Genomic DNA, 140,000 nt, shown 5'->3' with positions numbered 1-140,000 from the left:
TCCAGCAACTGGCATAACAGGTACGCCTTAACCCGCTCCACCACCAGCTCAGACCCCTAAAAGAGATGGTAATTTCGGAGTATTTAAATACACCAAAGATCAACACCTCCCAAGAGCACTAGAGCAAGTGAGGGGTCATTTAGACGTTAATTTCATCAAGTCCCTGTTAATGTGGGAACACACAGTGTCTATGCTTTAGGCACAACTCTCCTAAACACGAGAGTGAAGTGTACAACTTTAGAACACTTTCCCACCAGGAGACTCGAACCCTAGCCAGCGCAGAAGCATTCCAGCAACTGGCATAACAGGTACGCCTTAACCCGCTCCACCACCAGCTCAGACCCCTAAAAGAGATGGTAATTTCGGAGTATTTAAATACACCAAAGATCACCACCTCCCAAGAGCACTAGAGCAAGTGAGGGGTCATTTAGACGTTAATTTCATCAAGTCCCTGTTAATATGGGAAGACACAGTGTCTATGCTTAAGGCACAACTCTCCTAAACACGAGAGTGAAGTGTACAACTTTAGAACACTTTCCCACCAGGAGACTCGAACCCTAGCCAGCACAGAAGCCTTCCAGCAACTGGCATAACAGGTACGCCTTAACCCGCTCCACCATTTAAATACTCCGTATTTCGGAGTATTTAAATACTCCGAAATTACCATCTCTTTTAGGGGTCTGAGCTGGTGGTGGAGCGGGTTAAGGCGTACCTGTTATGCCAGTTGCTGGAAGGCTTCTGTGCTGGCTAGGGTTCGAGTCTCCTGGTGGGAAAGTGTTCTAAAGTTGTACACTTCACTCTCGTGTTTAGGAGAGTTGTGCCTTAAGCATAGACACTGTGTCTTCCCATATTAACAGGGACTTGATGAAATTAACGTCTAAATCGTCTAAATGACCCCTCACTTGCTCTAGTGCTCTTGGGAGGTGGTGATCTTTGGTGTATTTAAATACTCCGAAATTACCATCTCTTTTAGGGGTCTGAGCTGGTGGTGGAGCGGGTTAAGGCGTACCTGTTATGCCAGTTGCTGGAAGGCTTCTGTGCTGGCTAGGGTTCGAGTCTCCTGGTGGGAAAGTGTTCTAAAGTTGTACACTTCACTCTCGTGTTTAGGAGAGTTGTGCCTAAAGCATAGACACTGTGTCTTCCCATATTAACAGGGACTTGATGAAATTAACGTCTAAATGACCCCTCACTTGCTCTAGTGCTCTTGGGAGGTGGTGATCTTTGGTGTATTTAAATACTCCGAAATTACCATCTCTTTTAGGGGTCTGAGCTGGTGGTGGAGCGGGTTAAGGCGTACCTGTTATGCCAGTTGCTGGAAGGCTTCTGTGCTGGCTAGGGTTCGAGTCTCCTGGTGGGAAAGTGTTCTAAAGTTGTACACTTCACTCTCGTGTTTAGGAGAGTTGTGCCTTAAGCATAGACACTGTGTCTTCCCATATTAACAGGGACTTGATGAAATTAACGTCTAAATGACCCCTCACTTGCTCTAGTGCTCTTGGGAGGTGGTGATCTTTGGTGTATTTAAATACTCCGAAATTACCATCTCTTTTAGGGGTCTGAGCTGGTGGTGGAGCGGGTTAAGGCGTACCTGTTATGCCAGTTGCTGGAAGGCTTCTGTGCTGGCTAGGGTTCGAATCTCCTGGTGGGAAAGTGTTCTAAAGTTGTACACTTCACTCTCGTGTTTAGGAGAGTTGTGCCTTAAGCATAGACACTGTGTCTTCCCATATTAACAGGAACTTGATGAAATTAACGTCTAAATGACCCCTCACTTGCTCTAGTGCTCTTGGGAGGTGGTGATCTTTGGTGTATTTAAATACTCCGAAATTACCATCTCTTTTAGGGGTCTGAGCTGGTGGTGGAGCGGGTTAAGGCGTACCTGTTATGCCAGTTGCTGGAAGGCTTCTGTGCTGGCTAGGGTTCGAGTCTCCTGGTGCGAAAGTGTTCTAAAGTTGTACACTTCACTCTCGTGTTTAGGAGAGTTGTGCCTTAAATATATATATATATATATATATATATATATATATATATATATATATATATACTATATATATACTCGATATATATATATATCGAGTCACTTAAATATATATATATATATATATATATATATATATATATATATATATATATATATATATATATATATATATATATGACTGAAAACTCACACCCCAGAAGTGACTCGAACCCATACTCCCAGGAGCAACGCAACTGGTAACTACAGGGCGCCTTTTAATCCGCTTGACCATCTCAGCCGGACAAAGGAAGTGATAGCCGAAGCTATTTGAACCACTTCCCCGCCGGCAACTCGGATGGTAATCTTGGGCATAGCATTTTACCAAATCACCTCATTCTTTGGGGCACACGTGAGGAACACAAATGCGAACAAGCCTGAATGGTCCCCAGGACTATATGCGACTGAAAACTCACACCCCAGAAGTGACTCGAACCCATACTCCCAGGAGCAACGCAACTGGTAACTGCATCGCGCCTTAATCCGCTTGACCATCACGGCCGGACAAAGGAAGTGATAGCCAAAGCTATTTGAACCACTTCCCCGCCGGCAACTCGGATGGTAATCTTGGGCATAGCATTTTACCAAATCACCTCATTCTTTGGGGCACACATGAGGAACACAAATGCGAACAAGCCTGAATGGTCCCCAGGACTATATGCGACTGAAAACTCACACCCCAGAAGTGACTCGAACCCATACTCCCAGGAGCAACGCAACTGGTAACTACAGGGCGCCTTAATCCACTTGACCATCACGGCCGGACAAAAGTTACCAGTTGCGTTGCTCCTGGGAGTATGGGTTCGAGTCACTTCTGGGGTGTGAGTTTTCAGTCGCATATAGTCCTGGGGACCATTCAGGCTTGTTTGCATTTGTGTTCCTCACGTGTGCCCCAAAGAATGAGGTGATTTGGTAAAATGCTATGCCCAAGATTACCATCCGAGTTGCCAGCGGGGAAGTGGTTCAAATAGCTTCGGCTATCACTTCCTTTGTCCGGCCGTGATGGTCAAGCGGATTAAGGCGCCCTGTAGTTACCAGTTGCGTTGCTCCTGGGAGTATGGGTTCGAGTCACTTCTGGGGTGTGAGTTTTCAGTCGCATATAGTCCTGGGGACCATTCAGGCTTGTTCGCATTTGTGTTCCTCACGTGTGCCCCAAAGAATGAGGTGATTTGGTAAAATGCTATGCCCAAGATTACCATCCGAGTTGCCGGCGGGGAAGTGGTTCAAATAGCTTCGGCTATCACTTCCTTTGTCCGGCCGTGATGGTCAAGCGGATTAAGGCGCCCTGTAGTTACCAGTTGCATTGCTCCTGGGAGTATGGGTTCGAGTCACTTCTGGGGTGTGAGTTTTCAGTCGCATATAGTCCTGGGGACCATTCAGGCTTGTTCGCATTTGTGTTCCTCACGTGTGCCCCAAAGAATGAGGCGATTTGGTAAAATGCTATGCCCAAGATTACCATCCGAGTTGCCGGCAAGGAAGTGGTTCAAATAGCTTCGGCTATCACTTCCTTTGTCCGGCCGTGATGGTCAAGTGGATTAAGGCGCCCTGTAGTTACCAGTTGCGTTGCTCCTGGGAGTATGGGTTTGAGTCACTTCTGGGGTGTGAGTTTTCAGTCGCATATAGTCCTGGGGACCATTCAGGCTTGTTCGCATTTGTGTTCCTCACGTGTGCCCCATAGAATGAGGTGATTTGGTAAAATGCTATGCCCAAGATTACCATCCGAGTTGCCGGCGGGGAAGTGGTTCAAATAGCTTCGGCTATCACTTCCTTTGTCAGGCCGTGATGGTCTAGCGGATTAAGGCGCCCTGTAGTTACCAGTTGCGTTGCTCCTGGGAGTATGGGTTCGAGTCACTTCTGGGGTGTGAGTTTTCAGTCGCATATAGTCCTGGGGACCATTCAGGCTTGTTGGCATATATATATATATATATATATATATATATATATAATATATTATTATATATATATTTATTATATATGTATATAATATGTTATATATATATATATGATTTTTTTTAATGGCGTATGTTTATAAGAGACCTGAGTAGGCTGATGTGAACCCCTTATAAACCACTTTCTGTTCCAGTTTAATGTTTCAGATTGTTTCATCCTCATTTTAATATTCATTCCTTCACTTGGTAATTAAGAATTATATTAAATAGGTTAAATAATTTATAAAATAACGGCAAATATTTTATTGATAAAAGGAAATTTGTACAGCGCTATAAAATATATATGTATAAAACTGATAACAAAAATTTAAAAAATCAAACACAGTGAATTTTTCTTTTGATATTAAATCGGTCCTATAAAAACATGGTTTTTATTGTCAAAAATTATATGGCAAACCACCGAGAGTGTTGATGACTAAACTACACATTACAAAGTGGACAAACGACGACGTTTTGGTCCGTTCTGGACCTCTAAGAAGTCCTGTGCGTTTCTCCTCGCAAGAATTTCAGCCTGGAGGTGGGGCAGGCGACTGAAGGAGCTGTGGTCTAGAGGGCGCCGCGAGAAGGGATCGAAGGGGGACTCCAGTAAGAGGTGGACCAGCGTCGACTCGTCTATCACTGTCCTGGACGAATGGAGCAGCACCGGCGCCTCCAACATAGCCTGCGTCACGCTGTCCATGAACTCCTCCGGGAACTCAGACGACGATTCCTGACACGGTACTGGGAAGTAATGGAAGGAGCAGCCAAAATCTGCTGCCTGCTGGTTAAAGACAGACAAATACTGGGCATGGTCACGCACAAGACTCTGATAAAAATATGTAATTTTTTCCTGTGTAGATACTTCTTTGTAAATATCATCTAACATGGCTACATGACATTTGAAATCGTGTCCATTCTTGTGTTTTAACGCTGCCCACATTGTAACTATAGAAGACGTCATAGTAACTAGGAATCCTGCAGCCGCCTGAGCTAGGCCAGGAACCCCATATGCTGTGGGGGTTGTAAACACCAACATCCTGTACAAATGCATCATTTCAACGAATACAGAAACAGTATACCATTCGCTGTAATAATGATTTCCTGACTGATATCCAGTTAGCATAGCCTCAGCTTTTTGCTTAAGGAGCTCCGCCAGATGGTTAAAAAAGGATGCTTCTGGTCCAACCTTAAGGCCCTTTACCTGGTCAACAGCTGCAGCAGCAACAGTATCTAGGTGTCCGTATTTATTAAGGCTCTTTAACACACTTTTGAGAGCGTAGAAGAGGCTCACATGTGAGACACCAGGCATTAGATGATCCAGTTTCATGTAAACACAAGTGCTTACTAGCCCTGCAGCGGCTTGCATGCCCGAGGTGGCGTCCTCAAGGTATGTCTCTGGCCACATACCGACGAAGCGAAGCATTTCCAGTCGCAAGTGCGGGTTGTGGCAAAATTCGGGGTCGGAAAATATTGTGAGTATCCAAGGTTTCACAGGCGTAAAGTCAAGTGAATCCAAATTAAAGTTGTTACATGGCAGCCAGCATTTAGCTAGTTCAGTTATTTTCCAAATGACGTCCTCCCATTGTCCTATTATCCTCACCGACATTGATTTATCACGCGAGGAGATTGTCAAAGTCCATAAAATTCCAAGCTGGACTTTACTGTGAAGTAAATTCATCGAACCGTTATTAAGCCAGACATTAAGATTGTGAATTGACAAGTTTAATGCTTGCCAAATTTGGTCTACGAGAATTCCTGAAGGGAGGTTACTAATCTGAGATATGATAAATGGTGGGAGTCCTGGAAATGAATAATCTAGAGATATTGGAGAATCTTGTGTGGTATCCATTATCTCAGAGGGCAACCAATACAGAACAAGAGAGACGTTGCTGTGCACAACAAGAAAGGTAAATGACTGAGCTTATTCTCTCCACAAATGAATATATTCGTCGCCAGAACAGAGTGGAGGTGAGGTGAGGACCTGGGCGAGTGAGGTGTGGGTGCTGGCACTTCACAAACAGCGCCACTTTGTAATGTGTGTTGTTGTTGTTGTTATAGTTATGGCAAAGGCACAAGGAACCATGCACAAAAATGCCTAAATATTAACCGCCAGACGGTCAATCAAAGACAGCATACAGAGATCCTTTCAGAAAAACCTACAATATAGAACAAGCTCATGGATGAGTTTCTTCTATATTGTAGGTTTATATAATGTGTCAAGATTTTAGAAAAAATGGACCTGAAATGGACCATTAAAAACAAAGGGGAAGATAGACCATATCAACACTTTCGACAGCCTCCTCCATGGGAAGAATCGAATCTAAAGATAATCATTGAAAGATTACCAGTTAAAAAATCAGCATGTGACCCGCAGAGGCTCAAGGAAGTAATAGAACAACAAATGGAAACTATCTCTAGACCCACAACGACTCACATCTTCACAAACGGATCAGTTGATCAAGAAAAAGGTTCTGCTGGGGCAGCAGTTTACATTACCAACCATGAAGCTTACTGGAGCATGAATAGTGGGTGCTCAACATTGCAAACAGAATTATATGCCCTGAAGGAGGCAATAAACTATACAATTGAGAATAATTTACATGATGTCATCATTCATACAGACTCTAAATCTTCGCTCCAGGCATTGTTATCCAGTCAGCACAGAGATAATATACAACTCCTCACAGAAATTCAACATATAGGAAAAGAAGCCCATAATCGAGGGCTGTCAATCGCCCTAAATTGCATACCAAGTCATATTGGCATAGATGGTAATGAAAAGTCAGACTCACTAGCAAAAACTGCCACTGGTCTACCTGTTGTACAGGTTCAAATACTCCAAGTTTCTGACAGATAAAGGAGCAAATCAAGAAGGAAATATTCTCAACTATCAAAAGTCGCCACAGAGCCAAAGTAGCGGAAGGAAGATCCACTGCGATATAGTACGAACAAGCCACTGGTTACTCCTCTTTCAAGCCTGGCAAAAAGATATCCAGAGACATTGCAGTAGCCATACACAGACTCAGAATTGGTTACAATTGCTGCTTGGAGGTAATGAACCCAATAGTTAAAGAGTGTCACATCTGTGAAACTGAAGCAGAGGCGCCACTATTGCACTACTTACTGGAATGTGAAGCTACTGAACCCCTGAGCATCAAACTCAACATTAATCCAACGACAGCAGCTGCATTAGATGCACATTCCACCGCGACTACAATGATTAGAAAAGCTGTTGAGGAATGGGACTCATTAGTGAGCGTTCTGCATCTACATCCGCACCAAGATAATGTTTATAAAACAAGATTAAAACCAGTGCACTAAAACAGAAGCAGGGAAAAAGGAGAAATCCCTTCCTCCATTTTAAACTTAGACCCAAATATCACAGGAAAAAGGTTATCATGTATAACCAAACTCAATTACGGGCTCACCATAGCACGTGCTACATGGACACTTCGTCCTGAGAAGCTAAATCTTTAACAACAACAGTTATAGCTTCAGCTACTCGGCACAAGTTCCAAGTAGCACGGGCTATGGTGAGCCCGTAGAGGACTTACCTGGCACAGGAACGGTGCTCTTGTAATGTGTGGTGTGAATCCATCTAAATGTAGTCTAACCAGATCAAGATATAGCTGAAGAACAACACCAGGTGAGTTTTCAGTAACGCTTCGATTAATAAATCCCAGTGTCCCAGTTCACTTATTACGAACATTTATGCATTGATTTTTTTGGCTAAAATTCTTACTAATCAAAACCTCCAGATCCCTTTCGCAATCCGACATAGGAACATAAGAAGAAAGGTAACTGCAGAAGGCCTATTGGACCATACGAGCCACCTCCTATTTACAACATCTCATATACATGTCCAAAATAGTTAGAAACAATCGAGGGACCCCACCTCTACCAGGTTACGTGGTAATAGGTTCCACAAATCAACAACCTTGTTACCGAACCAGTATTTACCCAAGTTTTCCTAAATCTAAACTTATCCAATTTATACCTATCATTTCGTGTTCTGTCTTGTGTTGATACTTTTAATACCCTATTAAAATCCCACTTATAAACCTCTATCATGTCACCCCAAACTCTTCGCCTTTCCAGTGAATGCAATTTAAGCTTTGTTAATCTTTCTTCATAGGAAAGATTTCTAATTTGGGGAATTAACGTTGTCATCCTATGCTAAACACTTTCAAGTGAATTTATATCCATTCTATAGTACGGTGACCAAAACATAAGAACAAAGGCAACTGCAGAAGACCTATTGGCCCATACGAGGCAGCTCCTATCTATAACTACCCAATCCCACTCATATACTTGTCCAACCCGCGCTGGAAACAATCGAGGGACCCCACCTCCACCACGTTACGCGGCAATTGGTTCCACAAATCAACAACCCTGTTACTGAACCAGTATTTACCCAAGTCTTGCCTAAATCTAAACTTTTCCAATTTATACCCATTGTTTCGTGTTCTGTCTTTTGTTGATATTTTTAATACCCTATTAATATCCCCCCTGTTATGTCCATTAATCCACTTGTAAACCTCTATCATGTCACCCCTAACTCTTCGCCTTTCTAGTGAATGCAACTTAAGCTTTGTTAATCTTTCTTCATATGAAAGATTTCTAATTTGGGGAATTAACTTAGTCATCCTACGCTGGACACGTTCAAGTGAATTTATATCCATTCTATAATATGGCGACCAAAACTGAACTGCATAATCTAAATGGGGCCTAACTAGAGCAAGATGCGAACAAGCCTGAATGGTCCCCAGGACTATATGCGAATGAAAACTCACACCCCAGAAGTGACTCGAACCCATACTCCCAGGAGCAACGCAACTGGTAACTACAGGGCGCCTTAATCCACTTGACCATCACGGCCGTCAAAAGGAAGTGATAGCCAAGGCTATTTGAGCCACTTCCCCGACGGCAACTCGGATGGTAATCTTGGGCATAGCATTTCACCAAATCACCTCATTCTTTGGGGCACACGTGAGGAACACAAATGCGAACAAGCCTGAATGGTCCCCAGGACTATATGCGAATGAAAACTCACACCCCAGAAGTGACTTGTACCCATACTCCCAGGAGCAACGCAACTGGTAACTACAGGGCGCCTTAATCCACTTGACCATCACGGCCGTCAAAAGTCACTTCAAAAGTTGTTCGAGTCACTTCTGGGGTGTGAGTTTTCATTCGCAAGTAAGAGATATGGGGCGACCAAGACAAACGAGTGTCAAAAATCAACCCCAAAAGCTTAGCGGAATCCTTGTACACAATGAAGTGACCATAAATCGACAAAGAAGGACGAAGAACGACACACTTCCGAGTAAAAGTCATTGCACAAGTCTTAGACGTAGAGAACCTGAAGCCATGATCGGTCACACAAGACGACACAGAATCAATTGCAAGTTGAAGCCGGCATTGAAGGAGAAGCGAATCATCACCCTGATAGCAAAGGGTAAGATCGTCGACATAGAGAGCGGAGAAGACACCTGAAGGAAGAGAGGAAAGAAGTAAGTAATTATCAAAAGAAGGCACCAAATTGGGAAGGCTATGTAACACTATCAAATGTACGGGATAATCAGAGGGCGCTAAATATCACCAAGGATGCCAATACGAGAACAGAAACGCATAAGTCGAACTATATCAAAAGTATCTGAGTCACCAAGAATACTATCGAGAGACAAGTGACCGTGGGGGGACGGTCGGAAAACAAGACACGCGCTCGTCCCGGAAGTCAGGACGTTCAACAAGGATATGCACGACCATAGGAGGGACATTGCAATTTCGACAATAAGGAGCAGGGCGGCGCTCCATCAGGTAACCATGAGTTAAGCGAGTATGGCCAGTATGCAACCTCGCCAGAGCCGTTTCCCATCGCCAGTTACGGTGGTAGGAGGACGGCCACGAGGACACAAAACTTGTAAGAGTATGCAGTTTGTTTCCAGTAACAGAAGACCAAAAAGCCTGTCAACAGGTAAGGATGGAGGAATGGATAACCTGATAAAAATCAGAATAAGAAATACCTTTACGAGAGATGGGACAAGAGTGGACAGCTTCCCTGGCAGCAGCATCCGCACGCTCATTTAAAGTGACTCCAGTATGGCTGGGAACCCAACAAAACTCCACTGACTTAAATTTACTGTGCATAAGAAACAGCCAATGCTGGATCTCGACAACCACTGGATGAACCAGAATAAAGGACCCGAGAGCCATGAGGGCACTACGAGAGTCAACAACAACTACAAAGGAAGATTGATAACGGGAAAGCAGGAGGCGAAGAGCATAGAGAATAGCATAAAGTTCTGCTGTGAAAATGCTAGTCTCCATATGTAAGCAACACATAAATGTGCAATCAGAAAAAAACAACAGAGTAGCCTACACCATCCGCAGACTTAGACCAATCGGTGAAGACGGAAACGGAGCGGGAGTGAGAAGAAAATTGCTCAAGGGAAAGGCTTTTTAGAACTGTAGGAGGGGTAAAAGCTTTAGTGATGCGGGTTAAGGGTGTACAAAACTGCGGAAGGGGGATTCTCCACGGGGCAAAGAAGGAACAACACGAGGAGAAATATTTGAAATACGAACTGAAAGAGAAACCTGCAAGCGAGATAACCAGACAGAAAGAGGGACGTGGTGAAGAGGAACAGGACCCGCAGGAGGGGGAAAAGTTAAAGCGTGACAGAGGCGAGAGGAAGGATGTTGCAAGGACCGCGCAAGATAGCGAAGACAGTAGCGATCACGGCGGTCCTGGAGAGATAGGAAGCCAGTGTCAACATACAAGCTGAGGACGGGAGACGAACGAAAGGCACCAGAACTGAGGCGCAGCCAAGTATGGTGCAAAGCATCAAGACGGCGAAAAGTAGAAGGAGTAGGAAGACGAGTAAGCAGGGCAACCATAATCGAGCTTAGACAGGACGAGAGAGGAATGTAAAGCGAGTACAGTGCGCCTATCCGCTCCCCAAAGAAGTATGGGACAATACCCGAAGGAGGGTAAGGCCTTAGAGCATTCAACACGGAGGTAAGAGATATGGGGAGACCAAGACAAATGAGTGTAAAAAATCAACCCCAAAAGCTTAGCGGAATCCTTGTACACAATGAGGTGACCATAAATCGACAAAGAAGGACGAAGAACGACACGCTTCTGAGTAAAAGTCATTGCACAAGTCTTAGACGTAGAGAACCTGAAGCCATGATCGGTGGCCGAAAACGACACGGCATCAATCGCAAGTTGAAGCCGGCGTTGAAGGAGAAACGAATCCTCACTGACAGCAAAGGGTAAAATCGTTGACATAGAGAGCGGAGAAGACGCCTGAAGGAAGAGAGGAAAGAAGACCATTGAAGGCAACCAGAAAAAGAGTAGTGCTACTACTCTTTTTGCGAAGGTGTGCTACACTACCCTGGAGCACACCTTCGTATTGCTGAAAAGAGGCAGAGAGAGCGGTACCAAGCCTCATCCGAAAGGAACGATGAGAGAGGAAGCTGTGGAGAAAGAGACGGAGATGACCACGAAGGCCAAAAGAATGAAGTTGGGATAGAATATATCGCCAAGTGGTGTTTGATACTCAATTTCCTGTCGAACAGAACACAAAGAGTAACAGTCAATCAAATAAAATCGAGTCCAAGTGATGTTAAAAGCCCTGTACATCAAGGTACAGTCCTTGCACCACTGCTGTTCCTTATTCTCATATCAGATATAGACAAAAATACACGTCACAGCTTCGTGTCATCCTTCGCAGATGACACGAAAATCAGCATGAAAATTACCTCTGCTGAAGACATTGAAAAATTACAAGCAAATGTCAACAAAGTTTTCGATTGGCCAGCAGAAAATAACATGATGTTTAACAATGATAAGTTTCAGGTACTCAGGTACGGCAAAAATGAGGATCTGAAACATAATACAGGGTACAAAACACAATCGAATCTTTTCATAGTAGATAAACAGCATGTCAAGGATTTGGGAATAATGATGTCCGACGATCTAACATTTAGGGAGCATAACCAAGCAAATATTGCGTCAAATGATCGGATGGATTACGAGAACTTTCAAATCCAGGGATCCCACCACAATGGTTGAACTCTTCCAGTCACTTGTGTTGTCCCGTCTCGAGTACTGCTCAGTACTCACTTCCCCCCTTCAGAGCAGGAGAGATTGCTGAAATAGAGGGAATACAGAGAACATATACGGCACGCATAGACGAGATAAAACACCTAAATTATTGGGATCGTCTCAAAGCTCTCCAAATGTACTCTCTAGAAAGGAGACGAGAGAGATACCAAATAATATACACATGGAAAATACTGCAGTGACAGGTCCCAAATCTACACAGTAAAATAACAACATACTGGAGTGAACGATATGGAAGAAAATGCAAGATTAAATCAGTGATGAGCAGAGGTGCCATGGGCACAATCAGAGAACACTGTATAAACACCAGAGGTCCGAGGTTGTTCAATGTCCTCCCAGCGACTATAAGAAATATTGCCGGAACAACCGTGGACATCTTCAAGAGAAAACTGGACTGTTTTCTAGGTGAAGTTCCGGATCAGGCGGGCTGTGGTGGGTATGTGGGCCTGCGGGCCGCTCCAAGCAACAGCCTGGTGGACCAAACTCTCGTAAGTCGAGCCTGGCCTCAGGCCGGGCTTGGGAAGTAGAAGAACTCCCAGAACCCCATCAAGCAGGTGTCGTAAGCCTTCTCCAAGTCAAAAAGGACGGCAACAACGGAGGTCTATGCAGCAAAAACAGTACGAATATAGACCTCCAAGTTCACCAGGACATCTGTTGTGCTGCGGCACTTGCGGGAACCAAATTGAGAAGGGTGTTGAAAATTTCCAACACTAATACAACACTGTTGTATTATTATTAATTATTACTAAATCTACTAATCAATGTAGTAATTAAAATTAACCAAAAGTAGAGTTCAGATGTACTAATAATTACATCTGTACAATAAGGCTAGAATTCTTACGTCACCAGACGCCAGTATTGCGTCAGATTCCATTATAATAAACACATCTATATCCAGTGTGTCTGAGAATTGAGTTTGATTCTCTATAAAACAACGGTGTTCTGTGTGATAATTATTTACAGATAAACTGATCCCCAACTAATCCCAAATAGAGCGTTTATAGTTATAACTGTTATCTGGTAATAAATTTAACGTCACGCGTGAATGCCCTGGAGAGACTTTAATTCATCTCCATTGCTTGTTTACCAATGTAAAACGGGCAAATAATAATATTTAACTCCTCTGAATAATAAACCCGTCCTTATCCGAGCATTTCAATCACAACTGCGATAAATGATATTATTCGTAGTAAATAATTTGAGTATCAAATGCGGGACGCGGAGCGGGGCAGAGGAGACGCCATTACCCAAGCCGCCCGGGTGGACGCCACCGAGAGCAGGAGAAGAAAGTCGCCACTGTGAGGTGTGAAGAATAGTTGCAGAATATAGCAGCTTAGCTGGTGTCAGTGTCACTGGATACGCCGTGTTGAATTGTCAAGAGAATTAACTTGACGTTCAGCCCGGAACCTGTTAATTGGTTCCGTGTAGTCCAACGTGAGCGGCCAGAGGAGCGAGTCAACATCTAGGCTAGGCTCGACACCACGTGTTCGTTACTACGACGCCAGAACCTAGGACGCGAGCTTCGGCAAGCCTTAACTTACACAGTGCCCTATTAGCTAAGTACCCTTATTCCTGTTTGATGCATCATTTAGGATAAGTTATAGCTGGGTAGCTTGTCGTTACGCCGAGCGACTATAAAAAACCACAGGTTATTATCTGTCTCCACTCTCTATTTTAATTTCTTGAACATAGATATTTAGCAACCTAATATGTTGCTACTGAATATATTTTGATTTGCAGCGTGTGTGAAGAATTCCCCGAGCTGTCATTTCCCGTGTTAATCATCTCCCAGTGTTCCATGATGAGTTCAGGAGATTCCAAGGATGAGTCATAACCGATGTCTTGGAAAACGTCTTCAAGCTAAGACCCTTTTCCGTATTCCTTAAATTTAATTATCTGTAGTATATTATTCTTGCGGATCACTGTTTTCTGGATTAACATGTGTTTATTATAATCATTAATTTCTCATGTTCATAATCTATGTTCTTATTGGTGATTGTTTTATTGATTCTATAATTGGTCATAGGATTAGATTATTGCATAATGAACAGGTGCACGAACCACACTAGTTCCTAGACATATATGAAGTTCTAGTAATAACCCCCCAATGTAGGTGTTTGAGGCTTTGATTCAGTTAAATTATATACAGCCCATTAATTCTATAAGTGATTATATTCTCTAGTATTTTATCCATAGTTACTGGTTCATCTAGGAATTTTCTAATGATCACATTTTATTAGTTTCCCTCTTTACTATAAAAGCGGGTGGTCCTTCGTAATTGATTTTCATTACATTAATATTTAAATAAATAGAGTCAAGCCCCAAATGTTCCACATTATGGTCCTTATCGAACCGGATAAACATAAATTATAATTATAAATACTAATTATTAATAACTAATCCTTGTGTGATGTAGTCTAGACTAACCATTTAATTAATTGTGTCTGCCAACAGCGTAACACATAAGTTAGTCTAAGTCACACCAATTCATTGCTACTTTCACCTCATGTATAAGGTAGCACTCGTGGGACACAGTCAATTACCCACAACACTTAGACCTATACCTCATACAGAAGTAAGAATCTTTAGGTCACCAGGAGCAACAGCTCATAACTTTTATAACAATTCCAAACTAACACCTGCGTTAGAGTGGCCTCACCATCTAACCATTATATACTTAGGTGGTAATGACATCCATCCTACTCGTCATCCAGCTGAGGTGATCAAGCACCTTAAAGCCATAATTTCTTCTTTCAAGCTCATCAGTAATTCGGTAGTATTCACGTTAGTGGAACCTCGCCAACCAAGTCAAGATAATCGTTGGGGAGTAACACCAGAATACTACCAGAGAGCTGCTAAGTACATAAATTTCAGGCTGAAAAAACGAGTGAGACTGGATGCCACTTATATCCAATTTACAGCCAGACCTTATAGACAAAACCTGACCAGAGATGGTGTACACTTGTCAGGTGAGTCTAGGTTGCATGTGGTTGACAAGTTGATCAACACCATCAACTATCACAAACGACTGTGGCTAGCAAGCCAAACTTAACTGTACATAATTGTTTTCACTTGTGTGTGCAAGTGCACCCTTATAAAAACAAAAAACCCAAAAATACAGCACAATTATATTCACCTTACTGCACCACAATAATCTTTACCAATCTTATTAGGTAGAATTTAGGCTGAGATTGTGCTGAATTTGGTACAAGCCCAGACTAAATAAATTTATAGTTCTTAAGTAGGAATTATCACGACTAGACTTAAGCTAGTCAGTAGTGTATGTATTATACTATTTGTGCTGACCCTATCCAGGGTGGGATTAAACTTTGAGATAACTCTGATTGGAGTGTCTCCATAATATTTATCTTGTACTCATTATTTGTGTATCTATTTTGTGTATTGCTGGATGATCCCCATTACCTCTGATGGTGATATAGAAGAGCTAACCGGACGAGAACTAGTGGCAAAGTTCAGACAATGCACAAAATATCTAGCTACTTATTGTTAGGTAGGTACATTTAACCTCAAATGAGGTAGAGTATAAATTAGCCACATTAAATTAGGCTACATTTAATGTTACTTGTCAACTAATGAACAAGTACCCAAGCTTCATTAGTAATACTCATACTAATCCCATGAAGTTTGGACCCAAGCCCAACATGGCTACTCCTGAACAATTAAGGAGAACCTATATTAGCCTTAAAGGTCATTTGACCAGACTAATTAACAAGGCTGAGGGCTTATCTAAAGATACTCCCATTGACTCTTATCACTTAGAGACATCAGTAAGAGTAGCTGATCTGAAATTTGATCTAGTTTAGAAGTCTACAAGTCAGTCTTATCTTACTCTACTGAATACTACAGAAACTGATCCTGATGAAGTAAGTCAAATTGTAGACGGTATCTCCCAGTATGAAGATGAGACTCAAGATAAACTTTACATGCTATCTAAACTAGCAAAACAATCTAAATCCAATACCAGTAACACAGGGTCTCAATTCAGTAACCAACTACCAGAGGTTCGTTTACCTACTTTAGACTTACCTACATTTTCAGGATTAGATACAGAAAATTGGGACAATTTTTGGACTTCATTTGAAGTTCATATACATAAGAAACCGTCGCTTGACAAGGTTTCTAAATTCTCATACCTGCTTAGTCCTCTCAAAGGAGAGGCTAAAAAGGTCATACATAACCATTACTCTCGATGAGAGTAATTATGAGGAAGCTATAAAACAGTTGAAGTTGAACTATTGCAACAAAGAGTTGAGTATAGCTACCCTCTATTACCAATTGCTAGATCTGAATGCACCAAATAGTAGACCAGAGTCACTTCAAAGCTTCAGACTAGAAGTAGAGTCTAGCTGAGTATAGCTACCCTCTATTACCAATTGCTAGATCTGAATGCACCAAATAGTAGACCAGAGTCACTTCAAAGCTTCAGACTAGAAGTAGAGTCTCTAGTAAAGGCCTTAGGTACTAAAGTTGATATACCAGCTTCAGAATGGTCAATCAAGTTACTTTTGCAGAGCAAATTACCTCGAAATGTCTTAACAGAGCTCTGCTCACACTATAATACCGAGTTTCCCACTCTTGACCAAATATTCGAGGGACTGAGAATAACGGTTAACAGGTTGAAGACCCATGATAAAATTAAACCTGAGTCTAAACCAACTAGTACTGACACTTTGGTCAAACCCAAACAGGCTTTGACTAAGTCTAGTAAATATAAATCCAAGACTACTCCATCCACTGGGAAAAGAAGTGGAAATGTCGGTACTTATTCGGTGTCTCCTTCTGAGATAACCAATGACTTGTCTACTAAAGAGACCAAGTCAACTAAAGAGAGAAGGTGTCTGTTTTGTAATCAAGGACATGCCACCTATCAATGCTCTGTTTATCCTACTTATAATACTAGGGTTAAAAGGTTGCAAGAAATACACAAGTGCACCAAGTGCATGGGCTCTCATGATCCCAAAAAATGTGTAGTGCAGCTACGTTCCTGCTACAGATGCAACCAAGGTGTACATCACTACGCCTTATGTAGAAAATCTTCTACACCAACCATGACCACTGGGGAGAATTCCACGAATTCTACCACAGTGCAATATTGCAAAGTGCATCAAGAAATAAATGTACTTGCTACTGAGTCAGGCAATAATACCACTCTGCCTACAGCTCAACTTAGACTAATAAACAGGAGATCTAGAGTTAACACTAGAGGTCTTTTTGATCAAGGATCACAGAAAACCTTCATTACACAATAGTTAGTAGAGCAGTTAAATTTAAAACCTGCCAAAAGTGTGAGGTTAAATATTTCTGGTTTCTTGACCAATAGTGGACCTCGTGAATACCAAGTAGTTAAGGTATTAGTGAGACTTGGATCTTCCACTAGTCCAATACAAGCGGTAGTAGTAGATAAACTTCCTACAGACCTGCAGGTTACAGGGTTAGCTCGCACTGCGAAACATCTTAGACGAAACCGCATGAGGCTAGCAGATTATAAAATAAATTCTGACTGCCTCACTGATGTTGGAATACTTATAGGCGCGGATCATTAATACAAATTTATAACTGGATGCACCAGACAACACGGAATGAATTTGTTGTCATCTGCTGGAGGCAAATTGCTTACTGGACCGGTGCTTTTCCGACAAAATCCAGCGTCAACAAACCAACAACCTAATAACATAATAGTTGCGTGACTAGGCTTGGAACAGTCACCCCTACGTTTCAGAGAAATATCTGAAGATATTGAGTCTGATCCACCTGTACATCGTCTGTGGGATTTAGACACTTTAGGTATTATCCCTGAACAACCAAGCCCTGATGATATGTGGACTTACCAGCAATATCTGGATACAGTTGTCTATAAAAATAAACAATACTGGGTAAGACTCCCATGGAAGTTGAATCATCCACAACTTCCGGTTAATTATTTTATGGCAGCCTCACAATTGCAGTCTCAATCAGCACGACTACAGAAGCAGCCAGACAAACTGAACATGTATCAACTCATCCAACAACAACTTTACAGTAAATTTATTGAAGTTGTTGATAACGATGACCGAAAAATAGGTCATTATTTACCTCATCACGCTGTGGTGAAAGACTCATTAACAACACCTATTCGTATTGTCTTTAACTGTAGTGCTAAAGTAAAGCCAAGCAGTGTGTCTTTAAATGAATGTCTCCAAACGGGACCTAGCCTAACACAAAGGCTACATGATGTGCTGTTATGATTCCGCATTGGTATTTTCGCCTATACTGCTGATATCAGCAAAGCTTTCCTCCGAGTAGGTTTGCAGGAGGAAGATCATAACTACACAAAATTTCTTTTGTGTGATTTTTGATTTACCTCCAACAGTGAAGCGTAATGTACGAAAGATTGAGAAAATTCGTGTTAGAATTATTAATCTTACTTTTTCGGTCATATTTAATAATATATATATATATATATATATATATATATATATATATATATATATATATATATATATATATATATATATATATATATATATATATATATATATATATATATATATATATATATATATATGCAAACAAGCCTGAATGGTCCCCAGGACAATATGCAACTTAAAACTCACACCCCAGAAGTGACTCGAACCCATACTCCCAGGAGCAACGCAACTGGTATGTACAAGACGCCTTAATCCACTTGACCATCACGACCGGACATAATGAGGTGATAGCCGAGGCGTGAGTTTTCAGTTATATATATATATATATATCTATTTACGCTCGAGATGTCTATCGAGAGCCGCGTATGCGCAATCGGGAAGAAGACGAAGACGCAAGAACGACGCAAGCCACCACGCGACTCGGACACCATTAACAACGTGCAACAGAGTTCTACGTTTCGATCTTGCTAACAGTTTGTATTTCGCTCCCAAGACTAACAGAGCGGTGCCACGTCACTTGGCACATCTAGGCAGTGTCCCAGGAACCAATATTTACTCCAACCCATAAGTAACGTCTTATTACGGCAGCTGAGGACGAGGGATCTGGAATCGTTCCTACATCAATAGACACTCGGCCCGGCAACTAACCATTTCTAAACTATAATATTGTGCACATTTTTATATTTAGATTAGTTGTCGTTAGGCTATGAGCTTACCATCAAAGGCCCGTACGTTTAATCTCCAAATTTATTCCGCTTTATTGGAATATAAATTGCATAATTATTTACTTAAGATCTCTGCAATAACAATAACATTCTGTAGGAATATATTTCGTAATTCAGGATGTACATGTAGTTACCATTAGTGGAATTCTACAACATAATTGCCTTCCAGCTCCGAGTCGACGCCAACCGAGGTGCTAGGCTTCCCCACCTTCATGTGCAACAATTTGCCCTATGCAACACGTCGTCAGTGGAGCGTGGCAACTGATTACACCTCTCTAGTTTTACATCTAAGCTGTTCATGTTTATCCGTAGTAATAACTCTGTAGTTAAACCCATTGGTTTACCATATACTGTACTATTCTATCTAGTAGTATATTGAGGTGCATTTACCTTTAATTGATATTATATAATGAACCTTATTTACTTTCATAATTTATTTACTCTGGTGAAGAACCAGCACCAGAATAATGCTAGGGATGCATTAATCTTTTAGCATGTAACCCCCCAATTTTGTGCTGGTTAATTTGACTCCATTTATATAAGAAATACAGTTTCACTAAGATCCATAAGACACTAGTTCTTGGGACCAGTTTAATCCATTGTCTCATTTTGTTTTCCACTTTTTCTCAAAAAGTGGTGGTCCTTCACAGTTATCGAATTATCTTATTTTATTACAAATTATTGGAGTCAGATTTTCCCACAATGGCTGTCTACTACTCTACTCCACCTCATCCTTCAAGGATGTCTACCACCTAAATCCACCTCATCTTCTATGGCTATCTGCCACCATACTCCACCTCATCCTTCATGGCTGTCTACCATTTTACTACTCATTATCCTTTATAGTTGTCTTCCACATTACTCCACCTCATCCTTCATGGCTGTTCACCACCAAACTCCACCTCATCCTTCATTGACGTCTATCACCTTACTCCAACGTACCCTTCATTGCTGTATACCACCTTGGTCCACTTCATCCTTCATGGCTGACTACTATCGTAGTCCACCTCATCCTTCATTGTTGACTACAACCGAACTCAACCCCATTCTTCATGGCTGTCTACCACCTTACTCCGCCGTCATCCTTCATAACTGTCCACCACATTATTTCATCTCATCCTTTGTGGCTGTCTACCAAACAATTCCACCCTCATCCTTCTTTATTGTATACTCCTTATTCCACCTCATCATACATGGTTATCTTCCACCTTACACCAACTCATCCATCATTGCTCTCAACCACCTTACTCAACCTCATTCTTTATGGCTGCATACCACCGTACTCCACCTCATCCTTCATTGTTGTCTACCACATTACGACACATCATACTTCATGACAGTCTATCCCCTTACTCCACCTCATCTTTCATTGTTGTCTTCTACCTTACTCCACCTCATTATTTATGCCTGTCTATTACCTTACTCCACTTCATCCTCATCGACCGAGTACAACATTACTTCACCTCATCCTTCATGGTTGTCGTCAACCTTACTCCACCCCATTCTACATTACTGTCTAGATCCCGAACTCCACCATATCTATCATGATTGTCTACTACATTACTCCACCTCATATTACATGGATTTATACCACATTACTCAATCCTCATCCTTCATATCTGTCTACCACCTAAATCCACCTCATCTTTTATGGCTGACTGCCACTTTACTTCACCTCATCCTTCATAGCTGTCTACCACCTTATTAAACCTCATCCTTCATAGCTGTCTACCATCTAAATCCTCCCCATCTTTCATGGCTGTCTTCCAATTTACTAACCTCATCCTTCCTGGCTGTCTAACACATTAAACCATCTCATTCTTCAAGGATGTATACCACCTTACTCCACTTTATTCTTCACAACTGTTTACCACTTCATTCCACCTCATCCATTTATGGCTGTCTTCCACCTTACTCCACCTCATCCTTCATGGCAGTCTATCACCTTGCTCCATCTCATTCTTCATTGCTGTCTACCGCCACACTACTTTATCCTTCACGGCTGTCAACCACCAAACTCCCCCCCCTAATACTTCACGGTTGTCTGCCACTTTAGTCCACCTCTTCCTTCACGGGAGTCTAACATATTACTCTACCTCATCCTCCATCGTTGACTACAACCTTACTCTTCCTCATTCTTCATGGCTGCCTGACACTTTACTCCCTCTCATCCTTCATTTCTGTCTATCACCTTACTCCAAATCATCCTTTATGGCTGACTACCACTGTACACCTCATCCTTCATGGTTTTTTATATCCTAACTCCACCTCATCATTCGTGGGGGTCCACCATATTACTTCACCTCATCCTGCATTGATGTCTACCACCTTACTCAACCTTATCCTTCATGGCAGTTTTCCACCTTACTCAACCTCATCCTTCAAGGTTGTCTACCCCCTTACTCAACCTTATCCTTCATAGCAGTCTAACACATTACTCCACCTCATCCTTCATCGCTGACTACAACCTTACTCTTCCTCATTCTTCATGACTGTCTACCACTTTCTCCCAACTCATCATTCATGATTTTCTACCACCAGTACTCCACCTCATCCTTCATTGCTGTCTATTACCTTACTCCACGTCATCCTTCATGACAGTCTACCACCTTACTCCGTGTCATTCTTCATGGATATCTACCATCTTACTCCACCTTATCCTTCATGGCTGTCTACCACCTTATTTCACTTCATCCTTCATATGGGGGTTCACCATTTAACTTCACGTCATCCTTCATTGCTGTCTACCACCTTAATCCACCTCATCCTTCACTGATTGTTGCCGCCGAAGGTGGCTAGTTTATTGTGCACCCCATACTCATCCTGTGAGCGGTAGCGCAAAAGCGTTACAGAGGGCCCAAAAGGTCTTTATCAGACCTCATCTTAGATTATTACATAAACAATTTCATCTATCCTTCACACCTTATAGTTACAATGTCAGCAAGTTACAGAGAAAGTGCTATTACAAGAGCTACATATTTACAGTAAGTCATCATACATTAATGGTAGGTCTTATCGCTAATACATAATAGTTTGACCAATGGGGATATTACAGAGTCATAGGGGAGCTTCTGTTTATTATTAGTCCTCACAATACACTACTTGCTTCTGAAGCTCATATGTCGTTCATCTACTGGAAGCGAAATGTGGGTACAGTGCAAGGATTTCAGGTAATTTATCCATGGTAATAAGATAGGTTGCCATATCATACAGAATGAGCTGAGATTTATCTCTAAAAGGCTCAATTTTACTACAACCCAAGATATATCCTTCGTGGTTGACTACATCCGAACTCCACCTCATCCTTCAAGGCTGTCTACCACCTTACTTCACTTCATCCTTCATGATGGTCCACCATATTACTTCTCCTTATCCTTCATGGTTGTCTACCACCTTACTCCACCTCTCCACCCTATGTAGATATTACTCCACCTACTCCACTCTAATATATATATATATATATATATATATATATATATATATATATATATATATATATATATATATATATATATATATATATATATATATATATATTATTAAATATGACCAAAAAAGTAAGATTAATAATTCTAACACGAATTTTCTCAATCTTTCGTACATTTCTTTTCACTGTTGGAGGTAATTTAAAAATCAATTCTCCAAAATTCATTTTTATTTCTAGTCTGACGCGACACTTAAGCGCGTTTCGTAAAACTTATTACATTTTCAAAGACTTTAGTTAACACATACACAACTGAATAGAACTTACACATCTCCGATTTTGTTTATATCTACATTTGAGTGAGGTGGATAGGGTGAGGTGGTATTTTAATAAGGTATTAATTTCATCAACACAAGCCAGAACATGAAACAATGGGTATTGAATAGAAGTGATTGTAGAAAGCCTATTGGTCCATATTTCTTGATGCTTCTATATTGGAGCGGAGTCTTGAGGTGGGTAGATTGAGAAAAGATTGAGAAAGATTGAGAAAATTCGTGTTAGAATTATTAATCTTACTTTTTCGGTCATATTTAATAATATATGTCTACAGGAAAGACTGCTACCAAAATATACTAATATATATATACATATATATATATATATATATATATATATATATATATATATATATATATATATATATATATATATATATATATGTCGTACCTAGTAGCCAGAACGCACTTTTCAGCCTACTATGCAAGGCCCGATTTGCCTAATAAGCCAGGTTTTCATGAATTAATTGTTTTTCGACTACCTAACCTACCTAACCTAACCTAACCTAACTTTTTCGGCTACCTAACCTAACCTAGCCTATAAAGATAGGTTAGGTTAGGTTAGGTAGGGTTGGTTAGGTTCGGTCATATATCTACGTTAATTCTAACTCCAATAAAAAAAAATTGACCTCATACATAATGAAATGGGTAGCTTTATCATTTCATATGAAAAAAATTATAGAAAATATATTAATTCAGGAAAACTTGGCTTATTAGGCAAATTTGGCCTTGCATAGTAGGCTGAGAAGTGCGTTCTGGCTACTAGGTACGACATATATATATATATATATATATATATATATATATATATATATATATATATATATATATATATATGTTGTACCTAGTAGCCAGAACACACTTCTCAGCCTACTATGCAAGCCCCGATTTGCCTAATAAGCCAAGTTTTCCTGAATTAATATATTTTCAATAATTTTTTTCTTATGAAATGATAAAGCTACCATTTCATTATGTATGAGGTCAATTTTTTTTTTATTGGAGTTAAAATTAACGTAGATATATGACCGAACCTAACCAACCCTACCTAACCTAACCTAACTTATCTTGCAGGCGATGAGTCACAATAACGTGGCTAACGTGGCACAATAACTAACTTATCTTTATAGGTTAGGTTTGGTTAGGTAGCCGAAAAAGTTAGGTTAGGTTAGGTTAGGTAGGGTAGGTAGTCGAAAAACAATTAATTCATGAAAACTTGGCTTATTAGGCAAATCATGCATTGCATAGTAGGCTGAAAAGTGAGTTCTGGCTACTAGGTACGACATATATATATATATATATATATATATATATATATATATATATATATATATATATATATATATATATATATATATATATATATATATATATATATATTAGTATATTTTGGTAGCAGTCTTTCTTGTAGACATATATTATTAAATATGACCGAAAAAGTAAGATTTCTCTGGCGATGGTTTGGTTGTGGGAAGAGAAACACATTCTCTTCCCATAACCAAACCATCGCCAGAGAAATCCTAGTAAACAACACAGAAATCATCGATAGATACAGCGATAGCAGGCGGCTTGACGTTTGCGAGGCACTACACATTAAGAAGTCAACACCAGCAATCAACAGCCAATTAATGCACAACTATATTCTACCCACCTCAAGACTCCGCTCCAATATAGAAGCATCAAGAAATATGGACCAATAGGCTTTCTACAATCACTTCCATTTCAATACCCATTGTTTCGTGTTCTGTCTTGTGTTGATGAAATTAATACCCTATTAATGCCACCTCACCCCATCCACCTCACTCAAATGTAGATATAAACAAAAATCGGAGATGTGTAAGTTCTATTCAGTTGTGTATTTGTAAACTAAAGTCTTTGAAAATGTAATAAGTTTTACGAAACGCGCTCGTGTCGCGTCAGACTAGAAATAAAAATGAATTTTGGAGAATTGATTTTTGAATTACCTCCAACAGTGAAAAGAAATGTACGAAAGATTGAGAAAATTCGTGTTAGAATTATTAATCTTACTTTTTCGGTCATATTTAATAATATATATATATATATATATATATATATATATATATATATATATATATATATATATATATATATATATATATATATATATATATATATATATATATATATATATATTTCCTCCTTACCCCCTCAGGGCCGTAGGTGAACCTCCCCCACAGGTCAGGCTCGCCCCTAACCAGGAACCTCTCGTCCTCCGGGAGTCAGAGGTTTATAAAGCTATCGTTTCATTTCCCCCGGGCTCCTCAGGAGGCTACACAGGGGTAAGACCTCAACATGTGAAGGAAATGGTGAACCCTGTTCTTGGCCCAGCTGCAGAAGCGCTCCTGACAGAAATCACATCGTTTGTCAACAACTGCCTCGCCGGGTTAATCCCTGATGAAATCAAACCATTCTTCTTTGGTGCTTCCCTATGTGCCCTTAAAAAGAAGGGGGGAGGGATCAGACCCATTGCCGTTGGTAATACCTTTCGCCGCCTAGTTGCAAGGGCTGCTGTCAGAAGTATCCGAACGGAAGCAGCCACCATGCTGCAACCCAACCAGCTGGGGTTTGGAGTCCCCCAAGGCTGTGAAGCAGCGGCTCATGCTGCACGAGCCTACATTAGCTCTCTTACTGAAGACCAGGCAGTAGTAAAATTAGATTTTAAAAACGCTTTCAACTCGGTCAAAAGGGAAGCAATCCTCACTGCAGTCCAGGAACATTGCCCAAGCATTCTCCCGTTTGTGTCAGCAGGCTACAGCAAAGACTCAACCCTCCTGTTTGGCAAACATGAAGTCACCTCAGCAGAGGGAATTCAACAGGGTGACCCACTTGCACCGTTCCTCTTTTGCATAGCGGTTCGAGAAATTACAACCAGACTGTCCAGCGAGCTCAACATCTGGTTCCTGGATGATGGCACTCTGGCAGGCACACAAGATTCCCTGCTAGAAGACCTTCAGCTGGTGAAGACACGGGGGGAGTCCATGGGTCTCGTTCTTAACCCCTCCAAGTGCGAAATTATTGCATCTAGTGAAGTAATCATTAGAGCAGTGAAATCAGTTCTACCAGAAGCCTCAGTCGTTAAACCTACCGACAGCACACTACTCGGAGCACCTCTGGGCCACAATACCATTGCTGCAGTCCTTGACGAAAAGTTTAGAGACCTAAAGAGGATGGAAGAGAGAATTGGGGACTTGGACTCCCACGATGCCCTCTACCTTCTCACAAAGTGCCTTACCTTGCCCAGGCTAACATACTTCTTAAGGTGTGCACCAACTTTTGGCAACCCACTTCTAAATCAATATGATGAGCTCCTCAGGTCAATATTCAGGAAGGCGCTCAACCTAGATTTAGATGACAGTCAGTGGGACCAAGCAACACTACCAGTGAGATTTGGAGGGATAGGCATACGAAAGGCAACTGAGGTATCACTTCCAGCATTCTTATCCTCATGTACAGCAGCCAACGAATTGGTAGGGCAGATCCTACCAGAGCGTATGAGAGAGACAGCGGGAACTCATGATCAAACGTTCATCGAAGCAGCCAGACAATGGGACACCATTGCACACCCTCAACCCCGACCACAAGTCCCAAAAGACCACAAGCAGGCCCACTGGGATAGCCCCATAATGGAAAAGACTGTCACAGCAATGATTGACAACGCTGATGCTGAAAACAAAGCCCGCCTCCTAGCGGTAACAGCACCCCACGCCGGGGATTTTTTATTTGCTGTGCCCAATGCAGCCCTGGGAACTCGCCTCAGTCATGACGCTCTCCGCATTGGAGTTGCCCTTCGCCTTGCCGCCCCGATCCTCACCGAACATAGGTGCATCTGCGGAACTGCGATGGCAGACCAATATGGTCGTCATGGTCTGGTATGTCGTAAATCACAGGGTAAAATCGCAAGACATGAAGAAGTCAACGACATCATCAAGAGGAGCCTCGCCACAGCCCGCTGCCCGGCACAAAGAGAACCACACTTATCCAGACCTAACGACCCTCAGAAGCGCCCTGATGGGGTCACCTTGCTACCTTGGAAGGATGGTAAGCAAGTGGTATGGGACTACACGTGCGCTGCCACACTGGCCAGTACCTACCTCCACTACAGCACACGTGAAAGCGGTGGTGCTGCTTCTTTCAGGGAATCGCAGAAAATTATTAAATACAGAGGTCTAGCACACTGCTACAGCTTTGGTCCGATCGGCTCGGAGACCCTCGGTTCGTGGGGAAAATGTGCATTGAAGTTCCTGAAGGAATTGGGGGACAAATTGATCAGCGCTACAAAAGACCAGAGAGCAAAAAGTTTCTTGTTCCAGCGCCTCAGTGTTGCGATTCAGAGGGGAAATGCCTGTTGCGTCTTGGGCACTAGTCCAACTTCAGAGGAATTCGAAACAGTGTTTGACTTGCAACAATGATCGAACCCGTCTGTGACATTCATCAATGTTTCCCATTGTTGTGTTTTTCAAGAGATCCATAACCTTTAAGCACCTTTTTGCATTATTATTGTTGTATCAACCCATGTATATCTTGTAACCATCAAATGCATAATAAAGCACAAAAAATAAAAAAGGAAGGGGGTGGTAGGAGAAAAGCACACAGAAACTGTGTGCTTTTATATAAAATATATAAAATATTTTATATAAAATATTTTATTTTATTAAATATTTTATATAAAATATATATATATATATATATATATATATATATATATATATATATATATATATATATATATATATATATTTATATATATATATATTGTGACGGTAACGCGTTGGTGTTCGGCTGTTTAAGGCTAGGGGTATGGCCTCGTCACATAGTTATAAAAAAAAATAGAAAAACTGGAACTTCGTCTGTGGTAAGGTAAGGAGAAGACACACAAAACACAAGTAAAACTTTAACAATGAAATTTTAATGACGTTAAATAAATCAAAACATGAAAATAATGCACAAACAAATTCTTATAATAAAATCAATGAATCAAAATAATAAGAATTCTTAAATGACAAAATGAAAAGTTACGTTAAGGCAAAATAACAAGAAGTGCAATACAACAGTAAGTGGGAGGTGCTGGAATATTGGCTTAAAGCCACCACCTCTCTCAGTACACTCTAGAGTCTAGCTGGGAGGTGTGCTGGCTACGAAAGCACGGAACATTCTGAGGACTGATGTTGGGGTGGCCCCAGACATCAGGTAGTATTGGGGGCGAGTGCAGGTGCAGCCAGACCGGCGACCAATCAGCGGAGTCGTAGCGATCAACGGGTAGTTTGGTGGTTGGAGTTCGAACAGGTGGCTGGTTGCATACGTTTCTGCTCACCCTGGCAAGCCTTGCTGGTGCTGGTGTTGTTGTCGTTGTTGGACATTTCTTCCATAGTCTTTTTATATAATTGTGAAGACGTAATTTTGGAGGGAAGAGCAGGCTCAATCTCTTGAAGGAGATTATCGTCACAACTCTCCCCCGAAGCCTGCGGTTCTGGAAGAAGTACGTCGTTATGTGGTGGAGTAATAGATGGAGTTGCTTCTACTTCATAAACTCTGGAGAGATCATGGGCTAAGATGTTGTCAGACTCTTGGTATAGTGTGTCTCCAGGTTGAATTTCTGCAGTTAGCAAGCCCATAGTAGAAGACGTTGAGATGAGAAGTGGGCGTGCTGCAGGAGGTGTAGGGTGGTGTGGTCCGTATTGATGGTGGACCGAGCACTTTTCAGGTGTGGAGTGAAGTGCTGAAGCTTCAGGATGAGGAAGAGTAGCTCCTTGCCAATTGTTCCGTCGTTCCTTGTAGCAGTAGTCGCTGACAGGTGAATTCTTCTCGCCTCGTTGCTGCATCACGACACCACCATCGTCGGTACCATTGGCGTCGACATGGAGGATGTAGGGCTTATCTGACGAGGTGAGAGTGGAATTAGAAGAGGGCATAGGAGCACGATTATTATCCTGAAAGCATTTGGGAAGATCATTAAGGATTTTGGAATTAGAAAGCGCTGACTCCTTGTCAGTGCTTTCGGGAGGAGAAGCTGGGAAGGTCTCACTGTGGATGTAGGGTTCTGTGAATGTGGAATAGTTAGTCAAGACAGTGGGAGGAGTACCATTATATTGCTTCAAGAGGTTGACGTGGCACAGCTGGGTCTTCCGCCGCCTATCTGGAGTCTCTATGACGTATGTGTTGTTGCTTCTGCACTCTTTGACGCAGTAGGGTCCTGAAAATTTGTTTTGTAAAGGTGAACCTGGGATAGGGAAATAAGCAAGGACGAAGTCTCCCGGCTTGAATTTTCTTACTTTGCTGGTCTGGTCGTAATGAGTCTTCATTCTCACCTGGGCTTTCAATAGATTATCATGGGCAAAGCGGTGGACTCTCTCTAGAATGTGTTGAAGGTTTTGAAGAAACTGGGGCACATGCTGATGCTCACTGAAGGTGGCATCTCTGAGAGAGTCTTTGAAAGCCTTAAGGGGAGTACGGCACTTACGGCCGTAGAGCATCTCATAAGGAGATACTCCTAGGGACTCATTGGGGAGACTTCTGAAAATACACATTATTAGGTCAATCTGCTTATCCCAATCCTTTGAGGTTTCACTACAAAACTTTTTCAAGAGTGCTTTGATGGTCTGATGACTACGTTCAAGAGAACCCTGTGAAGCAGGATGATAGGGGCTGGACAATACCTGTTTGATGTTGAACTCCTCCAGTGTCCTTTTGAAGAGATCACTGGTGAAGTTGGTGCCACAGTCACTTTGAATCTCCCTGGGAAATCCGTATTGAGTGAAGATCTTCAATAGATGTTTGATAACCGTAGCAGCCGTGATGTTCTTCACTGGAACTGCTATGGGAAATCTGGTGGTAGGACACAGGATGGTTAGGATGTAGGCGTTACCTGAACTGGTCCGAGGTAAAGGACCGACACAGTCTATTATGAGTCTGTGGAAAGGTTCCGCAGGCACCTGTATGGGAATCAGTGGTGCTCTGGGAATGGAGACGTTCGGTTTGCCTGCCATCTGACATGTATGACACTGTTTTACGTACTGTTTGACGTTATTTACCATACCTGGCCAGTAGTAGTCTTGGCGAATCCCATGGTAAGTCTTGTTGAAGCCGTAGTGGGAGAATGCTCCATGGGCCAGGTGTAGAATAGTGGGCCGCAGGCTGGTGGGAATCACAAGTTGTTCGGTGTTGGCCCAATCGTCCTCCTCCTTCAGTTTACTGGGTCTATATCTGCGGTAGAGCAAGTCGTTCTCTAGGAAGAACCCAGGAATACTGTCGGGTTGAGTCTCAGCCTGGAAAAACAATGGTGTTAAAGTAAGATCTTCCCTCTGCAACTTACGGAACTCCAACTTGGTCAGATGCGGGGGTAGTTTCTGAGGGTCTTGAGGGACAGCGGTAGCAGTAGAGTCAGCTGGCTGTGGACGTGCGGCTTGTGCACGGGTGGTCACGAGAACCGGAGGAGAAACTTCATCACTCTCTTGAACCTCTGCTGGAACATACTCAAGAATAGGGTTACTTGGCACAGAGTTACACACCTGGGGTTTGTCCATGACGATCAGGTTGGTCGGTTGCAGGTCTTCTGCCAAGTCGTTGCCTAGGAGAAGTTGCACTCCAGGCATGGGAAAAGGCTTTTCCCTGACGGCGACTTGGACTTCCCCGTTCACGTAGGGACAATTCAGGTGGACTCTGGCGAGAGGGTATGGAGTGGTAGCAGTGAGGTCAGTGATGAAGACTGTTTCCCCGGTGTAGACTATGTTGGGCACAGCCGACTTCAAGATGATCGATTGTAGAGCCGCTGTGTCCCTCAAGATCTTCAATTTGAAACGTCCCTCCGGATTTGAACCGTTGGCAGAGACAGTTCCAGTATACAGGTGGTTACTGAAAAGAGAAAGATCATTAACATCAACACCAACATTCATCACAGGCTTACCGGACTTAGGAGGAGTTGGTTTGGGTCGTTGTTGGTCAGTGGTTCCCTTGTATTGAGACTTACCACACTTGTCTATGGTATGTCCATAGAGTCTACAATATTTGCAGTACAGTTGTGAACCAGCTTGATCGGGGCTCACCTTCTCGTAACTGTACCACGACTTCTTACTGGAGGATGGTTCAGGTGTCAGCCGGTGGATGAGGCTGTAAGTGTCAGCCGACTTAGCACACTTCAGGTAGTCGGTTTCTTCTTTATCTGCTAAGTAGAGGCGGACAGGAGGCGGCACACGTCTCAAGAATTCTTCAACAAGCATCAGGTTGACGAGTTCTGCAAAAGTAGAGACATGTGCTGCTTCCAGCCATTTCATGAAATACCTCCGTTTCGTGTTAGCAAACTCGAGGAAGGTAGTGGTACTTGCCTTCAGGTGGTCACGGAATTTCCTTCTATAACTTTCAGTAGAGAGGAGGTAGGCGTCTAACACTGCTTGTTTCAGAGTGTAGTAGTCATTCTCAGACGCCAAAGTACTGAGTGTGACTGCAGCTCTACCTGTAAGATGGACTCTGAGAAGTGTGGCCCATTGGTCGACAGGCCAACTGAGTTGATTAGCAAGGGTTTCAAAGGTGGTAAAGAACACATCAACTTCTGCTTCTACAAAGGATGGCATTAACTTACTTGCATGTGATATATTAAAACTGACGGGAAGATTGGCAGTAGCTTGCTGGCGTTGAGCGAGGTGTGAAGTTTCCAACGTGTATTCCCGTTGACGACACTCAAGAGCCAGAGTCGCTTGTTGCTTGTCATGTTCACGTTGCATTTCCAACTCGCGTTGTTTGGTTTCAAGCCGTATGCGTTCCCGCTCCTGGAGTAAGGCAATCTCACGTTCTTGTTCTTCCCTTCGTATGGCAGCTGCTCGTTCTTGTTGTTCGAGGGCTTCCCTTTGCTGTTCGCGGGCTTCCTTTTGCTGTTCACGTTCAATCTTAGCCAGCTCTAGTTTAAGTTTCATCGTTGCCAAATCAGTTTTATCTGCAATATAGTAAGTTTCATGAGTTTCAGAGTCTATCTTACCTTGCTCTAAATAGTAATCCAGCAACAGGTTGTGTAGGTCATTTTTGTTGGCTTGGTAGGGAACTTCTAGTTGATACTCATGTGCAAGAGTTTGTAGTTCAGTCCTCTTGGCACGACTCAAAGTCCCTATTTCACCTGCTGGATTTGCACGGAAAGTTTGGAGACGAAACATGGTGAAATTAGCAAATAAAGGTACACGAATGTTCAATAATGAAATGTCAGAAACAGGACAACGTGGCAACTGGTACCTATCCTGTGTGATCTTTAACAATTAACGTTAAGTGAAAGATATTAAATGATTAAATTAAATCAAGGGCGCAGGAAATCTTGTACCCGGTACTCATGTAAGAGAATAAGGGCAAGAAAATCCTACTAACAAATGAAACAGAGTTTCGAAAACAAATGAAACAGTTAAATGCTTCAAAAGTAAAATTGGTAGTCCAAGGATGTAGGCATACCTTGCCAAGTCTCTATAGGACATAAAGCAAGTTTTTCCCACTGAATTTAATATGATACTTACAGAATTAGCGAACTTTTGTGCTCTGAAAAAATAAGCTAATTCCCTACCGTTGTATGTATCATCATCTCTGACTGACGTGTAGGGGTGCGAGGTGTCAACTGGTGACGAGAACTGCTGCTGAGGTCCCAATTCAGCAACTAAAGTTCGAGCTAGAGGAACTATGGCCCTCTTTATCCTCCTACAGTCAGATTGCAGAAGATTGGGTACTCTTGACCCGGGGCAGACCACAGTACCAGGGTACCAATATGATGATCTGTCAGAATGAGAAATATTCAAGGGACATAGATGGTAAATACGAGTAATAACATGGAGGGAGAGATGACCAATTAAGAGTATGACTGAGGCCTACAGTCACCACGTAATCCAAAGTTGTCTCACCTTCACTATATGTTACTCTCGTAATGCACAATACACCGCACCTTATAAAAAATGAAATTGAATGAAAAATAGTAAAGCTACGTTAACAAAGTTAAATACGCTTACCATAAATTACCACTTGGCACCAGTACCTGAGTGAGGCTCCTAGGACAGGCCCCCATAAAACTTGTGACGGTAACGCGTTGGTGTTCGGCTGTTTAAGGCTAGGGGTATGGCCTCGTCACATAGTTATAAAAAAAAATAGAAAAACTGGAACTTCGTCTGTGGTAAGGTAAGGAGAAGACACACAAAACACAAGTAAAACTTTAACAATGAAATTTTAATGACGTTAAATAAATCAAAACATGAAAATAATGCACAAACAAATTCTTATAATAAAATCAATGAATCAAAATAATAAGAATTCTTAAATGACAAAATGAAAAGTTACGTTAAGGCAAAATAACAAGAAGTGCAATACAACAGTAAGTGGGAGGTGCTGGAATATTGGCTTAAAGCCACCACCTCTCTCAGTACACTCTAGAGTCTAGCTGGGAGGTGTGCTGGCTACGAAAGCACGGAACATTCTGAGGACTGATGTTGGGGTGGCCCCAGACATCAGGTAGTATTGGGGGCGAGTGCAGGTGCAGCCAGACCGGCGACCAATCAGCGGAGTCGTAGCGATCAACGGGTAGTTTGGTGGTTGGAGTTCGAACAGGTGGCTGGTTGCATACGTTTCTGCTCACCCTGGCAAGCCTTGCTGGTGCTGGTGTTGTTGTCGTTGTTGGACATTTCTTCCATAGTCTTTTTATATAATTGTGAAGACGTAATTTTGGAGGGAAGAGCAGGCTCAATCTCTTGAAGGAGATTATCGTCACAATATATATATATATATATATATATATATATATATATATATATATATATATATATATATGTATATATATATATATATATATATATATATATATATATATATATATATATATATATATATATATATATATCTATATCTCTATATATTTATATATATATATATATATATATATATATATATATATATATATATATATATATATATATATTTTATATGAAATATTTAATAAAATAAAATACATATATATATATATATATATATATATATATATATATATATATATATATATATATATATATATATATATAGATATATATATATATATATATATATATATATATATATATATAGATATATATATATATATATATATATATATATATATATATATATATATATATATATATATATTTTATATGAAATATTTAATAAAATAAAATACATATATATATATATATATATATATATATATATATATATATATATATATATATATATATATATATATATATATATATATATATATATATATATATATATATATATATATATATATATATATATATAGTCTTTAGGAGTAGAAATAAAGACTGAGAATGAGTTTTACAATCAAGTCTCAGAGCATCACAATACAACAGAAAATACCACTACCGCTGAAGCGTCAGTGAGACACGCCCCCAGTATTTCTCACCCAATCAGTGTGTATGTATCTGGCCAATGAGAAGCCGCACTCCGTCTCCCACTTCAATAAAAAGAGTGGAGATGGCTCCTGTGATTCATTCTTCTCCAGCAGCTCGTGCCGACAACACCTCACAACCCGTAGCCCATCACGTTAACTTGTAAGTTGATATATGTTTTTGGTTTTAATTCACTTTATTCCGGATCAGTTTCTTAAGGTGTTAACATTGACGACGTTTAGTAATGAAGACATTTTTCTCTGGATAGCACAATGAAGATACAGTTGCTGGAACAAATGTCTTTTACTATAAGAAATTTTCAAATCGTAACCTCCGTCATTGGTTAGGTGCTGAGTTAAATATCTTATCAAACCATTAGATCGGTGTTCATATATTGAGTATATATACGAGGAAAGATATATATTTAGTTTGGAGGTAGGATTCGAATGAAACCTTCACGTTTTCACGATGATTCATAAGTTATACAAAATAAACTCATATTAAACACTTTGTTGAATGTGAAAAATTATATTAATATCAAATTTACTCACATATATAGAATCAAGAGGTAACGTAAACTGTAGGTGGATTTTCCTTGTGAAACCTTCTGCTGGACTTCCTGACATATCATTGGCTTGGACTATATAGAAACAAATTATATATTTCATTTGCAGTATATTAAGACATCCTGACATATCGTTGGTAAACTTCCTGAAACTTCGCGTCTTGGAAAAAATAGTCTCACAACTACCGAGATTTTTGTACAGTCGTGTGGTCAAGTTGTTAATGGACCAGGTATGCCAGGATGCATAGCGCCCCTAGCTCTCTGGGTTCGAATCCTCCTATGGTGTGGAACTTTCAGTTGCATATTGCTTGGGGGACCATTCAAACTTGTTCGCATTTATATATATATATATATATATATATATATATATATATATATATATATATATATATATATATATATATATATATATATATATATATATATATATATATATATATATATATATATGCAACAATGATCACAAAAACACTGATCCAAGTATGCAGAATAACCAATGAGAATTTTCTATTTTTCATATGTGGTTATTCTGCATATATATATATATATATATATATATATATATATATATGCGGAAAATCCACAGAGAAATATGAAATGAGGTGAACGTTTCAGCTTTAATTTAATAAAAATCTTCCCTGATACAGCAGGTTGTGTGTATTCAATTCCCTGCAATGATTGTGATTCAGTGTACCTTGGACAAACAGGAAAGTCCTTACAATTGCGGTTGTCACAACATGCTTATAGTATTAGAACTGCCCAAACGTCTAATGCATTGTATCTACATACGAGTTTATGCGATCACAATATTAACTGGAATGGGGCAAAAAGCATTACCAATTGTGGGGATTTCGTGGAACGGAATTTAATTGAGTCTGCTCTAATCAGTCAGTGTCCAAATCTTCTTAATGTTAGTACTGGAATGTACAAACTTGATCCATTTTTAACTTATAATATTGAACAACAGTTTAAGAAAAAACTTTGATAGAGGCTTACATTGTCTCATTATAATTTTATATTCATATATTGTGTGTTCATGAGGCTTTTCTTTAATCTTTCATCCATATTCTCTGACCGCTTAATCCTCTTTGACCATTCTAGGCTAAGCTTTACCTGTTTCTGGTTAATTCTTTCTCTAGGGGATGGGTTGGTCAGATGTCGGCCTATATATCCTCCCCCTTCTCCCTTCTCCTTTAGTCAGTCTGGTGTTGACAAAGGCTTTAACAAGCCGAAACGTTCACCTCATTTCATATTTCTCTGTGGATTTTTCGCATAAAATGATCAGTGTTTTGTGATCGTCAATTGCATATATATATATATATATATATATATATATATATATATATATATATATATATATATATATATATATATATATATATATGTCGTACCTAGTAGCCAGAACGCACTTCTCGGCCTACTATGCAAGGCCCGATTTGCCTAATAAGCCAAGTTTTCCTGAATTATTATATTTTCTCAATTGTTTTTCTTATGAGATGATAAAGCTACCCATTTCATTATGTATGAGGTCAATATTTTTTTATTGGAGTTAAAATTAACGTAGATATATGACCAAACCTAACCAACCCTACCTAACCTAACCTAACCTATCTTTTTAGGTTAAGTTAGGTTAGGTAGCCGAAAAACTTAGGTTAGGTTTGGTTAGGTAGGTTAGGTAGTCGAAAAACAATTAATTCATGAAAACTTGGCTTATGAGGCAAATCGGGCCTTGCATAGTAGGCAGAGAAGTGCGTTCTGGCTATTAGGTACGACATATATATATATATATATATATATATATATATATATATATATATATATATATATAAATATATATATATATATATATATATATATATATATATATATATATATATATATATATATATATATATATATATATATATATATGTCGTACCTAGTAGCCAGAACGCACTTCTCCTTCTCAGCCTACTATGCAAGGCCCGATTTGCCTAATAAGCCAGGTTTTCATGAATTAACTGTTTTTCGACTACCTAACCTACCTAACCTAACCTAACCTAACTTTTCCAGCTACCTAACCTATAAAGATAGGTTAGGTTAGGTAGGGTTGGTTAGGTTCGGTCATATATCTACGTTAATTTTAACTCCAATAAAAAAAATTGATCTCATACGTAATGAAATGGGTAGCTTTATCATTTCATAAGAAAAAAATAGAGAAAATATATTAATTCAGGAAAATTTGGCTTATTAGGCAAATCGGGCCTTGCATAGTAGGCTGAGAAGTGCGTTCTGGCTACTAAGTACGACATATATATATATATATATATATATATATATATATATATATATATATATATATATATATATATATATATATATATATATATATATATATATATATATATATATATATATATATATATATATATATGACCGAAAAAGTAAGATTAATAATTCTAACACGAATTTTCTCAATGTTTCTTATATTTCTTTTCACTGTTGATGGTAACTGAACAATCAATTCTCCAAAATTAATTTTTATTTCTAGTCTGACGCGACACTTGAACGCGTTTCGTAAAACTTATTACATTTTCAAAGAATTTAGTTTACACACACACAACTATAACTAAACAGAGTATAAACAGCTTCGATTTTATACCTGCATTTGGGTGAGGTGATATGTTACAACAGTTTTGGATGAGGTGAAAACAAACTTTCAACACAAGGCACAACATGAAACAATGGGTATAATATTTTGTAAGTTAAAGGGAGGAATGGAAGTAACTGCAAAGGGCCTATTGGCCCATATTTCTTGATGCTTCTATAATGGTACTGAGTCTTGAAGTGGGTAAAATATAGTTGCGCATTAATTGGCTGTTGATTGCTGCTGTCGACTTCTTGATGTGTAGTGCCTCGCAGATATCAAGCCGCCTGCTATCGCTGTATCTATCGATGATTTCCGTGTATTTTGTTATGACTTCTCTGGTGATGGTCTGGTTGTGGGAAGAGATTATATGTTCCTTAATGGAGCCCTGTTGCTTATGCATCGTTAATCACCTGGAAAAAGATGTTGTTGTCTTGCCTATATACTGAGTTTTTTGCGGCTTACAGTCCCCAAGAGGGCATTTGAAGGCATAGACGACGTTGGTCTCTTTTAAAGTGTTCTGCTTTGTGTCTGGAGAGTTTCTCATGAGTAGGCTGGCCGTTTTTTTGGTTTTATAGTAAATCGTCAGTTGTATCCTCTGATTTTTGTCTGTAGGGATAAGGTTTCTATTAACAATATCTTTCAGGACCCTTTCCTCCGTTTTATGAGCTGTGGAAAAGAAGTTCCTGTAAAATAATGTTCGTCTTTTCCACAGCTCATAAAACGGAGGAATATATATATATCTATATATATCTATCTATATATATATATATATATATATATATATATATATATATATATATATATATATATATATATATATATATATATATATATATATATATATATATATATATATATATATATATATATATATATATATATATCCAAACGGTTCTGAAACCTTGACAAGTATAGTGACTTTACTGGTGACAATATTAACATGTGCAATGGTTATTTTATGGTTCCTTAATATCGTTAACACCAACATCAACCTTATTAACAATGCATCACTCTCCTCATTATTGTTATTCTTATTTATATTGCTGTTGTTTTTTAGTTTTTTAGTGCAATTTTTTCTCTTATTTTGGAAATCAAATACCAAGTTGTAATTAGTGTCTAAGGTCTTTAGATATATTTGCAATAAATTGTATTGCAGGCAACGTTACAACTTCTCATATTCGTTGTTCCCTTTGTTTGCATTAGTACCATTGTAGAAAATTATATTTGCTTTTTTTCTTATAACTGTCGCTGTTCCAGCGGGGATTAGGAAATTTGATGAAACAGTTGGTAATATGGTTAATTCTTCTTACTAAACACTTCGGGTCTCATAAACGGAAAGCTCTGAGAAACAGACCAATGATTGCGCTTTTCTTAACTTGGTCGCTGTGGAATAATAATAATTATATTTTTTTTTACAAGAAAATACAAAGTAATTTACAAGACGGAACAATGGCTTGGTGAGATTATATAAGGTAGGTATTTTTACATTCTGCCAAAGCCAGTAACGTGCAAATCGTTTCGGGCACAAACCGCCCGGAGCCGTTTCGGGTGTTTTCGTTCCAAAAAAGGAATTACAAATAATTTTTTTCTGAAAGGTCATCCTGGACCTTACGATTATGAACAACGAGGAGGGTTTCAGTGTCACTGTTTATCGTAAACACATCCTATATACTTTCAGATAATGCAATGTGGAAGTATATATAGAATATCTGATACTATTTATACGAGTATATAGGTGATACGCTGATAAAATCATAAAGGAAGTATTACTACAAAGATATATACACAAGTGTCACTCTCATAGGACACTAAGCGCTCCTCGATGCTCAATCGATGCAGTGTTGTCAACTTCCGTGTTTCCTCAACACTCAGTACCATCCTCCAACAGTACTGGGAAACACCAACGAGTTTACCCTAGCCACGGGCCAGCCTATACACAGTCTGACTAGGTGCTCCTTGTGAACGCCCACAATCACTCTCCAGCCTGGTGCTGGCAGAGAACATCAGCCTCGCGCTGCTGGGCCTCTACACGAACAAATACAAGGGTAGCGAACCCCTGGCAGGAGCTTCTTGCAACTCGCTGGTTACACTCCTCCGTAGCACCTTACTGCCAGTCGTCTCTTCCTCTAGCCAGTCCCGGGATACGCCGAATTCTGTCACTGCCACTTCACAGGCAGACAGCAGACACAACACAGTTCCTCTCCATCGGCGGCTCACTGCTTCCGTAAAGCAGAATGGAGTAGAGAGATAATGGCTGCCCTGGGTAGACTGACTGTCCTCGTACCACAGCAGCCCTACGTCGCCTCTTAGAATACAGACACGTCATCAGTAAACTGGTCAGTACATGGGACACTAGAAATACCCATTACGGACTCTGACATAGACATACAACTCCTCCTACAATAGACGGCGCTGATATTCTAGGCGCCACCTCACCAGAGGTCAGCAACAGCAACCTCTCGACCTGACCAGGACCAGAACCTAGCGCCTCTTGCAGATTTTATCCTGCCACAACCAGATGGCGTCGTCCATTTTGAGGGGTTTCGGGAGCGGACTCACAGATGACATTGACGTCGCTGCTCAATGCTTCGACGATGGAGTCGGGTTCGTAACACCTGCCCTCCCCCTACCCACCATGCCTGCCATCCCCCTTTCCACCATGCCTGCCTTCCCCACCCCCAATATGCCTGCCTTCCCCTCCCCACCATGCCTTCCTTCCCACCCCCCACCATGCCTGCCTTCCCCCCTCCCCACCATGCCTGCCTTCCCCACCACCACCATGCCTGCCTTCCCCACCCCCACCATGCCTGCTTTCCCCCTCCCCACCATGCCTGCCTTTCCCCTACCCACCATGCCTGCCTTCCCCCTCCCCGCTATGCCTGCGTTCCCCACCACCAACATGCCTTCCTTCCCACTCCCCACCATGCCTGCCTTCCCCATTCCCCATTATACCTGCCTTCCCCCTCCCCACCATGCCTGCCTTCCCCAACCCCACCATGCCTGCCTTCCCCATTCCCCATTATACCTGCCTTCCCCCTCCCCACCATGCCTGCCTTTCCCCTCCCTACCATGCCTGACTTCCCCTCCCCACCTTGCCTGCCTTCCCCATTCCCCATTATACCTGCCTTCCCCCTCACCACCATGCCTGCCTTCTCCTCCCCCACCATGCCTGCCTTCCCCATCCCCCATTATGCCTGCCTTCCCCATCCCCCATTATGCCTGCCTTCCCCTCTCTCCATCATGCCTGCCTTCCCCACCCATCACCAATCCCTGCCTTCCCCCTCCCTTCCATGCTTGCCTTCCCCTCTCTCCATCATGCCTGCCTTCCCCACCCCCACCATACCTGCCTTCCCCTCCCCACCATGCCTGCCTTCCCCATTCCCCATTATGCCTGCCTTCCCCACCCCTACCATGCCTGCCTTCCCAACCCCCACCATGCCTGCCTTCCCCACCCCCACAATGCCTGCCTTCCCCCTCACCACCATGGCTGCCTTCCCCCTCACCACCATGCTTGCCTTCCCCTCCCCACCATGCCTGCCTTCCCCATCCCCCACCATGCCTGCCTTCCCCACCCCCACCATGCCTGCCTTCCCCCCCTCACCACCATGCCTGCCTTCCCCCTCCCCACCATGCCTGCCTTCCCCCTCCCCACCATGCCTGCCTTCCCCACCCCCACCATACCTGCCTTCCCCTCCCCACCATGCCTGCCTTCCCCATCTCCCACCATGCCTGCCTTCCCCACCCCCACCATGCCTGCCTTCCCCCCCTCACCACCATGCCTGCCTTCCCCCTCCCCACCATGCCTGCCTTCCCCCTCCCCACCACGCCTGCCTTCCCCACCACCCACCATGCCTGCCTCCCCCCTCCCCACCACGCCTGCCTTCCCCACCCCCCACCATGCCTGCCTCCCCCCTCCCCACCATGCCTGCCTCCCCCCTCCCCACCATGCCTGCCTTCCCCATCCCCCACCATGCCTGCCTTCCCCACCCCCACCATGCCTGCCTTCCCCCCCTCACCACCATGCCTGCCTTCCCCCTCCCCACCATGCCTGCCTTCCCCCTCCCCACCACGCCTGCCTTCCCCACCACCCACCATGCCTGCCTCCCCCCTCCCCACCACGCCTGCCTTCCCCACCCCCCACCATGCCTGCCTTCCCCACCCCCACCATGCCTGCCTTCCCCCCCTCACCACCATGCCTGCCTTCCCCCTCCCCACCATGCCTGCCTTCCCCCTCCCCACCACGCCTGCCTTCCCCACCACCCACCATGCCTGCCTCCCCCCTCCCCACCACGCCTGCCTTCCCCACCCCCCACCATGCCTGCCTCCCCCCTCCCCACCATGCCTGCCTCCCCCCTCCCCACCATGCCTGCCTTCCCCACCCATCACCAATCCCTGCCTTCCCCCTCCCCACCATGCCTACCTTCCCCCTCCCCACCATGTCTGCCTTCCCCCTCCCCACTATGCCTGCCTTCCCCCTCCCCACCATGCCTGCCTTTCCCCTCCCCACTAGGCCTGCCTTCCCTCTCCCCACCATTCCTGCCTTCCCCTTCCCCACTATGCCTGCCTTCCCCCTCCCCACTATACCTGCCTTCCCCTTCCCCACTATGCCTGCCTTCCCCCTCCCCACCATGCCTGCCTTCCCCCTCCCCACCATGCCTGCCTTCTCCCTCCCCACCATGCCTGCCTTCCCCCTCCCCACTATGCCTGCCTTCCCCCTCCCCACTATGCCTGCCTTCCCCCTCCCCACCATGCCTTCCTTCCCCCTCCCCACCATGCCTGCCTTCTCCCTCCCCACCATGCCTGCCTTCCCCCTCCCCACCATGCCTGCCTTCCCCCTCCCCACCATGCCTGCCTTCCCCCTCCCCACTATGCCTGCCTTCCCCCTCCTCACTATGCCTGCCTTCCCCCTCCCCACCATGCCTGCCTTCCCCCCCATACCTGCCTTCCCCCTCCCCACCATGCCTGCCTTCCCCCTCCCCACTATGCCTGCCTTCCCCCTCCCCACTATGCCTGCCTTCCCCCTCCCCACCATGCCTGCCTTCCCCCTCCCCACCATGCCTGCCTTCTCCCTCCCCACCATGCCTGCCTTCCCCCTCCCCACTATGCCTGCCTTCCCCCTCCCCACCATGCCTGCCTTCCCCCTCCCCACTATGCCTGCCTTCCCCCTCCCCACTATGCCTGCCTTCCCCCTCCCCACTATGCCTGCCTTCCCCCTCCCCACCATGCCTGCCTTCCCCCTCCCCACTATGCCTGCCTTCCCCCTCCCCACTATGCCTGCCTTCCCCCTCCCCACTATGCCTGCCTTCCCCCTTCCCACTATGCCTGCCTTACCCCTCCCCACTATGCCTGCCTTCCCCCCATACCTGCCTTCCCCCTCCCCACCATGCCTGCCTTCCCCCTCCCCACTATGCCTGCCTTTCCCCTCCCCACTATGCCTGCCTTCCCCCTCCCCACTATGCCTGCCTTCCCCCTCCCCACTATGCCTGCCTTCCCCCTCCCCACCATGCCTTCCTTCTCCCTCCCCACCATGCCTGCCTTCCCCCTCCCCACCATGCCTGCCTTCCCCCTCCCCAGTATGCCTGCCTTCCCCCTCCCCACTATGCCTGCCTTCCCCCTCCCCACTATACCTGCCTTCCCCCTCCCCACTATGCCTGCCTTCCCCCTCCCCACCATGCCTTCCTTCCCCCTCCCCACCATGCCTGCCTTCTCCCTCCCCACCATACCTGCCTTCCCCTTCCCCACTATGCCTGCCTTCCCCTTCCCCACCATGCCTGCCTTCCCCCTCCCCACTATGCCTGCCTTCCCCTACCCACCATGCCTGCCTTTCCCCTACCCACCATGCCTGCCTTCCCCATCCCCACCATACCTGCCTTCCCCTTCCCCACCATGCCTGCCTACCCCCTCCCCACTATGCCTGCCTTTCCCCTCCCCACCATGCCTGCCTTCCTCACCCCCACCATGTCACACTTTTCTGTATTAGAGTAATAACTTTATTGTTACTCATCTCTACTGGGCTGCTTTGTTTTCTTCTCCCAAGTGGAAGTGTTCCTGTTGGTCCACGTCACATTTTAATAGTCACTCTTGCCTGTTCCTGTTAATGGGTGGTTCTTTATCATGGTTTAATGCAATTTGTTGTTGTGTCGAGTCTCTGACACCTGACCTTCCTGTAATTGTGCCCTGCTTGTGCTGCTATTTGGTCTCCTGAGATATTTACTGTCTTTACCTCTTTTATTTTCTTTCATCTGTAACCTCCTTAGACATGCCCTGGCTAATGAATACTTTTTGGTAATGTTCTCTGACTCTCAATATCCTGTTTCCTCCAGTGTATATTGTACTGGTGGACTATTCTGAAAAAAAACGTTTACCGGATGATTCTGTCCATTTGCTAATTAACTTAGCCTACAGTAATATTTAGTTTCACTGGTTACCTCATGGTCGTTATTAGGCTGATTATTTCTGTAATCTCATTCTGGTCTCTTTCTCTTCTCTTTTGCCATGTGGCTTCTCTGGCTCTGTGAGAACATTGACGCCACTCGTCTCTCCCTCTCCACTACAGCCTCATCCGTACGATGACCTGGTGACATTTTATACCATCTATCACTGATAATTTAACGATCTGCTTTCTTTCTGATACTCTAGGTACTTAATCAAAATCTTTTGTCTGTCTTTTTCCCATTTATCAGTCACAATCTCTACTTTTTCTTTCTTTCGTCATTTTTCTTGTCACCTCCGGTGCCATCTCTTCTTCTTCCGCTGTTTCTAATTTTTTTTCAAGCCCATGTATATATTTCTCTCTTTTGATATTAATTTCCCTTATTTCCGGTACTTCCTTCAAGGTAGCTACTCCGTGTTCATCACTAATGTCAAGGTTTAGTTGCTAAGCCTCTGTGACCTCCAGTCTCTGTCTTTTCTTTCACCCTTACACGAATCTCCAAGAAATTGACTTCCTACTAAGTCTATCTCTCCTTCCAGGCATCTAATCACCTCCTCATTTGTTTTCTTTCAACCTCGTCTCTATTAAGTATATATATATTTTCGTGCGGCATTATCTATTGCACTTCCATATTTAGTTGATCCTCTTTTACGTAGCATCAATATAATGTTTATTTATTTCATGAAGTCATGTTTATCTGTTTTAAGACGTTCCCTTTCCTGCGTGTTCACTGTTCTCTCTGTCACTAATGTCTTTTTTATCATATATATTGTTATATTGTTCTCTACTTTATCTCACATTTCTTTCGCTCACACCTGAGCGTTGACTCATGATGTAAGGGAGGTGTGGTTGCATATGTGTGAGTGTATTCACCTAGTTGTGGTTGCGGGGGTTGAGCTCTGGTCTTTCGGCCCGCCTCTCAACTGTCAATCAATCATCTGTTACTAACTACTAACAATTAGTTTTTTTCCACACACACTCCCAGGAAGCAGCCCGTAACAGCTGTCTAACTCCCAGGTACCTATTTACTGCTAGGTAAGAGGGGCATTAGGGTGAAAGAAACTCGGCCCAATTTTGTTTCTCCCCGGCGACGGGAATCGAACCCGGGCCACAGGATTACGTGCCACAATGCTCTCCACACAGCCACCGAAGTGTGTGTACTCACCTATTTGTGCTTGCGGAGTTGAGCTTTGGCTCTTTGGTCCCGCGTCTCAACTGTCAATCAACTGGAGTACAGGTTCCTGAGCCTACTGGGCTCTATCATATCTACATTTAAAACTGTGTATGGAGTCAGCCTCCACCACATCACTGCCTAATGCATTCCATCCGTTAACTACTCTGACACTGAAAAAGTTCCTTCTTATGTCCCTGTGGCTCATGTAGGTACTCAGTTTCCACCTGTGTCCCCTTGTTCGCGTCCCGCCAGTGTGAATAGTTTATCCTTGTTTACCCGGTCGATTCCCCTGAGGATTTTGTAGGTTGCGATCATGTCCCCCTTACTCTTCTGTCTTCCAGTGTCGTATGGTGCATTTCCCGCAGCCTTTCCTCATAACTCATGCCTCTTAGTTCTGGGACTAGTCTAGTAGCATACCTTTAGACTTTTTTCAGCTTCGTCTTGTGCTTGACAAGGTACGGGCTCCATGCTGGGGCCGCATACTCCAGGATTGGTCTTACATATGTGGTGTACAAGATTCTGAATGATTCCTTACACAGGTTCCTGAACGCCGTTCTGATGTTAGCCAGCCTCGCATATGCCGCAGACGTTATTCTTTTTATGTGGGCTTCAGGAGACAGGTTTGGTGTGATATCAACTCCTAGATCTTTCTCTCTGTCTGTTTCATTAAGTACTTCATCTCCTGTTCTGTATCCTGTGGCTGGCCTCCTGTTTCCACTGCCTAGTTTCATTACTTTGCATTTACTCGGGTTGAACTTCAACAGTCATTTGTTGAACCATTCACTCAGTCTCTCTAGGTCATCTTGTAGCCTCCTACTATCATCTTCTGTTTCAATCCTCCTCATAATTTTTGCATCATCGGCAAACATTGAGAGGAACGAATCTATACCCTCTGGGAGATCATTTACATATACCAAAAACAGTATAGGTGCAAGGACTGACTCCTGTGGGACTCCACTTGTAACGTCTCGCCAATCTGAGACCTCTCCCCTCACACAGATTCGTTGTCTCCTGTTGCTTAGGTACTCCTTTATCCAATGGAGTTCCTTCCCTTTCACTCCAGCCTGCATCTCCAGCTTTTTCTCTAGTCTCTTGTGTGGTACTGTATCAAAGGCTTTCTGACAATCCAAAAATAGCAGTCTGCCCACCCTTCTCTTTCTTGCCTTATTTTTGTTGCCTGGTCGTAGAATTCAAGTAACCCTGTGAGGCAGGACCTGCCATCCCTGAACCCATGTTGATGCTGTGTTACAAAGTTCCTTCGCTCCAGATGCTCCACTAGCTTTTTTCGCACAATCTTCTTCATCAGCTAGCATGGTATGCAGGTTAGGGACACTGGCCTGTAGTTCAGTGCCTCCTGTCTATCCCCTTTCTTGTATATCGGGACTACGTTAGCTGCTTTCCAAATATCTGGCAATTCCCTTGTTGCCAGTGATTTGTTATACACTATGGAGAATGGTAGGCACAGTTCTTTTGCTCCTTCCTTTAGTATCCAAGGGGAGATTCCATCTGGGCCTATAGCCTTTGTCACATCCAACTCTAGTAAACTGTTCCTTACTTCCCTGCTGGTAATCTCAAACTCTTCCAGTGGTTCCTGGTTAGCTATTCCCTTCATCCAGGCTTCCTGTTCCATCCCATCCTCTGAATTTGTTCCAGCCGTGATTGTCATCCTGCGTTTGTCAGCCCGAGTTCGTGCCCCTTCCATGTTTACCCTTTGAGAGAGAGAGAGAGAGAGAGAGAGAGAGAGAGAGAGAGAGAGAGAGAGAGAGAGAGAGAGAGAGAGAGAGAGAGAGAGAGAGAGAGAGAGAGAGAGAGAGAGAGAGAGAAAGGGGGGAGACAGAGAGAAAAAAGGGGGGGGGGAGAGAGAGAAAAAAAAGGAGGGAGAGAGAGAAAGGGGGGAGAGGGAGAAGGGGGAGAGAGATAGAGGAGAAGAGACAAAGGGGGGAGAAGGGAGAGAGAGATAGGGAAGAGCGAGAGAGAGATAGGGGGGGGGAGAGAGAGAGAGATAGGGGGGGAAGAGAGAGAGAGAGAGAGAGAGAGAGAGAGAGAGAGAGAGAGAGAGAGAGAGAGAGAGAGAGAGAGAGAGAGAGAGAGAGAGAGACAGAGAGAGAGAGAGAGAGAGAGAGAGAGAGAGAGAGAGAGAGAGAGAGAGAGACAGAGAGAGAGAGAGAGAGAGAGAGAGAGAGAGAGAGAGAGAGAGAGAGAGAGAGAGAGAGAGAGAGAGAGAGAGAGAGAGACAGAGAGAGAGAGAGAGAGAGAGAGAGAGAGAGAGAGAGAGAGAGAGAGAGAGAGAGAGAGAGAGAGAGAGAGAGAGAGAGAGAGAGAGAGAGAGAGAGACAGAGAGAGAGAGAGAGAGAGAGAGAGAGAGAGAGAGAGAGAGAGAGACAGAGAGAGAGAGAGAGAGAGAGAGAGAGAGAGAGAGAGAGAGAGAGAGAGAGAGAGAGAGAGAGAGAGAGAGAGAGAGAGAGAGAGAGAGAGAGAGAGAGAGAGAGAGAGAGAGAGAGAGAGAGAGGTGTGTGAGTGTGTATAGGGGGGGGGAGGTGGGAGAGAGGGTGGGGATGGTGAGGGTGTGTGGGGCGGATTAAAGTGGGAGGGTGTGGACCCTATGGTTGGGAGGCTGTGTGTGTACTGTTGGTGCTGTGATGGGAGGGGTGGGGGTGAGAGAGGGGGGTGGGGAGTGGTCTCAGTGTAGGGCGGAGTGTTTTTTCACAGTTCTGTGCCACAAACTAGTCCCCACGTGAGCCGAATATTTCCTTTGAGGTTCGTTTCCGTTTGTTAACTTATATCCAAGACTAACTATTAAAAGCAATAACACTGTACACCGTTTGACTGACTGACTTTGTGAGAGGCCTTACCTTACCGCCAATTCAAAACATCCCACAGCACAAACCAGTGTTAAAAGTACTGTTGACAATCAAATGTAGGCCTGTTGTCTATCCATGCCGCTGCCAGGCGTAGGTCCCTCCAACTTGTCACTATCTATCACCAGTACTCTGCTTCTTGTTCTGCTTAGCAATGATATAGTTCTAATGCCACACGTTTAGAATCACTTCTTCACTATCCTATTCACAATTTGATATGGGCTGCAGGAGACAGGTCTGGCGTGATATCAACCCCCAAGTCTTTTTCTTTCTCTGACTCTTGAAGAATTTCCTCTCTCAGATGATACCTTGTTTCTGGCATCTTGCTCCCTGCATCTATCTTCATTACATTACATTTGCTTTGGTTAAACTCTTACAACTATTTGTTTTACATAATGTTCAAGCATCGACATATAAGACTCAGCTTCTGCAGTGAAGTCGTTTGCATAAATGAGGAATGGGTCCCAACACCGATCCTTGATATACCATGCATGTTATTTTATGCCAATCTTACTCCTCGCCCCTCACTGTCATACTCTGACAGTGTTAGGTAATTCCAAGCCCGTGTTAGTACGTTTCTGTCTACTCCCACCTGCCTCTCAAGTTTGTATAGTAACCTCTTGTGTGGTACTATATCAAAGGCTTTTTGGCAGTCCAGAAATATGCAATCTGTCTAGCCTTCTCTGTTTTGCCTTATTTTCGTTACCTTATCATAAAACTTCAGGAGGTTTGTCAGGCATAATATTCCTTCTCTAAAGCCATGCTGCTATCTACTGTTACATGTTACGCATCGCTCACCTTTGGCCTTGTGTGACGGGAGTTACAGGCAAACAATGGAGGCACTATGTTAAGGATATTGTAACTCCTCGCCGAGGGTCTTTGCTCCCCTCTACTTGGATGCCACTATCCACCCAGGGAGCTCTCCAAGCCTAGCCTCAAGACCATTCTCTGTCCACTGCTTGACCATGGACCCAAGGGGGAGAGGAGAAGGCCCAGCTCACACTGCGGGTTTTCGACCCTGCTGCGTCAAGCACCTCCACCGGGCCTGCCCACCGAGACATGTACAAAATGGATGCCGGACACTCCGGCCTTACCTGAATTCTTCTTCATCTTTTCGCTGTTCACCCGCTGGGTAATTCTTTTTGCATCCTAGCAACGCTTTAGTTCAAATTGTTACAGTATTGCCACTCGGTGATTCCTTCAATTACTATTAATGTTAGTGTGGTACAATTTTGTATCACTTTTCCGTAAAATTGCTCAAATGAGATGGAGGGCTCACAGAAAATCATACGTAAAATCATCAAGGTTAACTGAAGAAAAGTCTACATGAAACAAATAAACATAATAGATATAGAATATGTGTACTGAAGTCTGCAGTGCCTTTCCGGTTGCTGCCGGCAACTCGAATCAGTTGACCGGGTTTAAAGGGATATCAGCCCCCACTTTCTCATGCAGCTCCCGTGGTCGTAGATACACTGTTCGCATGTTTCTGACACACACACACACACCACTCGCTGACTTCACGACGAAGTAGATAATAAACTTGTGCTGACCAGCAGCCTAACCTACGCCTATACATCAATAGACCCACTAATAAATATCTATATATATACTACTAGGAATATCTCTCCTAAATATCAAGGGAAAATGGGAGAGAATATTTATTTACCTTAGCATATCCTGCCTTCAGACACCTGGACTCCGATGGTCGTAGTGGTCCACGGTTTCTGGGTCGCTCCTGGGCGTTCTGGTCATGTGTCACAGGTCCTCAGGTGTCATGAAGCTACGCGTAATCGCCGTCCTCATTCCCAAATTTGCAGTTCCTCCGTGCTGGCCCAGCCAGTGATCCCTGCCCTCATCATCTCCCTCATTCACTCCTTCACTGAGACCAAATACTCATAGGTCTGGATGCGATGTATGCCTTTTGAGTTCCCAGTAGACGTGACCTGGTCACAGCAGCTCTGAATACGTCGGGGTTCCGCTGGTGGAGAACCACTTACTACTCCGGCCACATCGACACTCCCAACTCTACCCAAGAATATCAGTCCACGGCGCCCTTTCACCACTGGAACTCTGTTTCCCTGTACTTCTCACGAGTACAAATGTCTTCTACAAGCACGGTGGAATGTATCAGGCTGCGTTAATCCATTAAATGAGGCTCCTATACCTCCAAACTCTGGAGCTCACTGGCGCACACCCGCTCTCGATGAAGTGCCGTGAATCTCGGAATGCCTGGCGCTCTGCAAGCACTCAGCCTCGCCTTCCCGGTGATATCACAGACCCAGGGGAAGGCTCTCACTGGTGAAACTCGTCACATGACCAATGCCAACCAATCACCAGACGGCTGGTGCCTTCGCATTTTGGCGCACTTTTGATCGGCCCGTCGCCATCTTGTATGGATTATGGGCGTAAGCCCTCTTGAAAGGGTATTTTCTTTCCCACCTTTTCTCCCCAAATATCAAATCTGTACTCATTCTAGGAGTCACCTATTTCAAACGAATCCCTGCACCTCAGGGAATTTGCAGGATATAGAGATATGACTCTTCTTGCTGTTAAGGGAAGATATTGGAGAGGGCACCATAACATACCCCTCCCATTTAAAATAAGTGTCATATTGAATGAACAGCACTGGAGAGGGCAACCGGTGTTCTTGCTCCCTCCTTCCCTAATATCTCTCTCCTCCAGTTAGTGACGTGGCTAGTACCGCCTCGCCAGTCACCAACATCACTTCTCCATCTTGCATAGGACCGGATGAGTTGGGTGTTCCCAGAACACCTATAAGGGGTCCTCTTCCTGCGTCCCTAAGTACGCTCCATCGACTCAGTACCTCTATAAAACTTAGTGCAAGTAGGGTCTCCACTATGTCGTGATCTCTGAGGTACTCTTGCACTTCCACTGCATCCTACAGGTACTCCTTGCTTCCTCTCACGCTCTTCCTGTCGCCAATCTTCACTCTTCTTAGCTCCTCTTCTCCTGTAAGTGCGTATTGCTTCCGCACAGCAAGACTTGTTACCTGCGCCTCGTCCGTCAACTGCCTCTCTTCCACACTAGGCTTCAGAGTTGATCCAGCGTGCCTCCTGCTAGGCTGGTGCCTATCCTCGGTATACCTGTTCCCGGCTTTCTTCCTATTTCCATTTCAATGCCATCTATTCCGTTGCTCTCGACGAACATCTTCATTCCTCAATGACAGGTTCTTCCCTGTAGACATCTTCCTAGGCAACTAGTCTGGCCCAATCACCTCACTGTGGCTCACCTCGCCACCGTGGTTCTTCTTATCCATACCATTATTTACCTGGCTGGCATAGGGTACTTTGAGTTGTGGCTCCTCCACTCTGACCCTCACAGATGTTGGCTCACCCACTGAGCTCACCTTACTCATACGTTCAGGTGGAGGGTGCGCGACCTGAAGCACATCCATCGCCTCAGGCGCCTGGACAGCTGCTCCTCGCCATTCCTCCACATGCGTCATTAGGCTTAGTCGTAGGTCTTCGTCGGGGTCCTCTACGACCTCTCTGCACTCTCGCCCTGGTCGTCGTCTTCCTTGGCGAGGTTATCATTGGTGCGGTTGGCTTCCTCACTGCTGCCTGAGTCGACCGGCACCTCACCTGGCATGGTTGCACCACTGCCTGACACATAGGCGCACCTGGCCCAATCGGGTTTTATCCTGCCTCCACCGAGGTCGTTACCCAGCACCATCTGGACATGCTCTAAGGGTAACTTAGTGGCTACAGCTACGATAGCCTTCTCAACTCCATAGTAGGCAATCACCTGTACCTCGTGAAGTGGTAACCTGTATTCCTTCCCAACACTTTGTAGTCTCACTACTCCCACAGGTGGACAGGTTTGGTGTGATATCAACTCCTAGATCTTTCTCTCTGTCCGTTTCATGAAGTACTTCATCTCCTACTCCCACAGGTGACTGATCAAAATCCTTGGGAAGAATATCCCTGGCTACCATACTCACGTCAGCACCCGTATCGCAAAGCACTGCAACTTTCACAATGTCCGACTCCCTGAACTTCACAGTACCCTCGAAAACGAAGGGATGTTCACCAAGCTTTATCTCCAAATCATTGACATTGGGATCACTTTAGTCAATAGTATGAGTAACAACTTTCTATTCTTCCAACATCAGTCCCACAATCTTCTGGAGCTTGCCACACTGGGCATAATGTCCCTTCCCACCACAGTTGTAACATAGTCTTACTCTGGGTAGACCTCTCCCAGTCACCTGGACCACACCTCCCTGGGTTGCCGCACTCTGTCACTCCATCAGAACTCCCAGACACGAACTCTCTGGTCGAGCTGCTTGCATCATAGCTCCTACCCGTACTGTCACTCAGAGACTTCCTCACAGGCACTCACATGCTGCTGGGTCTTGTTACTTGAGTGGTACGACACACCTGGATCATACCCACTCTTCCGTGGCTCCTCCACGAGCGGTCATCCTCCTGTTGGGATAGTCGTCTGTGGTCAACTCTCCTTCGGAGAGCCTAACGCCTCCTCCAACATGTCCGCTCCCTCAGCTGCTGTCTTCAGATCCCCAATGTCTGCTTCCCTTACTCTGACCCTCAACTCTGGGTGGAGTACAGACATGAATTTCTCCATAACCATCAGCTGCTTGAATCTTCAGCAGATTCCGCTCCCTCAGCTCTTAACCATTTCAAGAATTTCCGTTCCATCTCCCGGGTCGTCTCGGCATACGATCTTCCCAACGCTCTGGAACACTCCCTAGAACGCTTCTGGTACACTTCCGGAGCCAGTCTGAAAGAAGGGAGTACAGTACTCTTGATCGTGTCATATCTCGCACACTCCTCGAACTCCAACCTGATATATGCCTCCCGGGCCTCCTCGGTTAGCCTGCTCTGTACCAACGCAGCCCAATCTCCTTCTGGCCATCCTTTCAGCATTGCTATCCTATTTAAGTGTTCATAAAACCCCCTCGGCCTCTTGAGGTAAGAATACAGGTAGAGCGCGCTCCCTAACATCGAGTTGGGCCGCATTCCTTCCTCGCTGCATCTGGGCGGTGCACTCTTCTCATTGCAGCTGCACTTCGCACTCATGCTCCTCTCGTTGTAGCTGAACTTCACGTTCCTCTCGCCGCAGCTGTGCTTCATGTTCCTGTTCCTCTCGATGCAGCCACTTTTGTCGATCCTGCTCTTCTCGCTGCAAATGGGATTCACGTTCTCATTCCTCTCGCTGCAGCTGTGCCTCTTTCTTTTCGCTTCGCCTGGAGCTCAATCTGCAGCATCTCTAACTTGATGCTCTTCCCGCTGCTTCCCGAGCCCATGCAAACTCCATCATCAGTAGACTCGGTATTAGCTTCTTCTTCTACCACTCCCTTAGAGCTCTCAAACCCTTCATCGTGGACCCGAGCTACCTGCTCTTCTTGCTGGTATCGGGCATCTTCCTCCTCTCGTCTGAGTTGGGATTCTCGCTGCTTTTTCTGGCCCTGCACTCGCTTTTCTTCTTTTGCTTTCATCTCTAGCAGCTTATTTCGAGGCTCAAGAGCCCTTCCAGCATTCTTACCACGGGGGTTATCTGGAGTCCAAAGTACTCTTCCACTTGCCTTTGCTCACTCCTGGTACACTTCAAAACGAGGTGCCCATTGTCTCAATAATCTCTTTCACTATATCCTTCGACTCCATCAACTTAGTCATGCTACCGTCCCCCATCTCTATGTTACTGAGCACAATATAATGGCACCACACTAACTTCACTAGCAAAGACTAATTCGCCACTTAACTTTATTTTCGCTACACTGCTTTGCCTCGTAATATATGGGCAACACTGTTTGCATGCTCCTTGTCCTTTCACGGTCACCATTTGACACGCTCGTTTATCCTGGCAAAATCGCCACTGTTACTTGTCATGCATCTCTCACTTTTGGCCTTGTGTGACGGGAGTTACAGGCAAACAATGAAGGCATTATGTTAATGATACTGAAAGTCCTCGCCGCGTGTCTTCGCTCCGCTCTACTCGGGTGCCACTACCCACCCATGGAGATCTCAAAGTCTTGCCTCAAGTCTGGTCTCTGTCCACTGCTTGACCTTGGACCAGAGTGGGAGAGGAGAAGGCCCAGCTCACACTGCGAGTCCTCGACCCTACTGCGTGAAGCACCTCCACCGGGCCTGCCCACCAGGACACGTACAAAATGGACGCCGGACCCTCCGGCCTTACTTGAAATCTTCTCTCTTCGCTGGCCACCCGCTGGGTAATTCATCTTAGCGTCCCAGCAACGCTTGAGTTCAAATTGTTACAGTGTTGCCACTTAGTGTTTCCTTCTATTACTATTAGTGTTAGTGTGGTACAATTTAGAATCACTTTTCGGTAAAATTTATCAAATGAGATGGAGGGCTCACAGAAAATCATTGGTAAAATCAACAACGTTTTCGGAAAACAAATCTACATGATACATATGAACATGATAGATAGAATCATACTCAGTACCCCTTCATCATACTCAGTATCCCGTTATCATACTCAGTACCCATTCATCATACTCAGTACCTCTTCATCATACTCAGTATCAATTCGTCATACTCAGTACCCCCATTATCATTCTCAGTATCCCTTCATCATACTCAGTACCCCTTCATCATATTCAGTATCCCTTCATCATACTTAGTATCCCTGCATCATACTCAGTACCCCTTCATCATACTCAGTACCTCTCCATCATGCTCAGCATCCCTTCATCATATCCTAATGCATTCCATTTGTCTGGTATATTGACACTGAAATAATTATTTCTAACGACTATATGGCTTATTTGGGCACTCAATTTCCAGCGGTGTCCCCTAGTGTGTGTGTTCCCCTTGTGTTAAGTAGTCTGTATTTATCTGCGCCACCAATTCCTCTGAGAATTTTGTATGTGGTTATCATGTTCCCTCGAACTCTTCTGTCTTCCTGTGACATGAGGTTTAATTCCCCTAGTCTCTCCTCGTACCTCATACCTCTCAGTTCAGGTACTAGTCTGGTGGCAAACCATTGAACCTTTTCTAGTTTAGTCTTATACTTGACTATGCATGGACTCCACGCTGGAGCCGCATTCTCCATGATTGGTCTGACATATGTGGTATACAAAGTTCTGAATGATTCCTTACACAAGTTTCTAAATGCAGTTCTTATGTTGGCCAACCTGGCATATGCCGCTGATGATATCCTCGTGATATGGGCTTCAGGGGACACGTTTGGCGTGATATTAACCTCCAAGTCTTTCTCTCTCTCTCTGACTCTTGAAGAATCTCGTCTCCCAAATGATACCTTATGTCTGGCCTCCTGCTCCCTACACCTATCTTGATTACATTACATTTGCTTTGGTTCAACTCTAACAACCATTTGTTCGGCCATTCCTTCAGTTTATCTAGATCTTCTTGAAGCCTCAAGCAGTCCTCCTCTGTCCTAATCCTTCTCATAATTTTGTCGTCGTCAGCAAACATTGAGAAGAATGAGTCTATACCCCCTCTTCGAGATCATTTACGTATATCAGAAACAGGATACGACCGAGTACAGAGCCCTGTGGGACTCCACTAGTGACCTTACGTCAATCTGAGGTCTTACCCCTCAATGTAACTCTCTTTTTTCCTTATGCTTAGGTACTTACTTATCCACTGGAGCACCTTACCAGTTACTCCTGCCTGTCTCTGTAACTTATGTACCAGCCTCTTTTGGGGTACTGTGTCAAAGGCTTTCCGACCGTCCAAGAAAATGCAGTCTGCCCAGCCTTCTCTTTCTTGCTTAATCTTTATTACCTGGTCGTAGAATTCTATTAAGCCAGTAAGGCAAGACGTTTACCCTCATTGAACCCAAGTTGGCGATTTGTCACGAAGTCCCTTCTCTCCAGATGTGTTACTAGTTTTTTCTCACGATCTTCTCCATCACCTTGCATTGTATACAAGTCAAGGACACTGGCTTGTAGTTCAGTTCCTCTTGCCTGTCACCCATTTTTTTTATTGGGACTACATTAGCCGTCTTCCATATTTCTAGTAGGCCTTATGGCTACAGTGACCTACTATACACTATGGAGAGTGACAAGAAAAGTGCCTTCGCACACTCTTTCATTACCCATGGTGAGATTCCTTCTGGACTAACAGCCTTTCTCACATCCAGATCCAACAGGTGTCTCTTGACCTCATCTCTTGAAATTTTGAGCCCTTCCAAGGCCGCCTGGTTTACTTCCACCTCTCCTAGCGCAGTGACCTCACCTCGTTCTGTTGTGAAAACCTCTTGGAACCTCTTGTTGAGTGCTTTCACACCTCTTTGTCATTCTCTGTATACCTGTCCTCGCCCGTTCTAAGTTTCACTACCTGTTCTTTCACTGTTGTTTTCCTTCTGATGTGACTGTGGAGTAGCTTTGGTTCGGTCTTGGCTTTGATTGCTATACCATTATCATAATTTTTCTCTGCTTGTTTTCTCACACTAGTATACTCATTCCTGGTTTTCTGTTATCTCTCTGCTTTCTGGTGTTCTGTTATTTCGGAAGTTCCTCCATGCTCTTTTGTTCAGATTTTTGCTTCCGTACTTTCCCCATTAATCCATGGATTCTTCTTTTGCTTCTCGGATTTTATCTTTTGGGCCGGGATAAACCTGTTTACTGCCTTCTGACACTTTTGGGTGACATAGTCCATCATGTCTTGTACAGACTTAGCTCTGAGGTCTGTGTCCCATGGTATATCCCTTAGGAAACTTCTAATCTCCTCATAATTTCCCTTTCGGTATGCCAGCCTTTTGTTTCCTAGCTCTTATTTGGGGGAGATAAATTCTAACTCTACCAGGTACTCAAAGATCAATACACTGTGATCACTCATTCCCAACGGGACTTCCAACTTATCTCCCCTTATATCCGACTCATTTAGGGTAAATATCAGATCAAACATGGCTGGTTCATCTTCGCCTCTCATTCTTGTCGGTGCCTTGATGTGGTGGCTTAGAAAGTTTCTTGCTGTCACGACCAACAGCTTAACTCTCCAGTTGTCCCACACGGCCGCGAGGACCTGTCAGGTGTTAGATGTCACCGATACCTTTTTTTCTCTAATGCATATACAGTTATGTATTGGAGAGTTGGAACTGGAAAGCGGGGGCAAGAAAAAGCCGGCATTAAACGCTTCCAGAAGGGTACACACTGCCCGCAGCGTGAAGAGGATGACCTCTTCTTCGAGGGTGGAAATAGCCTCAGCTACTCTATCCTTTAGAGGTGTACTTTTCTCAATAAACTTACTTGAACTTTGCTGTTTTTTCCTTCGTCTCGCGTGCATTTGCAGTCACCTATTTGAGCCTACAGATCTAATATCTAATGTCAAAGAGACTTTATTGGTTTTGGATCCCACCTTTCTAGCCGCCGGTAGTTTTAAGCAATGACTCCTGTATTCCTATTTCCTAATCATATCTACTTTTGAAATTATGAATAGTGTTTGCTTCTACAACCTGCCCCTTTAGTTCATTCCATTTTCCCACTATTCTTACTCTAAATGAAAACTTTTTATATGATTCATCTGAGTTTCCACCTATTGCTCTTATACTTTGTTCTGTTGGCATTCAGTGTGAACATTTCCTCTATTCCACTCTGTCAATCCCCTTGTGTATTATGTCACTGTCAAATCTCCCAGCTCCCATTTTTTTTCTAGCGTCGTCAAGTTCAGTTCCTTCAGTCGCTTCTTACACCCCATCCCTCTAAAATCTGGGATGAGCCTCGTTGCAAACTCCTGAACCTTTTCCAGTTTTCTTATGTAATTTTTTTCATGTTGAGTCTCCATTATTGCGCAACATGCTCACACGTAGGCAGTGTGAAACATTCTAAATGCCTCTTTATTTAGGTTTCTGAATGACGTTCTAACTTTTGTTAGCATATAGTGCACTTCTGTCGTTGGCCTTTTTATATGTTCCTCAGGAGTTAGGTTTGGTGTTACATTCACTTCCAGATCCCTTTCTTGAACAGGAAGGTAGTTTCGCTTCATTGGGTACAGTCCTTATGGTCACATGTCACCTAGTCCCATTTCCATAACTTTTTGCTTGCTTATGTTGACCTTTTGTAACCATTTCTCTAACCATGTCTTCAACTTGGACAAGTCCTCTTAGGGGGACTTGAATCCTTATCAATTCCTTATCAGTTGTGACAGATAAGGGAATCCTTATCTGTCACAACTCGTCTCATTAGTTTTGCGTCATGCACAAACATCGACTATAAGATTCAACTCCAGTTGACATGTCGTTTAGGTATAGCTATAGAAATAAAAATGGAAATGTTCGTTTGTTCAAAATCGCTAATCTCCGAAAGTTCTTCACCGATTGCTTTGAAATTTTCACACAATGTTCCATTCGCATCTGGCCAGGTTTTTATATACATACTATATAGATGTCACGTCTGTGACGGTTAAAAAACATGTTTTTTTCTGAAAAGCTGTGTTTTTCATGTGAGGGCAAATCTTCAAAACCTCTTTACCGATTGCTTTGAAATTTTGACACAACGTTGCATTCGAATAGGCGCGTCTTTTTATATATTTACTATATGCATGCCTCACCTGTGACAGGAAAAAACATGCTGTTTTTGAAAAACAGCGCCATCTGTTGGACGTAAGAGCAACACACGCTGTAATCTCCGAAAGTTCTTCATAGAATGCTTTGAAATTTTGTCACAACGTTGCATTCGAATAGGCGCGTCTTTTTATATACCTACTATACAGATGCCACCCTTTTTGCAGGTAAAAACATGCATGTTTGTAAAACAGCGCCATCTGTTGCACATAATAGCAACATTGACGGTATACTAAATATGTCACAAATTTAATTTCATTATTTCCAATTGCATTGATAAATTTTATTTTCAAAGATTTTGATTTATTTAATTTTTTATTGAATTATTTTGTGTGACATTGTGTTGCAATTGAGCTGTGTTGTTTATCATACCGTTCATTTTGTTAGTATAGGTATAGATGCCACACCTGTGACAGGTAAAACTGCTTATCTTGACAAACAGCGCCATCTGTTGCATGTAAGAGCAACACACATGCTATACTAAATATGTTACAATTCCATTTCAATGTTTCTGACTGTATTGATGAATTGAATTTTCATAGATTTTTTTTTATTTTCATTTTGATTTAAATATTTGTTGTGAATTGCATTGGAATTGAGCTGTGTTGTTTACCATACCATTCATTTCGTGAGTATAGTTTATTTTTTATTTGTTCATATTTTCATATAATTTGTTAACTGTTTTTCTTATATTACAGTGATGGGAACATCAGATCACTTGAGTTCCCAATTTTCTGATGAGAACATCAGACCATTTGGGAAGGCATCAGACGAGGTGGGGTGGGGAATGGTGGGGATGACGAGGGGACGGAAGTGAGAGATGGCGGGGAGAACAAGGGGACAAGGAAGGGGGATAATGGAGGAGGAAGGACGAGGAGACGGGGGGATGGGGGAATTGAGAATGGTGGGGAGGACAAGGGGACCGGGGATTGGGGCATGGTGGGAAGGAAGAGGGGATGGTGAAGTGGGGAATGATGAGGAGGACGAGGGGACGGTGGAGTGGGGAATGGTTGGGAGGCCGAGGAGATGGGTGAGGAGAGAATGGTGGGGAGGACTGGGGGACAAGGAAGGTTGCTGTGGCCGGGTACTGCTAGTTAGAAATAAAACTGGTCCCCAGCATCAATCCTCAAGGTACTCCACATGTTACTGTTTGCCAGTCCTACTTCTCACCCATAATGTTTCTCTCTGCAGATGATTTGCCACAATAACGTGGCTGAAGAATGTTAACCAAACCACACACTAGAAGATGAAAATACGACGACGTTTCGGTAGTCGTCTCGAAGAACACAAAAGAAGTGTTAAGTCGTCAGACACAAACAATGCTCTCTTCTACCATGTTAGGGATTCTAATCATCCTATTGATTGGTCTTCTCCTAAAATAATCTTTCCTGCCTCTACACTGACGCCGTCTTGTTGAATCGGCTCTGATACACAACCTTCCCAACATAAACCTTAGTCCTGGCTTTTTTGCTGTTGACTCTTCCTTTCACAATACATACTCAAATGTTCTAAAAGGTCCAACAAACGTGACCTAACATAAGTCTTTCCGTTTTTTTTACATTCTCTTTCGTTCCCATTTATTCCTTTTATTACCCCCTACATATTCTTTATTACACCTGAAATTCGCCTTGCTTTTTTCTTTCTCTAATAATTCCTCCTCCTCACCTCTCTCTTGCCTTACTTATGTCTGTGCCTCTCTCGTCTATTCACAATCGACTTGATAATTTTCCAGAACGGACTGAAACGTTGTCGTTTTTTCATCTTCTAGTGTTTGGTCAGCTTGTTACTGTCTGGCTACTGCCTGTTAGATAATTCCCTTAACTATGCAGGGCGTTTCTGCTTACTCCCGCCTGCGTCTCAAGTTCGAAAAACAATCTCCTGTGCCGTACTGTCAAAAGCTTTTTGGCAGTCCAGAATTATGCAGTCTGCTCATCCTTCCTTGTCCTGCCTTATTTTTGATACTTTGTCAAAAAATTCCAGAAGGTTTGTTAGGAACGATTTCCCTTCCCTGAACCCTTGTTGGAGTTTGTTTATGTAACTAACTCTAAGTGTGTAACCAGTATTAACATGACTATTCTTTCCGGTACTTTTCAGGGGATGCTTGTTAGTGATAGTGGTCTGTAGTTGAGTGCCATTTACCTACCTCCTTTCTAGAAAATTGGTTCCACATATGCCTTCTTCCCGCAAATGAGCAACTCTCCCTTCATAAATGACTCATTAAAGATCCTTGCCAGAGGCACTCTGAGGGCCTGCCCTGCCTTTTGTAGTATCCAGGGGTGATACATTGTCTGGTCCAACTGTTCCGGTTTCATCCAGTGTCAATTGTTAGTTGTTTCATTACCTCCTCTGCTATCACCTATATATCTGATAGTCTCTCATCTTGGGTCATCTCCTCTTCTAACAATGGGAGCTACTCAAGCTTAGTTGTGAAGACTCCAGGAAACTGGCGTTCAGTTTCTCACAGATTTCCCTATCGGTTTTTGTATATGCCCCTTCCGTTGTCCATAGTCCTGTCACCTGGTTGGTAACTGACATTTTCTTCTTATAAAATTATGTAGTAATTTAGGCTGCTGTTTGCTCTGATAGTAATATCGTTCTCATAATAGCATTCAATTTATTAACTACTCTGACACTGAAACTGGTCAGATTTATTTACTACTCTGACACTGAACCTTTTTCGTGTAAGAGTAGTTAATCCATAGAATGCATTAGAAAGTGATGTGGTTTAGGCTGACTCCATTCACAGTTTCAAATGTAGATACGATAAAGCCCAATAGGCACAGTACATCAATTGATTATAGTTGAGAGGCTGGTCCAAAGAACCGAAGCTGAACCCTCACAAGCGCAAGTAATTGTGTATGTAGGTGTGCTTGTGTATGTGTGTATGCGTGCGTACTCAGAGTCTGCGTGTCTATGTATGTGTAAATCATAAAGCAATTACTGCGTGCCGAATAATGTGAATATAATAACAGATTATATTGCTGACAAAAAATGATTTTATGTTTTTCACAGACTAAGATAATGAAGCCAACAGATGTTCATGAGCGGGCCAGGTTTGTCCGTTTGTGGCTGGCCGGAAAGTCCATCCGGGCCATTGCTCAGTCGTGTGGTGTGAGTGCGTCGACGGTGTTCAGGTGGATACACCGCTGGCGGCTCGAGGGCAACGTCAATGCAAAGAGACAAAAACGGAGAGAAGATAAAAAATTGTTCACCAAGAAATCCCAGTTCCTGGTGGCTGCGCTGGACAACATGCGCACTCTACACGTTAACTATACACCATCAGATCATCCTCAATATTTTGCAAGAGGACAATATAGTCCATATTCCTCTTCTTTATCAAAGTACTTGTTACATTTTGCTAAAAATCGCAGCCTGCAACTTGCACATGCGAGTTTGTGTTAGGTCCTCTGGCATATTGGTAAAAAACTCCCCCGGCACTGTGTGAGTAGTTTGGCCTGGGTTCGTATCCTGGCTGGGAAGGAGTGACCGGATGCCAATCTTTAACTGTAGCTTCTGTTCACCCAAGAGTGAATGTGTTAGTGCCTTTACAAGAATGTAAAGTACCTGGTTGTTAAACGATGATCCTTGTTCAAGGATGATCCTTGTTATATTTACTCCTGGAAATGTTGATGACGTTAATGTAACGAATAATGACAATAGTGAGAATGAAGTACTGAACATGAAGATCAACAGAGAGAGAAGGAGAGTGATGTAGCAGGGAGGAGTGAGGGTGGAGAGTGAGGAAGAGTAGTCAGGTAAAAGGGTAATTTTAGAAAGAGAGAGAAAATGCGATGAAGGGTAGACTTAGAGAGAGGGGACACAGGAGGTAGAGAGAGATGAGTGGAAAGTTAGAAAGAAGGGCTAGCATGAGTTAGTATATAAAATAGATAGTGTTTGGAATGAGGTAGATTAAAGGAAGAAGGGCATTTCTACCTTTTACCTATCATCCATTTAAAATGCTCATAACATAAGGAATGGAACTCGTCTCTAATATCACTGTTAATAGTTAGGAAACACTTAGAGGGCTCTCCACTCTATAATAATAATAATAATAATAATAATAATAATAATAATAATAACAATAATAATAATAATAATAATAATAATAATAATAATAATAATAATAATAATAATAATAATAATAATATTAACTATAATATTAATTATTTTTATAATTATTAGCTTTCGTCTCTCAACAAATGGATCAAGTATCTTATGTTATCAGATTTTAGATAAATAAAATGTTTTAAATAAACTGTTGTTTATTATATATATATTCATGATGTATAATTGTTTTTAGTGATACCAATAATCAGAATTAATAAATGTTCTTAGACACCGGCAATAAAAAAATTGTCATACCCACTTATGGTTAAAACAATTAAATATATCTAAAAACATTTTCATTGTAGAACTAGCTGTATCCAGCCACACGTTGCTGTGGCTCCCCTGTCTCACTGTCCTCCCCACCATTCCTGCCTCCCCGTCCCCCTCGTCCTCCCCACCATTCCTGCCTCCCCGTCCCCCTCGTCCTCACAACCATTCCTGCCTCCCCGTCCCCCTCGTCCTCCCCACCATTCCTGCCTCCCCGTCCCCCTCGTCCTCACAACCATTCCTGCCTCCCCCGTCCCCTCGTCCTCACAACCATTCCTGCCTCTCCCGTCCCCTCGTCCTCACAACCATTCCTGCCTCCCCGTCCCCCTCGTCCTCACAACCATTCCTGCCTCCCCGTCCCCCTTGTCCTCACAACCATTCCTGCCTCCCCGTCCCCCTCGTCCTCACAACCATTCCTGCCTCCCCGTCCCCCTCGTCCTCACAACCATTCCTGCCTCCCCCGTCCCCTCGTCCTCACAACCATTCCTGCCTCCCCGTCCCCCTCGTCCTCACAACCATTCCTGCCTCCCTGTCCCCCTTGTCCTCACAACCATTCCTGCCTCCCCGTCCCCCTCGTCCTCACAACCATTCCTGCCTCCCCCGTCCCCTCGTCCTCACAACCATTCCTGCCTCCCCTGTCCCCTCGTCCTCCCCACCATCCCCTACTCCACCGTCACCTCGTCTTCCTAACCATTTCCCACTCCACCGTCCCCTCATCCTCCCCACCATCTCCCACTCTCCCATCCCCTTTCCTCCATACCATTCCCCCCAAACCCCATCCCCTCGTCCTCCCCACCATTTTCTATTTCCCTGTTCCCTCATTGCCACCATCCCCAACTACCCTGTCTCCTCGTCCTCCCCACCATCCCCCACCATTCCCTACTCCTTTGTCCGATGCATTTCCAAAAGATTTGATGTTCCCAACAGAAAATTGGGAACATCAAATGATCTGATATTCCTTTAACTGAAATATAAGAAAAACGAAATGAGAAATGAGAAAATAAACTATACTCATGAAATGAACGGTATGGTAAACAACACAGCTCGATTCCAATGCAGTGTCACACAAAATAATTAATTCAAACTGAAAATAAATCGAAATCTATGAAAATTAAATTTATCAATGCCATCAGAAACATTGAAATTGAATCGTAACATATTTAGTGTAGCGTGTGTTGCTATTACGTGTAACTGATGGTGAAGTTTATCAAAAAAGCATGTTTTAACCTGTCTCAGGTGTGGCATCTATATAGTAGGTATGTAAAGACACGCGTGTATTCGATTGGAACGTCTGGTCAGAATTTCAAAGCAATCAGTGAAGAACTTTCAGAGATTACAGCGTGTGTTGCTGTTACATCCAACAGATGGCTTTGTATAAAAAAAAAAAGCATTTGTTTTCCTGTCACAGGTGAGGCATGTATATAAAAGGTATATAAAAACACGCACCTATTCGAAAGCAACGCTGTGTAAAAATTTCAAAGCAATCGGTAAAGAGGTTTCGAATATTTCCCTCACATGAAAAACACAGTTTTTCAAGAGGGCATGTTTCTTTCCCGTCACAGACGTGACATCTATATAGTATGTATATACAAACTCGCTCGGATGCGAATGGTACGTTTTGTGAAAATTTCAAAGGAATCGGTGAAGAAATTTCGGAGATTAGCGATTTTGAACAAACGTACATTTCCATTTTTACTTATATAAATTATTAATTTAAATGCAGAATGTAAGAGAAACGAAAATAAGTGAATAGTTATCACTGCATGGAGGCGCTCTGAGAGGCTGATTCTGGCACTTGTCAACACCTGGTGCGTCTGGAACTTGTCAACACCTGGTCGTCTGGCACTTGTCAACACCTGGTGCGTCTGGCACTTGTCAACACCTGGTGCATCTGTCACTTGTCAACACCTGGTGCGTCTGGCACTTGTCAACACCTGGTGCGTCTGGCACTTGTCAAAACCTGGAGCGTCTGGCACTTGTCAACACCTGGTGCGTCTGGCACTTGTCAACACCTGGTGCATCTGTCACTTGTCAACACCTGGTGCGTCTGGCACTTGTCAACACCTGGTGCATCTGGCACTTGTCAACACCTGGTGCGTCTGGCACTTGTCAACACCTGGTGCGTCTGGCACTTGTCAACACCTGGTGCGTCTGGCACTTGTCAACACCTGGTGCGTCTGGCACTTGTCAACACCTGGTGCGTCTGGCACTTGTCAACACCGGGTGCATCTGTCACTTGTCAACACCTGGTGCGTCGGGCACTTGTCAACACCTGGTGCGTCGGGCACTTGTCAACACCCGGTGAGTCTGGCACTGGTCAACACCTGGTGCGTCTGGCACTTGTCAACACCTGGTGCGTCTGGCACTTGTCAACACCTGGTGCGTTTGGCACTTGTCAACACCCGGTGCGTCTGGCACTTGTCAACACCTGGTGTGTCCAGCACTTGTCAACACCTGGTGCATCTGGCACTTGTCAACACCCTGTGCGTCTGGCACTTGTCAACACCTGGTGTGTCCAGCACTTGTCAACACCTGGTGCATCTGGCACTTGTCAACACTTGGTGCGTCAGGCCCTTGTCAACACCTGGTGCATCTGGCCCTTGTCAACACCTGTTGCATCTGGCACTTGTCAACACCTGGTGTGTCCAGCACTTGTCAACACCCGGTGCGTCTGGCACTTGTCAACACCCGGTGCGTCTGGCACTTGTCAGCACCAGGTGCGTCTGGCACTTGTCAACACCTGGTTCGTTTGGCACTTGTTAACACCTGGTGCGTCTGGCACTTGTCAACACCTGGTGCGTCTGGCACTTGTCAACACCCGGTGCGTCTGGCACTTGTCAACACCCGGTGCGTCTGGCACTTGTCAACACCCGGTGCGTCTGGCACTTGTCAGCACCTGATGCGTCTGGCACTTGTCAACACCCGGTGCGTCTGACACTTGTCAACACCCTGTTCGTCTGGCACTTGTCAACACCTGGTGTGTCCAGCACTTGTCAACACCTGGTGCATCTGGCACTTGTCAACACCCTGTGCGTCTGGCACTTGTCAACACCTGGTGTGTCCAGCACTTGTCAACACCTGGTGCATCTGGCACTTGTCAACACATGGTGCGTCAGGCCCTTGTCAACACCTGGTGCATCTGGCCCTTGTCAACACCTGTTGCATCTGGCACTTGTCAACACCTGGTGTGTCCAGCACTTGTCAACACCCGGTGCGTCTGGCACTTGTCAACACCCGGTGCGTCTGGCACTTGTCAGCACCAGGTGCGTCTGGCACTTGTCAACACCTGGTTCGTTTGGCACTTGTTAACACCTGGTGCGTCTGGCACTTGTCAACACCTGGTGCGTCTGGCACTTGTCAACACCCGGTGCGTCTGGCACTTGTCAGCACCTGATGCGTCTGGCACTTGTCAACACCCGATGCGTCTGACACTTGTCAACACCCTGTGCGTCTGGCACTTGTCAACACCTGGTGTGTCCAGCACTTGTCAACACCTGGTGCATCTGGCACTTGTCAACACCCTGTGCGTCTGGCACTTGTCAACACCTGGTGTGTCCAGCACTTGTCAACACCTGGTGCATCTGGCACTTGTCAACACTTGGTGCGTCTGGCCCTTGTCAACACCTGGTGCATCTGGCCCTTGTCAACACCTGTTGCATCTGGCACTTGTCAACACCTGGTGTGTCCAGCACTTGTCAACACCCGGTGCGTCTGGCACTTGTCAACACCCGGTGCGTCTGGCACTTGTCAGCACCAGGTGCGTCTGGCACTTGTCAACACCTGGTTCGTTTGGCACTTGTTAACACCTGGTGCGTCTGGCACTTGTCAACACCTGGTGCGTCTGGCACTTGTCAACACCTGGAGCGTTTGTCACTTGTCAACACCTGGTGTGTCCAGCACTTGTCAACACCTGGTGTGTCTGGCACTTGTCAACACCTGGTGCGTTTGTCACTTGTCAACACCTGATGCGTCTGGCACTTGTCAGCACCAGGTGCGTTTGGCACTTGTCAACACCCAGTGCGTCTTGCACTTGTCAACACCCGGTGCGTCTGGCACTTATCAACACCTGGTGCGACTGTCACTTGTCAACACCTGGTGCGTCTGGCACTTGTCAACACCTGGTGTGTCTGGCACTTGTCAACACCTGGTGCATCTGGCACTTGTCAACACCTGGTGCGTCTGGCACTTGTCAACACCTGGTGCGTCTGGCACTTGTCAACACCTGGTGTGTCCAGCACTTGTCAACACCTGGTGCATCTGGCACTTGTCAACACCCTGTGCGTCTGGCACTTGTCAACACCTGGTGTGTCCAGCACTTGTCAACACCTGGTGCATCTGGCACTTGTCAACACTTGGTGCGTCTGGCCCTTGTCAACACCTGGTGCATCTGGCCCTTGTCAACACCTGTTGCATCTGGCACTTGTCAACACCTGGTGTGTCCAGCACTTGTCAACACCCGGTGCGTCTGGCACTTGTCAACACCCGGTGCGTCTGGCACTTGTCAGCACCTGGTGCGTCTGGCACTTGTGAACACCTGGTTCGTTTGGCACTTGTTAACACCTGGTGCGTCTGGCACTTGTCAACACCTGGTGCGTCTGGCACTTGTCAACACCTGGAGCGTTTGTCACTTGTCAACACCTGGTGTGTCCAGCACTTGTCAACACCTGGTGTGTCTGGCACTTGTCAACACCTGGTGCGTTTGTCACTTGTCAACACCTGATGCGTCTGGCACTTGTCAGCACCAGGTGCATTTGGCACTTGTCAACACCCAGTGCGTCTTGCACTTGTCAACACCCGGTGCGTCTGGCACTTATCAACACCTGGTGCGACTGTCACTTGTCAACACCTGGTGCGTCTGGCACTTGTCAACACCTGGTGTGTCTGGCACTTGTCAACACCTGGTGCATCTGGCACTTGTCAACACCTGGTGCGTCTGGCACTTGTCAACACCCGGTGCGTCTGGCACTTGTCAACACCTGGTGCGTCTGGCACTTGTCAACACCTGGTGTGTCTGGCACTTCTCAACACCTGGTGTGTCTAGCACTTGTCAACACCTGGTGTGTCCAGCACTTGTCAACACCCGGTACGTCGGGCACTTGTCAACACCCGGTACGACTGACACTTATCAACACCTGGTGCGTCTGGCACTTGTCAACACCTGGTGCGTCTGGCACCTGTCAACACCTGGTATGTCGGCACTTGTCAACACCTGGTGCGTCGGGCACTTGTCAACACCTGGTGTGTCTAGCAATTGTCAACACCTGGTGTGTCCAGCACTTGTCAACACTTTGTGTGTCCAGCACTTGTCAACACCTTGTGTGTCCAGCACTTGTCAACACCTGGTGCGTCTGGCACTTGACAACACCTAATGAGTCTGGCACTTGTCAACACCTGGTGTGTCTGGCACTTGTCAACACCTCTTGTGTCTGGCACTTGAGAACACCCGGTGCATCTGGAGCTTGTCAACACCTGGTGCGTTTGGCACTTATCAACACGTGGTGCGTCTGGCCCTTGTCAACACCGGGTGTGTCTGACAATTGTCAACACCTGGTATGTCTGGCACTTGTCAACACCTGGTGTGTCCAGCAGTTGTCAACACCTGGTGTGTCCAACACTCGTCAACACCTGGTGCGTCTGGCACTTGACAACACCTCATGCATCTGGCACTTGTCAACACCTGGTGCGTCTGGCACTTGTCAACACCTGGTGCGTCTGGCACTTGTCAACACCTGGTGCGTTTGGCACTTGTCAACACCCGGTGCGTTTGGAACTTGTCAACACATGGTGCGTTTGGCACTTGTCAACACCTGGTGCGTCTGGCACTTGTCAACACCTCATGCATCTGGCACTTGTCAAAACCTGGTGTATCCAGCGCTTGTCAACACCTGGTGTGTCCAGCACTTGTCAACACCTCGTGCGTTTGGCACTTATCAACACCTGGTGCGTCTGGCCCTTGTCAACACCCGGTGTGTCGGCACTTGTCAACACCTCGAGTGTCCAGCACTTGTCAACACCTGGTGTGTCCAGCACTTGTCAACACCCGGTGCATCAGGCACTTGTCAACACCTGGTGCGTCTGGCACTTGTCAACACCTGGTGTGTCTAGCACTTGTCAACACCTGGTGTGTCCAGCACTTGTCAACACCCGGTACGTCTGGCACTTGTCAAAACATGGTGTCTCTGGCACTTGTCATCACCCGGTGCGTCTGGCACTTGTCAACACCTGGTGTGTCCAGCACTTGTCCACACCTGGTGTGTCCCGCACCTGTCAACACCTGGTGCGTCTGGCACTTGTCCACACCTGGTGCATCTGGCACTTGTCAACACCTGGTGCGTCTGACACTTGTCCACACCTGGTGCATCTGGCACTTGTCAACACCTGGTGCGTCTGGTACTTGTCAACACCTGGTGCATCTGGTACTTGTCAACACCTGGTGCGTCTGGCACTTGTTCACACCTGGTGCATCTGGCACTTGTCAACACGTGGTGCGTCTGGTACTTGTCAACACCCGGTGTGTCTGGCACTTGTCAACACCTGGTGCGTCTGGCACTTGTGAACACCTGGTGTGTCCAGCACTTGTCAACACCTGGTGTGTCCAGCACTTGTCAACACCCGGTGTGTCCAGCACTTGTCAACACTTGGTGCGTCTGTCACTTGTCAACACCTGATTCGTCTGGCACTTGTCAACACCTGGTTCGTCTGGCACTGGTCAACACCTGGTGCGTCTGGCACTTGCCAACACCCGGTGCGTCTGGCACTTGTCAACACCTGGTGTGTCCAGCACTTGTCAACACCTGGTATGTCAAGCACTTGTCAACACCTGGTGTGTCCAGCACTTGTCCACACCCGGTGCGTCTGGCACATGTCAAAACCTGGTGCGTCTGGCACTTGTCAACACCTGGTTCGTCTGGCACTTGTCAACACCTGATGCGTCTGGCACTTGTCAACACCTGGCGCGTTTGGCCCTTGTCAACACCTGGTGCGTTTGGCACTTGTCAACACCCGGTGCGTCTGGCACTTGTCAACACCCGGTGTGTCCAGCACTTGTCAACACCTGCTGCGTCTGTCACTTGTCAACACCCGGTGCGTCTGGCACTTGTCAACACCTGGTGCGTCTGGCACTTGTCAACACCTGGTGTGTCCAGCACTTGTCAACACCTGGTGCGTCTGTCACTTGTCAACACCCGGTGCATCTGGCACTTGTCAACACCCGGTGCGTCTGGCACTTGTCAACACCTGGTGCGTCTGGCACTTGTCAACACCTGGTGCGTCTGGCACTTGTCAACACCTGATCCGTCTGGCACTTGTCAACACCTGGTGCGTCTGGCACTTGTCAACACCTGGTGTGTCCAGCACTTGACAACACCTGGTACGTGTGTCACTTGTCAACACCGGGTGCATCTGGCACTTGTCAACACCCGGTGCGTCTGGCACTTTTCAACACCTGGTGCGTCTGGCACTTGTCAACACCTGGTGCATCTGGCACTTGTCAACACCTGGTGTTTTTGGCACTTGTCAACACCCGGTGCGTCTGGCACTTGTCAACACCTGGTGTGTCCAGCACTTGTCAACACCTGGTGTGTCCAGCACTTGTCAACACCCGGTGCGTCTGGCACTTGTCAACACCTGGTGCGTCTGGCACTTGTCAACACCTGGTGCGTCTGGCACTTGTCAACTGTCGTGACGCTGAACCCCGGTTCATTCCTAACACAGCGATTACACAACACATAACACCTTGCCTCAGCAACCGTTACTACCACCGTGTACTCCTACACACACCAGACCCTTGAGGCGTACCACTAGGTTTGTACTGGAACACAATGAATGAACATATGGAAGGTATTTAAAGGCCGTCGGGTTTTGCCATTTAATTACAAAGAATAGACTCTGACAAATAAATACATATTAACATACTCTATTAGGTCAATATACTTCCAATATCCATAGACCACTTGACCTCCGCGATCACCACCCACACTCGTAACTTTCGCCTAAGTCCCTAATACGGAATGATTACTACAACGCTCCACACCCGGTTAGTCTTTCATTCAATACTCACATACTGCAGACTTAACTTGGTCACTAAGATCACATCAGGTTCTCGCATAGCTGTCTGCTACACTTCGCTGCTGGCACAAACGGGGATCCAAAGGACTTGCTAGTTCAACTCCCACAATCAGACTGACTCCAGTCAGCCATCTACCTCAACCATTTCACCCCGCCTCTCAAGGAAGGTATAATCCGATTAACCTTATCCCTAGAGAGGTAATCTTGTTCCTAGAAGCCTGACGAAGAATAATTCCTCTTTCCAGGAATTATTCATTTGGCTAAACAGCTTCGGTCTTAATCCATTGACCTTTCTTAGATATGTGATCCATAGTCTGTCTAGTTAATATGTACTTCCAATCATCATTCGTTAAGTGTTGTAGTAATGATCCTCTAGCTAATAATTCCTACTAACTAGTGGACTACAACACCACTCCCCTCCTTAAACACGCATATGTCCCCATATGCATCATTGCAATGGTTCCATTAGTGCAAGGACCTGAAGATGCACCCACCATATGTGTACAACTAAGAAATCATCCAATAAGTTCATTATACACTCGATGAAATAAATTAAAATTTTCCCCGACATGACTCACAACACTTCTCCAACATATACATTATATTCACATCATATCACAGGTTAAATAGTCTGTAATAATTTTTCCCATCTCCAACAATGCACATATACCTAAACTGCTGACATATAATTACATACAAACATAAACATAAAATTACATTGACCAGAATGCTGGCACTTTAACAAAAATGACACTAGTCATTAATATATACACAACACATATATATCTAAGGTTCTTCATCCTTAGTAATAAGTTAATTATAATTTAACATCTTGCCCTGTACTGTTGACATAAGGCTTACAATGATCACACAATGTTTCACTGGCCTCCTCCACAATTGGCAGCATCACCTCTCTTGTCTTCGTGTCCCATGGTTGCTAGGTCATAGATCCTCCATGACCCAGACAAAACCCAGGCTGTCCAGCCTGGTGAATGTTGTCAATGTCCCATCGTTGCTCTGAGCTAACGTGATCCTGGCCTCCAGAGCAACGGAGATTCCTACCCCAGGGTCATGTTCCCTTGGGTCTGTGCTGACGTCTCGTTCCAGGGCACCAATCCCAGAACGCTGTAAATCCCTCACAGCTCTCTGGTCATCCTTCCTTGCTGTGCTCACCACAGCTGTAGCACATTACTCTAGGCCCATCCGCCCAGAGTGTGTCCACCTGTATTCACACCTTCCCGACCGCTGTACCTGCAAAATATTCCCTCGGAGCCCCCTGGCTCGATCCCATTATTACATAACCCCCTCGGCTCCTTACTCTCTCCCCGTATATAGCCTGAGCGCAGCTGCAAAACCATTGCAGCTGGCCCTTATCCCTGCTTTGATGTCAGGGGGCGAATTTCGCCTATAACGTCACGTTGGCTTCACTTCCTCCCACCTTTTTTCAAGAATTACTGAGTGTAGCCTCATAGCTTCCCTTCTACTCTACCTGAAGCTCTGTGACATGATCCCGGGGGACCTTCTCAAGCCTAACACTCAGTAATGGTGCCGATGAGGTGATATACAGTATATACATACACATACATTATCACAATAAATACCACATTAAAATAATTCCACAACTAATGTCACTAAAGCATTATACTGCCACTGGCTAGCTTCTAGCGAGATTCCTGTAACAACTTAATTAATGAGAGATTAGTATATCTACTTGGCTCGCCCACTGCAACCACCAACACCTGAAATTTGAAATTCTACCTTATAATCTTATCCATAATACTTACCCACTCCGACTTAATTAATGAAAATTTTAATGAAAATATTGAATTTTTATTAGTCTTTTATGAGTCTTGCTAGATATATTGACTTGGCTCGCCTACTGCAGCCACCAACTCGGCAATTATCCACATTTCATCTTATCCATAAGACTTACCCACTCCGACACACCATCACCTCTGGTCATCCCAACCACTGATGACCTCAATATAACGCCACACATCCCCACAACCACTTCCTGCGTCCTAACGCACCGACCTTGCTACGCCAATACTCACCTTACCGACCACTACCAGGCGCCCCTGCGCCACCATATACTCCACAACACCACACTCCATACCATGCGTCCAAACGCCACTACACTACAACACCCAATGGCGTCCCCAACGCTATCAACCCTCGGCGTCTCCAATACCATCAACACCACGCACGGCGTTCCCAACGCCCTCAACACCACACACGGCGTCCCCAACGCCCTCAACACAACACACGGCGTCCCCAACGCCCTCAACACAACACACCGCGTCCCCAACGCCCTCAACACAACACACGGCGTCCCCAACGCCCTCAACACAACACACAGAGTCCCCAACGCCCTCAACACAACCCACGGCGTCCCCAACGCCCTCAACACAACACACGGCGTCCCCAACGCCCTCAACACAACACACAGAGTCCCCAACGCCCTCAACACAACCCACGGCGTCCCCAACGCCCTCAACACAACACACAGAGTCCCCAACGCCCTCAACACAACCCACGGAGTCCCCAACGCCCTCAACACAACACACGGCGTCCCCAACGCCCTCAACACAACACACGGCGTCCCCAACATACACACAGCGTCTTCAACGCCATCAACACAACACACACGGCGTCCCCCAACACCATTACCACCACAGGCATATGCCTTGCGCCAGAACGCATCAAAACACCCCTAGACATCACCAAACGCAACACACACTGTCCCTTTTCTCTGGTAATCCGTTAATTACCTGACCCACAGTCGTCAGGTATAATATCTTGTGTAGTGGCCACCCGCCACACACTACCACCAGCGTTAACAGACTTCAACGCTAATGTCTACAATACACCCGGCGTTACAATAACTAGTAATGCTACACATGCTTCACCTTGGTGCTACAATGCCAACAATGTCATGCACTATACTACATCCATAATATCAACAGTCAAAACATGCACATTTCACTACAGTAAATACTATGCATTACGCTGGCGTTTAATAAGCCACTACACGTGCATTACACTACACACCCCGGCGTACAAACGCCAATACACAACCATGCACTACACTTGGCGTCCAAACACCAATACACAACCATGCACTACTCCCGGCGCCACACACCCCCACCAACGGGACACGCCAAGGTAACACTCTCCATAATGCTACCTGCACCCACTAAAAATCTCCATGGCCCTCTCTAGGGTTCACTAGACGGCGAACCCTAGACGTCAAATTACGCATCACTCGCTATGCCAAGGCGTCCATAATTCACTGCGCCTATTTTCTGTACCTACACCTGACAACGCCGGAACTCGCACAGTACTTTAAGTAATATTTCATTATCCTTAAAATATTCGATTTACACGTTACATGAAATTTAATTAACTTTAAATTACGTAGTTTACACGATTAATTTCACCTTAGCAACGGTTTCTCACTATTTCCGCCTTACCAACGATATAAAACAAGCTCCAAGGTGCGGCTCGCTTGGCCCACCCATCGCTTGGCCCGCACATGGCCGCACATGGCCCACGCTGGCCCCCATTCACCCGCGCTAGTTTACCTCGCCACGCTGTATAATCCGCACTACGAACACTGTATAATCCGCACTACGAACACTGTATAATCCGCACTACGAACACTGTATAATCCGCACTACGAACACTGTATAATCCGCACTACGAACACTGTATAATCCGCACTACGAACACTGTATAATCCGCACTACGAACACTGTATAATCCGCACTACGAACACTGTATAATCCGCACTACGAACACTGCACTTGTTTTGGATCCCGATGCTTCAGTGGTTCAGACTTGCCTCTTAGCCGTCTCTCGTTGCGGGAATCTGGAAAGAAAGAAATAAACCCCACATGTGCCCCACAATAGCCTAGTCCCTTTAATTAACTAAATCCTCTGACCTGGTCTCACCTGACCCTTCTTTCCTCCGTCTAGTAACCACCATTCTCACCACAACCCGACGTCTACCATTTCCCGAACATTCCCTCACCAACTAAACCAGAACCACACTTCCTTCATCTCGCACAGTGTTACAAAACCTGTTTGCGCTGCCACCAAATATGTCGTCTACCAATTCCCTAACATTCCCTCACCAACCAAACCAGGAACACTATGAAGGGACATATCGAACTTATTTAAAGGCCGTCGGGTTTTGTTATTTAATTACAAAGAATAGACGCTGACAAATAAATAAATATTAACATACTCTATTAGGTCAATACACTTCCAATACCCATAGACCACTTGACCTCCGCGATCACCACCCACACTCGTAACTTCCGCCTAAGTCCCTAATACGGAATGATTACTACAACGCTCCACACCCGGTTAGTCTTTCATTCAATACTCACATACTGCAGACTTAACTTGGTCACTAAGATCACATCAGGTTCTCGCATAGCTCTCTGCTACACTTCGCTGCTGGCACAAACGGGGATCCAAAGGACTTGCTAGTTCAACTCCCACAATCAGACTGACTCCAGTCAGCCATCTACCTCAACCATTTCACCCCGCCTCTCAAGGAAGGTATAATCCGATTAACCTTATCCCTAGAGCGGTCATCTTGTTCCTAGAAGCCTGACGAAGAATAATTCCTCTTTCCAGGAATTATTCATTTGGCTAAACAGCTTCGGTCTTAATCCATTGACCTTTCTTAAATATGTGATCCATAGTCTGTCTAGTTAATATGTACTTCCAATCATCATTCGTTAAGTGTTGTAGTAATGATCCTCTAGCTAATAATTCCTACTAACTTGTGGATTACAACACAACACCCGGTGCGTCTGGCACTTGTCAACACCTGGTGCGTCTGGCACTTGTCAACACCCGGTGCACCTGGCACTTGTCAAAACCTGGTGGGTCTGGCACTTGTCAACCCCAGGTGCATCTGGCACTTGCCAACACCCGGTGTGTCCTGCACTTGTCAACACCTGGTGTGTCCAGCACTTGTCAACACCTGGTGCGTCTGGCACTTGTCAACACCTGGTGCGTCTGGCACTTGTCAACACCAGGTGCGTCTGGCACTTGTCAACACCAGGTGCATCTGGCACTTGTCAACACCCGGTGCGTCTGGCACTTGTCAACACCCGGTGCGTCTGGCACTTGTCAACACCTAGTGCATCTGGCCCTTGTCAACACCTGATGCATCTGGCACATGTCAACACCTGGTGTGTCCAGCACTTGTCAACACCCGGTGAGTCTGGCACTTGTCAACACCATGTGCGTCTGGCACTTGTCAACACCTGGTGCGTCTGGCACTTGTCAACACCTGGTGCGTCTGGCACTTGTCAACACCCGGTGAGTTTGGAACTTGTCAACACATGGTGCGTTTGGCACTTGTCAACACCTGGTGCGTTTGGCACTTGTCAACACCTGGTGCGTCTGGCACTTGTCAACAACTCATGCATCTGGCACTTGTCAACACCTGGTGTGTCCAGCGCTTGTCAACACCTGGTGTGTCCAGCACTTGTCAACACCTGGTGCGTTTGGCACTTATCAACACCTGGTGCTTCTGGTACTTGTCAACACCTGGTGTGTCGGCACTTGTCAACACCTCGAGTGTCCAGCACTTGTCAACACCTGGTGTGTCCAGCACTTGTCAACACCCGGTGCAACTGGCACTTGTCAACACCTGGTGCGTCTGGCACTTGTCAACACCTGGTGTGTCTAGCACTTGTCAACACCTGGTGTGTCCAGCACTTGTCAACACCCGGTACGTCTGGCACATGTCAAAACCTGGTGTGTCTAGCACTTGTCATCACCCGGTGCGTCTGGCACTTGTCAACACCTGATGTCCAGCACTTGTCCACACCTGGTGTGTTCAGCACCTGTCAACACCTGGTGCGTCTGGCACTTGTCCACACCTGGTGCATCTGGCACTTGTCAACACCTGGTGCGTCTGGCACTTGTCCACACCTGGTGCATCTGGCACTTGTCAACACCTGGTGCGTCTGGTACTTGTCAACACCTGGTGCATCTGGTACTTGTCAACACCTGGTGCGTCTGGCACTTGTCCACACCTGGTGCATCTTTCACTTGTCAACACCTGGTGCGTCTGGGACTTCTCAACACCTGGTGTGTCCAGCACTTGTCAACACCTGGTGTGTCCAGCACTTGTCAACACCCGGTGTGTCAAGCACTTGTCAACACCTGGTGCGTCTGTCACTTGTCAACACCTGGTTCGTCTGGCACTTGTCAACACCTGGTTCGTCTGGCACTTGTCAACTCCTGGTGCGTCTGGCACTTGTCAACACCTGGTGTGTCCAGCACTTGTCAACACCTGGTATGTCCAGCACTTGTCAACACCTGGTGTGTCCAGCACTTGTCCACACCCGGTACGTCTGGCACATGTCAACACCTGGTGCGTCTGTCACTTGTCAACACCTGGTTCTTCTGGCACTTGTCAACACCTGATGCGTCTGGCACTTGTCAACACCTGGCGCGTTTGGCCCTTGTCAACACCTGGTGCGTTTGGCACTTGTCAACACCCGGTGCGTCTGGCACTTGTCAACACCCGGTGTGTCCAGCAGTTGTCAACACCTGGTGCGTCTGGCACTTGTCAACACCCGGTGCGTCTGGCACTTGTCAACACCTGGTGCGTCTGGCACTTGTCAACACCTGGTGCATCTGGCACTTGTCAACACCCTGTGCGTCTGGCACTTGTCAACACCTGGTGTGTCCAGCACTTGTCAACACCTGGTGCATCTTTCACTTGTCAACACTTGGTGCGTCTGGCCCTTGTCAACACCTGGTGCATCTGTCACGTGTCAACACCTGGTGCATCTGGCACTTGTAAACACTTGGTGCATCTGGCCCTTGTCAACACCTGATGCATCTGGCACATGTCAACACCTGGTGTGTCCAGCACTTGTCAACACCCGGTGTGTATGGCACTTGTCAACACCCGGTGAGTCTGGCACTTGTCAACACCATGTGCGTCTGGCACTTGTCAACACCTGGTGTGTCTGGCACTTGTCAACACCTGGTGCGTCTGGCACTTGTCAACACTTGGTGCGTCTGTCACTTGTCAACACCTGGTGCGTCTGGCACTTGTCAACACCTGGTGTGTCTGACACTTGTCAACACCTGGTGTGTCTGGCACTTGTCAACACCTGGTGTGTCTAGCACTTGTCAACACCTGGTGTGTCCAGCACGTGTCAACACCTGGTGCGTTTGGCACTTGTCAACACCCGGTGCGTTTGGAACTTGTCAACACATGATGCGTTTGGCACTTGTCAACACCTGGTGTGTTTGGCACTTGTCAACACCTGGTGCGTCTGGCACTTGTCAACACCTCATGCATCTGGCACTTGTCAAAACCTGGTGTGTCCAGCACTTGTCAACACCTGGTGTGTTCAGCACTTGTCAACACCTGGTGCGTTTGGCACTTATCAACACCTGGTGCGTCTGGTACTTGTCAACACCCGGTGTGTCGGCACTTGTCAACACCTCGAATGTCCAGCACTTGTCAACACCTGGTGTGTCCAGCACTTGTCAACACCCGGTGCATCTGGCACTTGTCAACACCTGGTGCGTCTGGCCTTTGTCAACACCCGGTGCGTCTGGCACTTGTCAACACCTGGTGCGTCTGGCCTTTGTCAACACCAGGTGCGTCTGGCACTTGTCAACACCTGGTGCGTCTGGCACTTGTCAACACCCGGTGCGTCTGGCACTTGTCAACACCTGGTGTGTATGGCACTTGTTAACACCAGGTGCATCTGGCACTTGCCAACACCCGGTGTGTCCTGCACTTGTCAACACCTGGTGTGTCCAGCACTTGTCAACACCTGGTGCGTCTGACACTTGTCAACACCAGGTGCGTCAGGCACTTGTCAACACCAGGTGCATCTGTCACTTGTCAACACCCGGTGCGTCTGGCACTTGTCAACACCTGGAGCGTCTGGCACTTGTCAACACCTGGTGCGTCTGGCACTTGTCAACACCTGGTGCGTCTGGCACTTGTCAATACCCGGTGCGTCTGGCACTTGTCAACACCCGGTGCGTCTGGCACTTGTCAACACCTGGTGCGTCTGGCTCTTGTCAACACCTGATGCGTCTAGCACTTGTCAACACCTGGCGCGTTTGGCACTTGTCAACACCCGGTGCGTCTGGCACTTGTCAACATTTGGTGTGTCTGGCACTTGTCAACACCTGGTGCATCTGGCACTTGTCAACACCCGGTGCGTCTGGCACTTGTCAACACCCTGTGCGTCTGGCACTTGTCAACACCTGGTGTGTCCAGCACTTGTCAACACCTGGTATGTCCAGCACTTGTCAACACCTGGTGTGTCCAGCACTTGTCCACACCCGGTACGTCTGGCACATGTCAACACCTGGTGCGTCTGTCACTTGTCAACACTTGATCCTTCTGGCACTTGTCAACACCTGATGCGTCTGGCACTTGTCAACACCTGGCGCGTTTGGCCCTTGTCAACACCTGGTGCGTTTGGCACTTGTCAACACCCGGTGCGTCTGGCACTTGTCAACACCCGGTGTGTCTGGCAGTTGTCAACACCTGGTGCGTCTGGCACTTGTCAACACCCGGTGCGTCTGGCACTTGTCAACACCTGGTGCGTCTGGCACTTGTCAACACCTGGTGTGTCCAGCACTTGTCAACACCTGGTGCGTCTGTCACTTGTAAACACCCTGTAACAAACTAGGCTGTTGTAAGAATTATCCAGAGTGGTTTATCGACAAAAGAGAATGGGAAGCTGAGCCGCATGGTGACCTGACCCCCAGGGGAATTCGCGGTGGAATTAACCGACGCTTTGTTCATAGCTGCGTATAATGAACCATCCTATAGTATTCAAGTAATTTAGAGAAAATTAGCCTTTATTCATTTTGCATTAAAATTGTATTGTATAATAGTACTGGATACAATATCAAGAGTATTCTAATTATTGAGTTTAAGTCACCATCAGTGACGTCACGAATCAGATCTAACTTTTAAGGCGGAGTGACCGGCGGTCATAGGTCATCAGGGGTTGACAGGTCTACTATTTCTCAAAGTTTTAATAACCATTTTTGTGATCGGGAACAGCTCTGCCGTTAGATGTTTGTAATTTAATTCAGTAAAATAATTCAACCAGTCTGGATCAATTAAGTACAACAGAGTTTAATTGTTATAACTTAAACCTTGCTAGTAACTGGGTAGAACTTTGACTAGGCGGAAGGATACAATACTCTTGTCTGGGGTAGACGAGACAAGGGAGAGATCAGTGTGAATACGGGAGCAGCTGGGAGAGGTCAACCATCTTACCTCTCCCCAAGACCAGCACAACATCTTAGCTGGAAAACATAGAGGTATAGTTGCTATGGTTATGTATAGAAATAGTCTTCTCATTTGCCATTCAGGTCAAGTAGGGAGTGTTAAAGTGATAGGGAGTGAACACATTTAGATTTTGTTTTAGTTTTCTTTTAATAAATTAAATTTGTTATTAATTTGCATTTTATTGTTTCCATTTGGTTATGTGTAAACTTGTCCTGGTCACGTGGTCCACACGAGGCAGAGTTGCATTGGGCGCCGATTCTAACATCGGATCGGAATTCATCATCCCCATCTAATTAATTCCACACTCAAGTTTCCGAGGTTATAAACTACTAGTGGGGATCAAGCCCCAAGGTTGATTAATTAGCGTGATCGATCCAGACCTCGATCATTGCTCTGTAGAGCTGGTCTGGTGGTGGCAGCATAGAGGCGACTCTAGGGTTTTGATCAGAGCTTAGGTCACGTCATACTGGGTGTAGAATCCTAAGTCGGTCAATCGTCTTAGGACCACGTGGCGTGGAGTTGGCTTTGGTAAAAGTTTTGGAGTCCCTTGGTAGAGAATAATAAGTAAGAATACAGGTAGAGGGAGTAGAAAGAAGGTAGAGAAGTAGAAAGGGAGAGGAAACCTAACCCGTGTTACAATGGTCTCTCCCTTGTAAAGTAAGTGCCAGTGCATCTGGCACTTATCAACACCCGGTGCGTCTGGCACTTGTCAACACCTGGTGCGTCTGGCACTTGTCAACACCTGGTGCGTCTGGCACTTGTCAACACCTGATGCGTCTGGCACTTGTCAACACCTGGCGCGTTTGGCCCTTGTCAACACCAGGTGCGTTTGGCACTTGTCAACACCCGGTGCGTTTGGCACTTGTCAACACCCGGTGTGTCCAGCACTTGTCAACACCTGGTGCGTCTGGCACTTGTCAACACCTGGTGCGTCTGGCACTTGTCAACACCTGGTGTGTCCAGCACTTGTCAACACCTGGTGCATCTGGCACTTGTCAACACCCGGTGCGTCTGGCACTTGCCAACACCCTGTGCGTCTGGATCTTGTCAACACCTGGTGTGTCCAGCACTTGTCAACACCTGGTGCATCTGGCACTTGTCAACACCCTGTGCGAATGGCACTTGTCAACACCTGGTGTGTCCAGCACTTGTCAACACCTGGTGCATCTTTCACTTGTCAACACTTGGTGCGTCTGGCCCTTGTCAACACCTGGTGCATCTGTCACTTGTCAACACCTGGTGCATCTGGCACTTGTCAACACTTGGTGCATCTGGCCCTTATCAACACCTGATGCATCTGGCACATGTCAACACCTGGTGTGTCCAGCACTTGTCAACACCCGGTGTGTATGGCACTTGTCAACACCCGGTGAGTCTGGCACTTGTCAACACCATGTGCGTCTGGCACTTGTCAACACCTGGTGCGTCTGGCACTTGTCAACACCTCGTGCGTCTGGCACTTGTCAACACTTGGTGCGTCTGTCACTTGTCAACACCTGGTGCGTCTGGCACTTGTCAACACCTGGTGTGTCTGACACTTGTCAAAACCTGGTGTGTCTGGAACTTGTAAACACCTGGTGTGTCTAGCACTTGTCAACACCTGGTGTGTCCAGCACGTGTCAACAACTGGTGCGTTTGGCACTTGTCAACACCCGGTGCGTTTGGAACTTGTCAACACATGGTGCATTTGGCACTTGTCAACACCTGGTGTGTTTGGCACTTGTCAACACCTGGTGCGTCTGGCACTTGTCAACACCTCATGCATCTGGCACTTGTCAAAACCTGGTGTGTCCAGCGCTTGTCAACACCTGGTGTGTCCAGCACTTGTCAACACCTGGTGCGTTTGGCACTTATCAACACCTGGTGCGTCTGGTACTTGTCAACACCCGGTGTGTCGGCACTTGTCAACACCTCGAGTGTCCAGCACTTGTCAACACCTGGTGTGTCCAGCACTTGTCAACACCAGGTGCATCTGGCACTTGTCAACACCTGGTGCGTCTGGCACTTGTCAACACCTGGTGAGTCTAGCACTTGTCAACACCTGGTGTGTCCAGCACTTGTCAACACCCGGTACGTCTGGCACTTGTCAAAACCTGGTGTGTCTGGCACTTGTCATCACCCGGTGCGTCTGGCACTTGTCAACACCTGATGTGTCCAGCACTTGTCCACACGTGGTGTGTCCAGCACCTGTCAACACCTGGTGCATCTGGCACTTATCCACACCTGGTTCATCTGGCACTTGTCCCCACCTGGTGCGTCTGGCACTTGTCCACACCTGGTGCATCTGGCACTTGTCAACACCTGGTGCGTCTGGTACTTGTCAACACCTGGTGCATCTGGTACTTGTCAACACCTGGTGCGTCTGGCACTTGTCCACACCTGGTGCATCTGGCACTTGTCAACACCTGGGGCGTCTGGTACTTGTCAACACCCGGTGTGTCTGGCACTTGTCAACACCTGGTGCGTATGGCACTTGTCAACACCTGGTGTGTCCAGCACTTGTCAACACCTGGTGTGTCCAGCACTTGTCAACACCCGGTGTGTCCATCACTTGTCAACACATGGTGCGTCTGTCACTTGTCAACACCTGGTTCGTCTGGCACTTGTCAACACCTGGTTCGTCTGGCACTTGTCAACACCTGGTGCGTCTGGCCTTTGTCAACACGCGGTGCGTCTGGCACTTGTCAACACCTGGTGCGTCTGGCCTTTGTCAACACCAGGTGCGTCTGACACTTGTCAACACCTGGTGCGTCTGGCACTTGTCAACACCTGGTGTGTATGGCACTTGTTAACACCAGGTGCATCTGGCACTTGCCAACACCCGGTGCGTCTGGCACTTGTCAACACCTGGTTCGTCTGGCACTTGTCAACACCTGGTGCGTCTGGCCTTTGTCAACACCCGGTGCGTCTGGCACTTGTCAACACCAGGTGCGTCTGGCACTTGTCAACACCAGGTGCATCTGTCACTTGTCAACACCCGGTGCGTCTGGCACTTGTCAACACCCGGAGCGTCTGGCACTTGTCAACACCTGGTGCGTCTGGCACTTGTCAACACCTGGTGCGTCTGGCACTTGTCAATACCCGGTGCGTCTGGCACTTGTCAACACCCGGTGCGTCTGGCCCTTGTCAACACCTGGTGCATCTGTCACTTGTCAACACCTGGTGTGTCCAGCACTTGTCAACACCTGGTGCATCTGGTACTTGTCAACACTTGGTGCATCTGGCCCTTGTCAACACCTGATACATCTGGCACTTGTCAACGCCTGGTGCGTCTGTCACTTGTCAACACCTGGTGCGTCTGGCCCTTGTCAACACCTGATACATCTGGCACTTGTCAACGCCTGGTGCGTCTGGCACTTCTCAACACCTGGTGTGTCTGACACTTGTCAACACCTGGTGTGTCTGGCACTTGTCAACACCTGGTGTGTCTAGCACTTGTCAACACCTGGTGTGTCCAGCAGTTGTCAACACCTGGTACGTCTGGCACTTGTCAACACTCGGTGCGTCTGGTACTTGTCAACACTTGGTGCGTCTGGCACTTGTCAACACCTGGTGCGTCTAGCACTTGTCAACACTCGGTGCGTCTGGTACTTGTCAACACCTGGTGCATCTGGCACTTGTCAACACCTGGTGTGTCCAGCACTTGTCAACACCTGGTGTGTCCAGCACTTGTCAACACCTGGTGTGTCTGGCACTTGTCAACACCCGGTGTGTCTGGCACTTGTCAACACCTGGTGTGTCTGGCACTTGCCAACACCTGGTGTGTCCAGCACTTGTCAACGCCTGGTGCGTCTGGCACTTGTCAACACCTGGTGTGTCCAGCACTTGTCAACACCTGGTGCGTCTGGCACTTGTCAACACCCGGTGTGTCTGGCACTTGTCAACACCTGGTGTGTCTAGCACTTGTCAACACCTGGTGCGTCTGGCACTTGTCAACAGCTGGTGTGTCTGGCACTTGTCAACACCCGGTGCGTCTGGCACTTGTCAACACCTGGTATGTCTGGCACTTGTCAACACCTGGTGTGTCTAGCACTTGTCAACACCTAGTGTGTCCAGCACTGGTCAACACCTGGTGCGTCTGGCACTTGTCAACACCTGGTTTGTCCAGCACTTGTCAACACCCGGTACGTCTGGCACTTGTCAACACCCGGTACGTCTGGCACTCGTCAACACCTGGTTCGTCTGGTACTTGTCAACACCTGGTGTGTCTGGCTTTGTCAACACCTGGTGCGTCTGGCACTTGTCAACACCTGGTGCATCTGGCACTTGTCAACACTTGGTGCGTCTGTCACTTGTCAACACCTGGTGCGTCTGGCACTTGTCAACACCTGGTGTGTCTGACACTTGTCAAAACCTGGTGTGTCTGGAACTTGTAAACACCTGGTGTGTCTAGCACTTGTCAACACCTGGTGTGTCCAGCACGTGTCAACACCTGGTGCGTTTGGCACTTGTCAACACCCGGTGCGTTTGGAACTTGTCAACACATGGTGCATTTGGCACTTGTCAACACCTGGTGTGTTTGGCACTTGTCAACACCTGGTGCGTCTGGCACTTGTCAACACCTCATGCATCTGGCACTTGTCAAAACCTGGTGTGTCCAGCGCTTGTCAACACCTGGTGTGTCCAGCACTTGTCAACACCTGGTGCGTTTGGCACTTATCAACACCTGGTGCGTCTGGTACTTGTCAACACCCGGTGTGTCGGCACTTGTCAACACCTCGAGTGTCCAGCACTTGTCAACACCTGGTGTGTCCAGCACTTGTCAACACCAGGTGCATCTGGCACTTGTCAACACCTGGTGCGTCTGGCACTTGTCAACACCTGGTGCGTCTGGCACTTGTCAACACCTGGTGAGTCTAGCACTTGTCAACACCTGGTGTGTCCAGCACTTGTCAACACCCGGTACGTCTGGCACTTGTCAAAACCTGGTGTGTCTGGCACTTGTCATCACCCGGTGCGTCTGGCACTTGTCAACACCTGATGTGTCCAGCACTTGTCCACACGTGGTGTGTCCAGCACCTGTCAACACCTGGTGCATCTGGCACTTGTCCACACCTGGTTCATCTGGCACTTGTCCCCACCTGGTGCGTCTGGCACTTGTCCACACCTGGTGCATCTGGCACTTGTCAACACCTGGTGCGTCTGGTACTTGTCAACACCTGGTGCATCTGGTACTTGTCAACACCTGGTGCGTCTGGCACTTGTCCACACCTGGTGCATCTGGCACTTGTCAACACCTGGGGCGTCTGGTACTTGTCAACACCCGGTGTGTCTGGCACTTGTCAACACCTGGTGCGTATGGCACTTGTCAACACCTGGTGTGTCCAGCACTTGTCAACACCTGGTGTGTCCAGCACTTGTCAACACCCGGTGTGTCCAGCACTTGTCAACACATGGTGCGTCTGTCACTTGTCAACACCTGGTTCGTCTGGCACTTGTCAACACCTGGTTCGTCTGGCACTTGTCAACACCTGGTGCGTCTGGCCTTTGTCAACACGCGGTGCGTCTGGCACTTGTCAACACCTGGTGCGTCTGGCCTTTGTCAACACCAGGTGCGTCTGACACTTGTCAACACCTGGTGCGTCTGGCACTTGTCAACACCTGGTGTGTATGGCACTTGTTAACACCAGGTGCATCTGGCACTTGTCAACACCAGGTGCGTCTGGCACTTGTCAACACCAGGTGCATCTGTCACTTGTCAACACCCGGTGCGTCTGGCACTTGTCAACACCCGGAGCGTCTGGCACTTGTCAACACCTGGTGCGTCTGGCACTTGTCAACACCTGGTGCGTCTGGCACTTGTCAATACCCGGTGCGTCTGGCACTTGTCAACACCCGGTGCGTCTGGCCCTTGTCAACACCTGGTGCATCTGTCACTTGTCAACACCTGGTGTGTCCAGCACTTGTCAACACCTGGTGCATCTGGTACTTGTCAACACTTGGTGCATCTGGCCCTTGTCAACACCCGGTGCGTCTGGCCCTTGTCAACGCCAGATGCGTCTGTCACTTGTCAACACCTGGTGCGTCTGGCCCTTGTCAACACCTGATACATCTGGCACTTGTCAACGCCTGGTGCGTCTGTCACTTGTCAACACCTGGTGCGTCTGGCACTTGTCAACGCCTGGTGCGTCTGTCACTTGTCAACACCTGGTGCGTCTGGCCCTTGTCAACACCTGATACATCTGGCACTTGTCAACGCCTGGTGCGTCTGTCACTTGTCAACACCTGGTGCGTCTGGCACTTCTCAACACCTGGTGTGTCTGACACTTGTCAACACCTGGTGTGTCTGGCACTTGTCAACACCTGGTGTGTCTAGCACTTGTCAACACCTGGTGTGTCCAGCAGTTGTCAACACCTGGTACGTCTGGCACTTGTCAACACTCGGTGCGTCTGGTACTTGTCAACACTTGGTGCGTCTGGCACTTGTCAACACCTGGTGCGTCTAGCACTTGTCAACACTCGGTGCGTCTGGTACTTGTCAACACCTGGTGCATCTGGCACTTGTCAACACCTGGTGTGTCCAGCACTTGTCAACACCTGGTGTGTCTGGCACTTGTCAACACCCGGTGTGTCTGGCACTTGTCAACACCTGGTGTGTCTGGCACTTGTCAACACCTGGTGTGTCCAGCACTTGTCAACACCTGGTGCGTCTGGCACTTGTCAACACCTGGTGTGTCCAGCACTTGTCAACACCTGGTGCGTCTGGCACTTGTCAACACCCGGTGTGTCTGGCACTTGTCAACACCTGGTGTGTCTAGCACTTGTCAACACCTGGTGCGTCTGGCACTTGTCAACAGCTGGTGTGTCTGGCACTTGTCAACACCCGGTGCGTCTGGCACTTGTCAACACCTGGTATGTCTGGCACTTGTCAACACCTGGTGTGTCTAGCACTTGTCAACACCTAGTGTGTCCAGCACTGGTCAACACCTGGTGCGTTTGGCACTTGTCAACACCTGGTTTGTCCAGCACTTGTCAACACCCGGTACGTCTGGCACTTGTCAACACCTGGTGTGTCTGGCACTTGTCAACACCTGGTGCGTCTGGCACTTGTCAACACCTGGTGCATCTGGCACTTGTCAACACTTGGTGCGTCTGGCCCTTGTCAACACCTGTTGCATCTGTCACTTGTCAACACCTGGTGTGTCCAGCACTTGTCAACACCTGGTGCATCTGGCACTTGTCAACACTTGGTGCATCTGGCCCTTGTCAACACCTGATGCACGTGGCACATGTCAACACCTGGTGTGTCCAGCACTTGTCAACACCCGGTGCGTTTGGCACTTGTCAACACCCGGTGAGTCTGGCACTTGTCAACACGATGTGCGTCTGGCACTTGTCAACACCTGGTGCGTCTGGCACTTGTCAACACCTGGTGCGCCTGGCACTTGTCAACACCTGGTGCGTCTGTCACTTGTCAACACCTGGTGTGTCTGTCACTTGTCAACACCTGGTGTGTCAGGAACTTGTCAACACCTGGTGTGTCTAGCACTTGTCAACACCTGGTGTGTCCCACAGTTGTCAACACCTGGTGCGTCTGTCACTTGTCAACACCTGGTGCGTCTGGCCCTAGTCAACACCTGATACATCTGGCACTTGTCAACGTCTGGTGCGTCTGTCACTTGTCAACACCTGGTGCGTCTGGCACTTGTCAACACCTGGTGTGTCTGACACTTGTCAACACCTGGTGTGTCTGGCACTTGTCAACACCTGGTGTGTCTAGCACTTGTTAACACCTGGTGTGTCCAGCAGTTGTCAACACCTGGTACGTCTGGCACTTGTCAACACCTGGTGCGTCTGGCACTTGTCAACACCTGGTGCGTCTGGCACTTGTCAACACCTGGTGCGTCTAGCACTTGTCAACACTCGGTGCGTCTGGTACTTGTCAACACTTGGTGCGTCTGAAACTTGTCAACACCTGGTGCGTCTAGCACTTGTCAACACTCGGTGCGTCTGGTACTTGTCAACACCTGGTGTGTCCAGCACTTGTCAACACCTGGTGTGTCTGGCACTTGTCAACACCCGGTGTGTCTGGCACTTGTCAACACCTGGTGTGTCTGGCACTTGTCAACACCTGGTGTGTCCAGCACTTGTCAACACCTGGTGCGTCTGGCACTTGTCAACACCTGGTGTGTCCAGCACTTGTCAACACCTGGTGCGTCTGGCACTTGTCAACACCCGGTGTGTCTGGCACTTGTCAACACCTGGTGCATCTGGCACTTGTCAACACCTGGTGCGCCTGGCACTTGTCAACACCTGGTGTGTCTAGCACTTGTCAACACCTGGTGCGTCTGGCACTTGTCAACAGCTGGTGTGTCTGGCACTTGTCAACACCCGGTGCGTCTGGCACTTGTCAACACCTGGTATGTCTGGCACTTGTCAACACCTGGTGTGTCTAGCACTTGTCAACACCTAGTGTGTCCAGCACTGGTCAACACCTGGTGCGTCTGGCACTTGTCAACACCTGGTGTGTCCAGCACTTGTCAACACCCGGTACGTCTGGCACTTGTCAACACCCGGTACGTCTTGCACTCGTCAACACCTGGTTCGTCTGGCACTTGTCAACACCTGGTGTGTCTGGCACTTGTCAACACCTGGTGCGTCTGGCACTTGTCAACACCTGGTGCATCTGGCACTTGTCAACACTTGGTGCGTCTGGCCCTTGTCAACACCTGGTACATCTGTCACTTGTCAACACCTGGTGTGTCCAGCACTTGTCAACACCTGGTGCATCTGGCACTTGTCAACACTTGGTGCATCTGGCCCTTGTCAACACCTGATGCATCTGGCACATGTCAACACCTGGTGTGTCCAGCACTTGTCAACACCCGGTGCGTTTGGCACTTGTCAACACCCGGTGAGTCTGGCACTTGTCAACACCATGTGCGTCTGGCACTTGTCAACACCTGGTGCGTCTGGCACTTGTCAACACCTGGTGCGTCTGGCACTTGTCAACACCTGGTGCGTCTGTCACTTGTCAACACCTGGTGAGTCTGTCACTTGTCAACACCTGGTGTGTCTGACACTTGTCAACACCTGGTGTGTCTGGAACTTGTCAACACCTGGTGTGTCTAGCACTTGTCAACACCTGGTGTGTCCCACAGTTGTCAACACCTGGTGCGTCTTGCACTTGTCAACACCTGGTACGTCTGGCACTTGTCAACACCTGGTGCGTCTGGCACTTGTCAACACCTGGTGCGTCTGGCACTTGTCAACACCTTGTGCGTCTAGCACTTGTCAACACTCGGTGCGTCTGGTACTTGTCAACACCTGGTGCATCTGGCACTTGTCAACACGCGGTGTGTCTGGCACTTGTCAACACGTGGTGTGTCCAGCACTTGTCAACACCTGGTGCGTCTGGCACTTGTCAACACCTGGATTGTCCATCACTTGTCAACACCTGGTGCGTCTGGCATTTGTCAACACCCGGTGTGTCCAGCACTTGTCAACACCTGGTGCATCTGGCACTTGCCAACACCTGGTGCGTCTGGCACTTGTCAACACCTGGTGTGTCTAACACTTGTCAACACCTGGTGCGTCTGGCACTTGTCAACACCTGGTGTGTCTGGCACTTGTCAACACCCGGTGCGTCTGGCACTTGTCAACACCTGGTATGTCTGGCACTTGTCAACACCTGGTGTGTCTAGCACTTGTCAACACCTGGTGTCTCCAGCACTTGTCAACACCTGGTGCGTCTGGCACTTGTCAACACCTGGTGTGTCCAGCACTTGTCAACACCCAGGACGTCTGGCACTTGTCAACACCCGATACGTCTGGCACTTGTCAACACCTGGTTCGTCTGGCACTTGTCAACACCTGGTGTGACTGGCACTTGTCAACACCTGGTGCGTCTGGCACTTGTCAACACCTGGTATGTCTGGAACTTGTCAACACCTGGTGTGTCCAGCACTTGTCAACACCTGGTGGGTCTGGCACTTGTCAACACCTGGTGCGTCTAGCACTTGTCAACACCTGGTATGTCTGGCACTTGTCAACACCTGGTGTGTCTAGCACTGGTCAACACCTGGTGTGTCCAGCACTTGTCAACACCTGGTGCATCTGGCAATTGTCAACACCTGGTGTGTCCAGCACTTGTCAACACCCGGTACGTCTGGCATTTGTCAACACCCGGTGCGTCTGGCACTTGTCAACACCCGGTGCGTCTGGCACTTGTCAACACCTGGTGTGTCAAGCACTTGTCAACACCTGGTGTATCCAGCACTTGTCAACACCCGGTACGTCTGTCACTTGCCAACACCTAGTGTGTCTAGCACTTGTCAACACCTGGTGCGTCTGGCACTTGTCAACACCTGGTGCGTCTGGCACTTGTCAACACCCGGTGCGTCGGGCACTTGTCAACACCTGGTTTGTCCAGCACTTGTCAACACCTGGTGTGTCCAACACTTGTCAACACCTGGTGTGTCTGGCACTTGTCAACACCTGGTGCGTCAGGCACTTCTCAACACCTGGTGCATCTGGCACTTGTCAACACCTGTGCGTTTGGCACTTGTCAACACTTGGTGCGTTTGACACTTGTCAACACCTGGTGCGTTTGGCACTTGTCAACACCTGGTGTGTCTGGCACTTGTCAACTCCTGATGTGTCAAGCATTTGTCAACACCTGGTGTGTCCAGCACTTGTCAACACCTGGTGCGTCTTGCACTTGTCAACACCTGGTGTGTCCAGCACTTGTCAACACCTGGTATATCTGGCACTTGTTAACACCTGGTGTGTCCAACACTTGTCAACACCTGGTGTGTCCAGCACTTGTCAACACCAGGTGCGTCTGGCACTTGTCAACACCTGGTGTGTCCAGCACTTGTCAACACCCTGTACGTCTGGCACTTGTCAACACCTGGTGTGTCTAGCACTTGTCAACACCTGGTGTGTCCAGCACTTGTCAACACCCGGTACGTCTGGCACTTGTCAACACCCGGTGCGTCTGGCACTTGTCAACACCTGGTGTGTCCAGCACTTGTCAACACCATGTACGTCTGGCACTTGTCAACACCTGGTGCGTCTGGTACTTGTCAACACCTGGTGTGTCCTGCACTTGTCAACACCCTGTACGTCTGGCACTTGTCAACACCTGGTGCGTCTGGCACTTGTCAACACCCGGTGCGTCTGGCACTTGTCAACACCCGATGCGTCTGGCACTTGTCAACACCTGGTGTGTCTAGCACTTGTCAACACGTGGTGTGTCCAGCACTTGTCAACACCCGGTACGTCTGGCACTTGTCAACACCTGGTGTGTCTAGCACTTGTCAACACCTGGTGTGTCTGGCACTTGTCAACACCTGGTGTGTCTAGCACTTGTCAACACCTGGTGTGTCCAGCACTTGTCAACACCCGGTACGTCTGGCACTTGTCAACACCCGGTGCGTCTGGCACTTGTCAACACCCGGTGCGTCTGGCACTTGTCAACACCCGTTGCGTCTGGCACTTGTCAACACCTGGTGTGTCCAGCACTTGTCAACACCTGGTGTGTCCAACACTTGTCAATACCTGGTGTGTCCAGCACTTGTCAACACCTGGTGCGTCTGGCACTTGTCAACACCTGGTGCGTCTGGCACTTGTCAACACCTGGTGTGTCCAGCACTTGTCAACACCTGGTGTGTCCAGCACTTGTCAACACCTGGTGTGTCTGGCACTTGTCAACACCTGGTGTGTCTGTCACTTGTCAACACCTGGTGCGTCTGGCACTTGTCAACACCCGGTGCATCTGTCACTTGTCAACACCTGGTGCGTTTGACACTTGTCAACATCTGGTGCGTTTGGCACTTGTCAACACCTGGTGTGTCTGGCACTTGTCAACACCTGATGTGTCCAGCACTTGTCAACACCTGGTATGTCTGGCACTTGTCAACACCTGGTGTGTCCAGCACTTGTCAACACCTGGTGTGTCCAGCACTTGTCAACACCTGGTGCGTCTGGCACTTGTCCACACCTGGTGCATCTGGCACTTGTCAACACCAGGTACGTCTTGTACTCGTCAACACCTGGTTCGTCTGGCACTTGTCAACACCTGGTGTGTCTGGCACTTGTCAACACCTGGTGCGTCTGGCACTTGTCAACACCTGGTGCATCTGGCACTTGTCAACACTTGGTGCGTCTGGCCCTTGTCAACACCTGGTACATCTGTCACTTGTCAACACCTGGTGTGTCCAGCACTTGTCAACACCCGGTGCATCTGGCACTTGTCAACACTTGGTGCATCTGGCCCTTGTCAACACCTGATGCATCTGGCACATGTCAACACCTGGTGTGTCCAGCACTTGTCAACACCCGGTGCGTTTGGCACTTGTCAACACCCGGTGAGTCTGGCACTTGTCAACACCATGTGCGTCTGGCACTTGTCAACACCTGGTGCGTCTGGCACTTGTCAACACCTGGTGCGTCTGGCACTTGTCAACACCTGGTGCGTCTGTCACTTGTCAACACCTGGTGCGTCTGTCACTTGTCAACACCTGGTGTGTCTGACACTTGTCAACACCTGGTGTGTCTGGAACTTGTCAACACCTGGTGTGTCTAGCACTTGTCAACACCTGGTGTGTCCCACAGTTGTCAACACCTGGTGCGTCTTGCACTTGTCAACACCTGGTACGTCTGGCACTTGTCAACACCTGGTGCGTCTGGCACTTGTCAACACCTGGTGCGTCTGGCACTTGTCAACACCTTGTGCGTCTAGCACTTGTCAACACTCGGTGCGTCTGGTACTTGTCAACACCTGGTGCATCTGGCACTTGTCAACACGCGGTGTGTCTGGCACTTGTCAACACGTGGTGTGTCCAGCACTTGTCAACACCTGGTGCGTCTGGCACTTGTCAACACCTGGATTGTCCATCACTTGTCAACACCTGGTGCGTCTGGCATTTGTCAACACCCGGTGTGTCCAGCACTTGTCAACACCTGGTGCATCTGGCACTTGCCAACACCTGGTGCGTCTGGCACTTGTCAACACCTGGTGTGTCTAGCACTTGTCAACACCTGGTGCGTCTGGCACTTGTCAACACCTGGTGTGTCTGGCACTTGTCAACACCCGGTGCGTCTGGCACTTGACAACACCTGGTATGTCTGGCACTTGTCAACACCTGGTGTGTCTAGCACTTGTCAACACCTGGTGTCTCCAGCACTTGTCAACACCTGGTGCGTCTGGCACTTGTCAGCACCTGGTGTGTCCAGCACTTGTCAACACCCAGGACGTCTGGCACTTGTCAACACCCGATACGTCTGGCACTTGTCAACACCTGGTTCGTCTGGCACTTGTCAACACCTGGTGTGACTGGCACTTGTCAACACCTGGTGCGTCTGGCACTTGTCAACACCTGGTATGTCTGGAACTTGTCAACACCTGGTGTGTCCAGCACTTGTCAACACCTGGTGGGTCTGGCACTTGTCAACATCTGGTGCGTCTAGCACTTGTCAACACCTGGTATGTCTGGCACTTGTCAAAACCTGGTGTGTCTAGCACTGGTCAACACCTGGTGTGTCCAGCACTTGTCAACACCTGGTGCATCTGGCAATTGTCAACACCTGGTGTGTCCAGCACTTGTCAACACCCGGTACGTCTGGCATTTGTCAACACCCGGTGCGTCTGGCACTTGTCAACACCCGGTGCGTCTGGCACTTGTCAACACCTGGTGTGTCAAGCACTTGTCAACACCTGGTGTATCCAGCACTTGTCAACACCCGGTACGTCTGGCACTTGCCAACACCTAGTGTGTCTAGCACTTGTCAACACCTGGTGCGTCTGGCACTTGTCAACACCTGGTGCGTCTGGCACTTGTCAACACCCGGTGCGTCGGGCACTTGTCAACACCTGGTTGGTCCAGCACTTGTCAACACCTGGTGTGTCCAGCACTTGTCAACACCTGGTGTGTCTGGCACTTGTCAACACCTGGTGCGTCAGGCACTTCTCAACACCTGGTGCATCTGGCACTTGTCAACACCTGTGCGTTTGGCACTTGTCAACACTTGGTGCGTTTGACACTTGTCAACACCTGGTGCGTTTGGCACTTGTCAACACCTGGTGCGTCTGGCACTTGTCAACACCTTGTGCGTCTAGCACTTGTCAACACTCGGTGCGTCTGGTACTTGTCAACACCTGGTGCATCTGGCACTTGTCAACACGCGGTGTGTCTGGCACTTGTCAACACGTGGTGTGTCCAGCACTTGTCAACACCTGGTGCGTCTGGCACTTGTCAACACCTGGATTGTCCATCACTTGTCAACACCTGGTGCGTCTGGCATTTGTCAACACCCGGTGTGTCCAGCACTTGTCAACACCTGGTGCATCTGGCACTTGCCAACACCTGGTGCGTCTGGCACTTGTCAACACCTGGTGTGTCTAGCACTTGTCAACACCTGGTGCGTCTGGCACTTGTCAACACCTGGTGTGTCTGGCACTTGTCAACACCCGGTGCGTCTGGCACTTGTCAACACCTGGTATGTCTGGCACTTGTCAACACCTGGTGTGTCTAGCACTTGTCAACACCTGGTGTCTCCAGCACTTGTCAACACCTGGTGCGTCTGGCACTTGTCAACACCTGGTGTGTCTAGCACTTGTCAACACCCAGGACGTCTGGCACTTGTCAACACCCGATACGTCTGGCACTTGTCAACACCTGGTTCGTCTGGCACTTGTCAACACCTGGTGTGACTGGCACTTGTCAACACCTGGTGCGTCTGGCACTTGTCAACACCTGGTATGTCTGGAACTTGTCAACACCTGGTGTGTCCAGCACTTGTCAACACCTGGTGGGTCTGGCACTTGTCAACATCTGGTGCGTCTAGCACTTGTCAACACCTGGTATGTCTGGCACTTGTCAACACCTGGTGTGTCTAGCACTGGTCAACACCTGGTGTGTCCAGCACTTGTCAACACCTGGTGCATCTGGCAATTGTCAACACCTGGTGTGTCCAGCACTTGTCAACACCCGGTACGTCTGGCATTTGTCAACACCCGGTGCGTCTGGCACTTGTCAACACCCGGTGCGTCTGGCACTTGTCAACACCTGGTGTGTCAAGCACTTGTCAACACCTGGTGTATCCAGCACTTGTCAACACCCGGTACGTCTGGCACTTGCCAACACCTAGTGTGTCTAGCACTTGTCAACACCTGGTGCGTCTGGCACTTGTCAACACCTGGTGCGTCTGGCACTTGTCAACACCCGGTGCGTCGGGCACTTGTCAACACCTGGTTTGTCCAGCACTTGTCAACACCTGGTGTGTCCAGCACTTGTCAACACCTGGTGTGTCTGGCACTTGTCAACACCTGGTGCGTCAGGCACTTCTCAACACCTGGTGCATCTGGCACTTGTCAACACCTGTGCGTTTGGCACTTGTCAACACTTGGTGCGTTTGACACTTGTCAACACCTGGTGCGTTTGGCACTTGTCAACACCTGGTGTGTCTGGCACTTGTCAACTCCTGATGTGTCAAGCATTTGTCAACACCTGGTGTGTCCAGCACTTGTCAACACCTGGTGCGTCTTGCACTTGTCAACACCTGGTGTGTCCAGCACTTGTCAACACCTGGTATCTCTGGCACTTGTTAACACCTGGTGTGTCCAACACTTGTCAACACCTGGTGTGTCCAGCACTTGTCAACACCAGGTGCGTCTGGCACTTGTCAACACCTGGTGTGTCCAGCACTTGTCAACACCCTGTACGTCTGGCACTTGTCAACACCTGGTGTGTCTAGCACTTGTCAACACCTGGTGTGTCCAGCACTTGTCAACACCCGGTACGTCTGGCACTTGTCAACACCCGGTGCGTCTGGCACTTGTCAACACCTGGTGTGTCCAGCACTTGTCAACACCATGTACGTCTGGCACTTGTCAACACCTGGTGCGTCTGGTACTTGTCAACACCTGGTGTGTCCTGCACTTGTCAACACCCTGTACGTCTGGCACTTGTCAACACCTGGTGCGTCTGGCACTTGTCAACACCCGGTGCGTCTGGCACTTGTCAACACCCGGTGCGTCTGGCACTTGTCAACACCTGGTGTGTCTAGCACTTGTCAACACCTGGTGTGTCCAGCACTTGTCAACACCCGGTACGTCTGGCACTTGTCAACACCTGGTGTGTCTAGCACTTGTCAACACCTGGTGTGTCTGGCACTTGTCAACACCTGGTGTGTCTAGCACTTGTCAACACCTGGTGTGTCCAGCACTTGTCAACACCCGGTACGTCTGGCACTTGTCAACACCCGGTGCGTCTGGCACTTGTCAACACCCGGTGCGTCTGGCACTTGTCAACACCCGTTGCGTCTGGCACTTGTCAACACCTGGTGTGTCCAGCACTTGTCAACACCTGGTGTGTCCAGCACTTGTCAACACCTGGTGTGTCCAACACTTGTCAATACCTGGTGTGTCCAGCACTTGTCAACACCTGGTGCGTCTGGCACTTGTCAACACCTGGTGCGTCTGGCACTTGTCAACACCTGGTGTGTCCAGCACTTGACAACACCTGGTGTGTCCAGCACTTGTCAACACCTGGTGTGTCTGGCACTTGTCAACACCTGGTGTGTCTGTCACTTGTCAACACCTGGTGCGTCTGGCACTTGTCAACACCCGGTGCATCTGTCACTTGTCAACACCTGGTGCGTTTGACACTTGTCAACATCTGGTGCGTTTGGCACTTGTCAACACCTGGTGTGTCTGGCACTTGTCAACACCTGATGTGTCCAGCACTTGTCAACACCTGGTATGTCTGGCACTTGTCAACACCTGGTGTGTCCAGCACTTGTCAACACCTGGTGTGTCCAGCACTTGTCAACACCTGGTGCGTCTGGCACTTGTCCACACCTGGTGCATCTGGCACTTGTCAACACCAGGTGTGTCCAGCACTTGTCAACACCTGGTGTGTCCAGCACCTGTCAACACCTGGAGCGTTTGGCACTTGTCAACACCTGGTGCGTCTGGTACTTGTCAACACCTGGTGTGTCCTGCACTTGTCAACACCCTGTACGTCTGGCACTTGTCAACACCTGGTGCGTCTGGCACTTGTCAACACCCGGTGCGTCTGGCACTTGTCAACACCCGGTGCGTCTGGCACTTGTCAACACCTGGTGTGTCCAGCACTTGTCAACACCTGGTACGTCTTGCACTTGTCAACACCTGGTGTGTCCAGCACTTGTCAACACCAGGTGCGTCTGGCACTTGTCAACACCTGGTGTGTCCAGCACTTGTCAACACCCTGTACGTCTGGCACTTGTCAACACCTGGTGTGTCTAGCACTTGTCAACACCTGGTGTGTCCAGCACTTGTCAACACCCGGTACGTCTGGCACTTGTCAACACCCGGTGCGTCTGGCACTTGTCAACACCTGGTGTGTCCAGCACTTGTCAACACCATGTACGTCTGGCACTTGTCAACACCTGGTGCGTCTGGTACTTGTCAACACCTGTTGTGTCCTGCACTTGTCAACACCCTGTACGTCTGGCACTTGTCAACACCTGGTGCGTCTGGCACTTGTCCACACCCGGTGCGTCTGGCACTTGTCAACACCCGGTGCGTCTGGCACTTGTCAACACCTGGTGTGTCTAGCACTTGTCAACACCTGGTGTGTCCAGCACTTGTCAACACCCGGTACGTCTGGCACTTGTCAACACCTGGTGTGTCTAGCACTTGTCAACACCTGGTGTGTCTGGCACTTGTCAACACCTGGTGTGTCTAGCACTTGTCAACACCTGGTGTGTCCAGCACTTGTCAACACCCGGTACGTCTGGCACTTGTCAACACCCGGTGCGTCTGGCACTTGTCAACACCCGGTGCGTCTGGCACTTGTCAACACCCGTTGCGTCTGGCACTTGTCAACACCTGGTGTGTCCAGCACTTGTCAACACCTGGTGTGTCCAGCACTTGTCAACACCTGGTGTGTCCAGCACTTGTCAACACCTGGTGCGTCTGGCACTTGTCAACACCTGGTGCGTCTGGCACTTGTCAACACCTGGTGTGTCCAGCACTTGTCAACACCTGGTGTGTCCAGCACTTGTCAACACCTGGTGTGTCTGGCACTTGTCAACACCTGGTGTGTCTGTCACTTGTCAACACCTGGTGCGTCTGGCACTTGTCAACACCCGGTGCATCTGTCACTTGTCAACACCTGGTGCGTTTGACACTTGTCAACATCTGGTGCGTTTGGCACTTGTCAACACCTGGTGTGTCTGGCACTTGTCAACACCTGGTATGTCTGGCACTTGTCAACACCTGGTGTGTCCAGCACTTGTCAACACCTGGTGTGTCCAGCACTTGTCAACACTTGTGCGTCTGGCACTTGTCCACACCTGGTGCATCTGGCACTTGTCAACACCAGGTGTGTCCAGCACTTGTCAACACCTGGTGTGTCCAGCACCTGTCAACACCTGGAGCGTTTGGCACTTGTCAACACCTGGTGCGTCTGGTACTTGTCAACACCTGGTGTGTCCTGCACTTGTCAACAACCTGTACGTCTGGCACTTGTCAACACCTGGTGCGTCTGGCACTTGTCAACACCCGGTGCGTCTGGCACTTGTCAACAGCCGGTGCGTCTGGCACTTGTCAACACCTGGTGTGTCTAGCACTTGTCAACACCTGGTGTGTCCAGCACTTGTCAACACCCGGTACGTCTGGCACTTGTCAACACCTGGTGTGTCTAGCACTTGTCAACACCTGGTGTGTCTGGCACTTGTCAACACCTGGTGTGTCTAGCACTTGTCAACACCTGGTGTGTCCAGCACCTGTCAACACCCGGTACGTCTGGCACTTGTCAACACCCGGTGCGTCTGGCACTTGTCAAAACCCGGTGCGTCTGGCACTTGTCAACAACCGTTGCGTCTGGCACTTGTCAACACCTGGTGTGTCAAGCACTTGTCAACACCAGGTGTGTCCAGCACTTGTCAACACCTGGTGTGTCCAGCACTTGTCAACACCTGGTGCGTCTGGCACTTTTCAACACCTGGTGTGTCCAGCACTTGTCAACACTTGGTGTGTCCAGCACTTGTCAACACCTGGTGTGTCTGGCACTTGTCAACACCTGGTGTGTCTGTCTCTTGTCAACACCTGGTGCGTCTGTCACTTGTCAACACCTGGTTCGTCTGGCACTTGTCAACACCTGGTGCGTCTGGCACTTGTCAACACCTGGTGCGTTTGGCACTTGTCAACACCTGGTGCGTTTGACACTTGTCAACATCTGGTGCGTTTGGCACTTGTCAACACCTGGTGTGTCTGGCGCTTGTCAACACCTGATGTGTCCAGCACTTGTCAACACCTGGTATGTCTGGCACTGGTCAACACCTGGTGTGTCCAGCACTTGTCAACACCTGGTGTGTACAGCACTTGTCAACACCTGGTGCGTCTGGCACTCTTCCACACCTGGTGCATCTGGCACTTGTCAACACCAGGTGTGTCCAGCACTTGTCAACACCTGGTGTTTCCAGCACCTGTCAACACCTGGAGCGTCTGGCACTTGTCCACACCTGGTGCATCTAGCACTTGTCAACACCTGGTGCGTCTGGCACTTGTCCACACCTGGTGCATCTGGCACTTGTCAACACCTGGTGCGTCTGGCACTTTTTCAACACCTGGTGCATCTGGCACTTGTCAACACCCGGTTCGTCTGGCACTTGTCCACGCCTGGTGCATCTATCACTTGTCAACACCTGGTGCGTCCAGCACTTGTCAAGACCTCGTGCGGCTGGCACTTGTCAACACCTGGTACGACTGGCACTTATCAACACCTGGTGCGTCTGGCACTTTTTCAATACCTGGTGCATCTGGCACTTGTCAACACCTGGTGCGTCTAGCACTTGTCAACACCTCGTGCGGCTGGCTCTTGTCAACACCTGGTACGACTGGCACTTATCAACACCTGGTGCGTCTGGCACTTATCAACACACGTTGTGTCGGCACTTGTCAACATCCGGTGCTCGACTATTCTGACTCTTCCTGTTTTATCCTCTGATGTTTTAGTGATGGTTTTATCACACGTTTTTCTTTATTTTCATACACATAGAGATTTTAACTCGACATTTTCACCATTCATGTAAAACCCAGACAATAATTCTATAAATCCTCATATGAAGATGACCGCATTCCGCTAGTTACATTCATGACAATAATATCGTTTGTGCTATGAAATGGTAGCATGATTTTTTTATGGGATAAGGTAAACTTTATTACTTGCACATAGACCTATTATATCCATATTTGCAACATACATGTAAAACCAAGACAATAATTCGTTAAATCTTCATTTGATAACCTCATTAACCTTTGAATGAACAGTTGATGATAATCGCTGTCTAAGGGTCGATTAATATAGAGTCTATTATTATTATGGGTAAATCTAACATCACAAGGTGATCAATTTCTGGAGCTGGTGCAGGACACAGTTCTCACACAACATGTGGTAGAGTCCACTCGAGGTAACCACATTCTGGACCTTGTGCTAACATCAGAAGAGGGCATGATCGATCAAATTCAAGTATGGGAACAGCTCACTCCATCGTGTGATCACAATATTCTAAGATGGAATTCAGTTACAGCAACTCTTGTAAAGGATCAGAATGATGACCTTCTAGATTACCGTCGAAGAAACTATCAGGGAATGAGAGAGGAATTACAAAACACCTCCTGGAGGGCGCTGATAGGTGATCATGGCATGGAAACATCATGGGAAAAATAAATAAACGGTCATCACTGAACTCGTACAAATATATGTAGCAAAAATGAGAAAGAAAAGAAAGGGAAGAAGATGAATGACACATGTAGTAATAAGAGCGAAAATAACTAAATGGAACCTCTGGAGACAGTATATATCAACGATGAACATCATGGCTTATGAGATGTGTAAAACGGCATTAAATTCAGCTACCCAGAAAATCCGATTAGCCGAAAGAAACTACGAAGAAAACTTGCCTAAAACATAAAGGATGATCCGAAATCATTCTATGAATATATACATAGTTAAATAAAAACAAAGGACTCTGTAGGACCCCTAAAAGATATATTGAATGACAGAGGAGCAGCAAACAATCTGAATGAATACTTTACATCAGTGTTCATACTAGAAAGATTGAATGACATCCCATTACCACACAAATGATAAGAGAAGGTGAAGAGAATGAATTAGGGATATACCCATTACATGTGACACAATCAGGAAGAGTATTGACAAACAAAAAGACTCAAAAGCCCCAAGTGTGGATGCATTTCAATCCAAAGTCTTAATGAAACTGGCAAATGCACTATGTATACCACTGAAACATCTTTTCAGAAAATCCCTGGACCATGGGATATTTCTTCTGGATTGGAAATATGCAAATGTTACCCCCTTTTTCAAAAAAAGGCAGAAAGAGCTTAGTAGAAAACTACTGTCCTCATCTTGACATCACACATCTGCAAGCTCATGGAGAGACTCCTAAGGGAGAGAGTCATCCAACATCTCACAGAGAACAATTTTGTAAAATCAACGCAACATGAGTTTGTAAAAAATAGATCCTGCCATACAAACGTGCTCACCTCTCTGGAAACGGTATCCGGCTATTCAGATGAACAATTCCCTGCAGATGTTGCTTACATAGACTTTGCTAAAGCTTTTGACAAGGTACCACATGAAAGACTGGAAAGGAAATTACAGGCACATGGAATAAATGGGAAAATATTGGAGTTGATAAAACAATGGTTAAAACATAGAAAACAAAAGGTCGTGCTAAATGGGAATTAATCTGACTTAGGGAAATGTGCTAAGTGGGGTCCCAGTGGGCTCATTTTTGGGCCAACACTTTTTGTCATATACATGAATGATATAGGTGAGAATATTACGAATCACATCATCGAATTTGCAGATGACACTAAGGTCTATGGTTAAGTTGGAATGGAGGTGATATTGAGACCTTACAAAGAGATCTACATGAACTCCACAAATGTTCATATGACTGACAAATGCTCATTAATGTCGAAAAATGCAAAACTTTGCATGTGGGGCATAATAATCCACGTCCAAACTTCCAAATTGACAGCACTATCTTGCAACAGATAGATGAAGAAAAGTACCATGGAGTCAGAATCCATCATTCATTAAAAGTTGTACAACTAGTAGGAGCGGCAGTAAAAAAAAGAGAACCAAACCCTGGGAATAATTAAGCGTACCTTTACCTTCAAGGAAAATACAGAAGTCGTTTAATTTTACAAGTCTTTGGTGCGCCCCCACCTGGATTATTGCATCCAGGCATGGAGACCTCATCCTCATAAAGACATAACTACTCTGGAGAAAGTGCAACACCGGGCAACAAAGATTATACCAGAGCTTTGTCATTTCATATCAGGAACGGTTGAGGGCCACAGGGCTAACAACACTGTAAACCAGGCATGACAGGGCGGATTTCATAGAAACCTTCAAAATACTAAAGAAAATTGGATGATATTGATCCGAACAATTTCTTCAAAATGTCAGATGTAACACGAACAAGGAGCAATGGGTTGAAGCTCAACAAGCCAGAATGTAGGACATAAAACAGGAGATGCTTTTTCACCCAAAGAGTTGTAAACCTGTGGAACCATCTACCCGCCGAAGCCGTAAAGCCAAAACTCTGCTGTGTTTTAAAATACAGTTAGAAAATATCATCAGAGTAAATGTGGGGATCTTTGACAAGCCGTCAGCTTCCTGTCCTCATCGAGGACAGGAAGTATTACCTGATACCACTAGTATTAGTGGTATCAGGTAAATTCAATTCAATTATCCAGGAAATTGAGAACACTATGCCCGACTGACCCTGACAATTAAAAAATATATATTTTGGAGAAATACAGAATAATATATCACCTTGCAATTGAGCTCACAAAGGTCTTTGAGTAAGATGTTTTAGAAGGGAGAGAGTTTACTACTGACAGTGAAGGCGCTCCCCGCTGGCTTGGGACAGGCTTGTGTAAACTCTGGCCAGCTTCTGCTGAAACATCTCTGGTGTAGTGAGGATCTTCTATCTCTTCATGTACAACTGCTCGAGTATTTAAGAGGGGAACCCTGCCTACCAGGAAATAAGATGCCAGGATGAACATAACCTCTAGCTATCTTCCTACCACACCTAGCCAGCTGCTTCGTTGATAGGAAGAACACAGCCAACCGTCTGCAATAATCAACTTAGCATGAGGCGAGGTCACCTGACACGACCTGACCTCTGCCAGACATGTCAACATTAACACACTGAAGGTGAGACCCTTCAAGGGTCAAGTACCAACAACCTGGCACAGCCAAAATCGTGTGTGAACTCTCTCTACTTGTATATGTGATATAATACACACAACCATTTATAGTGTTACATTGAGACGCTCAGTCTAATAGCGGGACGACGAGACTATCAGTCTCCTGGAGGGACGACGTGACGCTTAGTCTCCTGGCGGGACGACGTGACGCTTAGTCTCCTGGCGGGACGACGAGACTATCAGTCTCCTGGCGGGACGACGTGACGCTCAGTCTCCTGGCGGGACGACGAGACTATCAGTCTCCTAGCGGGACGACGAGACTATCAGTCTCCAGGCGGGACGACGAGACTATCAGTCTCCTGGCGGGACGACGAGACTATCAGTCTCCTGGCGGGACGACGTGACGCTCAGTCTCCTGACGGGACGACGAGACTATCAGTCTCCTGGCGGGACGACGAGACGCTCAGTCTCCTGGCGGGACGACGAGACTATCAGTCTCCTGGTGGGACGACGTGACGCTCAGTCTCCTGGCGGGACGACGAGACTATCAGTCTCCTGGTGGGACGACGTGACGCTCAGTCTCCTGGCGGGACGACGTGACGCTCAGTCTCCCGGCGGGACGACGTGATGCTCAGTCTCCTGGCGGGACGACGTGACGCTCAGTCTCCTGGCGGGACGACGTGACTCTCACTCTCCTGGCGGGACGACGTGACGCTCAGTCTCCCGGCGGGACGACGTGATGGTCAGTCTCCTGGCGGGACGACGTGACTCTCACTCTCCTGGCTAGACAACGTGATACTCAGTCTCCTGGCGGGACGACGTGAAGCCAGTCTCTGACCAGGCTTGTTTTGAGCAAAGATTGGAAAGTTTTGGAACTCTCCATCTCAGTATCAGCTGGGTAGTTTCAAACCAGCTGACTGCTTCTCTTCTATGGGTATGATGTGATGCCATCTGGGTGAAGCACTGGATCATCCTGGATTTGTACCGTTCGGACGCAAGGGTCTCTCTCTCTTCTGTGAATGGGGCTGAGGCACGGCTCTTCTTGATGTTGTCATTAAATTAGTTGTATTTTGCATGCCAACCCTTGGAGCTTCTGTAGTGCAGCACATGCAATACATATTAGTCACGTACCACCCTTTTGCAAATACACTTGTATTAATTGTAAATTTGGGCTCCAAGGTGGAGGGCCACTGGAATAAGGAGTGTCTTTCGATCTACACGCGTGCCTGTGACTGCCATGTCTGCAACACAAATTAAAAAAAAAAACATATTTGAGCAGAAGAGAAATCTAATTACTTTCACTCTTGCCTTGTCAAAGGATAAGGAGAGAGAGATGGCACCCTGCACATAAAAGGCCCAGAGGTGAGTCAAGAGAAATCATGTATTTCATTTCATCTCCTAATTGACTAAAAAAACTGCATGGTCATAGGTACAACAAAGGAAAACTAACAAAGCAACATGAATCATGTATTTAAGAATAATAAAAAAATTCTACTTAAGACTTGTATTTGTCTTTATGTGACAAACAAAGATGATTCCCCCACACTGGCAGGTGATGGAACCACTGAAATAATTAACATTCTCAGCTAACCCGTCCAAATTCCTTGTATCTTGGTGTGACAATTTATGTGCAATAAAGCCTAAATGTTTACTAGGTGTTCTTTAGCAAATAGACAGTAATTAATAATTAAATTACTTAAACATAAAATTGCAATTGGGTTTAAAGAAAATGTAAACAAACTAATAAACAAAATCTGGCAAAAACGGTCCAATTCTATTGAAAGAATAAAATTTAATTTTATTTGCCCTGTTAACATTAAATCTGAAGCAATTTGTACATCTTGAAATTAATCCATTTTATACAACCCAGAACAAATGTTTAAAGTATTATGTTTATGTCTTATTAGGCACAATTCTATTATATTTATTCCACTTAAGAAATTACTCTGGGCTAAACACTTTGTATGGGACCAATCAATGATATGACCTGATATGACCACTCAACTGTAAATGGCAGCACCAATCATTAGACACTTGGCCAGTTTGAACGAAACATCTATGATGCTCAGCATTCTAGACAAGGATTTTTCCGTTTGACCAATATACACATAATTACACTCTTTACAAGGACTCAGATACACACAACCAGCCGAAAATTTTGGTGAGATTCTGAACAAATTATTTCAAAATGAATATATTATAAAAAGTACATTTTTTTATATGAGATTTATTATTATGTGTTTTGAAGACTTTTGCTAATTTTTTATCTTAAGAAAGAACAAGTGACTTTTTGAAAGTCAGTAATTCCCTTGGGTTGGGTTTATAAAATGTTTATATAGATTGCTTAAAAGCTGTATGTATAACATATTTGGGATATTGTAAAATATCCCAAACTGTAACTGTATTGTATTTGATGCAATGACAAAAATCTTTTGAATTTCGTCATCAATAATTGGAGGACAATGTACTTAGAATACTCTCAGAAACATCGAGGAGAACAATTAATGTTTAAATATAATATGATGGTTTACAAAATAATGCGCTTATGATCATACACTTCTTGGTTTGATGTTAACGTAAACCACGGATCTTGCCTAAGGTTCATTCTATTAATTAAATTACCATTACAAAGTTAAATCAACAGAGACCAACTATTTTTTGATATTATGACATATATGAATATTTTGTTAAATGAACCCAAATAGCTAAAAACAGATTGGCTCCATTGATTTTTTGTAATGAGGAATTTAATCAAATGAACAAAAGTATTGAGTCACAAGAAAATAATTTTGGTCGAGGTTATTGAGCCGAAGGAGCGAAACATCACCCATTTACCTGAACCACCTTGAATTAACAGATATAATACTTGACAAAACCATAGTTTCAAAGAACTCAATGTGTAAACTATTAAGCTCTGGAGACAAAGAACTCCATGTGTAAACTGCTAAGCACTGGAGACAAAGAACTCTATGTGTAAACTGCTAAGCACTGGAGACAAAGAACTCAGTGTGTAAACTGCTAAGCACTGGAGACAAAGAACTCAGTGTGTAAACTGCTAAGCACTGGAGACAAAGAACTCTATGTGTAAACTGCTAAGCACTGGAGACAAAGAACTCAGTGTGTAAACTGCTAAGCACTGGAGACAAAGAACTCAGTGTGTAAACTGCTAAGCACTGGAGACAAAGAACTCAGTGTGTAAACTGCTAAGCACTGGAGACAAAGAACTCAGTGTGTAAACTGCTAAGCACTGGAGACAAAGAACTCAGTGTGTAAACTGCTAAGCACTGGAGACAAAGGGTTACCAGTTGTCATACCAAGCGTCTGGGCAACAAATATAACATTAAACACAGAAGTATTATTCATGATACACAGTCTAATCATTGCAGCAATAGTGGACGAATTCAGTTTTATGCTATATTTTGGCAGTTCTCCAAGTAAGTATTCCAATAAATCTTACTTGAACCATTTATTGGAATAAAGTATTCAAATAAATACTTGATTGAAGTATTTATTGGAATTCTTCTAGCAACTATGTGTATACGTCAGCCACCGGAACTATTATAAATAGAGCTGTCACATCAAACTTCACTAAATTATTAAATTATATGTCAAATTTATATTGGTTAATTTATTCACTAAATAAGCACTGTTCTGAATATGGGAATAAGATACAGTACTTGCTAATGGGGTCAGAATGTGCACTAGCCACTTATACAAATTTGTAAGGTAACAATTGGTCTCGCTGGATTAATGTCTGTATGAGTCCTAATATAGCCAAACATATGCAGCAAATATGGTGATAATATCTTAAGTTTTGTAGTCAGCTCATTATCGAGCAGTAAATTTATCAATGGATTCTTATGATATCTCCAATTTTAAGATTCTCTCTACATTAGATGTTCTTGACATCCACATACTCCCGAGCCGCTGAACTTGGCTTCGAACAGTGTTTCTTTCTATGCATTCTCATTTGCTCTAACAATCCTTTATGTTGGTGTCAAGTCTATTCTGTTACTTCTTTCCCAAGGTGGTGATATGTTTCGTTTTCCTAAATTTTGTCTTCACAGTTTAGTCCACTCAGTTAAGCAACGAGAATGGATTTGGGGACCGAGTTAATACCAACTCCAAGGTATTTAATAGTGGCATTGTAAACGATCTACACCGTAGGTTAAAAGAAATACTAAAATCACTGTAAACACTTACCGGTAAGAATATTGGTATCAATATTAAATATGCTAGACTATTCTATATAATGTTTGTTAGATCTCGCGTTGATTATAATGCTTTGCACTTAATTAATTTCCCCTTCTCTGTGTTGGACAAACTTAAAGTAGTACAGAATGAAGCCATGAGGATAATTCTTGGTGCCCCAAGATGCACATGAATCATCAACATGAGGGAAGAACTGAAGCTTCCAACCATACTAGAGAGAATCATGCAAGTCAACACTACCTTTTGTCTAAAAGTCATGAGAGACTCTACATCTCCTGCATAGCTCAGAAACAAATTATTTAGTGCTGTTAACACCCTATTGACTGGTGCCGACATACCAACTCACTCCTTTTATGATAAATGGCTGTGAAAAAATGCCTACAATCTTATTAAACTCAACATTCCTTTCAAGTGCAATCTACCTGTCTCTGATATTCCTCTTTATCTGTACCCCACCATTCAAGTATCATACACACCTGTCACCAAGAAAGATAATGAGAATCTTACTCTTCTCAAAGCTGTAACACTCGAAACAATTGCCTCCTCCATTGAGAATTTAAGATCTCACAAGCACTGTGTCTACGCCGTTGGCTCAGTCCAATCTTCTACTGGACGGACTGCAGCAGCATGTAGGTTTTATAGAAATAATATTTGCACAAAGACTGTCAGTGTCAGGTTAAACAACTGGCTGACCTCCACACAAGCAGAACTAGCGGCACTACAACTAGCTACCAGTACATTAAAAAAACATTGGAGGAGGAAAAATATTTTGTGACTCAAAGTCTGCTCTTCAAGCAATCGAAAACTTCTCCTGGAAGATCGACAGCAAGAACCTCATACTACCAATTATAAATGATCTAATTGCTGCACAGAGTAGAGGGTCTCGAATCTCTTTTATATGGATAACATCACACATAAATATAACTCATCATAATGAGACAGACATTGCAGCCAAATTAGCGTGCAACAAAGATGAAGTTGAATTAGATCTAGGTATCCCCATCTCTACTGTCAAAACTGTATTGGTTCAAACAGTCAGGTCTGATATGAAAGAAATTACTGACTCCCAACAACCTGAAAGTACTAGTATTTTAAGCTATGATTTGTTCAGATCTGAAACCTATATCTATGGGCAGCACTAAACGTCCACCACACTGTGCGACACAGTGGTAGCCAGGATCAGGTTGGGTTACCGTTACCTGTGGCAGGTGGCTACAGGTGACGGATCTCCCAATCCTGAGCACTCCAGGTGCAAACTCTGTGAGCAGGAACTGGGGCATGATCTCCCACACTACATCACCGAATACCCAGTTATTAGACCTTTCAGACCAGTTGGCATGAAGTACCTGGAGCTTTACAACTACTTTATTCACTCTCGTATTCATGAAGATATCCTCATAGTGAACCCAAAATTTGCCAGTGCAGGCTACTAAACATATATGGCCCTGTAAGACTTACCATCCTGCGAGATGGGGACTTTTAGTATCACTGCTACCTTATTCACTCTTGTGTTCATGATATCCTTATAACGACCCTAGAGTCTGTCACTGCAGACTACTTATCACTTGGCTCTGTATGACTAACCATCCTATGTGATGGGGATTTTTTAGCATCACGTAGCTAGCTTTTTGACACACTGTACTCCCCTTCACATAGTCTAGGGTAGCTGCATAAATGCAGATGTACCTAGTGTATTAATAAAAAAACACAAGTGATCCCACTTAAAAAGAAAAAATAATACAGCCAGTCGAACAGATGACTCAAATTAAAGCAGTAGCTAACCTCATCAAGTCTCTACAGTCTAAGTACACAAATAAAAATTTGGTACTTATTAACTGAAATCAAATAATTACAGGAGTACTACTTGCTCTAAACTACAATATAGGTGATTAAGGAACTAAATAAATGCTACAAATAAATTTGATATATAACATACGTACCAACTACAACAATTATAGCTTCACTTTCGCATAATTTTATTCACTGAAATATGTAGAGTTTTATTTCCGTGGAGTGGTAGCAAATAAATTAATAAATTCTAACCAATATAACCAGAGATTGATGAGAGGCTACCAACATTTGTTAAAACTATATTTACTCTTAACATGAGAATACTTTAAATTAAATAATGAAAAACCTATAAAATATATTGCACTCGTCCTATTGCACAATTATATATACTAGTAGCTAGTGCCAACCTGCATTAAGGTAGGATAAATTACCATTGACTAGAGTTGTATTAAATAGTGACCAACCTAGCCACCTATTTAATTATTGTGCCGACCCTGATTAGGGTGGGACTATTAACAACATAAGTTGTGTTGTACATATATTACCGTACTGTCATTATTACATATAATCTCATATACCTACTATATAATCATTATACATATGAGTGGTGAAATGTATCACTGTATACCAACCAACAGAAATAATAATGAGCTAACCTGAGGGATATCATCTACTTGTATATAATAATATAAAATTACCAATTTAATTTTTGCCAACCTACAGGAGAGGTAGCATTACAGTCGAGTGACTGAAATTAATCACACTAGGCTACTACAATCATCTGCTCAGTATTTTTGAGTAACTATCCCAGTTATTTCAGCTCAGAAATTATGGGCCAGTCAAAGCAAAATCAAGCAGCCAGTATGACAGACGAAATGTTTACTACCAGTACGTTGTACTACAGGTCACTCATGAGTTATAAAGAATATGTGACCAGGCAACTGAACTACAGTGAGCAGGTAGCCCAATCAAATGTGACCTCCAAATTACTAGAAAGCCACATAGAGGTCAAATACCAAATATTATAAACGGCTGGTGAGGCAGTGGACAAACATGTTCAAAGCCTCATCGAAGAAAAGCTTCATGCAGACAGACTAGACTACTTCCTCACCAAAACAGCACGATATAAGGAGGAGGTCCAAGATCGTCTGGATAAATTAATACAAGTTTTAGAACAATTAAATATAAACTTTGTTTATATGTTTAACTCATTTTTAATTCATTCAAAATGTTTAATTCGTTTAATTCAATCACACCTTTAATTCATTACTGAACTCTATAGGTTTCATTAACAAAACTTATACATTCCTTTATTTGCGAAGTACTTTCAGAGGTAACATAAAGGCAGTTATAGACAATCTGATCCTAGTGATGACAACCACGATACTGTCATACAGTTGTCACAACTCAACTATTGTGACAAAGAGATTGCTATGGTCATTCTCTAATATAAACTGAGAGCTATACCTACACCAGGTAAAACACCTGAGGCTATATAAGACTTTAGACTCTAAGTATAGTCTTTAGTTAAAGCTTTTGCTGCTAAGGATTTTGTGTCTCGTGCAGAATAGGTGTTAAAATTAGAGATTAAAAGCAAATTACCCGAGGAAATCATGGAATCTATCTTTTCTCACTACAAGAAAGACATCCTCTCCCTAGGTGAAATCTTTGAGGGTTTGAGGATGATGGTGAATCGGTTGAGAACACATGAGTAAATAGTACCAACACTGAGCTCTTCAAATGACAAGGCTAAAATGACGAAATCATAGGAGATCAAAGGTACTAATAATAAATCCAAACAAAACACTTCCACTTCTAAGTAGAAATCAGGCAGTGTTAGAGAGACAGACATCAAAAGCCTTATGAACGCATTTAATATCACCGTAAATTTTAATGTGATCATAAATCATTCTAAATGTAATTTGAGCACATTGTTTGTAGTAGGTTTTATTATATAATCGGTTTGCAAGTAAGTTGAGATGTATGGAGGTTACAGCTTGTGGATCGTCTCTTAGAGATGCTAGACCACATGACTGAATCTTGTCCAACCCTACTCACTAGAGATGCCATAGACCATGTGACCAAATCAAGTCCAGCTTGGCTACCTAGGACTTCTACTACTATAACGGCTAAGCTGTGGCGTATAATATAACTAATAATTAGTAGAGTTCAGTAAAATTAATTGACTTTAACTATGATAAAGAAATTATTACAACTAACAAGTTATTTCCTATCTAGTTGAAGTTATATAATATAAACCTCCCCAAGTAGGTGAGGAATTTATTAGTAACATAAATTTCTCTATACAGTCCACTTGCCTAATTAAATAATTTAACAATAAAATTCAACTTAATTAATTTAATAAATATGTAAATAAATAAATATTAAATCCCACTGGTAAATTTCCTGCACTAATTGACATATTTTTCCATCTCAAAGTTCTCTTTTGTTTTGACCGTTCGAATAAGCTATGAATAATCAGCTTACATTTATATGAATTAATATACTTAATAAGTAAAAATATTTAAATATATTAGGAACATAATAGAGCTTAGTATCGCCTTGTTCCAACAATCATTGCCTTCCTCTGTTCTAATGTTTCTCACTTTGACCTTTTGTCTGATTCTTGCAAGATTTTCCTTTAACCAACTATTACAGTTTACCCCATAGCTGAATATATTTATCACTGAAAAACCTCTCACCATATTGTATTTTATTTGGTCCAAGCTCTTTGTGCAGATTTCCAAAAAAGCAAATAGTAAAATTAATGTAATTTAACTGTCATCTTTTCCTGCATATTTGTTCAATAAAATGTTGTACTCACACAGAAATGGGTATGACGTCACTGCTGCTGCTGGTCGCTGCTTGCGCCTCTGCAGGGCTCCTGCGAGCGCCTCTTCCTTATGGTAAGTCCACACATATGAGGTCTTATCAATTCTGGGCTCAAAAATATTGGCAGGTTTTGCTTAATGAAAGCCTGCGTGATTTGAGGCCAATTAGATCATTACTTCCACGAATTACTCTACTCCTCATGTTATAATTCTGTAATCCCGTTTGCAGCCTCGGTGCAGTTTAAATACATCGGCGTTTAACTGTCGTATACGAAGGCAAGAGTGTGTGTAAATCTGTAATGACTTGTAAAAAACCTCATGTGAGTAAATCGTGTTAAGGACATTTTAAATGCATTGACATTTATGTATTTCCACAATAAGAGGCATAAAGAGAATGAGAGAAAATGGCGTGAGAAGGAAAGAAGGTGAAATTTCTGCTAAAAAATTCAGATAAGAAAACATTTTCTCGAAAAGATTTATCATCTCAGTTATTTATAAGAATATTAAAATTTATATTATCATTATTTCCTCTATTTGAATGATTGTCCACACATCTCCGTCAGTAGAGCTGTGGGAACCGACCTGTGAGATTTATATTTATTTAATTTACATGGATTTATATAGAATCTATATTGATGTTAATTTATATAATTCGATAGCAATTTGTATGATGTTTAGCGGACTGTATTTCTGCAATAATTCTCACAAATCGATCCTTACACATTGGGGGGGGTTATATTTAATTTTTATATATGCAGCCAATAAAACTACAGTATTAAACTACATATATTAGTAAAAAAAAATGTTGGAGGTGCCTTATCTTATTGTATGGTAGGTCTAGTCCACCAAGTATAACTAGGATGTAGACACCATATAATCCTCATGTGAGGCTAGCTTCTAACACCCTAGTAACCGATGTACCAAGATTAATTCTTGTTTCCTCTTCTTGTTCCTGTCAAAGGGCACTAGCTGTATAGCTGGAATCCTAATATATGACAGCTATATCAGATGAAACATTTATTTATTATTAGATAAGGACCAAGGCTTAATTACCTGGGTTGAGTCGTTCGTTCGTGATCTAACCGGAATTAATCCTATCTACCTTTTACATTACTTGCCAGAAATGAAAAAGATAAGATTTCGGAAAGACACTTCCCTTGGAGTTTTTGACAGCGTGTTGATAATGGTAGAAGCACTAATTTGATCTCCATTACACTTCGTCCAAGAAAATTATAGGAGCGGAATTTGCTCCGACTCGGTCCTTTTTAACAATAGCTGACCTCCCTCACCACTGACACCTGGCTCTCCTTGTCCAGATGTCAATAAGTGATAGAAGGGTCACATTTACACTATTTTGATACTGATAATTAAGTTATTTCAAATGAGATGTTTTTATAATGTAATAAGTCCAATCACTACTGTATTTAAGAATAATTCCCAACAGTATTGCTGATGAATTTATAGCACTATGTGGCAATGATATCACGTTTTCTATTGATGGAAAATTCCAATACAAGCTACATTTTCTATGGGTTAACATGTATATACAACAGCAGCAATATTATTTGCATATTGTATTGAATATTAGTAAATGGTGTCGGGTTTTCCGACAAGAGCTGCGTTCTCTATGTAGAATTGTCAGTGGTAATGTTTGTCATGCCTTCACTCTATGGAACTCCCTTGTTTAGTTGATATTAAACATTCCAGTGGAAATTATTCGAATGTAAAATAATTCCATTTTATATTCCTCATTTATTTACGTAGCTTTAATAAACCAACTTACGCTATGAGGAGTAGTATTATAACATGAAAGAATTAAACGTGACATAAATACTCGTTAAAATCTCTTCTTTCCTTAGTTAATTCCGATATATATATAAATCCAATTACGCTTGAGATGCCTATCGAGAGCAGCGCATGAGCAATCGGGAGGGGGAAGAAAACTCGAGAGCGTCGCTAGCCACCACGCGAGAGAGACGCCATTAACAACGTGCCTCTATGCGAGAGAGACGTCATTAACAGCGTACTACAGAACGCATCAACACTTGCTTCTCCGACGCCATTACACGGAAGCGTGGGCATCTATCTTGCCAAGTTATTGCGTTGCAGAACTCCAAATTAACGACTCATAGTTACGTCATCCTACCATCAGCGGGTACCAGAGTTCGTGGAGGTCTACGTCTGCATGCAACACAATTCTAGGCGAGCATAATTCCAGTTCCCTCTGATTTTTGTTATATAAGTGCACTTAGTAACATTTTTCATATGTACGTTGCTCGTTCGTTATGCCACACAATAATCAACAAAACAAACTTCGTTGAACAGAATCTAGATTTTCACTTCTCAATGAGAAGTAGTGATATTAACGATAGCCTAGACAACCTTTACATTTAATATGCCTTTCAACTTGACTGGGAGCGTCGAGAAGGAGAAGAATTAATTTCATTCTATGTGCTTGCTCGACACCGTGTTACGAGTGTGCTGTCGTTATCGCCCCACACGTTTCCAACTAATTCAGTCAAACAGCTAAGCTGACCTAATTTTCTAGTAGTGTAGTATTAGATATACTAACATCTAGTTACATAAATGATTTCCTTCCAAATTGCCATTTACTTGTTATTTATGAAATTTATATTATTTACTAACTATATTTATTTGATTTATATATGAACTAATAATTTGAATTTCCATACATATTTCTTTTTGACGATTGAACCAGCGTCGGATTATTGGTGCTAGAACTTAATTGTATCCCAGCGCTCGTATCCCCCAATTTGTGAAAGTAAATCTGACTCTTATTTCATGATAAATACAGTTTCACTAAGATCCATAGAACATTGGTTCTTGGTATCAATCTAATCCACTTGCTCTTTTTTGTTTTCCACTTTTTCTAAAAAAGTGGTGGTCCTTCGTAGCTATTGAAGTATCTTTTCATTTTATTTACAAATAATGGAGTTAGATTTTCCCACAACCTCCAACCTACATACAATGAAACACATTCTGTATTACACTTACCTAAACCAATTTTATCTTTTCCCACAGGGGAAATCTCTATCTGATAATCACTAATAGTTTGGACAGTTTTGTGATGTAATCCAAATGCACTGAGCCGGGAACATTTGCTTGCTTCTTACTGAATGTAACTGATTTCACCCTACAGCATTAGGTGAGACCATAGAAAAGAATTCTGAACTAACATCAAGAACTACATGTCGGAGCTAATCTTTTAACTGTAAAGCTATACAACTCATAATATCGTTAGATAAATAAATAAACCTGTAGTTTTGTTATTTTATTTATATAATTTATATTTTTCATGACATATTGACGATTTATTGACACAATGAAATTAAATTCTTTTCTTACACTAATACTTCTGTTCACCTTCTCTGGCTCACAGACAAGTTAGAAATTCCTCCTTAATAATTTTTCCTTTACCAACATTTTTGTAAGTTATGTATCATCATTGCATTGAAGAATCGCCGCGGGTAATTTGTGAAAGTTTGATTTGGTATTAGCTTGGTTCCTCGAGATCCATAATGGATTCAGGAGAATCTCAAGTTAAATTACTTATAGCATCTTTTGGTCCAGCAGGATAAGGCAAACGGCTGGGGTGACCGAAAACGCTGCTTCGAATTATCATACTGGTCTAATGATTATTATTATCATTTCATGTTGTTGTAAAATCTTTAAACACATAATGATTTCTGTTGACGGAACCACAACAAAACATTTGAGATACCTTATGATATAAAATCATTTGGTCAGTAGTTTATGATGTCCTGAGTATTACACATGATGCTCACCTTCCACAGATGATCGTCTCATACAAAGAGCAACGGCCGGAGTGTTGGATGCTGTGTTGTCAACAGATGAGCATCAGCGCTGTTCTGTATTCCTCATCACAGACGCCGCCTCATCACACCAATCAGTTATGGATGTAAGGATGGTGAATTAGAAGCAATAAACGTGAGTGATATATTAATATATTATAAATGCTTTGCCCGAAATCAGCAGTCATTAACGGAATGATCTTTTCATGTATGACTTAATTTGATGCAGTTAACAAAGGTGTCAGGAGTGGGAGGAGGTGTGGGCGTCTTCAGGACAACAATGGACGTCTTGGATAGTAACGGTACACGCTGGCAGCTTCCTCAGCTGCTTCATCACGCTAGGAAGGTTGGTGGCTGTCATCACCTTCATGATATTATGTCACGCTTTACCTGCTGCTGATGTTGTGGGTAGTTCACTCTCACCTTAATGGTGAGGAGCACACGTCACTCTCACCTTAATGGTGAGGAGCACACGTCACTCTCACCTTAATGGTGAGGAGCACACGTCACTCTCACCTTAATGGTGAGGAGCACAAGTCACTCTCACCTTAATGGTGAGGAGCACACGTCACTCACCTTAATGGTGAGGAGCACACGTCACTCTCACCATAATGGTGAGGAGCACAAGTCACTCTCACGCTAATTGAGAGGAGCACAAGTTACTCACCATAATGGTGAGGAACACAAGTCACTCACCATAATGGTGAGGAGCACTAGTCACTCACCATAATGGTGAGGAGCACAAGTCACTCTCACGCTAATTGTGAGGAGCACAAGTCACTCACCATAATGGTGAGGAGCACAAGTCACTCACAATAATGGTGAGGAACACAAGTCACGCTCACGCTAATGGTAAGAGTGACTTGTGCCCCTCACCATTAAGGTAAGAGTGACTTGTGCCCCTCACCATTAAGGTAAGAGTCACAAACCTGCACCTGGGCTACGTGGCCTGGCAGTGCCAGAGGCCCACACACCTGCACCAGCAAAGGCAGCCTGTAGTAGATCAGTAGTAGGCATTGATATGGGTGTTTCATTAGCAGTGACAAAGAGGATACTTAAACCAGTATCTAATGAAAAACTCACCGAACTAACAACTTTACAGAGACCTGAAAGTTGTATCATTAAATATTATGATAGATATCGTGAGGAGACATTCATGTATAGAACTAATAGGGCAAGAACTCGGCAATGTGATGTTATGGTGGCCAGAATACGCCTGGGATATAGACGTATCTGGCAGCTTTCTCAAAACCCAAATGTCGAAAACACCATGTATCAACTTTGTGAATGCGTCGAATACATCATGTGTCAACTTTGTAAAGGTGTCGAATACACTATGTGCCAACTTTTTGACCAATACGCCATTTGTCAGCTTTATGAAAGTGTTCAATACACCAGGTGTCAACTTTGTGAAAGAGTCCAATACATCATGTGTCAACTTTGTGAAAGTGTCGAATACACAATGTGTCAACTTTGTGAAAGAGAAAACATGCACTCCCTCGACCATTATATTGTAAAATGTCCCATATTGACTGACTTTCGCCCTTCCGGGCTGAGGTATGCTGAACTCTGTAACTACTATATGAGTACTGGAACACTTGATGATATATTAAACTTGTAGCCAAGATTGAGCATGTAATGTATAAATTATTCAATGTATGTGATGTAACTATATAACCTGAGCTTGTAAAAACTCCATAATCACCTCCATTGATTAGTTTACTATGCACCCTAATCACCTTCAGTGATTAGGGTGTTTAATAACATACTAATTTAAATATGAGCTACCTTATCCTGTCAAAGTAGGAGTGACATAAATGTATTACACACAGAAATCACAATAGTGTGATGCATGAAATGAACAAATCCAAAAGGGCCGTGACACCGTTTGTGTCTCGGAGAGGCTGCAGAATCCGAATATGGTCAGTAGAACTTCCGGTTACAATTATTTTAACTATGTCGTAGCTCTATCAATTAAGGCAGCGTCTGGGAGCCTCTCGGACGTAGGTTCGAACCCTCGTCACGGCGCTCGTGGATTTGTACATAAATGTATGTTTGTACGTATATACAGGATATGTGGAAGCTGGTCAGAATTGCATTTCACCCATGTAAACGCACATTAATGACACTATGTATAAAGACACATCGAACACTTTATGTAGGGCAGACGTAAATCTGTTTATTTATGTATTTTTGTGTGTAGGTTAGATTAGCATTTTATAAACACTACAATCACATTCTGTGGTGGATTTTTCAATAAATTATATGTTTAACAGATCTCTAACCCAGTCCATGGAAGACAGAGGAAAATGTTTATATGGTGGTTATCATTATAAATGTGTGGCGACGTCTGAAGTAGAAAAAATGGGGAGACGTGGCCTGGCAGTGCCAGTGGCCCACACACCTGCACCTAGGAGACGTGGCCTGGCAGTGCCAGTGGCCCACACACCTGCACCTGGGAGATGTGGCCTGGCAGTGCCGGTGGCCCACACACCTGCACCTGGGAGACGTGGCCTGGCAGTGCCAGTGGGCCACACACCTGCACCTGGGAGACGTGGCTTGGCAGTGCCAGTGGCCCACACACCTGCACCTGGGAGACGTGGTCTGGCAGTGCCAGTTGCCTACACACCTGCACCCCCCAACACTGATCACACCCTAAAACACTTCCCCTCACTCTTCAACACTCTCTTCATCCTCCAACACTACCTTCCTTCTACAACTCTCCCTTCACCCTCCAACACTACCCTCACCCTGAAACACGCACTTCACCTTGCAACCCAGGAAACACAACACGTTTGTGAAGGTTTTCAAATGGTTGCAGAAAGATAACTCTGTAACTGTTGAATGAAATACGTCTTTCTGACGTTGCTAAAATCATTAGAGATAACTAAAAACATATTCTTGAGAAACAATTTATTTAGATTTATATAAAATGTTATAAATTATTGTGTATACTATCCAATTAAAAATTATCATGCGTTATATTTAAAAATAAAAAAAATCAGTCAACATTATGTATACTATCCAATTTTCGTCATTTTAACATCATATATCATTTGTATGTCGTCAATATAACGTTATTTAAACACAATCTTTACGTTATTATGGAGTTATATTAACATTTAATGCATGTATAAAAAATTCAGAAGTATTAAACTTTATATTTTAAACCTTGTAAAATTATGGTAAAACTTGGAATTAGACAGTAAGCATGCTTTATTTATGAAAATATAGAAACAAATCAACAAAAATATTTTAACATGCAAAACATCAACATAACATAAATGAACTGCTTGGGAGATGGAGACCTAAAACATTGCAAACATAAACCTTGATGTTCAAACATTTCTTCACAAATCTCTGAGCCTCTAAAGTAAAAACTGTCCAATGTTAATGAAGCAAATTGCAGCCTAAAGGATAAACAATCCATAGCTTGTAATATGTATAAGAACGTAGGAAGTTAAGAACAAGAATCCAGAAAACTGTTGAAGGCCTATTGTCCCATACGGGGCAGTTCCTGTTAAAATCCACTCAAATTTATTCATGTTATGTCCAACCTACACTTGAAACAATCAATTGATCCTATGTCAATTACGTTACCCATTAATGGTTCCACAAATCAACAACCATATTACAGAATTAGTATTTACTCAGCTCTTTCCTAAATCTAAACTTATCCAATTTACACCCAATGTTTCGTGTTCTGTCTTGTGCTGATTCTTCCAGTACTTCCAGGGAGCCGGTCGGCCGAGCGGACAGCACACTGGACTTGTGATCCTGTGGTCCTGGGTTCGATCCCAGGCGCCGGCGAGAAACAATGGGCAGAGTTTCTTTCACCCTATGCCCCTGTTACCTAGTAGTAAAATAGGTACCTGGGTGTTAGTCAGCTGTCACGGGCTGCTTCCTGGGGGTGGAGGCCTGGTCGAGGACCGGGCCGCGGGGACACTAAAGCCCCGAAATCATCTCAAGATAACCCCTACCAATATCCATTTTGTTATCTCAATTCATCCACTTGTGCACCTCTATCATGTCACTCTTAACTCTTCGCCTTTATAGAGAAAGGCGAAATACATACCAGCTTGGAAATAGGAATTGTTGATTCTAGAGTAATAGCTTTTCAAATGTAATAAACAATAATGTAAGTAAAAGAAAAATATCCTGACAGCAGATTTGACATCAATGTTAACGTTTATCTTTGAATCAATCAGTTCATTGACTACACTGGAGCAGTTATCATATACTTATAAAACCAGTCTTAGACACACTGATGCATTATACTTCACAATGAAGGTTCCATGAGCAACTATGTTTGATGCTGCTGGTAAGATAAACTGCATGAGAGACAGAACTATGTAACATAGCAAACATGAACCTTAATGTACAAACATTTCTTCACTAAACTCTGAGCCTCTATAATACCCACTGTCCAATGCTATTGAAGCAAGCCGCAGCCAAAGAAAGAAAGAGAGATTTTATCAGTAGAAAGAGAACTTTGTGCAAAAGGATTAGGAATGAGTTAGTCACTTCAAAACAAAAATTCGTCTAAGTGGTTAGAAATGTTAAAAAAGAGAAAAGGAGGGCAAAATGAAACTATGAAGTTCACATAGCAGGGCAAGCAAAGACAAATCCTTAGGGGTTTTTCAGTAATATCGAAGAAAGATTAGGGAAAAGATAGGTCCATTCAAAACTGAGACAGGTCAGATAACTGATAATGAGATAGAAGAGGTGAGTAGCATTTTTAATAAATATTTTATCTCTGTAATTACTAAATAGTAACATAATATTATGCCTTCAGCCGAACATGTCTATGTGGGTGGGGACGAGAACAGGTTGACTAGTTTAGCAGTTACCAGGGAGGACGTTATTTAACAAACATTGAAACTCAAGCCATAGAAATCCCCAAAGAACACTGGACAAAGTGTTCGCCAGGGTGCTTAAAGAATGTAAAGAGGATCTTTGCGAGCTATTGTCTACCATAGGTAATAAATCAATACTCAGGCAGAGTGACAGAGTCATGGAAGGTTACAAATGTGGTTCCAGTTTTTAAGAAAGAAGATAGATCACTAGCGTGAAACTATTGGGCAATTAGCTTAATGTCTAATGTGGGCAAGTTACTTGAATCGATAATTGCAAATATCATTTGTCTTCATCTTGAAAAACATAAATTAATAAATGATTCACAACATGCAGGCGATGAGTCACAATAACGTGGCTGAAGTATGTTGACCAGACCACACACTAGAAGGTGAAGGGACGACGACGTTTCCAGGACGGTCGGAAGTTTCGGTCCAGGACGGACCGAAACGTCGTCGTCCCTTCAACTTCTAGTGTGTGGTCTGGTCAACATTCACAACATGGTTTTACTAATGGCGGCACATGTTTAACAAATTTGCTATCATTTTATTCCAGTATAGTTGGGGCAGTTGATAGTGGTAAGGTTTGTGATGTTGTGTACCTTAACTTTAGCAAACCTTTTGATACAATGCCACATGATAGACTGATTAAAAAGATAGAGGCTCACGGTTTTGGGGGTGCTATATTAAGTTGGATTAGTGATTGGATATACGAAAGGAAACAGAGAGTTAGTATATATATGGAGTTAAGTCTGAGTGGGAAAATGTTGTAAATGGAGTGCCTCAAGGCTTTGTCCTGGGTCCTCTGTTATTCATAATATATAAATTATTTAGATTCAGGTTTGAGCACCATTATTTGCAAATTTGCTGATGATACAAAAATCGGGAGGGAAATAAACATGGAAAAAGACACACTATCACTTCAAGACGAACTAGGGTTTTCAAATGGTAAAAAGATTGGCAGATGCAGTTTAATGCGAACAAATCTAAGGTTTAGAGGCACTGTAATGAAGGTAGAGTTACAATATACAAACTAGATAATGTTGAGATTGCGAGGTCTGATTGCAAAAGAGATCTGGGAGTTATGATTAGTAAGAATTTAAAACAAAAACATCAATGCATAAATGTTCGTAATAAAGCAAATAGGGCACTGGAATTAATTATTGAAGTGTTAGTAATAAAACATCTGGTGTTGTTCTTCAGCTATGTCTTGCTTCTGTTGCGCCCCATTTAGATTATGCCGTTCAGTTTTGGTCGCTATACTTTAGAATGGATATAAATTCACTAGAACACGTCTAACGTAGGATGACAAAGTTAATCCTTTAAATTAGGGATGACTTTGTCTGTGCCAGTTGCCGAGGTGAGCACATTTCAGGATGATTGGAGGGAGCCTTTTAAACCGCATGGGAATATATCCTGGCCCATAGACCTTTGTGTTTCACAGAAAAAATTAGGAGCCATAGACCGACCCCTGAAAAATCAAATCGGTCAGTCTATGGTCCGGTTTCTACTACTCGTCGGTAGGTCACTCTCACATTACTGATGACATAGGTAGGTGTTACGACCCAGGGTTCTTAGTTGGAAACCATAGGTCAAATTGAGTTCCAAATACTCCTGTGAGAGGGATATTTAATTAACAATAACATTTACATTCATGGCTCCTTAAAACCTGGTAATGCATTTGTCCTCGTCTTCCTTGCCAGACGTAAGATGAATCTTGTTTCTCACAGAGCATCCAGACTGTGAGCTGGGGCCGGGCCTATCTATCCCACTATTTTTTATACATCTTGACTCTAGCTATTGGGCCTTCTCAGTACAACCACATACCCCCCCATAACATGTGGTTGCCCCCCCCCCAACATACCCCCCTCCCATAACATGAATCTTGTTTCTCAAAGAGCATCCAGACTGTGAGCTTGTTGATTATTAAATATAATATTGAACTAGTTATCAGCTATTCTTAGAACTGTTAAAGTAACTAATAATGAATGTTGGTGAAGACTTGTATGTTTATGGCTGTACGATCAGCTAGGCACGCTTCCCGGCAGCATATTTAAGAGAGCGGAGGAGGCTGTGCTCTCCCTCTCTCTGGTCCTGGCTGTTGTGGTGATCACATCTTCCCTTGTGGACTCTGTTCTCCTCCTCCTTATCTCTTTCCCTTACCAAATTCTACATTTATTCTCTAAGTTAAGTATTATATTGTGTTGCTCTCACATTACAGCTGACGTGGGTAGGTCACTCTCACATTACTGACATGGATATATAACTGACACATAACGTCTACCATGTTGTGGTCACAGGTGAGGCGGGAGTCGTGGGTAACTCACTCACGCCACCTCAACAGGTGAGACGGGAGTCGTGGGTAACTCACTCTTGCCACCTCAACAGGTGCGGCGGGAGTCATGGGTAACTCACTCACGCCAACTCAACAGGTGAGGTGGGAGTCGAGGGTAACTCACTCATGCCACCTCAACAGGTGCGGCGGGAGTCGAGGTGCGTGACGGTGGTGGTGGTGAGTGACGACCTGGCCTTCCTGGCGGCCTTCGCCCAGTGGTCCCTCAACGAGCACCTGCTGGTGTGGTCGACGAGGCTCCTGGTCGTCACCGGCCGGCCCCTCCAGCAGCTGCAGGTCCTCCACAGGCTGCTCTTCATCACCAACTCCATGCTGCTAATTATTGAAGACTCACATGACAACTTCAGGTACTGTTACTTGACTTGTAAGTTACTCTAGGTTAAGTATTATAGCGTGGGTTGGTGGTGTTGTCGACGTTAATCCTTCTTTATGGACAACCCAACCCACAACTCGGTAGAGTGCTTATACTTCACTAGGAGATCACACTAGGCGCTTCTGGCTCTTGGAGAGGGGCTCAACGTCACACGTTTAGGGGATGCGACTCCAACACTCAGCCTCGTTGTCATGTGCACATACCCACTCGAGCCGCTGTGACTCCCCACTCTCTCCTTAGGTGATATGATCTCAATCCCCTTTGACTTATTAGTATTACCTTCTACCCTGTCCACAGCAGTGGTTCTTGGTTCTTTCTCTCTCTCCTTCTTTACTATTTCCTGGGAAGCCTCACTAGGACAAGGGCAAACACCAGCAAATTGGAATACATTTACTGGACAGAGTACATACACACATATAATAATAATGAATCCTATACTCTATACTATTACAATCAGGTTGCACTCCAACACAATCAGAATTCTATCATCAGCTTATCAAGTGGTATCCTATCTTCTGATTCCCCACCTGATACTATCTACTTCTTCAAGTAGATCAAGTCTTATACTACAATGTTGCACTATCAGCAAGAGAATATATCTATAAACATGTACAAGGAAAATCAGCATTGAATGCAATAACATATATATGTCAGTATAAATGTTCCTTGATACACAACAATGATCAATCGATCACCCTATCAGTCCTAGAACACATACATCTGTAGGTAATCCAGCCTACGACTGTAACTCTAAACATCAGTATAAAACACTCCTTGACATAAAAATGCAAACAATCACTCACTTCTCACTGCGTCTTGCACGCTAATGACAACCAAACACTATCAACTCCCTACAAGTAACCCACCAGAACTTCCCTTCCACCTCTGGAAGTTTACTACCCTGATATCTTCAAGTTCTTCCGGGCTTAACTACCAGGATCCTCTGCAGCTCCTCCAGGCTGCTACCATGAAGTTTTCCTCGAGCAACTACGGTGCTTCACCCTTCTGCTAGGTTCCTCCACAGCTCTCTTGGCTGCTACACCATGAAGTTTCCTTGAGCAACTATGGTGCTTCACCACCTCTACAGAAGCACGTGACACTCCTCTTCACTGCTTCTCCTCACAGCTCGAGGTCCTCTCCTCCACTACCTTGGAGTCTCATCAACTACTCCCTCTGTGCTGGCTTCGAAGTTCTCAGCAACTTCTTCCCCAAAGAGAATCCACAGATTGTCTAGTCGAGGGCGCTATCTCTCTGACGGCGTCTGGTCAGGGTGCTCCACACAGCCCACGAAAATTTCTCTGGGCGGCTTAATACTCTCCTCGCCGTCTAGGACTTGAGACCACAACGTTCCCAGTTCAATTCCACAGCTGGCACGTCTACACACTTCTCTTCTCTTGGAGATATATCACTAGGGGTTCCTGTCTGACGGGAGCTCAAACGGAGCGCGTCTTTTCCCTGCGATGTCTGGCGCTCAAGTGAGCTCAAAGCCCTCCAGAAGTGAGCCTCACACCTCCAGCAAAATATCCACATCTCCTAACCAGTCAATTATCTGTTTCCTTATTTAATGCCCATAATCTCAAATTGTTCATTAAATCCAACAAACTATTTTACATCTGTGTTTTTGCCTCTATATTTCCTATACTTCCTAGTTAGGTCAGGCTTGTTGAATAACTCTCAAGGGGGGGGAGACTCGTTTCTCCTGCAGGCTGAGATCATAACATAAGTTACTTGCCGCTTACTGTATAAGTTACCCTCTGTTAAGTTAATTGCCGTTTACCGTATAAGTTACTCTGTACGCACCGAGTACAGAGTACTAGGTGAGTACATAACTGGAGCTCTCTTTGTAGTGTTTGTGCTGATTGAGTTTCGGCTCTTTGGTCCCGCCTCTCAACTGTCAATCAACTGATGTACAGGTTCCTGAGCCTACTGGGCTCTATCATATCTACCCTTGAAACTGTATGGAGTCAGCCTCCACCACAACACTGCCTAACGCATTCCATTTATTAACTAATCGGACACTAAAAAAAAATCTGTCCAATGTCTCTATGGCTCGTTTGGGCACTAAATTTTCCCCTGTGTCCTTTAGGTTGTTTGTGCCACTTTAGTTAAATAAACTGTCTTTGTCTACACTATCTATTCCTTTGAGAATCTTGTATGTGATGATCATGTCCCCCCCTAACTCTTCTGTACGTAAGGTTTAATCCCCGTAGTCTCTCCATATAGTTCATTCGGACACTAGTCTGGTGGCAAAGCTCTGAACCTTATCAATTTAGTCTTATGCTTAACGAAATATGGACTCCATGCTGGAGCTGTATACTCCAGGATTGGTCTTACATACGTAGTATTCAAGGTTCTGAATGAAACCTTTCAAAAGTTTCTAAAGGTCGTTCTTATGTTGGACAATCTGGCATATGCCACTGAGGGCATCCTCTTGATATTGATTCGGGGGGACAGGTCCGGCATGATATCAATCCCTCAAGTCTTTCTCTCTGATTCTAGAAGAATTTCATCTCTCAAATTTCCTCTCTAACAGCCATTTGTTGGACCATTACTTCAGATTGTCTAGGTCTTCTTGAAGCCTCAAGCTGTCCTCTGTCTTAATTCTTCTCATAATTTTGGCATCTTCAGCAAACATTGAGAGAAATGAGTCTATACCCTCTCGGATCATTTACGTATATCAGAAACAGAATATCTGTTTAAATAAATAAAATAAATAAATAAATAAATAAACACTGTTTACTGTCTCCTGACACTTATGGGTGCCATAGTCAGTCATGTTTTGTATTGTCTTAGTTCTGAGTTTTGTGTCCCATGGTTTATCCCCTAGGAATTTTCTTATCTCATAACTTCCCTTTTGGTACACCACCCCGAACATAACTTCCCCTTTCGGTACACACTAGTTCTTTTTGGGGGAGATTACTCCTAGCTCAATCAGGTACTCAAATATTAGTACACTGTGATCACTCATTCCCAAGGAGGCTTCCAACTAAACTTTCTTTATATCCGACTCATTCAGGGTGAAGGAAAGGGAAATATCAGGAGAACGTGCCAAGCCATTACGACTATATCGCATGGGGAAGTGGTCATGATAAGGATCCATGATGGGACAGGAGGAAAGAATGGTGCTCAACCACTTGGACTCATTCAGAGTGAATATCAGGTCAAGGATTGCTGGTTCGTCTTCTCTCATTCTTATCGAGCCCTTGATGTGTTAGCATAGAAAGTTTCTTGTTGCCACGTCCAGCAGCTTAGCTCTCCATGTGCCAGCAGCTTAGCTCTCCATGTGCCAGCAGCTTAGCTCTCCATGTGTCCGGCCCTCCATGTGGTTCTCTGTTCTCCCAATCTCGGTTGAAGTCTCCCATGATTAGTAGTCTGGATCCTTTCCTGCTAGTGACATAAGCTGCTCTCTCTGTTATATTAATGGTAGCCATGTTGTTTCTATAGTATTCATGTCTGGGTCTTCTGTCAGTTTGTTGGGATTATATATGTTATATATAATCATGTATTCCATGATTATATATCATGTCCCATCATGTATTCACGTAGTTGTGTTTGCGGGGGTTGAGCTTTGCTCTTTCGGCCCGCCTCTCAACTGTCAATCAACTGTTTACTAACTACTTATTTTCTTAATTTTTTTTCTCCACACTACACACACACACACACACCCCAGAAAGCAGCCCGTGACAGCTGACTAACTCCAAGGTACCTATTTACTTCTAGGTAACAGGGACAATCAGGGTGAAAGAAACTTTGCCCATTTATTTCTGCCTGGTGCGGGAATCGAACCCCCGCCACAGAATTACGAGTCCTGCGCGCTATCCATCAGGCTACCAGGCCCCTACAACAGGCCACCTATAACACTGTGTGTTATAATATGTGTTATAAATGTGTGTTATATGTGTTATAACTGTGTCTTATATGTGTTATAATTGGGTGTTATATGTGTTATAATTGGGTGTTGTATGTGTTATAACTGTGTGTTATTTGTGTTTTAACTGTAAATGTGTTAAGTTACTTGCGTTTTCTGTATGTTACTCTGAGGTAAGTTACTTGTTGCCTACCATATATGTTACTCTGTCTTAAGTTACGTGCCATGTATCATGTAAGTTAGTCTGTGTTAAGTTACTTGCCACTTACTTTGAAAGTTACTCTGTGTTAAGTTACTTGCCGTGTACCGTGTAAGTTACTCATTGCTAAGTTACACTATGAGGAAATAAAACTATCCCGTTTCTATATGATCAGAACAATGAAATTTTATAAAAGATTACTAAGAGAGGGAGAAATAAATAAGAAATAGTTGTGGAACTGTTGGTGACCAGGTGTTTGTGTACAGGTGTGGAGTGTACCTCCAGGAGCCGTACACTCCCTGGGGAGCCCAGACGCTGAAGGTGGCCTCCTGGACGCCCCACCGAGGCCTCGCCCTCACCTCCAGCCTCACACTCTTCCCTCACAAGTTCTCAAGGTAATAGGAACAATTAAGGACAAACAAAATTTTAGGACAGACGAATCCTTCCGGAGTGAGGAGTTTTGGGTTGCAGATTGGCTTGGGGAACCCAATGAAGATTGTTCGTTTATTATATTATATTATATTATATTATATTATATATATATATATATATATATATATATATATATATATATATATATATATATATATATATATATATATATATATATATGTGCGGAAAATCCACAGAGAAATATGAAATGAGGTGAACGTTTCGGCTTGTTAAAGCCTTTGTCAACACCAGACTGACTAAAGGAGAGGCGAGAAGGGGGACGATATATAGGCCGACACCTGACCAACCCATCCCTAGGGAAAGAATTAACCAGAAACAGGTAAAGCTTAGCTTAGAATGGACAAAGAGGATTAATTAAGCGGTCAGAGAATAAGGATGAAAGATTAAAGAAAAGCGTCATGAACACACAATATATGAATATAAAATTATAATGAGACATTGTAAGCCTCTATCAAAGTTTTTCTTAAACTGTTGTGCAATATTATAACTTAAAAATGGATAACTTATTCTTATTCTATTATAATAACTTATTCTCTGACCGCTTAATCCTCTTTGACCATTCTAAGCTAAGCTATACCTGTTTCTGGTTAATTCTTTCCCTAGGGATGGGTTGTTTAGGTGTCGGCCTATATATCCTCCCCCCTTCTCCCTTCTCCTTTAGTCAGTCTGGTGTTGACAAAGGCTTTAACAAGCCGAAACGTTCACCTCATTTCATATTTCTCTGTGGATTTTCCGCATAAAATGATCAGTGTTTTGTGATCGTCAATTGCATATAAATATATATATATATATATATATATATATATATATATATATATATATATATATATATATATATATATATATATATATGTCGTACCTAGTAGCCAGAACGCACTTCTCGGCCTACTATGCAAGGCCCAGTTTGCCTAATAAGCCAAGTTTTCCTGAATAAATATATTTTCTCTTATTTTTTTCTTATGAAATGATAAAGCTACTCATTTCATTATGTATGAGGTCAATTTTTTTTATTGGAGTTAAAATTAACGTAGATATATGACCGAACCTAACCAACCCTACCTAACCTAACCTAATCTATCTTTATAGGGTAGGTTAGGTTAGGTAGCGGAAAAAGTTAGGTTAGGTTAGGTTAGGTAGTTGAAAAATAATTTTCAACTACCGAATACAGGTGTATTTGCGGCGAGGCAGAGGCCGACAGATATGGACGGCATGGCCTTCTTTGCCAAAGGACGGGAGGATGGCATGCAAGACACGGCGAGGTTAATGACATTATTAAGAGAAGCCTTACCACAGCCGGTTGTCCAGCAGAGAGAGAGCCCCGTTACCTAATGTCCCGCAACTCTGATGAGCCTGTCGGTCGCCCAGACGGAATTACGGTGAACCCCTGGAAGAATGGTAGACAGTTGGTGTGGGACTACACTTGCGTTTCAACTTTAGCCAATACCTATGTTGACTTCAGTGCTACACAAGCAGGAGGAGCTGCCAATCACCGGGAAGCGGCCAAGTCACGTAAATACAGAGACCTTGAGCACCACTACAATTTTGTCCCCATTGCCTCAGAGACACTTGGTGCCTGGGGTAAAAGTGCTGCTAGCTTTTTAAAGGAGTTGGGGTCTAAGCTAATCGAAACAACTAGAGCTGCCAGTTTTCTTTTTCAGCGCCTTAGTGTGGCGATCCAGAGAGGAAATGCTCACTGCATCCATGGTTCCTGCCCGCCATCTGAGGAGCTGGAGGAGCTATCCAACTTGTGACAAGCAGCCTTGTACCCTGCATGTAATCAATATTGTAACTTTTTTTGTGTAATGACATTTTCAAATAAAGTTAGATAAATATATACACTTAACAAAAGAATAGGGGTGGTAGGAGAAGAAAATATCAAAGTGTTCAGTGAGGATCCACAAGGTCTTCTCTGAATACTCTTTATTTTCTTCTCCGAGGCTATGGGTCCCTACATTTGCACCAGAGGTGGTACCCCTTCTATATATATATATATATATATATATATATATATATATATATATATATATATATATATATTAGTATATTTTGGTAGCAGTCTTTCCTGTAGACATATATTATTAAATATGATCGAAAAAGTAAGATTAATAATTCTAACACGAATTTTCTCTATCTTTCGTACATTTCTTTTCACTGTTGGTGGTAATTCAAAAATCAATTCTCCAAAATAAATTTTTTATTTCTAGTCTGACGCGACACTTGAGCGCGTTTCGTAAAACTTATTACATTTTCAAAGACTTTAGTTTACACATACACAACTGAATAGAACTTACACATCTCCGATTTGTTTATATCTACATTTGAGTGAGGTGGATGGGGTGAGGTGGTATTTAATAGGGTATTAAATTCATCAACACAAGACAGCACACGAAATAATGGGTATTGAATAGAAGTAATTGTAAAAAGCCTATTGGTCCATATTTCTTGATGCTTCTATATTGGAGCGGAGTCTTGAGATGGGTAGAATATAGTTGTGCATTAATTGGCTGTTGATTGCTGGTGTTGACTTCTTAATGTGTAGTGCCTCACAAACGTCAAGCCGCCTGCTATCGCTGTATCTATCGATGATTTCTGTGTTGTTTACTAGGATTTCTCTGGCGATGGTTTGGTTGTGGGAAGAGATTATGTGTTCCTTAATGGAGCCCTGTTGCTTATGCATCGTTAAACGCCTAGAAAGAGATGTTGTTGTCTTGCCTATATACTGGGTTTTTTGAAGCTTACAGTCCCCAAGAGGGCATTTGAAGGCATAGACGACGTTGTTCTCTTTTAAAGCGTTCTGCTTTGTGTCTGGAGAGTTTCTCATGAGTAGGCTGGCCGTTTTTCTGGTTTTATAGTAAATCGTCAGTTGTATCCTCAGATTTTTGTCTGTAGGGATAACGTTTCTATTAACAATGTCTTTCAGGACCCTTTCCTCCGTTGTATGAGCTATGGAAAAGAAGTTCCTGTAAAATAGTCTAATAGGGGGTATAGGTGTTGTGTTAGTTGTCTCTTTAGAGGTTGCATGGCGTTTCACTTTCCTTCTTATGATGTCTTCGACGAATCCATTGGAGAAACCGTTGTTGACTAGGACCTGCCTTACCCTACTGAGTTCTTCGTCGACTTGCTTCCATTCTGAGCTGTGGTTGAGAGCACGGTCGACATATGAGTTAACAACACTCCTCTTGTACCTGTCAGGGCAGTCGCTGTTGGCATTTAGGCACATTCCTATGTTCGTTTCCTTAGTGTAGACTGCAGTGTGGAAACCTCCGCTCTTTTCCATGACTGTTACATCTAGAAAGGGCAGATTCCCATCCTTTTCCATCTCGTAAGTGAAACGCAGCACGGAACTCTGCTCAAATGCCTCCTTCAGCTCCTGCAGATGTCTGACATCAGGTACCTGTGTAAAAATGTCGTCAACATACCTGCAGTATATGGCCGGTTTCAAGTTCATGTCGACTAAGACTTTTTGCTCGATGGTACCCATGTAGAAGTTTGCAAACAGGACACCTAGGGGAGAACCCATGGCGACCCCATCTACTTGCTTATACATGTGCCCATCCGGGCTCAAGAAGGGTGCCTCTTTAGTACAAGCTTGGAGTAGTTTCCTTAGGATATTTTCTGGTATGTCAAGAGGAGTACAGGCTGGATTACGATACACTCTGTCGGCTATCATCCCGATTGTCTCGTCCACAGGTACGTTGGTGAACAGTGATTCTACGTCCAACGAGGCTCTTATCCCTGTGGCCCGTGTGCCCCGCAGTAAGTCAACAAATTCCTTTGGCGACTTCAGGCTGAAGGCGCAAGGGACATAAGGAGTCAGCAGGCCGTTGAGTCGCTTCGCCAGTCTGTACGTGGGTGTGGGTTTTTGAATTTTGAATTGAATATGATTTTTGAATTACCACCAACAGTGAAAAGAAATGTACGAAAGATAGAGAAAATTCGTGTTAGAATTATTAATCTTACTTTTTCGGTCATATTTAATAATATATATATATATTTATATATGTATATATATATATATATATATATATATATATATATATATATATATATATATATATATATATATATATATATATATATATATGTCGTACCTAGTAGCCAGAACGCACTTCTCAGCCTACTATGCAAGGCCCGATTTGCCTAATAAGCCAAGTTTTCATGAATTAATGTTTTTTCGATTACCTAACTTTTCCGGCTACCTAACCTAACCTTACCTATAAAGATAGGTTAGGTTAGGTTAGGTAGGGTTGGTTAGGTTCTGTCATATATCTACATTAATTTTAACTCCAATAACAAAAATTGACCTCATACATAATGAAATGGGTAGCTTTATCATTTCATAAGAAAAAAATTAGAGAAAATATATTATTTCACGAAAACTTGGCTTATTAGGCAAATCGGGCCTTGCATAGTAGGCTGAGAAGTGCGTTCTGGCTACTAGGTACGACATATATATATATATATATATATATGTCGTACCTAGTAGCCAGAACTCCCTTTTTGGCCTACTATGCAAGGCCCGATTTGCCTAATAAGCCAAGTTTTCCTGAATTAATATATTTTTTCTAATTTTTTTCCTATGAAATGATAAAGCTACCCATTTCATTATGTATGAGGTAAATATTTTTTTATTGGAGTTAAAATTAACGTAGATATATGACCGAACCTAACCAACCCTACCTAACCTAACCTAACCTATCTTTATAGGTTAGGTTTGGTTAGGTAGCCGAAAAAGTTAGGTTACGTTAGGTTAGGTAGGTTAGGTAGTCGAAAAACAATTAATTCATGAAAACTTGGCTTATTAGGCAAATCGGGCCTTGCATAGTAGGCTGAGAAGTGCGTTCTGGCTACTAGGTACGACATATATATATATATATATATATATATATATATATATATATATATATATATATATATATATATATATATATATGTCGTACCTAGTAGCCAGAACTCACTTCTATGCCTACTATTCAAGGTCCGATTTGCCTAATAAGCCAAGTTTTCATGAATTAATTGTTTTTCGTCTACCTAACCTACCTAACCTAACCTAACCTAACATTTTCGGCTACCTAACCTAACCTAACCTATAAAGATAGGTTAGGTTAGGTTAGGTAGGGTTGGTTAGGTTCGGTCATATATCTACGTTAATTTTAACTCCAATAAAAAAAAATTGACCTCATTCGTAATGTAATGGGTAGCTTTATCATTTCATAAGAAAAAAGTTAGAGAAAATATATTAATTCAGGAAAACTTGGCTTATTAGGCAAATCAGGCCTTGGACAGTAGGCCGAGAAGTGCGTTCTGGCTATTAGGTACGACATATATATATATATATATATATATATATATATATATATATATATGTATATATATATATATATATATATATATACAATCTTTGGACAACACCCACCAGTGGGACTCGAACCCAGAAAGCACAACTACCTTCCAGTAGCTGGCATAACTAGTATGCTTTAACCCACTACGCCATCAGACCTTACAAAAGAAGTAGATAGTTCGAGATATATATCTCAAACATCTCTACCTCCCGAAGGCACCAGATGAGTGAGGGGTCAGTCTGCATTTTTCGTCAAGCCACTGTCAATGTGAGAGAACTCGTGTCCAGCTTATATGGACAGGTTAGGTTAGGTTAGGTTTGTCCCACTGGTGGGTGTTGTCCAAAGATTGTTTATCTTCACTTGTGGTTTATGCAAGTATAGGCTTATATATATATATATATATATATATATATATATATATATATATATATATATATATATATATATATATATATATATACATATACATATGTAAACTGACTACTTCTCCTATGAATCATCGAACTCTGGCGTCTTTGGGGACGGAGCGTCGTGAATTAGCCGCCTGATGCACGGTCCTTTTAAAGATCTGGTGATGGTGTATTGCACACTCTCAATGGGAGCAAGCAACCCTCACTTTGTCCGCACAGCCTCCCAGATTTTTTTACTATTTATATTTTCCTCCTCCCAGTCATTGTACGACCTTGTAAGAGATATCCTACCTGAACCCCTGAGTGATTCATCAGGAATACGCGATCTCACTGAATGTTCAAATCAGTGGGATGCCATTGCAGCCACATCATAACACCAACTTAAAAACATGAACAGTCCAGCTGGAACCACCCACTAGTGAAAAAAAATTGATGCCATGCTCAGCGCTGCAACATCAGAGTAGGAGATAGCCTGCCTCAGAGCAGTGCATGCCCCCCACCCTCCCAAAGCAGGAGACTTCCTTCTGGCAGTATATATGTCGGTAATGGGAACACATTTAGATCCAAAATCCCTTCATGTAGCAGTGGTTCTCCGCCTTGGTGCCCCAATTCACACTGAATACAAGTGTATTTGCAACAGGGTGGAAGCAGACCAATATGGATTGCATGGGTTGCACTGCAGAAGCTCCAAGGGCTGGCATGCAATACACAACGAGATTAATGACATGTAGAGGAGACTTATTTCAGCTCAGTGCCCAGCGGAGAGAAAACCTCGCATTCTTGGGGACCAAAATCCAGATGACCCTGCACTTTGCCCTGATGACCTCAGAATATGCTCAAGGAAAAGGGGCAATCACCTGGTGTGGGAATACACATGTGTATACACCCAGGCTGACACTTACATACACTTCGGTGCTAATCAAGCAGATGGGCGGCCAACCACAGAGAAATAGCAAAATCAGTCAAATACAGGCGATAGGAAGGTCAATAGTTCCCATATCAGCGGAGACAGTAGCCCCTGGGGTAGGAGTGCCTTGAGATTTCTCAAAGAAATTCGTTCCAGGCTCTTTGACATCACCAGAAACCCAAAAGGCCTCTTTTGGGGCTTTTTCCTGGATGTTCCTCACTCATTTGTACTTGTGATAAGCTGCTGTGGCTCTGTCTGGGAGGGTCTCCCCATTGTAATTACGGTTCCTGATAGTGCGTATTTGTGTGACAGTCGTGATTCAAGGCAGCGAACCGAGGTGGGTGTGTACTGCCAGTGTTTATTGAATTATTACTATGGGTTGTTATTATTATATGTGATAAAAATCTGCTTAGGTTCTAGTACTCACCTAATTGTGCTTGCGGGGGTTGAGCTTTGGTTCTTTGGTCCCGCCTCTCAACTGTCAGTCAACTGGTGTACAGATTCCTGAGCCTACTGGGCTCTATCATATCTACATTTGAAACTGTGTATGGAGTCAGCCTCCACCACATCACTTCCTAGTGCATTCCATTTATTAACTACTCTGACACTGAATTTTTTTTTCTAACGTCTCTGTGACTCATCTGGGTACTAAGTTTCCACCTGTGTCCCCTTGTTCGTGTCCCACCCGTGCTGAAGAGTTTGTCTTTTTCCACCCTGTCAATTACCCTGAGAATTTTGTAGGTAGTTATCATGTCTCCCCTTACTCTTCTGTTTTCCAGGGAAGTGAGGTTCAGCTCCTTTAGCCTTTCCTCGTAGCTCAATCCTCTCAGTTCCGGGATGAGCCTGGTGGCATACCGCTGAATCTTCTCTAACTTTGTCTTGTGTTTAACTAGGTATGGACTCCAGGCTGGAGCTGCATACTCCAGGAATGGTCTTACATAAGTGGTATACAGGTTCCTGAACGATTCCTTACACAAGTTTCTAAAGGCAGTTCTTATGTTGGCCAGTCTTGCATATGCCGCTGATGATATTCTTTTGATGTGGGCCTCTGGGGACAGGTTCGGTGTGATATCAACCCCCAGATCTTTCTCTCTATTAGACTCTTGCAGGATTTCACCTCCCAGATGATACCTTGCGTTCAGCCTCCTGCTCCCTTCGCCTAATTTCATTACCTTACACTTTCCTGAGTTGAACTTTAGCAGCCATTTTCTAGACCATTCCTCCAGTTTGTCCAAGTCATCCTGTAGTCTCTGTCTATCTTCATCAGTCTTGATTCTTCTCATAATTTTTGCATCATCAGCAAACATAGGGAGGAACGAGTCTATACCCTCTGGAAGATCGTTTACATATATTAGAAACAGGATGGGACCAAGTACTGAGCTCGGTGCGACTCCGCTGGTGACATCTCGCCACTCTGATGTCTCCCCCTCATTGTTACTCGCTGTTTCCTGTTGCTTAAGTATTCCCTTATCCACTGGAGCACCTTCCCTTTTACTCCTGCCTGCTGCTCCAAATTTTTTAATAGCCTTTTATGGGGTACTGTATCAAAGGCTTTCTGGCAGTCCAGGAAAATGCAGTCAGCCCACTCTTCTCTTTCCTGCCTAATTTTTGTTGCCTGGTCACGGAATTCTATTAAACCTGTGAAGCACGATTTACCATCTCTGAACCCATGTTGGTAGTTCGTTACAAAGTTATTTCTCTCCAGGTGCTCTACGAGCCTTTTCCTCACGATCTTCTCCATCACCTTGCATGGTATACAAGTTAGGGAAACTGGCCTGTAGTTCAGTGCCTCTTGCCTGTCACCCTTCTTGTATATTGCGACTACATTAGCTGTCTTCCAACTTTCTGGTAATTCTCCTGTTTCCAGTGACCTGTTACACACCATAGAGAGTGGCACACTTAGTGCTTCTGCACCTTCCTTTAGTATCCATGGTGAGATTCTGTCAGGCTCAACAGCCTTTGTCACATCCAGCTCTAGCAGACACCTTTTGACCTCATCACTGGTGAGGTCAAATTCCTCCAAGGTTGCTTGGTTTGCCTCCCCTCCTTGTTCTTGGGCTTCTCCTTGTTCTATTGTGAAGACCTCATGGAATCTCTTGTTGAGTTCTTCACACACCTCCTTGTCATTCTCTGTGTATCTGTTCTCCCCTTTTCGCAGTTTCATCACTTGTTCCGTCACTGCTGTTTTCCTCCTGATGTGGCTGTGGAGCAGCTTTGGTTGGGTCTTGGCTTTACTCACTATGTCATTTTCAAACTGTCTCTCTGCTTCCCTCCTCACTCTGAGGTACTCATTTCTGGCCCTCTGGTATCTCTCCCTGCTCATAGTAGCATGAGTACAACGAACAACGATATTTTAGCAATTCTTTGAGTACCCAGAGAGGCTAGAATTTATTATTCACAGTTGATAATGCCTAAGTTGACCTTTGGGGCAGACGAGTTGCCTGCCAGCACTAGTCTGGGGAACATGGAAGGGTTAGGTTGCAGAGTATTGAGGACTGAGGAGCCAGTATAACATTTTATATTTCCATGAGGGGTAAAGTAAGATTTATTGTGGATTTGTTATGTGTAATCAGTGTATATTTTTTACTTGTAAAATTTCGTGGTTAAAAGTGACTTTATATATTTTTCCTGTGTGTGGGGACGTTTTCCATGTGTCGTTTTTTCAAGACATTTGGGACTCTAACTTTTGTAGTGAGTACTGACTTTGCCAGTAATGCTTAGTGAATTTTAGTTGCCCAGCTACTGGATACCATAATGGTGTCGAGTCTATATAGAGTTTGATATCGGAAAGTTCTTAGGGACTTTAAAGGTGGATAACATTACATTATGTGACATTTAGACACAACTTAGATGCACTTCAACTGTTGTCTAGTTGAAGGCAGTTGAAATACCAATGTTCCTAAATTTATGGAAACGAAACTAGTGACTAGTTTTAAGTTTTCAGCATCTAGCAGATCTAGTTCACCAATGTTGTTAAGTTCATGTACATTAAACCTGTACTTGACCTGTTTAACTTAGCAGCATCTAGTTTCAGTGAAGAGTGCCAGGGTTATTATTACCTTTAATGTATTATAAGTAATGTAAATAGCCGAACAAACTACACACAAGAAGATGAAGAAACGACGACGTTTCAGTTCGTCCTGGACTCTTATCAAGTCGTATGTCATATCACATATGACTTGATAATGGTCCACGTCGTCGTCGTTTCTTCATATTCCGATGTGGTTTGGTCATCATATCTTCAGCCACGTTATTGTGATTCATCGTCTTGCAATGTAAATATCTGTTGTTATGTGTGATAAGTTAACCCCAGGAAACTAATGGAGGATAATGTAGACTTTTACTATTCCTCGAGACCCCTAACAAACCCCTACGGCCCTCTTGAGTCGCAACTGGGTTCTTTCTCTGATGTTAGTAGAGTTTGGGTATCCGGCCCCAAGCTAGTAGTGGCTTTCAAGGGGTGTGCTCTGTAACGCAAGTAAATTAAAGGGGAAGGGATAAAACTGCTCAGAAATAAATATATATTCACCACCACCAATAAATATATAAACAAACAGTCACACGCTGTTACTATAACTACACGTATGTACACGTCTTGTCTTCTTCTGAAGACACAGGATGCTCTGCTTAACGGTGCTCAAGACAAGTAGCCCTGGTTCTCTTCTTGTGGCCTCTCGACGAATCCTTAGATTCTCTTAGCGAGTCTACCTCGGCCACAGGCAAGCCAAAACACAATCCCACTGGGTGCACCGTCGTGGAGGCCGTCAACCACAAATCCAGCCTGTAGCTGGCAGGTTCCAATCAGCTACGCTGCGTAGGCCACTCCACGACCGATACAAGGGTTGCGAGCCCTAGGCAGGAGTCTTGTGTGATTCCACAGATCACTCTCCTCACCATAACACCCCAGTGGCTATTCTTCTCCAGGAGTCAGCCCCGGGTACGACAAATCCTCAACTGCCACATCACAGGCAGGCTAACACAACAGTGTTCATCCGGGGGGGTGACTCACAACTTCTGCAGCTAACACTTGGAGATTCTACGGCTGCCTTGGGTAGACTGATCCAATGTCCGATTCAGCAGTCCCAGGTCGACTCTAATCAGACATGTCATCAGTACTAATGACACTCTAGGGCACCTCACTTACAGGCTTAGACGCAAACGCCCACCTATCCACTCCATAGATGGCGTTGCTGTCCAAGCGTCACCTCACCAGAGGTCAGCAGCGGCTGCGTCACGAGCTGATTAGGACGGGAAACTAGCCCTTGTGGCCTGTATATCTCGTCCTCATTAGATGGCGTCGTCCATTTGGAAGGGGTTTCGGGAGCTGACCCACAGATGGCGTGGTCGTCACTGCTCCGGTCTCGGATGCTGGACTCGGGTCCGTAACAGATGTGATATACTATCTGAGGCCATGAGTGCTAATACTGAGAAAGGGAAGCCTGCACCATTAGCCTTACTTGGGGGCCATGACACCGTCAATCCTTCCTCATCCATCTATAAATCTGTTCTTCTGCATAAATCTATCCATCTATTCATCCATGTATCAATTCTTCTAATCATCCATCAACTACTCATCGACATCAATACTTGGGAGGTAGCCGCTGCTAATAGATCTGCCTAGATAAGCAAAGTGCAGAAGGGACTCAACCAATTCTAGGGCGAACTAAAGAGGCAGGCGGAGGATAAGAGACTTCAGAGGTCTCGACCACTGTCAGACGCACCCGCTTCGGCGTTTATCAGCGCTCACTGCAGTCGGGACTGTCATTCTCGGGTTGGCCTTCGCAGCCAAAGCAGGCGTTGCATCCAACTAGACACCCAGGGCACAACTCCATAGCCCCGAGGGCTTGACGGATGCCTACTATATTCATCCATATATTTCATCCGCCCACTAAACCATCGATATATATATATATATATATATATATATATATATATATATATATATATATATATATATATATATATATATATATATATATGATCGATGTTCCCTTCGGGAATCTTAATTTCATGATGAATAGGAAAACCAGGGATATACTGAACATCTTGTTTCAGAT

The 140,000-nt window shown here is 44.7% G+C and overlaps 1 protein-coding gene across 1 annotated transcript; it reads left to right on the top strand.

The window, feature by feature from the left end:
* The first annotated feature begins 34,508 nt into the window (after positions 1-34,508).
* Positions 34,509-134,767, top strand: LOC123761426 (uncharacterized). Its single transcript, XM_045747453.2, has 7 exons — positions 34,509-34,555; positions 112,350-112,427; positions 116,168-116,292; positions 116,415-116,531; positions 123,515-123,738; positions 128,098-128,226; positions 134,677-134,767. Exons 2-7 carry the CDS (start codon positions 112,352-112,354, stop codon positions 134,765-134,767), a joined length of 762 nt encoding a protein of 253 aa, XP_045603409.2. The 5' UTR covers positions 34,509-34,555; positions 112,350-112,351.
* The last annotated feature ends 5,233 nt before the right edge of the window (positions 134,768-140,000 follow it).

The sequence above is a fragment of the Procambarus clarkii genome, chromosome 7 (assembly GCF_040958095.1).
Source record: "Procambarus clarkii isolate CNS0578487 chromosome 7, FALCON_Pclarkii_2.0, whole genome shotgun sequence".
Taxonomy (NCBI): Eukaryota; Metazoa; Arthropoda; class Malacostraca; order Decapoda; family Cambaridae; genus Procambarus; species Procambarus clarkii.
Note: the sequence above shows the minus strand (reverse complement) of the source record. Positions and strands in the feature narration are given on the sequence as shown.

Bases quoted from the DNA above. Each gene is read 5' to 3' on its own strand.
- LOC123761426 (XM_045747453.2), top strand. From the start codon at position 112,352: ATGGGTATGACGTCACTGCTGCTGCTGGTCGCTGCTTGCGCCTCTGCA. The intron at 123,739-128,097 runs GTACTGTTACTT...GTTTGTGTACAG, and splicing joins GACTCACATGACAACTTCAG to GTGTGGAGTGTACCTCCAGG. The intron at 128,227-134,676 runs GTAATAGGAACA...TATTTGCAACAG, and splicing joins TTCCCTCACAAGTTCTCAAG to GGTGGAAGCAGACCAATATG.